At 27.0% G+C, this 144,179-nt stretch overlaps 16 protein-coding genes across 17 annotated transcripts in view; 8 read left to right on the plus strand and 8 right to left on the minus strand.

Moving 5' to 3' along the window:
* Positions 1-11,271: 11,271 nt before the first annotated feature.
* On the plus strand, positions 11,272-12,813 carry LOC128957434 (cytochrome P450 3A8-like). Its single transcript, XM_054303192.1, has 3 exons — positions 11,272-11,959; positions 12,077-12,409; positions 12,464-12,813. The coding sequence occupies exons 1-3, from the start codon at positions 11,272-11,274 to the stop codon at positions 12,811-12,813; spliced, it is 1,371 nt and encodes a 456-aa protein (XP_054159167.1).
* A 1,733-nt stretch (positions 12,814-14,546) lies between these two features.
* LOC128957437 (uncharacterized) lies at positions 14,547-15,418 on the plus strand. The gene is made up of 2 exons (XM_054303197.1): positions 14,547-15,076; positions 15,168-15,418. The coding sequence occupies exons 1-2, from the start codon at positions 14,590-14,592 to the stop codon at positions 15,416-15,418; spliced, it is 738 nt and encodes a 245-aa protein (XP_054159172.1). The 5' UTR covers positions 14,547-14,589.
* Positions 15,419-20,008: 4,590 nt separating this feature from the next.
* LOC128957439 (zinc finger protein Xfin-like) lies at positions 20,009-21,892 on the minus strand. Its single transcript, XM_054303200.1, has one exon. The coding sequence runs from the start codon at positions 21,890-21,892 to the stop codon at positions 20,009-20,011; it is 1,884 nt and encodes a 627-aa protein (XP_054159175.1).
* Positions 21,893-22,169: 277 nt separating this feature from the next.
* Positions 22,170-22,826, minus strand: LOC128957440 (deoxynucleoside kinase-like). The gene has a single exon (XM_054303201.1). The coding sequence runs from the start codon at positions 22,824-22,826 to the stop codon at positions 22,170-22,172; it is 657 nt and encodes a 218-aa protein (XP_054159176.1).
* Positions 22,827-53,910: 31,084 nt separating this feature from the next.
* LOC128957443 (uncharacterized) lies at positions 53,911-54,999 on the minus strand. The gene is made up of 3 exons (XM_054303203.1): positions 54,863-54,999; positions 54,255-54,793; positions 53,911-54,164 (listed from the first exon to the last, which is right to left on the minus strand). Exons 1-3 carry the CDS (start codon positions 54,955-54,957, stop codon positions 53,911-53,913), a joined length of 888 nt encoding a protein of 295 aa, XP_054159178.1. The 5' UTR covers positions 54,958-54,999.
* Positions 55,000-58,771: 3,772 nt separating this feature from the next.
* On the plus strand, positions 58,772-61,375 carry LOC128958000 (cytochrome P450 9b2-like). Its single transcript, XM_054303815.1, has 5 exons — positions 58,772-58,807; positions 59,020-59,169; positions 59,351-60,078; positions 60,587-60,922; positions 60,992-61,375. Exons 3-5 carry the CDS (start codon positions 59,376-59,378, stop codon positions 61,339-61,341), a joined length of 1,389 nt encoding a protein of 462 aa, XP_054159790.1. The 5' UTR covers positions 58,772-58,807; positions 59,020-59,169; positions 59,351-59,375; the 3' UTR covers positions 61,342-61,375.
* A 5,694-nt stretch (positions 61,376-67,069) lies between these two features.
* LOC128957992 (hemicentin-2-like) lies at positions 67,070-78,363 on the minus strand. The gene is made up of 6 exons (XM_054303805.1): positions 77,987-78,363; positions 70,798-71,145; positions 70,358-70,657; positions 67,936-70,176; positions 67,495-67,860; positions 67,070-67,419 (listed from the first exon to the last, which is right to left on the minus strand). The coding sequence occupies exons 1-6, from the start codon at positions 78,087-78,089 to the stop codon at positions 67,136-67,138; spliced, it is 3,642 nt and encodes a 1,213-aa protein (XP_054159780.1). The 5' UTR covers positions 78,090-78,363; the 3' UTR covers positions 67,070-67,135.
* Positions 78,364-88,091: 9,728 nt separating this feature from the next.
* On the plus strand, positions 88,092-90,045 carry LOC128958001 (uncharacterized). The gene is made up of 2 exons (XM_054303816.1): positions 88,092-88,234; positions 88,435-90,045. The coding sequence occupies exon 2, from the start codon at positions 88,698-88,700 to the stop codon at positions 89,838-89,840; it is 1,143 nt and encodes a 380-aa protein (XP_054159791.1). The 5' UTR covers positions 88,092-88,234; positions 88,435-88,697; the 3' UTR covers positions 89,841-90,045.
* A 72-nt stretch (positions 90,046-90,117) lies between these two features.
* Positions 90,118-91,930, minus strand: LOC128958006 (myeloid leukemia factor 2-like). Its single transcript, XM_054303820.1, has 2 exons — positions 91,608-91,930; positions 90,118-91,396 (listed from the first exon to the last, which is right to left on the minus strand). Exons 1-2 carry the CDS (start codon positions 91,646-91,648, stop codon positions 90,478-90,480), a joined length of 960 nt encoding a protein of 319 aa, XP_054159795.1. The 5' UTR covers positions 91,649-91,930; the 3' UTR covers positions 90,118-90,477.
* A 4,293-nt stretch (positions 91,931-96,223) lies between these two features.
* Positions 96,224-101,305, plus strand: LOC128957990 (rho guanine nucleotide exchange factor 10-like protein). The gene is made up of 2 exons (XM_054303803.1): positions 96,224-98,979; positions 99,080-101,305. The coding sequence occupies exons 1-2, from the start codon at positions 96,495-96,497 to the stop codon at positions 101,272-101,274; spliced, it is 4,680 nt and encodes a 1,559-aa protein (XP_054159778.1). The 5' UTR covers positions 96,224-96,494; the 3' UTR covers positions 101,275-101,305.
* Positions 101,306-102,292: 987 nt separating this feature from the next.
* On the minus strand, positions 102,293-102,889 carry LOC128958019 (MICOS complex subunit Mic10-like). Its single transcript, XM_054303834.1, has 2 exons — positions 102,657-102,889; positions 102,293-102,544 (listed from the first exon to the last, which is right to left on the minus strand). The coding sequence occupies exons 1-2, from the start codon at positions 102,751-102,753 to the stop codon at positions 102,402-102,404; spliced, it is 240 nt and encodes a 79-aa protein (XP_054159809.1). The 5' UTR covers positions 102,754-102,889; the 3' UTR covers positions 102,293-102,401.
* Positions 102,890-103,135: 246 nt separating this feature from the next.
* Positions 103,136-106,388, plus strand: LOC128957997 (phenylalanine--tRNA ligase beta subunit-like). 2 transcript variants are annotated; one of them, XM_054303810.1, is made up of 14 exons: positions 103,136-103,382; positions 103,492-103,547; positions 103,649-103,746; positions 103,853-103,909; positions 103,983-104,055; positions 104,156-104,271; positions 104,331-104,481; positions 104,578-104,686; positions 104,789-104,921; positions 105,018-105,131; positions 105,218-105,503; positions 105,586-105,796; positions 105,899-106,060; positions 106,145-106,388. In XM_054303810.1, the coding sequence occupies exons 1-14, from the start codon at positions 103,325-103,327 to the stop codon at positions 106,306-106,308; spliced, it is 1,788 nt and encodes a 595-aa protein (XP_054159785.1). In that variant the 5' UTR covers positions 103,136-103,324; the 3' UTR covers positions 106,309-106,388. The 2 variants fall into 2 exon arrangements, with proteins under 2 accessions (XP_054159785.1, XP_054159787.1); XM_054303812.1 differs by having other exon boundaries at positions 104,165-104,271.
* Positions 106,389-108,617: 2,229 nt separating this feature from the next.
* LOC128958020 (kinesin-like protein unc-104) lies at positions 108,618-117,135 on the plus strand. The gene is made up of 11 exons (XM_054303836.1): positions 108,618-108,717; positions 108,836-109,328; positions 109,458-109,600; positions 109,698-109,748; positions 109,940-110,001; positions 110,332-110,410; positions 110,616-112,152; positions 112,917-113,045; positions 113,225-114,130; positions 114,633-115,182; positions 115,793-117,135. The coding sequence occupies exons 1-11, from the start codon at positions 108,618-108,620 to the stop codon at positions 117,122-117,124; spliced, it is 5,382 nt and encodes a 1,793-aa protein (XP_054159811.1). The 3' UTR covers positions 117,125-117,135.
* A 16,438-nt stretch (positions 117,136-133,573) lies between these two features.
* Positions 133,574-135,013, minus strand: LOC128957733 (uncharacterized). The gene is made up of 2 exons (XM_054303546.1): positions 134,915-135,013; positions 133,574-134,854 (listed from the first exon to the last, which is right to left on the minus strand). Exon 2 carries the CDS (start codon positions 134,834-134,836, stop codon positions 133,574-133,576), a length of 1,263 nt encoding a protein of 420 aa, XP_054159521.1. The 5' UTR covers positions 134,837-134,854; positions 134,915-135,013.
* Positions 135,014-137,816: 2,803 nt separating this feature from the next.
* LOC128957734 (uncharacterized) lies at positions 137,817-139,350 on the minus strand. The gene is made up of 2 exons (XM_054303547.1): positions 139,291-139,350; positions 137,817-139,232 (listed from the first exon to the last, which is right to left on the minus strand). The coding sequence occupies exon 2, from the start codon at positions 139,221-139,223 to the stop codon at positions 137,817-137,819; it is 1,407 nt and encodes a 468-aa protein (XP_054159522.1). The 5' UTR covers positions 139,224-139,232; positions 139,291-139,350.
* A 1,289-nt stretch (positions 139,351-140,639) lies between these two features.
* The window catches only part of LOC128957735 (sodium-coupled monocarboxylate transporter 1-like), a 10,065-nt gene continuing 6,525 nt past the window's right edge, over positions 140,640-144,179 (plus strand). The window contains exons 1-12 of the mRNA XM_054303548.1: positions 140,640-141,002; positions 141,062-141,130; positions 141,354-141,405; positions 141,530-141,597; positions 141,759-141,839; positions 141,926-141,999; positions 142,165-142,305; positions 142,388-142,606; positions 142,693-142,805; positions 142,900-143,054; positions 143,199-143,407; positions 143,504-143,601. Coding sequence (XP_054159523.1) covers positions 140,661-141,002; positions 141,062-141,130; positions 141,354-141,405; positions 141,530-141,597; positions 141,759-141,839; positions 141,926-141,999; positions 142,165-142,305; positions 142,388-142,606; positions 142,693-142,805; positions 142,900-143,054; positions 143,199-143,407; positions 143,504-143,601 — 1,621 coding nt within the window. The 5' untranslated portion in view covers positions 140,640-140,660. The remainder of the gene's footprint in view (positions 141,003-141,061; positions 141,131-141,353; positions 141,406-141,529; positions 141,598-141,758; positions 141,840-141,925; positions 142,000-142,164; positions 142,306-142,387; positions 142,607-142,692; positions 142,806-142,899; positions 143,055-143,198; positions 143,408-143,503; positions 143,602-144,179) is intronic.

A 144,179-nucleotide genomic window follows, 5' to 3' on the forward strand; every position in this document is an offset into this window, starting at 1 on the left:
CTGTAGCCTGTAGAACCGTTGGGCCTGTAGTGAACCCATATGTGATCCATAATGTCATCCGCGACGTAATCCATGGTTTATTTCCATGACTCAATCCATAATTTTATCCATGATGTAATCGTGGTCAGCTTCCATCAGTATAACATCTATAATGTAATTCATGATGCAATCCAAGTCCACCAGCCGCGACGAGTAAGTAATAGACACAAAGTAATATGCAAATACTTTATTTCTTCTTAGAGTCAGTTATACACTGTAGCACTCCAAGAGAACTCTCGGGAGAGAACTCTCGAAAGAGATCTCCAAAGAGAACTCCGAAGAGAACTGATTTTGATGTCTGAGAGACACCACTATTTATACTAAAGTGTACGTGAGAAATAATTAGGTCGTATTGAGTCAGCTTTAATCCCTAGGCGTAAACTATTCACTTTTCTGTATAACATTTTAATACATTATTTTAACTGTGAAATATAGAGTAAAAATAAAATAAAACTTTGCTAAAATGTAGGAGTATACTATTCACTGTTTTGTATAACATTTCAAATCATTATTTTAATAGAGAAATACTAAGTAAAAATAAAATAAAACTTTACTTAAAAGTAGGTGTTTACTATTCACTTCTCTGTGTAACATTTCAATGCATTTTTAAAAGTGAATTCTAGAATTTAGTATTAAGCAAATATAATTATTTAAATAAAAATAAAACAGCGTTGTGTTAAATTCACTTTAGTAAATTTAAACACAAACAAAAATCACTTTTGTATTGAAATAATTATAGCATTAAAACACCAATCAGTATAGCATTGAAATGGCAGTGACTACCTATAACACCATGAAACTTCAGCAGCAGACAAAGTGAAAAATAATGTTGGTAACCCAAGTTGTCTTATCATTGCTATAGATTCGTCTCTCTTTTGTTCCCAATAAGAAGGACTTGTTCTTAATTTTACTAAACTTTTAAAAGCTTTATCAGACGCAATGGCTTGATTGAGTTTTTCGTTATCTAAAGCATCTTTTACAGTCCAATTTTTGTCTCCTACTCCTTTAACTTTTCTTTTATAAATATTAACAGCGCTGTTTGCTTCATGACATTGTTTAATTTTAAAGGTAAAAAAAAGATATGGTATGCATTCAGCACATCTTCTATCATATCTTCTTAGTTCTGATTTTGCTAAATCAGTCACACTAAGTTTCTGTTTTAATGCTTTTAGTTTACGTTCTTGACCGGCAAATAATTTCGGATATGCTAAAGCTGCTGCATTAATATCCATTAATATGTTTAAAGGTCTCTTACCTTCACCAGGAGCATATGCCACAGCTGCTTGTGGATCCTCGTAATCAAGTAGTGTATCTAAACACCCGACAATTTCTTCTTCTGGTTCTTCATTAATATTTTGAGAATTTTCTTCTGCAGACTGTGTGTCGCTCATTTGAGAGAAATCGCTTGGAAATCGTTCATACCATTCATCTCGTAATTTTACTCCGGCATTTATATAAGCGTTTTGTTTAATTAAATAACTGAGTGCTTTTCGAATAAATTCCGGTCTTACTGATTTAAAATTTCGATTTTCTTTTTTTCGTCTATCCGGATCTGTTATTCTTCTTTTTAGTTCTACACGAATAATGTGTAGTTCATTTTCCATACGAGGAAGTAAAGGTAATGTAACATTTGGGTCGACTGGAACGTTTACAACATTTCCTTTCATTTGATACTGTCCTCCTTTAGGTAATGATAATATTGTCTCAAATATTATTCTTGCAGATACCATACGCTCTTCGAGATCGTTTAAACTTTGAAGTGATTCTGGTATTTCTGGGAAATGCAAACCATTTGAAAGAGCAAGACGTGGTGTTTTTGCATTAATTATGTCCATATGACAAGTGTTACAGAACTGATTATTATTATTATCAATATTTACTACATTTTTCACAAATATTTCATAAGCAGATTTCGATGTATTTTTAAACTTATCTTTTAGATGTAGTTGTTCCATATTTATTCTTTTTATTTGCATTTTAAACCAAAGACATCCACAACATGAACATATTTCTGTGGGACCACACAACTTCGAAATATTAAATTTTTCTATATTTACATTTAGTAATTTTTTGTTTTTTTCTCGAATAGTAGCTTTTCTTATTTTATCAGCTTCTTTTTCACGATCACGTATTTCTTCGTTTAGTCGTTTATCTGCTTTTCGTTCCTTATCAGTTTCTCTTTCACGATCACGTATTTCTTCATATTGGCGTTTAGCTGCTCGGCGTTCCTTATCAGCTTTTCTTTCACGATCACGGAATTGAAAATTTTTGCGTTGATTTGCTTTTCGAATACGATTTTTTTCTTTTACACTTTGTGGATCTCCATCTGATTCCATTATTATCACTTAAATTACTTTTTATAAAATTAAACTTTTAATTATTAAAACTTATTATTTTATAATTATTAATACTGTACTTATATTTGCATATCACATAGTACTTAATATTTATTTTTAATGTTTTCTTGTTGAGAGCAGAAAACAAACTGAAAATCTTTAGAAAATGCAAGCCCTTTTATATACAGCTAAGACTAATATAAAACTTATAGGTGAAGTTAAATTTTAGCTTAGGTTTATGAACAATTTGCAATATGATTAAGTTTTTCTAAAATTTTCAACTTTATTTAATAATTACTAAACATATTTAATTAACATAGTCATATTCCATATAACTCATTTACTATAATTTGGAAAATGATTTGTTTAGTAATTATTAAATTAAGTTCAAAATTTTAGAAAAATTTAATCAGATTGCAAATTATTCATAAACCTTAGCTAAAATTTAACTTCACCTATAAATAATATATTAGTCTTAGCTGTATATAAAAAGGCTTGCATTTTCTAAAGATTTTCAGTTTGTTTTCTGCTCTCAACAAGAAAACATTAAAAATAAATATTAAGTATTATGTAATATGCAAATATAAGTTAAGTGTTAATAAATATAAGATTTGTATTATTTTTGTGTTATTATTTTATAAAATTAAATTTGTTATAATAAAAACATTTTTATACATTTTTATTATGGAATCAACTAATATAAAAGTAAATAAAAATGTTAAAAATGAAGATGACAACTCTCAAGAAATTAATTCAAGTTCTGATGAAGTCATTGAAAACGCCTTAGAATCTTCAGAATATCAGATATTTGACGAGTTGAATTCAAATGTACAAGATTTCAACTTTGATTATTATGGAAATATCACAACAGAAGTCACTACATCAGTATCTCAGAATTTGGTAAATCAAGACGTTGAAGTAGATGACAACTCTCAAGAAATTGATGAAAGTTTTGATGTAATGATAGAAAACGCATTAGAAACTTCCGAATATCAAATATTTGACAATTTGAATGAAAATGTAGAAGATTTACAATTTGATATTCATGGAAATATCACAACAGAAGTCACTACATCAGTATCTCAGAATTTGGTAAATCAAGACGTTGAAGTAGATGACAACTCTCAAGAAATTGATGAAAGTTTTGATGTAGTGATAGAAAACGCATTAGAAACTTCAGAATATCAAATATTTGACAATTTGAATGAAAATGTAGAAGATTTACAGTTTGATATTCATGGAAATATCACAACAGAAGTCACTACATCAGTATCTCAGAATTTGGTAAATCAAGACGTTGAAGTAGATGACAACTCTCAAGAAATTGATGAAAGTTTTGATGTAGTGATAGAAAACGCATTAGAAACTTCAGAATATCAAATATTTGACAATTTGAATGAAAATATACAAGATTTCAATTTTGATATTCATGGAAATATCACTTCACAAATAAATCCTAATAATTTGTTAAATATAAATCAAGATGAAGTGTTAGAATTAAGCATCGACGAAATGGTAAATCTTATTAATGATGAAGAAAATTAAACTTTCTAATAACTGATATTTATATTAAATTATAAAAATAACTTACTTTATATAGATGTATTCATTTATTAATTATATTACTTGCGATGTAAAATAAATATCAGTTAAAATTAATTATTAAAAAAATATATTTATAAATTAATTTATTTGTAATAAAAATTGAATATATTAATTAATAAAAAATGAATAAAATTGAAAATTTTTAAAACAATTACTTTATTAATCTTTTTATATAAAATTTATTAAAAAATAATTACTAACAATTACAGTAATTTACTACAGCATTTTAACTTTTAGTAAATTTTTGTAAGTGTCAATAAATAATTTTATTAAATTTTATATAAAAAAGATTAATAAAGTAATTGTTTTAAAAATTTTCAATTTTATTCATTTTTAATTTATTAATATATTCAATTTTTTATTACAAATAAATTAATATATAATATATGTTTTTTAATCTAAATTAATGATTTCATAATCAGTGTCATCAATTGTTATGACTTCAATGTTGTCATCAATGGTTACCACCAGGATGTCGTTAACCCATGCGAAGTTAATGTCGTCTTCAAATAGGAATGGATTGTTTTGAAGAGGAATATTGTTTACCTCTTCGATGACATTTTCTTGACCGTCGACTCTGATGTTATCGTCATTTGGTGCAAAAAGAGGGTCGTCGTCGTTTTCTGCAACCATTGGCTCTTCATGTTCAGAACCATAAGTTGGAGACGGATAGTACGGGTTGTGGTCAATTGGCGCGTAGGGATTGATCCAGTCGTTGTTAATGACGTATTGTTGGTGGACTGGATTTTCGTCGTCCAATACCTCTTGCTGTGGTGGCTCTTCATTGTTGTTGTCAAAGATGGCGTCCAATGTTACCAACTCCACCCAAAGATTCCTACAGTATGGACACGTATAAGGGAGTCCGTTTTGATGCGCCGTCCTGAGGCATTGGATGAAGCATCTGTGGCACAGGTGATGATCACATGGTTGACACAAAGGTTCGAACTCCACCAGCTCCGCTACGTCATAACATACCAAACATTCGCCAATCAAAGCCATCTGTTGAGAAATTAAAATATTAATAAATAATTTATAAATTTTTCATAACAACTTACTCTTACTGTTGTAGAGGATGCTTAGCCAACCAAGCTATGAATGTTGAATGATGGTCACTGCAGAAATAGCAGTCTTTATATACTCATTTGGAAGCTACTGAGCAGTCGCACAACACGTCAAACAAAACTACATGTAAAGTTCGACACATTATGCATCTGAGGTCAAACAAAATTACAAGTAATGTTCGAAACGTATTATGCATCATCAGAGGTCAAACAAAACTACAAGTAATGTTCGAAACGTATTATGCATCTGAGGTCAAACCAAATTACAAGTAAAGTTCGACACATTCTGCGTCTGAGGTCAAACAAAACTACAAGTAAAGTTCGACACATATTATGCATCTGAGGTCAAACAAAATTACAAGTAAAGTTCGACACATATTATGCATCAAAGTTCATGGAAAACTACAAAAAATGTATGACACTTACTGTGAATTCAGAGTTCATGGAAAAATACAAGAAAATTACGACAATTACTATGACATCAAAGTTCATGGAAAATTACTATAAACGTACTACATTTACTATTACGTCAGAGTTTATGGAAAAGTACGATCAAATTATTTTTTTTTGTCTATAATTATATTTTTTTATTATTAATTTTTTGAAACTATTAAATTTGTAAAATTAAGTGAATTTTAAAGTTTTTAAAAAAAAATTTTTTTTTATAATTGAATGTCAGGACTTAGCAGTTTAAAAAAAAATGGGACAAAATGGTCCCGACTTAAAAAATTTAATTAACCATTTTTGAGGTCAAGGAATCCGATAAGCATAAAATAAATTGGTTTAGACAAAAAAAGAATACCGTAAAATTTTATTTTTTTATATTTGTTATATATAAGTTAAACACAATATTTAAATGACAAAAATAAAAAAATAATTATAAATAAGTCATTTAATTTGAAGTAATGACATCATTTTCAGCGCCATCAATAGTTATGACTTCATTGTTGTCTTCAATGGTTACAACCAAGATATCGTTAACCCATGCGAAGTCAATATCTTCTTCAAATAGAAATGAATTTTTTGAAGAAGAACATTGTTCACCTAGGTCGATGACAATCTCTTGATCTTCGACATTGGTGTCATCATCAACTGGTGTAAACAGAGTGTCATCGTCGTTTTTTGCATATATTAGCTCTTCATATTCAGAACAATATGTAGGATGCGGATAGTACATGTTATAATCAATTGGAGTCGTATGGATTCACCCAGTCGTTCTCAAAGACGTATTATAGATGAACTGTATTTGCGTCGTCCGAAACGTCTTGCTGTTATTGCTCTTCATTGGTGTCAAAGATGACGTCCAATATTTCTAGTTCCACCCAAAATTTACACAATACGAACAAGTTTAATGAAGCCTTTATGACGCTCCGTTTTTAAACATTGTACAAACATCTCAGTCAAATGTGATACTCACATTTTTCACAAACAAGTTCGGACGTCAGCAGCTCCGCTACGTCATAGCACAGCAAACATTCGCCAATCAAAGCCATCTGTTGAGAAATTAAAATATTAATAAATAATTTATAAATTTTTCATAACAACTTACTCTTACTGTTGTAGAGGATGCTTAGCCAACCAAGCTATGAATGTTGAATGATGGTCACTGCAGAAATAGCAGTCTTTATATACTAATTTGGAAGTCTACTGAGCAGTCGCACAACACGACAAACCAAACTACAAGTAAAGTTCGACACTTATTATGCATCAGAGGTCAAACCAAATTACAAGTAATGTTCGAAACGTATTATGCATCATCAGAGGTCAAACCAAACTACAAGTAATGTTCGAAACGTATTATGCATCTGAGGTCAAACCAAATTACAAGTAAAGTTCGACACGTATTTTGCATCAGAGGTCAAACCAAACTACAAGTAAAGTTCGACACATATTATGCATCAGAGGTCAAACCAAACTACAAGTAAAGTTCGACACATATTATGCATCAAAGTTCATGGAAAACTACAAAAAATGTATGACACTTACTGTGAATTCAGAGTTCATGGAAAAATACAAGAAAATTACGACAATTACTATGACATCAAAGTTCATGGAAAATTACTATAAACGTACTACATTTACTATTACGTCAGAGTTTATGGAAAAGTACTAGCAAGATATTTTTTTATTACTCAATTTTTAATTTTTCACATAATTCTATACTAATTAATTTAATAAAATTGTTCATTTTAAACAAGTACTTTTTTAATTTATTTAACATTATTATTTAAAATAAACATTTAAAATATATAAAATTTACTTACTTTTTTTAATTTTAATTAGTAATTTACACAAATCTAAGCTTACAAATTTTGACACAATTTTCTCAATGTTCTTGATAAAATAAACTTTAAAAAAAAACAAAAATTTTTTTTTATTAATTATTGGACACCATTTTGTTTTTTTTGCTTAAAAATAAACTTAAAAAATAAAAAAAAAATAAAAAAAAAAATCTAAAACAAATCTAAACTTAAAAATTAAAATTAAAAAAAAAATTAAAAAATAAATTAAAAAAAATATTTTTTAAAAAAATTTTGACATTATTTTCTTTATATTCCTGATAAAATAAACTTTACAAAAAATTTAAAAAAAACAAAAAAAAAAAAAAAAAATTTTTTAATTTTTAGACGCCATTTTCTCTATGTTCCTGATGAAATATCAAAATTTCAATACTTATCCCATAGCTCATTTTTTATGCTTTATAAAAAAATAAAATCAAAAAAAAATCAAAAAAAATTTTGTAGCGGAGCCTGGATTCGAACCTATGTCCTCGTGGGACAGACAGACGGACAGACTTTTAGAATTCATATACGTATTCCTTTCAGGAATTCGTGATAAAATAGTATTTTTTAATACATAATATATATATATATATATATTATATTTTATATTTTAAAGTAAAAACTAAGTATTATAAATTAAAGCATAATATTAGCATCAATTAAAATATAACTGTTTGCTAAAAATATATATTTTTTTAAAAATTGAAATCAAGTATTTGGAGGTTTTTTTTATAATTATAAAATTATTGATTTTTTAAGTTAATAATTTTTACATTAGTATTTTTATATTAATAATATTGATAAGACAAAAAAAGTAAATATGTAATAAAAAAAACTTTTATTATATTTAAAATATTTTATTAACAATTTAGTGACGTTTTCTTAAGTAGTTATTATAATTTTTTGTTGTTGAAGTGAATCATCAAATATTTATTAGTGTTTAATAAAACATACCGTTTATTTTTTTTTTTAAATATATATTATCGTATCAATTAATTATTATTATATATATTATTATTATTATTATTATTATTAATTTAATCAACTATTTAAGTAAACATCATTAAATTGTTAATATATTTTATTTAAAAAATATATATATATTATTTAATGTATATTGTTTTTAGTTATCAAATATTATTATTATGATAAGAATACTAATTAAAAAAAATTGCTAACTTTAAAATAAAATCAATAGTTTTATTTTTTTTAAAAAAACATATTTGATATCAATTTTTTTTTAAATTATTAACAAATTTATATTTTAATTGATGCTAACATTAATACCGGCCTATGATTTAGTTATTTAATAATAGTATTTTATATTAAATTGCATTTACTTTAAAAAATATATATATACAGTATATAGCAATAGATAAATATGTATATAAATATATTATTTATTTTATTTTATTTAATTTAAATAATCAAAAAACAAAATATTAATTAATTTTATCAACAACAAGAAAATCATTTTCTAATATTTTTTATTATGACTTTGTAGATTTGAAAAAAAAAAATTAATTTATATATTAAATATAATTTATATCTTAAATCAAATCAAAATAATAATAATAATAAATTTTTACATATTTTATTACATTGTTTTAACACGAGGCCGGAAAAATTCAGTTAGCTAAATCATCTAGCTACGTATATATATATATTAATTGTTTTTCATAATATATATATATATATCAGGGTTAAGTAAAGGGGGGTAGGGGGGTAAGGCCAAAATACCCCCCCCTAAGATCGAAATTTTGGGATTTTACCCCCCCCCCGCCGAAATTTTTTTTGAAGTTTAAAAAATTTTTAATTTTAGTTGATGCTATTTTAGTAAGTGTTTTATGTTTTTAATATTTATAATAATCTAATTATTGATTAAAAATAGTTAAACTAACGTTAAAACTCATCAAAAAATAACATTATTTTAATTAAAATAAACTAAAAAATTAAAAATTACCTATTTGTATAAAAGAGTAATCATATTATAATTTAAATATAAGATTAGGATAGTTTAAGAAGTTAAAAAAACAATAAATACTTATATTATATTAGTTTTTAAAAAATTTTAAATTTATACTATTAATACTAGTATGTGTTTTTATGTTTTTAAAATTTATATGAATCTAATTATTGATTAAAAAATAAGTAAAAAAGTTAAATAAACATTAAAACTCATCTAAAAATAACATAATTTTAATTAAAATATTAAACTAAAAAATTAAAAATTACTTATTTGTTTTAAAGAGTGATCATATTACAATTTAAATATAAGTTTAAGATAGTTTAAGAAGTTAATAAAACAATAAATACTTAAATTTCAAAGTTTTTATTAAAAAATTTTTAAATTTTAACTAAAAAATTAAAAATATTTTCAATTTTATAATTAGTATTCAGTCAGTATTTATATAAAAATAACAATAAAAATATAAATATAAATATAAAATTTAAACATTAATTATTATTTAAAAAATTAATTATTTTAAAAGTTAAAAATTACTAAAATAATAAAAAAACTCATAATGTATCATTAATGCTTTTATCAACTATTTTTAAGTATTAAATACATTATTATTTAATTTTTTGTTAAAATTTGTTTATTAATTTTTAAATTTTTTTTAAAATATTTATTTTTTGTTAAAATTTAAGTTTTTGTTAATTTTTAAGTTTTTTTGTATTTTTGGAAATTTATACGGGAACTTATGGGAACTTTATCTAATTTACATGGGAATATTCGGGAATTTAAGGGAACATTAGGGAATTTTCTCTTGACCCCCCCCCTTGATTTTGGATTTTTGAAAAAATTGCCGTTTAAAAATGCAATAAAAATCTTACCCCACCCAATACCCCCCAAGATTTTTCGAGAATTTTGTAAATTTTACCCCGTTCTACCCCCCCCCCCCTAAAATCCAAAACCTTGCTTAACCCTGATATATATATTATTAAAAAACAATTAATTATCAAAATTACAACAACAAAAAAGTTTTGCTGAAATTTTTTTGATTTATCATTACTTAACATCAGAGTTGGGATTGGATGGAGAAGAGGGGGGAAGGGGGAGGGGTTAGACAGGCTATACTATGTAATGTATTTGTTACTACTATTAATGTACTATTTTTTTTGGATGCAAGAAAACATGAATGTCATTCAATATCCCCCCCAGCACTCAGATTTTTTTAGATTTTTGTTAATTAATCCCCTCCCCTCAAGTACACTCCCCCCTTAGATTAAAATATTTGCGCTGACCCTGCTTAAGATATTAATATTACATTTAAATATGATATAAAATCAATAGTTTTGTTTGGAAAACAAAATAGAAAACACTATATGTTTGATATTAAATATTATTATTATTATTTATTTATAAAATTAATATATTTATATTTTTTAAACAATGTTAATAATAATTTTATTAATATTTATTAGTACACTATTATTGATTTACCGGTAAGATAAAAATTTTTAATGATAATTTTTAAGATATTTATTATTTTTCTCATTTTTTTCTATATTTTTTTTTTAAAAATGTGATTAAAATAGATCAAACATTTTGGTGTTAAATTTAATAATTAAATACATATAAAAATAATAATATTTAAAGTTATTATTTATTTATTTTTTAGTTATTTAAGACAAAATTTTAGCTATTGGTCGGACAGAGGCCTAAGCGGACCGAAACCTTGGATATGGTTTGGAAATACATTTGAAGAACTGTTTCGTCCGATTTCGGTCATCGATAGAGAAAGGCGTCAAAAATATGGACCGACCTATGGGTGAGAAGTCTATTGAAATATCTATTTGATTAACCGAAAAATATATAAATAAATAATTTTAGTTTTAATTGAGATATTATTTTCTCTAATATATTTTATTTTTAAAAAAAATTAAAAACTCCAAAATTATTGTATTTTGTATGAAAGTGTTTATGAAAACAATTTGCCAATTATGGTAACATCGGATCCGCAGCTAATAAAAAATATTTATATCAAACACTACAACAAGTTTTCGGATCCGAAATCAATTTTGTTGAGACCAGACAATCATGTAATCTATAAGCATCTGATTCACAACAGTCGGGGCGAGACCTGGAGGCGTCAATCGGCGGTTATTAGATCGTTGTTTGCCGACAGTCGACTGAAATTGTTTGCCAAAAAAATTACAGAAAATTTAATCAATTTAACTGATAGTTTGGACAAAATGCTAGATAATAATAATAATAAGGCAATAGATATTAGCCAGGTGTTTATCAATTATAGTATAGATCTGATGGGTAATTGTATGTTTTCATTGAAGCAAAATACAATTAATAGTGTAGACAATAAATTTAGCCAGATCATTAAGCAAGCAACTGTACCATCTAAATGGCGTATATTAGCCAGATTAGTTTTACCAAAATTTATACTCAATGCAATGGATATGAGTACAATTATATCTATTAAAAACCTGGATCAGTTTGTTGGACTAATAGTACAGGAGTTAGGTAAACGCAAATGTTTTCCAACCGATACATACGCCGATGATTTGTGCCAATTGCTTATCAATCGGTGCCCGGATTTTATTACCAGTAAAACATTGGCTAATAATAATAATAATAATAAAATATCAGAATCTCATCAAACATCTAATAAATTAGGTAATAGTTATATAACACAAAACAAACAAAAAATGTGTAATTTTTTTACAAAATAAATAAATTATTCAAAAATTAAAAAATAATTAAATTATATATATATGTATATACTTTATATAGATTTGTCGCAAACATTAACCAATGATGAAGTTATAGCCAATTTATATTCAATGTTCAATTCTGCTTATAGTATCGATTATATACTTATAATACTAATTATCTACGAGTTAGCCATAAATACGGAGTGTCAGCAAAAATGTTACGACGAAATCATTGCTAACTGTTTTCCAGATAACAAACCAATGACCACACAAAACAACATAAAGTTTGACTATAAAACAGTGGACAAACTGGACTATTTGGACGCCTGTATATCGGAAATAATGAGATTATACGCACAGGTATATAGAGAGGGACGGATAGCCACACACGACTATACGGATGAAACAACTGGTATATACATAAAACATGTGTTCAATCAATATATGCTTAATATTATTGGATTAGGTGTGACCATCAAGAAAGGACAGGTAGTACTGTTTGCACGGTCAGCGTTGCACCGGAGCGCCGATTACTATCCAATGCCCGACCAGTTCCTACCGGAAAGGTTTGTCGGCAAACAAAACAAACACCAATTGTCTGATTCAGCCGTTTATCTGCCATTTGGTTTGGGCCGTCGTATGTGTCCCGGCTATAAGTTTGCCCTGATGACCATCAAATTGACCATGGCACAATTGTTGGTTAACTATAGATTTTTGCCAATACCAGGACTAACTAAACTTAGATCATCCGATCCTATTGTTGAACACTATAGCTATTATCCGGGACAGTTGTATTTGAAAATTGAAAAACGTTAACTAAAAATCAATAACAAAAAAAATATAAACTTAATATAAAATTTTTTTAAAATTAGAATAATTGATATGAGTTTTCAGAAAAAATAAATTTTAAGACATCAATCAATAAATAAATAAACTTTATAAATATGTTAATTAATATGTTTTTTTTAAATACAGTACTTATTAATAATATTATAGATATGTTATTTTTTAAAATAATTAAATAGTAGCAAGATAAACTAAGTATCAAAGTAAAATAAAATTTTTAATTAATTTGAATATTAAAATTGTTTTTTTCTGTAATAATATTTTGTTTATTTTTTTAAGTATACTAAAATTATTTTATTCAAAATAAATCAAAAAATAAAAATATTTATTATATCTAACGGGTTTATATGGTTAATTTTTTTGTGTTTTTTATAAATTAATAAAAAACATTATATTAATTGAATTTTTTTTTAGTAAATTTATATTTTTAATATTTAACTTTTCAATAATAAATGTTATGTTTGATGTAATAAAAATATATTTTTTTAATTTATTCTTAATAATTATAACATAGTTTATAATTTTTTTTAATTAAGTATTAATATTTTTTATTGCATTTTTTTTAAAAAACGACAATTATTTAAAAATTTAAAATTCATATAAAATATCTTATATTTAAAAAAAATTTAGTCACGTTTAGCTAAATAGTTAAATTTATGTTTATCATATTTTTTTTAGTAAAATCATTAAATATTTTAGATATTTTAATAAACTTAATGATTTTTAAAATTTTGTCAATTATTTTTTTTATAATTTAGCTGTATATATATATTGCTAATGGAATTTTTCGTTTTTGTGTTAAAATAAATTATAAAATATATTTTTTTTAAAATTATTAGTTTGATTTAGGATATAAATTATATTTACAATAATTTTTTTCAAATCTATAAAGTTATAAAAAATAGTATTGTTCTTTATTATCCTAATCCTTAAATTAAGTAAATATATAAATATAAAAATAAATAATATATTTATTAACATATTTATCTGTATACATATTCATTTATATATTTTTTTAGTAAAAACAATTTAATATAAAATATTATTAAATAGTTAAATCATAGTCCGGTATTAACATTAGTACTATTAAAAAATATTTTAGATTTTTTTAAAAAATTTTAAAAAATTGATATCATATATACGGTTTAAAAAAAATAAAACTATAGATTTTATTTGATTTTAAAGTTAATAATTTTTATTAATATTCTTATCTTAATAATTTTATTTAAGTAAAAAAATAAGCATTAAAAAATATTTAAATATTATACAATTTAATGATTTTTACTTAAATAGTTAAATTCATGTTTTATTATTGATTTTTTTTATTAAAATCATTAAATATTTCAAATGTTTTTTGAAAAAAATATAATGATATTTGTTATTTTGGCAATTTATTATTTTTTTAAATAATTTAACTGTATAATTAGCTAGATGATTTTGAAACGGAATGTATAAAAGTTAAATGTTAATAGAATATTTTTTTAATTAAAAATATTTTTTAAGTGATTTTTATTATAGAAATTTTTTTTAATGTATAATTTATTTTATAAATTATTTAATTGAAAAAGTTTAAATAAAATTTTATTCTAAAAAAGTTTTAATCTATTTATTTTGTATTAAAACTTTTAGTATTTTTTTAAAAAATGTGAAAGAAAGAGAGATAAAATAAAAAATAATAATTTATTTTATATTAGTTCATACAATCTGATTGTTGACCTGGGCTTCGGTGACGGCAGAGTTACCCGAATGCTGTCCAAACACGTACAGCACAAACAAGTGGTGGCCATCGATGTCGTACCGGAAATGTTAACACACGCTATGGCTAACAATGCAGACGACACTACCATTGAGTATGCATTGCAAGACATGACTGTTTCGTGGCTTGAGTTGAGTCCACGGATCAGACAATTGGAGTCCAAAGTGGATCTACTGTTCACTAGTTTTATGTTACACTTTATACCCGATAAGTGTCAGGTAATGGATATATTGTCAAAGTTGTTGACCAGCGGTGGACTGTTTTATGCAAATATTGTTATTACAGCTGATTTGAACAGAAAACTTGTCGATAATAACAATAGTAGAGTTGATAAACAACTACAACAACAACTGTGGTATCCATCGATTGACAAACAGATGAATAATTGGAAACAGAGTTTAATAGTTAACGGATTTGTTATAAAACAATTCAATTTATTTGCTAAAAATTATTTAATGACTCGCAAACAGATTATCGGTTAGTTTCTAGTGTTTGTTATAATAATAATAACATAAATTTTAATTAAAATTATTATTTATATTATTTTTTTTTATATAAATTATCATAGATTTTATGCCAGTAATTGTTGGAGATTTTTCAATCAATTTCAAGGATCGAAAACAGTTTGATGAAGAAAAGGCCGAACATTTGTGGGACACTGTATTTGACGCCCACTTTAGCCCTCCGTCTGACAGTACGGGGACGGCATCGGTGGCCAACCCTAACGCGTGGAAAAAATTTTTGGCCGACAATACTATTACTGAATTGCGTTACTATTATCACACTTTACGAGTAATAGCTTATAATAATAAGCATTAACTAAACTAAACTATAAATAAATAATAATTAATATTTACAGTATTTATATATAAATTATAAAGAATATTTATTTTTTTATTAAAATAGTAAATTAGTTTAGATTAGATAATTTCAATAATCAATTATATGATACTATTATTTACTGTAAATTAATTGAAAATAAATATAATAAAACTTTTTTCTTTTTTTATAATAGTTATAATATAATAATGTTTATAATAATTTTGTTTTTTGTTTTGTTTTTAAATTAATAGATTATTAAAAAAAATATACAGTATATAATTATATTACTTTATAAATGAATAAAACTTTAATATTTTTTTTTATTATAATTATTATAAATTTTTTTTTATATTTTATATATTTTATATTATAAAACCAGTTAAGAATGCTAGAAAGCATTTTTAGAAAACACTGAAACCATTAGTTTGTATAATTATAGCGGCTATATAGTAACAAAAGCTGGTCAAATATACATAATTTAAATATTGTTTAATAGTGTATCAAATGACTCGGTAAGACAAAATAAACTCAACTTTAGTCATGTATGGTATCAAATGATTTACTATAACAAAATAAACAACTATAATCATTTTTTTGCCGCCAATTTTTGAAAAAATAAAATTATAATTTTGATCTATTATATATTATTTTTTATGCTCTATACAATTCTAAACGTTAAAAATTTTTACCTAATTTTTTTTACTTTCGCCGCCATTTTCTCTATGTTCCCGAAGAGATATTAAAATTTTAATAAATATTTTTTATGCCTGTTTTTGATGCTTTATTCAAATCTATACTTTAAAAATTCTTCTTAGATCTGCCATTATGTTTTCAAAGTTTTGAAACATATCCATGATAAGCAATGATAGTTGTTGCAGTGCGTTTAATTTTAAAATTTTAAACATGTTTGTGTGAGTGAGTAAAGCTAATAAATATTGCTGTTCATTAAGCAAATCAATCTCTCTTTCAACAAAGTCGGAGAGAGCTCTTAGTTGATTCTCCGTAGTAGTCTTCAAACTTTCTAACTTCTGATTTAGAAGTCTATTACTTTCGTCCAACACATTATTTATCCCTTTTAGTTTATCCCTCAAAATTTCGATATTATTCTTGTTTAGATCAAGTTGCCCTTTGAGTTTTCTAAAATCATTCTCCAATTCCCTGATATCGGAATCCTGGTTCACATTCCAACCGGCTAAGAATGCTATTCCGGAAGCTATCGCGACCCCAGCACCCACAACCGCCATCGTTATTGGTTCGAATCGCTGCACCCTTATTAATTGTCTTTCTTTAAATTGTGTATGAGCTGACTTTAATGTCAATATTGTCGTTTCCATTATGCTTTTAACCTCATTTTCAAGTTGGTTACAACTTTCATTTAGCTGCTTATACAGATCTTTCGAATTTTCGTCAAATATCTTTTTTGTAATGTTGTCATTAAGTAATGCAAGAAAATCTAAACAATCAGTTGGCATAACTGTGTTAATAAGTTGAGGTCTGAAAGTCGGTAGCTCGACACGTATAAAGTGATCCCAAACTGAGTCAAAGACGTATCCGACTCCATTGCGTATAAATTGTACTCCAAATATTCCTGCTTTGGTAACATAGTCTTCACTTAGAAAGGACGGGTTATAAGTGAGTAGTTCATCCTTTGTTGTTATTATTGTTGATTCGTTATTGAATTGTTCGGGAATAAATGATTGGTTTAAGTGTTTAGTTAAAAGTTTTCGTGAAGTTTTTCTTTGTCTTATACTTTCGATAAATCGTTGTTTATGTATCTCGTCGTACACGCCTACGTTAGGGAATCGAGCAAAATCGTAGGTACCGAATGGTAAATCATCCATTGCTACGTGATAATCATCATCAGTGTGTGCATATGAAAAAGTGCTTTGAAGTCTTTGTAAGTTTTTGGTTTTATCGAATCTATTAGGGTCATCTTCTAACAAGTATATGGCTTCAGGTTCGGGACCAAATTCGGTTTTGGAGATGGTTAATATAGCTGCATTTTTATACAGAGCTGGATCTGTACTTATAGTTGTACCCAATAAATTATAAACTCGTAAATCCTTGCCTGTTATTTGAGCGTCTTTGAGAAACAACATTCGCCAAGCCTTAAAAAATATAATCAATTCAAGACCATCCATACATTTCCTGCAGTGTGTTTTGTATACGGATTCATCACAGCCTACAGGGGTGGGTGGACAACTCCATATGTCGAGATCAGCCCCAGTTACGTTTAAAAAATACGTATCAAAAGGGTCTCGTATAAAATGCCTTGTCTCGTTATAACACCATGTATGCATAGATAAGATATTGTCTTTGTAATCTTCCGCTGTCATATAGCTATCCAGGTTTATAGTCTTATCTTCCGAGCCAAATGTTCTACGCGACCACGATTTTGGTAGGGACGGAGGTCCTCGCGACAAGACATTGGATAAGATGAAGCAAAGCAGTAAAAGTATAATCGTCGAAGACATTGACTGTAAAGTATAAAGTAGCGTAAAGTTAATCTAACAATCGGGTTCATAATCAGGTTCAAAGTTGTCGTAAAATCTTATTAAAGGAGAGTCAGGGCATCTAATTGTAATCCCCAAAGTTTGTCGAGTCGGGTCGACCCAGTGATCACTCGGGATTAATTTATAGAGTTGGAGGGTAACGCATGCATCAGTTACAGGACTGTGAGATTTAATTGCTTTGTTGTTTTGAATGTCTGTATCCAATATGTACTTGGCTAGCCGTTCCAATTTTACTGATTGTATTCCGGCGTCCATTGGTCGACGATAGTAGTCTTGTATGTCCCTGTAGTTAACTTCAGATTGTTTTATTTCCAAAGCTTTAAGGTCGCTTTCATGATTACAGGTGACTAAAATTTTGTTTTGAATTATTTTAAGAAAGTTAGACCTAGCCACTGATCTCACCATCATCTGATCTGAATGTTCCTTTAAGTCTCTTAAGTTATAACCAGTTATTGGTTTCCAACAGTTGATGCGACCGGTCGTCGGGGGTGACCAGAATGAATGATATATCAGTTTGTAGTCGGGAACGTGTGATCGCCCCTTCAAATGCTTTCTATCTCTTTTTGGCACTTCACCCATTAATGCTACGCGTATTGCGATTGGTTTTCCCTTTTTTGCGTTATTGGGTATAAGATCGGCTGACTCGACATCTACGGCAACAGCAGACATGTTGGGCAACATCGAAAGTGTCTCTTCGTCTATGACTTCCGGCCTACTTATAGTATCTTCTGGTCTAATGTGAGTTCGACAAACAAATATCGATTTTCTACATTCACTACAATTTGTTTTATCAGGTATACTAAAATGATTATCATATTCACTGATTATTGACTCTAAATTGATTTCATGATAATCGGCTATTCTTGATAGTTCATGTTTATAGAATTCTAATTTTAATCGACAATCGTTATATCTTTCCATAGCTTGTATATGATAATTAGTTAGTGTTGTTAACCAATATTCAGAAAATCTGAATTGAATAGGTTTAGGAAACACAATTACAGGAAACTGAGGTTTGACAGCTACATTAAATGTTGGTTTCCCCTTCTTAACCTTTTCAACCTGTCGGTATAGCTCTTTCCTAATGTAAGTAATTTTCTCTCTTTCTTTAGTGACTTCTCTCTTAATCTGACGGTAGTCGGGAAAATTCTTTTCGATTTCGTTGATAATTTGTTTTGTTTGGTTTGACATCTAATGTAAATGTAAGATCAATGCGGGCCTTGATTATCAAAGTCTACATTAACTATTAACCTACTAATTTAAAATTAACTCAAAACAAACTTGTCAACAACTGATTTTATATATTTGGTAGAACCTCCCCTCTTTGTATTAACATTAATCTAATAACCTTTCATACCCGAGTCCATACATTCATACAACAAACACAATTCATTAATTTGCATAAAACATTTATTTTAAATAGATCAACAAACAAAATACATTAGTTATAATTATAAGACATTTTTATTGTTATTCTAACAGCATTTTTTGAAACAAATAAAACATTTATTATTTTGGAGTATTGCGGCATGATCGGGTTTAAGAGGGCATATTAATCGGAGTCCTGGTTCCATTTCAATCAGGTTCATGACTTGTAGCCTTCTCAGGTTCCTGTATTTTTCATAATGTTTCCAGGTTTCGGGCCGTTCTTCTCGTCTGCTACGTTGATGCCTCTCGATGTTATCCGAACTTTCGGCCACTGTACGTAAGTGTAGTCGTAATTGCACTCTCAGTTCTCCAATCCTCCTTGTTTGTTCTAAGTTGGTCGGATTCGGGTTTTCGGCGATGTATGCCTCTATGGCTTCTACTCTTGCCTTAACACGTCTGTAAAGTTTGTTGATATTTCTTCGTATCTTGCGTAAAGTATGTTGTGTCGGAAAAATCGACTCGTTTGGATCGAATGGCCCGTCGCTGTCACTGCCCGCAACATCCATTTCCTGACTTTGGGTATTCGACATCTATTAGTAGGGTAGGTAGGTGTAAACAAAGAAAAGCATTAATTCAGGCACAAACATTTAATATTCAGTATTACATCTGGGTTTAATGTCGATAAGCAAGTAAAAAGGTAAATATTTTAGTCAGTTGAGTTAAATGGCAACTGAATAGGCGACAACTTATGAGTGTTAAAATGTTCCACCATTTTACTTATTGATGAAAACATCAATGGACAACCGGATTGATCGCATTTAATGGTACTCGTATTAACACTTGATTGTGTCCGAACTTGGTTAACTCGAAATCTTGTAATTAAAGGTGGTGATGGTGTCGGGACATAGGGTGTCATTGACGAGTTACTTATATCATCAAGACTTATTGTGTCGGGATCTCTAGTTGGTTTACATAAGTTATGGTGTTTTTCCCATTCGGTTAATGAGCCAAAAGATTGTATACAAAACAAACAATCAAAGTTAGTCTTTCCGTGTTGACGTCTTTCGTGTTCGTTTAAAGTAATGATAGAATCGAATTTTGCAAAACAATTCAAACAAGGATATCGGGGTTGATGACGAAGATAAACGTGAATGCTCAAGTCTTCTTCAGTTAAAAATTGTTCGTCGCAACCTTCCTTTTGACAACTTATTAATTGTAAATCCATCGGTGAGTATTCTGGAGATCGATGACCGTTATTCATTGTAAGAGATAAGGTTTCACGCGATGTGTCACTATCTTCCAGTGTTATTGTCTCGGGGTTTATCCGAACTGATCTACAAATTATGTTATGTGAATCCAAATCTTTCTTTGTACTGAATTTTTCATTACAATAGATGCAATCAAACAAATTCAACCCATGATGAGTTTCCTTGTGGTCGCGCAAGGTTTTGGGTGATCTGAAGTCTTTGTTGCAATCACAACACCTATATGAGGTTGGAAATTTTCGAAATTTAATTTTATGATTAAGTTGACGATGTAGAACAAGATCTCCCTTCTCAATGAAAAATTCGGGGCATAGGTCACACTTCCTTGCCGACTTGAGTTTTCGGTTGTGCATAGCTTTCTTGTGATTGTATAAATCGTAGCCACTTGAGAATTTCCTTTCACATAATAAACAATAAAATGTTTTTGCTTGTTTGTCAAGTTTGGGTGTTTTCATTATATTTTCTGTCAAACGTTTAGTCCGTTCAACTAAAAGATCAGATGGTAATTTGGGCCTGCCGTTGTTGAGCTGACGAATACAGTCAGCCGAGTAAGTGTCGAGATGTCTAAACGATGCGTTTTGCCAGCAAAATCTTTGATCACATGAGCCTGTAATGCAATGATACTTAGGATCTCTGTTGTGTTTATAAACTAAATGGTGATCGAGTTTCTCTTGATTTATAAATGTCTCATCACATTTATGACACGTGCCATGTTCTAGTTTTCCGTGTTGATTTAGTTCTTTTATAGTATGAAATATTTTGCTGCAGTTTTCATCATTGCACGCAAAAGAAGTTTGTATTAATTTTGGCCAATTATTGTCGCCACTATACTTAGTAGTCGTAAATGTTTGAAGCAAAGTGTTACCGTGAGTATTATTAGACTGGTGACAAACAATTGGGACTTTGTTTTTATAGAATGGACTATTTATTCTCTTCTTGTCCGGTAACTTCATAACATTTAGCTCATCATTGCAGTGCCTACTTTCAACTTGATGATTATGTAGTTTTGTGTAATCATAGAATTCTTCGCTGCAGTTGTTACAAATTATTGGTGGTTCAAACCCGTGATGTAGCATTTCTCCTATGAATTTGTGTGCTTGGAAAGCGCTAAAATCGTGTTTGTAGACCAAATGTTTGTAATATAAACCCGGTTCAATAAATTTCCCTCTACATCTCACGCATTCGATGGCTTCTAGACAACGTCGGTCATTAGGCGTAAATATATAGGTTATCACGTTTGTCTTTTCTGATTTGTCACGTATTAGTTCTTCAACTCTAGACAATGAATCCCTACTGTAGCTACTATCGTCATATAGGCCCGACATTGTATACTGTTGAATATTAAAATCATGTTAGTTGCTGTATATGTAAATGTTAATATATAAAATAAGTAAAGCATAAAATGTTAGGTATAACATCGGGTGACCGGCCTTGTTTTCACCGAAAACACCTAAGTATACCTTAGTGTTAAGCATATTACAGATACTACATACACACACAATAGAATACACAATACTACACACAAATTGCATCTGACATTTATAAGCTGTGAAGCGGACGCCCAGCAGTGCCGTCGCACGGGTCGCCTACTCACAACATTTTTTAAATGTCAAGTGCTTTAACAATGGACTCGGCGTATGTAGGAGTCATGAACTCTAATTGTTTTCTGGTTGAATTATTCATAACCTTAATAACCGGTATGTTTTCTGGTAGATTTTCTAACCATTGATTATAATAATGATTAAGCTCAAGGAGGTAAGGGACACGGATGTAGCCACTTTCCTCGGCCCGCGCTCGACAATATATATTGCTAGTGAGTTTATCTATAGGTGTCTCAACATAAACTACTAGATCGTATTTCAAGGCGTCCGCATATTGAGATAACTGTTCATTAACTATAGCATCAAACACCTCGCTCTCATAATTAGACATGAGATGTTGATCAACAAGTGTGGGTTTAAAGACGCGAATCGCGGAGAAATACGATCTTTCCATAACCTTAATGTCACTACCATCACGTGGCAACGCTCGGTGATGGTCAATCATTGTAAGTGCAACATAACTTTCAAATAAAAAGGCTCTCTTTTCAGGTTTCCTATAGTAGGCTTTTAATAAGTTAAGGCCGTTTAGGTCTCTCCACTTATCTATAGGTTCATTATGTATAGAAAGTCTGTTTGCTATTTGAGATTGACTTAAATAATGACTAAAGGTTGTCTTTCCTGACCCTATATTCCCTTCCAATAATATAGTTTTATACATTATGATACTTATAAAATTATAGCCCAATATCAACGACGGTATACCACTAGGCCTTATTAATTACTAAAATTAGAATAATAAAATAATTGAAGTGAACCGGTTAGATAATTAATTGATAAGATAATAAAATTAAATCGTGGAATGGTTTGTTTCGATTGAGCAACTATACTCAAGTGTTTTTAGCTTAATGTTTAACAAGTAAATCAAAAGTGAACTACTACGGCCGATTGTAATTCACAATTACATATACTTATTTATAAATTATTAAATTAAATCGTTATATAAATTTAAAGAAAATAAAAACATAAAATAAAAGGATAGGTTTTTTGTTTCGGATACACCTCGACTGCCAGGGCTACTCACCCGGCCCAGGGCACAACTGCCCGGGTTAGTCAAGGGAAGCAAATAATAAAACATAAAAGCAAAATACATTTAAGTCAAATAAATAATAATAAGTTTCAAATTATAAATTAATTAAAACCAATAATTAAAATGTGGGGCTTTTGGGAATTTATCATCCCCTACTTCTGAAAATAAGTCTCATGTAACGGTCTAATGGGACTTCTTGGCTACTATGAGTACTGTTAGTATACTACTACCCCATTATCTACTACGTATGTATTTAAGATAAAGTACAGACTTACATCTGATTCGGTAGTGGTGGGGAATTGTTCTTCTGTTACTGTTCCGTCGGCAACGACTCCGTATATTATTGTTCTTCTGTTACTGTTCCGTCGGCAACGACTCCGTATATTATTGTTCTTCTGTTACTGTTCCGTCGGCAACGACTCCGTATATTATTGTTCTTCTGATACTGTTCCGTCAGCAACGACTCCGTATAGTGTGGTTCTTCTGTTACTGTTCCGTCGGCAACGACTCCGTATATTATTGTTCTGCTGTTACTGTTCCGTCGGCAACGACTCCGTATATTATTGTTCTTCTGATACTGTTCCGTCAGCAACGACTCCGTATAGTGTGGTTCTTCTGTTACTGTTCCGTCGGCAACGACTCCGTATAGTGTTGTTCTGCTGTTACTGTTCCGTCGGCAACGACTCCGTATAGTGTTGTTCTGCTGTTAGTGTTCCGTCGGCAACGACTCCGTATATTATTGTTCTTCTGTTACTGTTCCGTCGGCAACGACTCCGTATATTATTGTTCTTCTGTTACTGTTCCGTCGGCAACGACTCCGTATATTATTGTTCTTCTGTTATTTTTCCGTCAGCAACGACTCCGTATATTATTGTTCTTCTGTTACTGTTCCGTCAGCAACGACTCCGTATATTATTGTTCTTCTGTTATTTTTCCGTCAGCAACGACTCCGTATATTATTGTTCTTCTGTTACTGTTCCGTCAGCAACGACTCCGTATATTATTGTTCTTCTGTTATTTTTCCGTCAGCAACGACTCCGTATATTATTGTTCTTCTGTTACTGTTCCGTCAGCAACGACTCCGTATATTATTGTTCTTCTGTTATTTTTCCGTCAGCAACGACTCCGTATATTATTGTTCTTCTGTTACTGTTCCGTCGGCAACGACTCCGTATATTATTGTTCTTCTGTTACTGTTCCGTCGGCAACGACTCCGTATATTATTGTTCTTCTGTCACTGTTCCGTCGGCAACGACTCCGTATATTATTGTTCTTCTGTTACTGTTCCGTCGGCAACGACTCCGTATAGTGTTGTTCTGCTGTTACTGTTCCGTCGGCAACGACTGTATATTATTGTTCTTCTGTTATTGTTCCGTCAGCAACGACTCCGTATAGTGTGGTTCTTCTGTTACTGTTCCGTCGGCAACGACTCCGTATATTATTGTTCTTCTGTTACTGTTCCGTCGGCAACGACTCCGTATATTATTGTTCTTCTGTTATTTTTCCGTCAGCAACGACTCCGTATATTGTGGTTCTTCTGTTATTGTTCCGTCGGCAACGACTCCGTATATTATTGTTCTTCTGTTACTGTTCCGTCGGCAACGACTCCGTATATTATTGTTCTTCTGTTATTGTTCCGTCAGCAACGACTCCGTATATTATTGTTCTTCTGTTAGTGTTCCGTCGGCAACGACTCCGTATATTATTGTTCTTCTGTTACTGTTCCGTCGGCAACGACTCCGTATATTATTGTTCTTCTGTTACTGTTCCGTCAGCAACGACTCCGTATATTATTGTTCTTCTGTTACTGTTCCGTCAGCAACGACTCCGTATATTATTGTTCTTCTGTTATTTTTCCGTCAGCAACGACTCCGTATATTATTGTTCTTCTGTTACTGTTCCGTCAGCAACGACTCCGTATATTATTGTTCTTCTGTTATTTTTCCGTCAGCAACGACTCCGTATATTATTGTTCTTCTGTTACTGTTCCGTCGGCAACGACTCCGTATATTATTGTTCTTCTGTTACTGTTCCGTCGGCAACGACTCCGTATATTATTGTTCTTCTGTCACTGTTCCGTCGGCAACGACTCCGTATATTATTGTTCTTCTGTTACTGTTCCGTCGGCAACGACTCCGTATAGTGTTGTTCTGCTGTTACTGTTCCGTCGGCAACGACTCCGTATATTATTGTTCTTCTGTTATTGTTCCGTCAGCAACGACTCCGTATAGTGTGGTTCTTCTGTTACTGTTCCGTCGGCAACGACTCCGTATATTATTGTTCTTCTGTTACTGTTCCGTCGGCAACGACTCCGTATATTATTGTTCTTCTGTTATTTTTCCGTCAGCAACGACTCCGTATAGTGTGGTTCTTCTGTTACTGTTCCGTCGGCAACGACTCCGTATAGTGTTGTTCTGCTGTTACTGTTCCGTCGGCAACGACTCCGTCGGCCACTGGTCGGTCGGTGACAGATATTGTGTCTTCACTTGTTATCTCCTTTTGTGGGATCACTTCCTCAGTCTCAATGAATTTTCATACAACGTTAAATAAAACTAATAATAATAACACATATTTTGTTTTTAAAACATTTATTCTGATGGAAACAATTTATCTGATCTTTACTGATACACTGTTAGTACTCGACTCGCTCCGGGACCTCACAACACAACAGTTTTGTTGGTCAGTACGTTTGGGCGGGGTTTTGACTACTAGAACACATACCGATACCATTTTAGGAATGGTATGTTATGTTTTAGTCAGTGCTGTGTGCATAACAACTCTGCTAAAATTATAATCTTAAAATAGTTTGTTTATTTTAAAATAAACTGCTGTTTTATCATTAAATACAAAAGATTTTTCAACTCTTCTGAAACGTAAACTTTGTCGCGGTTGAAATTCTGATATTCGATTCCATTCAAATATTACTTGATTGTTATTAGGTAAACCATCACCTCTTTGATTAATATTTTCTTCCTCACTAACAATAGATAGTATATTATTTAAAACAGATCTAACATTAGATCTTAGTATTATATCTTGTCGCCAACTTTGATTATTCATAATTTATTTTAATTAGCTAGAATAATGTTTAATTACTTAAATAATTAAACTAATTAATTATGATTAATTTAAAAAATAATATAAATATTAAAAACAATATATAAAAATTTATAATTACCATTAATCATAAGTTTGTGTTGAAAAATTGTTGAAAAATTGTTGTAGTTTCACTGTTGAATTTATAAATATTTTTCAATAAATAACGTTGAAATAGTGATGAAATGACTTTGGCCGGTAGCAGACTCACTACCTAAACAGCTTCTTAACGCTAACCTTAGTGATGTGTACTCTCCACTTGCTGAAAGTCGAATGAAAATAAATTAGAAGTGTGGCCTTTATATACAGAAAAATTTTGTTAAACAAGTAAATATAAACAATTATTTATTACATAGAAAGCTACTAATTAAAAGTATATAGTATGTATTCAATAGCCGACATTCCAGTGAACTATAAAATTTAACTGTATACTGAATGCTAACAGTTTTAGGAAACAGTAAATAACAGATTTTATTGTATTGTTAAATTATATGTTAAAAGCTTAAATTCTTTTAATGTATATAAAGTAAAATTTATGTTAATAGCCGCCAATCAAGTAAAATATAAAATTTAAACTCATTCTAATGGCTAACAGTTTTAGGAAACAGTAAATAACAGATGTTTTATTGTATTGTTAAATTATATGTTAAAAGCTTAAATTCTTTAATGTATATAAAGTAAAATTTATGTTAATAGACGACAATTTTAAGATACCATAAATTAAAGTGCTTTTTGTTTAACAGTAAATGATTTAGACTGATACTATTTAAAAATAATAAATAACAGACGTTTTATTGTATTGTTAAATTATATGTTAATAGCTTAAATTCTTTAATGTATATAAAGTAAAATTAATGTTAACAGCCGACAATTTTAAGATACCATAAAGTGCTTTTGTTTAACAGTAAATGCTTTACTGATACTAATAAGAAATAAGAAATAACATGTTTTGTTGAATTGTTAAAATATATTCTAATAGCTAAAATTCTTTTAATGTATATAAAGTAAAATTATATGCAAATAGCCGACAATTTTAGGATACTATAAATTAAAGTGTTTTATGTTTAACAGTAAATGTTAATGACTGATACTATTAAGAAATACTAAATAAAATGTTTTGTTGAATTGTTAAAATATATGTTAATAGCTTAAATTCTTTTAGGATATATAAAGATTAACAAATAATTTTTATAGTTAAACGTTTGCTTATGCGCAAAAAATTTTTACTATAAAAGCCAACTACTTTAAAGTAAATTTATCATTTCTCTTTAGCTTTCACTGAGGTTGTTTTAAGAGTTTGTTACAATTTTTTGTATAAAGTTAAGATATATAACAACAAAAAGTTTCAAAATATGTTTAAAATAGTGAAAAATGATAATAAACTTACTTTAAGTAATGTGTTGATTTAATTAAATTGAAGACATCGATTATCGTAATCCAAAATATCCAATAGTGAGTCGATTTATATGTTTATATATTAATTAATAAATTATAGCTTAATAATTAAGAACTTTATAATTAATAACTTTATAATTAATAGATTTATAATTAATAACTAATAACTAATAATTAATAACTTGAATATTAATAACTCTATAATTAATAACTTTATAATAAATAACTTTATAATAAATAACTATAATTATTAACTTGATAATTAATAACTAATATTAATAACTTTATAATTAATAACTAATAATTAATAGCTTTATAATAAATAACTAATAATTAATTACTGTATAATTAATAACTGGATAATTAATAACTGTATAATTAATAACTGTATAATTAATAACTGGATAATTAATAACTAGATAATTAATAACTGGATAATTAATAACTTTATAATTAATAACTAATAATTAATTACTGTATAATTAATAACTGTATAATTAATAACTGGATAATTAATAACTTGATAATTAATAACTGTATAATTAATAACTTTATAATTAATAACTATATTAAATAACTTTATATTAATAACTAATAATTAATAACTGGATAATTAATAACTAATAATTAATAACTAATATTAATAACTGGAGAATTAATAACTAGATAATTAATAACTGTATAATTAATAACTGGATAATTAATAACTTTATAATTAATAACTATATTAAATAACTATATTAATAACTAATAATTAATAACTGGATAATTAATAACTAATAATTAATAACTAATATTAATAACTGGATAATTAATAACTGGATAATTAATAACTGTATAATTAATAACTGTATAATTAATAACTGGATAATTAATAACTTGATAATTAATAACTGGATAATTAATAACTTTATAATTAATAACTATATTAAATAACTTTATATTAATAACTAATAATTAATAACTGGATAATTAATAACTATATAATTAATAACTTGATAATTAATAACTAATAATTAATAACTTTATAAATAATAACTATAATTAATAACTTTATATATAATATTTACTAATAACTAACTATATAATAAGTATATAATGATTGAAGGACTTAAGCCGGTAGCAGACTCACTACCTAAATAGCTTCTTAACGCTAGCTTTAGTCCTGAAATCAGAATGAAATTAAAATAAAATGAGCAAGCCTTTATATAGCAAATTTTTGTCTAATAAATTTTTCCACTTAGCGAAATACCGCTTTTATCTATTATAATAAAAATCATTTACTTTCTTAAAATTCTTAGAATGCAATAAAATTGAAATAAAAACATGTTTTTAAGGAATATATTTATTGAAAACAATAAAGTGAAAAAGTTTTAAAAGCTATAAAAGGTTTTTACATTGAGAGCAATAAAAATAAATTTATTTTTGCAAATAGTTTTTGTGAGCAATAAAACCCAGATGTTTATAACACCTGCATTTTATTACCCTGTACATCTGTATTTTATTGTTTTTAACATCTGCATTTTATTGCCTTTTACTAAAAGTGCAGATGTTTTTAAGCAATAAAATACAATATAATACTTTATTTAATTGTTTCAAAATTTTTTAATGTACGCCAGAAAAAGCATAAACTAATTACAGCGAAGTATACTTAGCCATATGTTGTTAACTATATGAAAACATAAACAATTACTATGACTACGTATACTTCGCTGTGATTGGTCTAAGCTTTTTCTGGCGTGTAACTACTAATATGATATATGATTTAAATAATTTTTTAATGATGAGCTTTATACTCAAATCAAATTTAATTTTTTGAGAAACTATTTAATGTCATATTTTTAAATTGTAATTATAATGAAAATAATACAATGATAATTTCTATATAAAAAAAGTAATACAATAATATCAATAAAAATTGATAAAATAATTGTTATAAAAACATTTATAAGATTCATATAACAATGAAAAAAATTTAATTGATGCATTAAAGATACTTTTAGCTTTAATTCTAGAGGTTTTTTTATTAAATCGTCAACATTTATTTATGCAGTGACACAATTCATGTATAATTTTCGTTATAAAAAATTATTAGAATTTTAAAAAATGTTTTCAGATATGATATTAGTATTAAAAAATACATTTAAATCGTATATTCATAAATTAAATAATTTCAACTTTAAAATCGAATATCTATAATACTAAATGACCTATTGATATTTTGTTTTCAGGTATATTATTATTATTAAAAAATACATTGAAATCATGTATCATATGCATATATAACGTCAATTAAAAAATTTCGACTTTCGACTTTAAAGTCGAATATCTCGAATTGCGGAGATCAGAGAGGTATATGAGTGGTATGGGGGGACTCAGGGAGGTCTGGGCTATCATCACTATTCGGGATTTGTCTTACCGGATTGGTTATCACAAACTTTAATTATTTTTTTTATAATAATCTAAATAATTGTAATTATTTTTAATCATTTATTACTAGTCGTTTAATTAATCATATATTTGTTTTTATAACTAATTTTTAATTTTAATATTTGATAAAATTATAATAAAAAATTGATTTTTATTTTATTATATAATAGTCTGTATAGCCATATATGCGATACGTTTTTTATGCATATATTTTGTATTATTATTGTGTGATAACGTCACACATAGGCTTAACAGTGCTTTACTATTACAAAATATTTATTACAAAATATATATTTCTATGTTCAGTAAACAAAACTTTTCAAGTTTTTTTTTATAAACACTAATAACAACCAGTGGTATACAAAATAAATATATATATATATAATAATTTTTCATAACTGTCCGGTTTGTCTTACAGCTCAATTGGTTATCCAAAATGGAGGAACCGATATATATATATTATACTATTTTATAAGTCCTTTCAAATGGCAAAAGTTTTTGTTATTTATTAATATAATTATTTGACAAACTGGTCATAAATTTCATCAATTGTTTATACTCCGGGTAATTGTCCCGTAATTCCGGAAAAAAACCGTTTCCGGCTAATGCGTCCTTACGTATGGCTAGTAGTGGCAGACATAGGGTAAACCCGCGGGTCCAGCGATTCATTGTTTCAAAATCGGACATATTTAATGGTGACCAGTGTTTTGCCACCTATTGTATTGATTGAATAGCAGATATATAGGAGTGGTATGTGATTAGTGAGTTCCGCAGATAATAAACAACTATAAACTTCATACCATCATAAAAGACAGCCAAACCCAACCACATACCCCAAACAATAGACCCCCTAAATTACATAGAAACGACCAATTTTTTGTTGGGGGGTATCATTTGTGGGCTGTGTTCGACCAATTGGTCCAAATGAGCCCCGAATGACCAAATATTAGTGGTCTATAGCCAGTGGTTAAGACAAACCGTTTGAGACAACTGTTTGATCAGTACAACAAACCAATACAACAACTGTTGGTATATAAAAAAACATATTTTTATATAATCTGTATATAACTACTGCTGTTTGGTGTGACTGTCTGTTTGGACAGTCGTTTGAATACATTTTTCACTTTAATTTAAAAAAAACTTATCAATCGGTTGTTTGTTGTTTTTGTTGAACACTTTTCTGTCAGATATTTATTTTTTTTAAGCAACAAATATTAAATACTTATTATATTAATTTATTGTATATTATTATATACAATGTATGTTACAATATTACAGTACTTAACTTATTATATAATTTTATATATATTTATTTATTAAATTTATATATATATTATTAATATTTAAATTTAAACATTTAATTACTTTTTTAAAAAATAATATATTTTGTATGAATAAACAATAATTTGCAATAAAAATATTCAATACATATTATTAGACTTATTATTTCAATTAAATGAATAATACATTACTATATATATAACTTTTGGTTAACTAATACAACATTATATTTGTAATACTGTTTATTGTATAAATATACTTTTTTTTAATGTATACACAACATGTTTGTTATCATTGATCAATAAAATTACTTTTCAAAAAAAACTTGAAAAGTTTTGTTTTCTGAAATCTATACGAGCCTTTTTAGTGTGTGTGTGTGTAGCATTTCTTTTTGCGAATTTTGAAATTCTGACTTCAGATTCGGTTAGAGGACTACTAATAATGTATTGAAAAGTTTAATTAAAATTTTGATATCTCTTCGGGAACATAGACAAAATGGCGGCCAAAGTAAAAAAAGTTTATGAAAAATTTTTTAAGTATAGATTTGAATAAAGCATCAAAAACAAGAATAAAAAATATTCATTAAAATTTTGATATCTCTTCGGGAACATAAAGAAAATGGCGGCCAAAGTAAAAAAATTAGGTAAAAATTTTAACGTTTATCATTGTAAAGAGTATCAAAAATATGATATAATAAATCAGTATAAATTTTTTTAAATGGCGGCAAAAGTATAAAAAAAAATTTAAGAAATTTTTTTAAGGTCTAGATTTGAATAAACCATCAAAAACAAGGATAAAAAATATGCATTAAATTTTTGATATTTACGGGAACAAAAAGAATAAGTATAAGCGGAAAAAGTATAATTATAGTTGATTATTTTATCAAACATTTGATACCCCACATGACTATAGTTGTTTATTTTGTCATACTGAATCATTTGATACCATACATGACAATATTTATGTTATGTATATTTGACCAGTTTTTAAATTTTTATATGTTATTATATAGCCGCTATAATTATACAAACTAATAGTTTTCAATGTTATTCAAGTTTTTTTTCTGAAAATGCTTTCTAGCATACTTAACTGGTTTTAATCCTATAATTTATTTTATTATTTCTATGTTTGCTATTAATATTATAGTATATGACATTGAATTTTTTTATTAATATAAAACTGCTTTAACTGCCAACAAAAAAATAGTGTATTGTTTGATGATTGAAATATATTTATTTTTTGTACAATTGGTGACAGTAGTACTGCTGTTAGCTCAGGGATGCACGATATCTATATAAAAAATTAACTATAGATTATATTTGTAGCCAAAATAAAAAACAATTAATTAAAACTGTTATCTATAAGCTGGTTATATACTGTATTGTATTTTATTTTATTTTATTTTATTTTATTAAATAATATAATACTATTTCAATTATACTATTAGTTTTTTCCTGTTATAACAATAAACTAACGTTTTTTTATATTCAATAATTTTTTTAGCAAATAATATACATAAAAATTTTATAATACCATTCAAACATTTATTTTTTTCTTGAAAATAATTATATTGTCAATGAATGTTGAAGTTTTCGGGCTTTATATAACTATTTATTGGTAAAAATTTATTTATAGCATAATTACATTGAATATATAATATAAAGGTTTAGTTTTCTGTATTATACAATGTTGTGTTGTCTGAAACCCCAGTGATTTAAATTTTATTTTATTTTGTCGATAATCGTCGCTAAGTTTTGTCTAATCCGAGAAAATGTCTAACATTTTTTTTCAAAAAAAATTGTTTGTTTAAAAAAACTGTTAAACATTTTGTCAGATTAGGCAAATTAATAATAATTTAGTGGAAAAAATAATATATAGCATTTTTGGTCACTACCGGTGTTCACTGTAATCATAAATATTATATATTCAGTACAATTGGTGTCCCATTTAGGCGGCAATCGTTTGGTATTATTTTTTATTGTCAAATATCCGATACGGATAGTAATTATTCGTATATATATATAATGCAAAAACCAATAATAATGGATAATAACCATACGATTTGTAAACAATACGATTGGCTGTAAATCCATTGATTGGCGTTGTATTTGTATTGTTATATGTGATAATCGTTGCATATATATATATTGACCATCAAAACACTGATATATATATATCTTATATCAAATGCAGGAACCGATATATAATATTACTATCGTATATGTCTTTCAATGGCAAAAAAGTTTGTTATTAATGTTATAATATTTGACAAATTGGTCATAAAATTTTCACTAATCTTTTAGATTTGGTGTTTCATAATCACTATCAGTGACATTGTCTATCAATTGTCTATCAATTCCGTATAATTGTCCAGTAATTCCGGGAAAACCGTTTCCGGCTAACGCGTCCATACGTAAAGCGTATGGAAAGCATAGGATAAAAACCCGGGCAGCGATTCATTATACAATCGGACATATAGTTTATAGTTACCATAGTTTTGCCGCTATTATACTGTTGTTTGAATAGCATATATAGGAGTGGTATGTGATCAGTGATCCGCAGATAACATTGTTGGGTGTCATTTGTGGACTGTGCTCTACTAACTGATCCAAATGAGTCCCGAATGACCAGATATTAGCGGTGTATAGCCATAGTGTGGTTAAGACCAGCCGTTTGAGACAACTGTTTGATCAGTACAACAAACCAATACAACAACTGTTTGGTGTGACTGTCTGTTTGGACAGTCGTTTGCATCCATTTTCCACATTTTTTTTTTGTTGAAAAAAACTTATCAATCGGTTATTGTTTTTGTTGAATACTTTTGTCTTAAGCAACAAAAATGAAATATTTATTGTAATTTAAATTTATATTATTATTATATTATATACAATATATGTTACAATACTACTTAAATTATATATATATATATTAAATTAAATTAATATACTAAATTAAATTAATATATAAAATTAAATTAATATATTATTAAATTTAAATTTATATATTTGTATGAATAAACAATAATTTGCAATAAAAATCAGTTTATATTCAATACATAGTATTAGAGTTATTATTTCAATTAAATGTAAAATACATTACTTTATATATATATATATATATATATAAAACTTGTATTTAACTAATACAACCATATATATTAGTAATACTGTTTATTGAATAAATATACTTTTTTAATGGATACACAAAATGTTTGTTATTATTGATCAATAAAATTACTTTTTATTAATCAAATAATTTATTTTATTATTTCTATGTTTGCTATTAATATTATAGTATATGACATTGAATTTTTTTATTAATATAAAACAGTTTTAAGTGCCAACTAAAAAAATAGTGTATTGTTTGATGATTGAAATATATTTTTTTTTTGTACAATTGGTGACAATAGTACTGATGTTAGCTCAGGGATGCACGATATCTATATAAAAAATTAACTATAGATTATATTAGTAGCCTAGTATAAAAAAATACAATCAATAAAAACTGGCATCTATAAGCTGGTTATATACTGTATTGTATTTTTTTAAATATATTATAATACTATTTTAATTATACTATTAGTTTTTTTCTGTTATAACAATTAAATATTTTTTATATTCTATAATTTTTTTATCAAATAATATATATATAAATTTTATAATACCATTCAAACATTAATTTTTTTCTTGAAAATAATTATATTGTCAATGAATGTTGAAGTTTTTAGGTTTAGCTTTATATTACTATATTTATTGGTAAAAATTATTGATAGCTCATTAATATATAAAATTTATATTAATATGTTTTATTTATAACTAAATAATTTAATCTGAAATGTAATAGTATTTATAGGTTAAAAATTATTTGTATATACAGTACAGTCTATATAAATATTGAATATAAATATTAAATATATAATATAAAAGTTTAGTTAATATAAATGTTAGTACATTGTTGTGTGTCTGAAACCCCAGTGATTTCAGTTTGATTTCAATTTTATTTATTTTTATTGTCGATAATCGCCGCTAAGTTTTGTCTAATCCGAGAAAATGTTTTACATTTTTAAAAAAAAATTTGTTTGTTTAAAAAAATTGTCAAACATTTTGTCAGATTAGGCAAATTAATAATAATTTAGTGACAAAATAAAATTGTTATGACTATTAAATCACTGATTTGTTGTTAATTCATTATCATTATATATAGTATATAACTTATATATGTGTCGGTTATAATCGGCAATCGGTTGGTAAGTATATAATAGACCATCAAATTGGATACACCACTCCGTCTATACCTAAATATATAGATAAAGAAAAATATTATATGTTTGTTAATCATACGGTTAAACATAACATAAAATAAAAGTTTTGATTCATAATTTATAAATAAATCAGTGTATAATGTAATTGTTACTTATACTTAACTAATTAGTTTATATTAAAATATCTGATAAACCATACATTTAAAATTTTATTTATAAAAATAAAATGACCAAGGGCATAATTATAAATAATATTATAAATCAACATTATAGTATTGTAATTGATCAGTTTTATTTTATTATAATTATAAAATATTAATATAGCATTGACATAGAATAGTTGTGCTAGTTAAACTATTACTAGTATCTAGTTAATTATACAATTATTTTTTTTAAATTATTAATTAAAATAAACTTGAGTTTAATATCATCTATAATTATGGCCATGGTCATTTTATTAAAAATAAAATTTGAATGTATGGTTTATCAGATATTTTAATATAAACTAATTAGTCGAGTATGCTTCGGTCTAACCTGAATACTATCCACACACACACACACACACACACACACACACACACACACACACACACACACACACACACACACACACACACACACACACACACACACACACACACACACACACACATGACAACCCTACTCTATCTATTACATTATACACTGTCAAAAAATATACATAATACTGTATACATCAGGGTTGCGAAAGGGGTGGGGTAGGGTGTAAGGCCATTTTACCCCCCTAAGCTCGAGATTTTTAGGTTTTACCCCCCCCCCGACATATATATATATATTATTGTATATTATTGTATATATATATTAATACTAAAACTATTAATATATCAATAGAAATATGTTCACCAAATAGTGTAGATTAGATTAGATTGTCATCCCATGACATACAGCGACTGCAGTTAAAAATAAAAGTCCGGTTAATGTCAATAAACCATTGATTTTTGAAAGCATCGATAGCGGCACTGAAAAAATCGTGTCCGCGCCGGTATTTTTTTTTTTGATCACAACCGGTGTTCACTGTAATCATAAATATTATATTCTTTGCAATTAGTGTCCCATTTTGGCGGCAATCGTATGGGTTTTGATCGTTGAATATCCAATACGATAGTAATTATTCGGTATATGTAATGAAAAAATATTTTCCGCTAATTAAATCATGGGGTGTATTATTCCCACGAATTCATTGGTTTGGGACCAACCGTTTTAGACAACTGTTTGAACAGTACAACAACCAAACACTGTAGGTACAGTATATACCCAACAACAAAAAATATTTATATAATCTGTATATAACTACTGCTGTTTGGTGTGACTGTCTGTTTGGACAGTCGTTTGCATCCATTTTCCACATTTTGTTGGAAAAAACTTATCAATCGGTTGTTGTTTTTGTTGAACACTTTTCCGTCAGATATTTATTTTTGTTTTAAAGCAACAAAAATGAAAGTTATTGTAATTTACTTTATATTATTATACAATATACGTTACAATACTACTTAAATTATATCAATATATATTTATTTATTAAATTAATATATTATTAATATTTAAATTATACATTTAATTAATTTATTTAAATAATATATTTTGTATGAATAAACATTAATTTGCAATAAAAATCAGTTTATATTCAATACATATTTTAGATTTATTATTTGAATTAAATTTAAAATACTTTACTGTATTGATATAATAAATATATATAAAACTTGTGGTTAACTAATACAACATTATATTTGTAATACTGTTTATTGAATAAATATACTTTTTTTTAATGTATACATAAAATGTTTGTTATCATTGATCAATAAAATTATTTTTTTTAATCAAATAATTTATTTTATTATTTCTATGTTTGTTATTAATATGACATTGAATTTTTTTATTAATATAAAACAGTTTTAAGTGCCAACTAAAAAAATAGTGTATTGTTTAATGATTGAAATATATTTTTCTTTTGTACAATTGGTGACAATAGTACTGATGTTAGCTCAGGGATGCACGATATCTATATATAAAATTAACTATAGATTATGTTATTAGCCAAAAAAAACAATCAATAAAAACTGTTATCTATAAGATGGTTATATACTGTATTATATTTTATTTTTATTAAATAATATAATACTATTTCAATTATACTATTATTTTTTATGTTATAACAATAAACTAGTTGTTTTTTATATTCAATAATTTTTTTAACAGATAATATTAAAATGTTTTATTTGTTAAAAATAATTATATTGTCAATGAATGTTAAAGTTTTAGGGCTTTATATTACTATTTATTGGTAAAAATTTATTGATAGCTCATTAATATATCTATAAATATTAATATCTTTTTAATGAGATAATATAAAATTTTTATAATACTATTCAAACATTTTTGTTGTTGAAAATAATTATATTGTCAATGAATGTTGAAGTTTTCGGGTTTATATTACTACAGTATTTATTGGTAAAAATTTATTGATAGCTCATTAATATATATATATTAAGATCTTTTTAATGATATCTAAATAATTTAATCTGAATTTTAATAGTATTTATAGGTTAAAAATTATTTGTATATACAGTATATATATATATAATATATATTGAATATATAATATAAAGGTTTAGATTTCACTGTTGTGTGTCTGAAACCCCAGTGATTTCAGTTTGATTTCAATTTTATTTTTGTGTCGATAATCGCCGCAAAGTTTTGTCTAATCCGAGAAAATGTTTAACTTTTTTTCAAAAAAATAATAAATTGTTTGTTTAAAAAAAACTGTCAAACATTTTGTCAGAGTAGGCAAATTAATAATAATTTAGTGACAAAATAAAATTGTTATGACTATTAAATTACTGATTTGTTGTTAATTTATTATCATTATATATAATACATATATAGTATATAACATATATATGTGTCGGTTATAATCGGCAATCGGTTGGTAAGTATATAATAGACATCAAATTGGTTACACCACTCAGTCTATACTATACTATACTATACTATATACCGGTGTTCACTGTAATCATAAATATGATATAATCGGTACAATTGGTGTCCCACTTGTTTAAGCGGCAATCGTATGGTTTTTATTGTTAAATATCCGATACGAATCCGTTTCATAATCAATCAGTCAGTGATATTGTCTATCAATTCCGTATAATTGTCCCGTAATTCCTGGGGGAACCGTTTCCGGCTAACGCGTCCATACGTATGGCTAGTAGTGGCAGACATACCCGGGTAAACCCCCGGGTCTAGCGATTCGGTTGTTTCAATCGGACATATAGTTTATACTGACCAATGTTTTTCCGCTATTGTATTGTTTGAATAGCAGATATGAGTGGAGATACTTCATAGCAACTCACAGCCAACCCTAACCACATCCCCAACAATAGACCGCCTAAATTGCATAGAAAACGAGTTAGAAATATAAGTCCGGTTATTGTCAATACCAGTAAAACATTGAGATTTTTGAAAGCATCGATAGCTACACTGAAAAAATCTCCGGTATGTTGGCGCCGGTATTTATTTATTTTTTTTGTTGATCACTACCGGTGTTCACTGTAATCATAAATATTATATAATCGGTACAATTTGTGTCCCACTTAGGCGGCAATCGTATGGTTTTTTTATTGTTGAATAACCGATACGATAATAATTATTCATATGTAATGAAAAAATATTTTCGGGAATTATAAGTCGTGGGATGTATTATACCGAGTTTGAGACAACTGTTTGATCAGTACAACAAACCAAATACAACAACTGTAGGTACAGTATATATATATTTATATAATCTGTATATAACTACTGCTGTTTGGTGTGACTGTCTGTTTGGACACTCGTTTGCATCCATTTTCCACATTTTTTTTGAAAAAAACTTATGAATCGGTTGTTGTTTTTGTTGAATACTTTTGTCTTAAGCAACAAAAATGAAATACTTGTTGTAATTTAAATTTATATTATTATTATATTATATACAATATATGTTACAATACTACTTAAATTATATATATTAAATTAATATATTATTAATATTTAAATTATACATTTAATTATTTTTAAAAAAATAATATATTTTTTATGAATAAATAATAATTTGCAATAAAATCAGTTTATATTCAATACATATTTAGATTTATTATTTCAACAAAATTTAAAATACATTACTTTATATACAGTATATAAAACTTGTGGTTAACTAATATTATACAACATTATATTTGTAATACTGTTTATTGAATAAATATACTTTTTTAATGTATACACAAAATGTGTTTGTTATCATTGATCAATAAAATTACTTTTTTTAATCAAATAATTTATTTTATTATTTCTATGTTTGCTATTAATATTATTCTGTAGTATATGACATTGAATTTTTGAATTTTATTAATATAAAACATTTTTAAGTGCCAACTAAAAAAATAGTGAATTGTTTGATGATTGAAATATATTTATTTATTTTTTTGTACAATTGGTGACAATAGTACAGATGTTAGCTCAGGGATGCACGATATCTATATAAAAAAACTAAATTATATTAGTAGCCAAAAAAAACAATCAATAAAAACTGATATCTATAAGCTGGTTATATACTGTATTATATTTTATTTTTATTAAATAATATAATACTATTTCAATTATACTATTATTTTTTTCCAGTTTTAACAATAAACTAGTTTTTTATATTCAATAATTTTTTAACAGATAATATTTTTTTTAAAATTTGTAAAAATAATTATATTGTAAATGAATGTTGAAGTTCTCGGGCTTTATATTAGTATATTTATTGATACCTCATTAATATATAAAATTTATATTAATATCTTTTAGTGATAACTAAATAATTTAATCTGAAATGTAATAGTATTTTAGGTTAAAAATTATTTGTATATACAGTACAGTATATATAATATATATAAAAATATATATATATATTGAATATATAATATAAAGGTTTAGTTAACATAAAAGTTAGTACACTGTTGTGTGTCTGAAACCCCAGTGATTTCAGTTTGATTTCAATTTTATTTTTTTGTCGATAATCGCCGCTAAGCTTTGTCCAATCCGAGAAAATGTTTTACATTTTTTTCAAAAATTTTTTTTTGTTTGTTTAAAAAAATTGTCAAACATTTTGTCAGATTAGGCAAATTAATAATTTAGTGACAAAATAAAATTGTTATAACTATTAAATCACTGATTTGTTGTTTATATTATCATTATATATATATATATATATATATAGTATATAACTTATATATGTGTCGGTTACAATCGGCAATCGGTTGGTAAGTATATAATAGACATCAAATTGGTTACACCACTCAGTCTATACTATATATATTATATATACCGGTGTTCACTGTAATCATAAATATTATATAATCGGACAATTGGTGTCCCATTTAGGCGGCAATCGTATGGTTTTGATTGTTGAATATCCGATACGGATAGTAATTATTCGGTATATGTATTGCAATATATATTTTCGGTAATTAAGTCATGGGGTGTGTGTTATTCGCCAATGGATTGTCATCGTATAGTGTAGTCGTTGGAAACCAGTATTTGTTTATCAATTGTTTATATATACCGTGTAATTGTCCCGTAACTCTGGAAATCGTTCGGCTAACGTATCCATACGTATGGCTAGTAGTGGCAGACATAGGGTAAACCCGCGGGTCCAGCGATTCATTGTTTCAATCGGACATATTTAATGCTGACCAATGTTTTACCGCTATTGTATTGTTTGAATAGCAGATATAGGAGTGGTATGTGAGTAGTGTTCCGCAGATGACATTGTTGGGTGTCATTTGTGGTCTGTATTCAACTGACTGATCTAAATGAGCCCCGAATGACCAGATATTAGCTGTCTATAGCCATAGGTATGGTTAAGACAAACCATTTTTGAGACAACTGTTTGATCAGTACAACAACCGAATACAACTGTAGGTACAGTATATATAAAAATATATATAATCTGTATATAACTACTGCTGTTTGGTGTGACTGTCTGTTTGGACAATAGTTTGCATCCATTTTCCACATTTTTTTTTGAAAAAAACTTATCAATCGGTTGTTGTTTTTGTTGAATACTTTTGTCTTAAGCAACAAAAATGAAATACTTATTGTAATTTAAATTTATATTATTATACAATATATGTTACAATACTACTTAAATTATATATATATATTTATTTATTAAATTAATATATTATTAATATTTAAATTATACATTTAATTATTTAATTTAAATAATATATTTTTTATGAATAAACAATAATTTGCAATAAAATCAGTTTATATTCAATACATATTTAGATTTATTATTTCAACAAAATTTAAAATACATTACTTTATATATATATATTATATATATATATAACTTGTGGTTAACTATTACAACATTATATTTGTAATACTGTTTATTGAATAAATATACTTTTTTAATGTATACACAAAATGTGTTTGTTATCATTGATCAATAAAATTACTTTTTTTAATCAAATAATCAAATTTTATTATTACTATGTTTGCTATTAATATTATACTGTAGTATATGACATTGAATTTGCCACTATTGAGTGCCAACCTAAAAAATAGTGTATTGTTTGATGATTGAAATATATTTATTTTATTTTTTTGTACAATTGGTGACAATAGTACTGATGTTAGCTCAGGGATGCACGATATCTATATAAAAAATTATGTATAGAAATATTAGTAGCCAAAAAATACAATCAATAAAAACTGGTATCTATAAGCTGATTATATACTGTATTATATTTTATTTTTATTAAATATGTAATTGTAATATAATACTATTTCAATTATACTATTATTTTTTCCTGTTATAACAATAAACTAACGTTTTTTATATTCAATAATTTTTTTAGCAAATAGTATACATAAAAATTTTATAATATTATACCATTCAAACATTAATTTTTTATTTCTTGAAAATAATTATTTTGTCAATGAATGTTGAAGTTTTCCGGCTTTATGTTACTATATTTATTGGCAAAAATTTATTGATAGCTCATTAATATATATATATTAATATTTTTTTTAATCATATCTAAATAATTTAATCTTAATTGTAATAGTATTTTTTGGTTAAAAATTATTTTTATATACAGTATATTATACAATATATTGAATATATAATATAAAGGTTTAGTTTTCTGTATTATACACTTTTGTGTGTCTGAAACCCCAGTAATTTCAGTTTGATTTCAACTTTATTTCATTTTTGTCGATAATCGCCGCTAAGCTTTGTCTAATCCGAGAAAATGTTTTACATTTTTTTTAAAATTTATTTGTTTAAAAAAATTGTCAAACATTTTGTCAGATTAGGCAAATTAATAATAATATAAAATAAAATTGTTATGACTATTATTATCACTGATTTGTTGTTAATTCATTATCATTATATATATATATAACTTATATATGTGTCGGTTACAATCGGCAATCGGTTGGTAAGTATATAATAGACATCAAATTGGTTACACCACTCAGTCTATACTAATATATATATATACCGGTGTTCATTGTAATCATAAATATTATATAATCGGTACAATTGGTGTCCCATTTAGGCGGCAATCGTATGGTTTTGATGGTTGAATATCCGATACGGATAGTAATTATTCTGTATATGTAATGCAATATATATTTTCGGTAATTAAGTCGTCGGGTGTGTGTTATCCCGTCCAATGGATTATAATGAAGTCAATGGATTGTCATCGTATAGTGTAGTCGTTGGGAACCAGTATTTGTCTATTAATTGTTTATATATTCCGTGTAATTGTCCCCTAACTCTGGAAATCGTTCGGCTAATGTATCCATACGTATGGCTAGTAGTGGCAGACATAGGGTAAACCCGCGGGTCCAGCGATTCATTGTTTCAATCGGACATATAGTTTATACTAACCAATGTTTTTCCGCTATTGTATTGTTTGAATAGCAGATATATATGAGTGGTATATGAGTAGTGTTAATGCATATAACAAACAATTATAAACTTCATACCATCATATGTTCCTGCCTTCAAAAAAAACACAGCCAACCCTAACCACATCCCCAAACAATAGACCGCCTAAATTGCATAGAAACGACCCATTTTTTTTGTTGGGGGTATCATTTGTGGGCTGTGTTCGACCAATTGGTCCAAATGAGCCCCGAATGACCAGATATTAGTGATGTTGGCCATAGTTTGGTTAAGACCATACCGTTTGAGACAACTGTTTGATCAGTACAACAAACCGAAGACAACAACTGTAGGTACAGTATATATAAAAATATATATAATCTGTATATAAATACTGCTGTTTGGTGTGACTGTCTGTTTGGACAGTCGTTTGCATCCATTTTCCACATTTTTTTTTTGAAAAAAACATCAATCGGTTGTTGTTTTTGTTGAACACTTTTCTGTCAGATATTTATTTTTGTTTTTTTAATCAACAAAAATAAAATACTTATTATATTAATTTATTGTATATTATTATTATACAATGTATGTTACAATATTATTTAACTTATTTTTATATTATTTTTATTTAAATTATACATTTAATTACATAAAATTAATATATTTTGTATGAATAAACAATAATTTAAAATAAAGGCAGTTTATTTTCAATACATATTATTAGACTTATTATTTCAATTAAATGTAAAATATATTACTAGATATATATATATATAAAACTTGTGGTTAATTAATACAACCATATATTTGTAATACTGTTTATTGAATAAACATACTTTTTTTGTATACGTAAATTTTTGTTATCATTGATCAATAAAATTTATTTTTTTTAATCAAATTTATTATTTCTATGTTTGCTATTAATATTATAGTATATGACATTGAATTTTTTATTAATATAAAACAGTTTTAAATGCCAACTAAAAAAATAGTGTATTGTTTGATGATTGAAATATATTTATTTATTTTTTTGTACAATTGGTGACAATAGTACTGATGTTAGCTCAGGGATGCACGATATCTATATAAAAAAATTAACTATAGATTATATTAGTAGCCAAAAAATACAATCATTAAAAACTGGTATCTATAAGCTGGTTATATACTGTATTGTATTTTATTTTTATTAAATAATATAATACTATTTCAATTATACTATTAGTTTTTTCCTGTTATAACAATAAACTAGTTATTTTTTATATTCAATAATTTTTTTAACAGATAATATTAAAATGTTTTATTTGTTAAAAATAATTATATTGTCAATGAATGTTAAAGTTTTAGGGCTTTATATTACTATTTATTGGTAAAAATTTATTGATAGCTCATTAATATATCTATAAATATTAATATCTTTTTAATGATATCTAAATAATTAAATCTGAATTTTAATAGTATTTATAGGTTAAAAATTATTTGTATATACAGTACAGTACAGTATATATATATATATATAGATATATATTGAATATATAATATAAAGGTTTAGTTTTTTACTGTTGTTTACACTGTTGTGTGTCTGAAACCCCAGTGATTTCAGTTTGATTTCAATTTTATTTTTTTTGTCGATAATCGCCGCTAAGTTTTGTCTAATCCGAGAAAATGTTTAACTTTTTTTCAATAAAAAATAAATTGTTTAAAAAAAACTGTTAAACATTTTGTCAGATTAGGCAAATTAAGTAATAATTTAGTGACAAAATATGGTTTTTAATTGTTGAATATCCGATACGGATAGTAATTATTCGTATATATATGTAATGAAAAACCAATATTTTCGGGTAATTAAATCCTTAGGGGTGTGTTATCCCGTTGAATGCATTATAACGGAGTCAATAGATAGTGTGATCGTTGGGAACCATTATTTTTGTATTGACGATAAACGTGGGTTAAGTTGATTAACAAAAATGATAAATATTTTTAATTTATTTTTTTTTAAATAATAACCAAACTTTGTAAACGATACGATTGGATTTGTATTGTTAGGTGTCGTTATATGGAGATAATCGTTGCATATATATATATATTGACCATCAAAACACTTATATATAGTATATCTTATATCAAAATGGAGGAACCGATATATATTACACTATCGTATATGTCTTTCAATGGCAAAAAAAAAGTTTGTTATTAATATAATATTTGACAAATTGGTCATAAAATTTCCACTTAATCTTTTAGATTTGGTGTTTCATAATCACTATCAGTGACATTGTCTATCAATTGTCCTATCAATTCCGTATAATTGTCCAGTAATTCCGGGAATCGTTTTACGGCTAACGCGTCCATACGTTAAAGCGTATGGAAAGCATAGGGTAAAACCCGGGCAGCGATTCATTGTTTAGTCGGACATATTTAATGCTGACCAATGTTTTTCCGCTATTGTATTGTTTGAATAGCAGATATAGGAGTGGTATGTGCGTAATGTTCCGCATATGACATTGTTGGGTGTCATTTGTGGCCTGTATTCAACTAACTTATCTAAATGTGCTGAAATGACCAGATATTAGTGGTCTATAGCCATAGGTATGGTTAAGACCAACCGTTTGTGACAACTGTTTGATCAGTACAACAAACCAATACAACAACTGTAGGTATAGTATATACATTTAAAAAAAAATATTTATATAATCTGTATATAACTACTGCTGTTTGGTGTGACTGTCTGTTTGGACACTCGTTTGCATCCATTTTCCACATTTTGTTGGAAAAAACTTATCAATCGGTTGTTGTTTTTGTTGAACACTTTTCCGTCAGATATTTATTTTTGTTTTAAAGCAACAAAAATGAAAGTTATTGTAATTTACTTTATATTGTTATACAATATATGTTACAATACTACTTAATTAATATATTATTAATATTTAAATTATACGTTTAATTATTTTTTTAAAAATAATATATTTTGTATGAATAAACAATAATTTAAAATAAAACAGTTTAAATTCAATACATATTTTAGATTTATTATTTCAATTAAATTTGAAATACATTACTATACCGGTATATATATAAAACTTTTGGTTACCGGTAATTAATACAACATTATATTTGTAATACTGTTTATTGAATAAATATATTAATACTTTTTTAATGTATACACAAAATGTTTGTTATCATTAATCAATAAAATTACTTTTTTTATCAAATAATTTATTTTATTATTTCTATGTTTGTTATTAATATGACATTGAATTTTTTTTATTAATATAAAACAGTTTTAAGTGCCAACAACAACAAAAATAGTGTATTGTTTGATGATTGAAATATATTTATTTATTTTTTACAATTGGTGACAATAGTACTGCTGTTAGCTCAGGGATGCACGATATCTATATAAAAAATTAACTATAGAGAATATTAGTAGACAAAAAAAAACAATGTGTATGTATGTATAATTGAATAAACATAATTTTTAAACTAGAAATTTATTATTATTATTATTATTACTGTAATATCATTTATGAACATAATTATCTATTTTTTAAATGTTTAAATAAATGTTTAATTTTATTTTTTATTAATTTATTTTTGTCTGTTATTAATATTTTTTTTATTAATTTAAAACAGTTTTAAGAGCCAACAAAAAAAAAGTGTATTAGTTGATGACTGAAATATCATATATTTTTATTTATTTTGTACAATTGATGACAATAGTATGTTAGCTCATGGATGCAGGATATCTATAAAAAAAATAATATTATTATATTACTATTTCATTAATATTAGTAGCCAAAAAAAAACAATCAATAAAAACTGGTATCAATAAGCTGGTTATATACTGTATTGTATTTTTTTTAAAATATTTTAATACTATTTCAATTATACTATTATTTTTTCCTATTTTAATACTAAACTAGTTGTTTTTTTATATTCAATAATTTTTTTTAACAGATAATATAAAAATTTTTATAATACTATTCAAACATTTTTTGTTGTTGAAAATTATTATATTGTCAATGAATGTTAAAAATGTTTTAGGTTTTATATTACTATTTATTGGTAAAAAATTTATTGATAGCTCATTAATATATAAAATTTATATAAATATCTTTTTAATGATATCTAAATAATGTAATCTGAATTGTTATAGCTTTTTAGGTTAAAAATTATTTGTATATAGAGTACAGTATATACTTATATATATATATATATATATATATTGAATATATAATATAATGGTTTAGTTAATATAAAAGTTAATACACTGTTGTGTTGTCTGAAACCCCAGTGATTTCAGTTTGATTTCAATTTTATTTTTTTTGTCGATAATCGCCGCTAAGTTTTGTCTAATCCGAGAAAATGTTTTACATATTTTTTAAATAAAATTGTTTGTTTTAAAAAAATGTCAAACATTTTGTCAGATTAGGCAAATTAATAGTAATTTAATGACAAAATAAAATTGTTATGACTATTGTTATCACTGATTGGTTGTTAATTATTATAATTATTATATTATATATATATCGGTTATAATAAGTATTTAATAGACACAACAAATTGTTTACACTCAGTCTATATACCAGTATATAAGGAAAAACATTATATGTGTGTTAATCATACGTTTAACATAACATATATAAAAGTAAACGCTTTGATTCAATACATATATTGGATATATCACTAAAATACTTAATATTTAATATATATTTCATATAAATACTTAATGAAAGTGTGAAAAACACTGTTTAACTGATAATGCATTCGGCAAACAATAGATATAATGTTATTCAATCCATGTTTGCCAAATGTATTATCAATTTTTTAAACAGTTTATATAATATCATATATATATATATGATTCAAATAAGTATATATATATAATATATAATTTTGACAATTGCCTCAATTTGGTATATACTGTATATATATATAATGGTGTGATCAATATGTTTTTGCCGCTATTGTACTGATCAAACAGTTGGTATTTACAAATGGTGTGTACAGTATAGCAATAATGGTGTAACCATTACACTAGACTATTACACTCTAAACAACTGTTTAAACAGTACAACCAGCGGTAAAATATATCAGTGGGGTGGACTGGGGAGGAATATAATTGTCCCGTAACTTCACGATCGGCTCCAATGGTGTCCATACGTCCAAAAACATATAGCAACAACTGGTTTTTTGTTGTTGTATTACTAAAACTGGTCTTTCAATGTTTTTGATTAATAATATAATCGCTATCATATTGTCGAGAGAGTGTCCATCAGTTTCTTATATTGTGCTGTAATTCACGGCCAATGCGTCCATACGTAAGGCATGTATGGAAAACATAGGGTAAACCTCTTTGGAAGTGATTCATTGAATCAATCAACTTAATGGTTTGGATCAAATGTTTATATTTTGCCGCTATTATACTGTTTGAAGAGTTGGGTAGGAATGGCATAGTAGTGGTGAACCGCTGGATAACAAACAGTATATAATTTTCATTTATTTAACTGTTCGCCGCTTTTCTTTCACATCCATTGGATATATCAATAAAATACTTAATACTTTTATATAAAAATACTTAATAAAAGTGTGAAAAATTACTGTTTAACTGATAATACATTCGTCAAACAATAGATATAATGATTATTCAATCCATGTTTGACAAATGTATTATCAATTTTTTTAAACAGTTTATATAATATATTTATATATATGATTCAAATAAGTATATATATATATAATATATAATTTTGACAATTGCCTCAAATTGGTATATACTGTATATATATATAATGGTGTGATCAATATGTTTTTGCCGCTATTGTACTGATCAAACAGTTGGTATTTGCAAATGGTGTGTACAGTATAGCAATAATGGTGTAACCATTACACCAGACTAGACTACTACTACACTACTAACAACTGTTTGAACAGTACAACCAGCGGTAAAATATATATCCGTGGGGCTGGCGGGGGTTGGGGTATAATTGTCCCGTAACTCCCCTGACAATCGATCGGTTCCAATGGTGTCTCCATACGTCTACAAACATATAGCAACTGGTTTTTCATAACTAAAACTAAAAATTCAATATTTTTGATTAATTATATAATCGCTATCATATTGTCGATAGTGTCCATCAGTTTTTTATATCGGGTTTATAATTCCCGGCCCAAACTATCGACCAATGCGTCCATACGTAAGGCATGTATTGAAAACATACATTCCTTTTCGCATCCATACATACGGCATAAGGCATGTATGGAAAGCATACGGTAAACCCCATTGGAAGCGATTCATTGACTCAATCGGTGGTATACTTAATGGCAAATGTTTTTCCACTATTGTTGAAATAGTTGATAGGTTTGGTATACCATTAGTATATATATATAATATAATAGAATATATATAATAATAATAATAATAATAATAATAATAATAATAATAATAATAATAATAATAATAATAATAATAATAATAATAATAATAATAATAATAATAATAATAATAATAATAATAATAATTTTCATAACTGTCCGGTTTGTCTCTGTTTGGACACTCATTTGTATCCATTTTCCACTTTAATAAAAAAAATTTATCAATCGGTAGTGTTTTTGTTGAAACACTTTTCTGTCAGATATTTATTTTTGTTTTAAAGCAACAAAAATGAAAGTTATTGTAATTTACTTTATATTGTTATACAATATATGTTAGAATAATAGTTAAATTATATATATATATATTTATTAAATTTATATAAAGTATTATTATGTGTTATACAACAAAAACCAATGAAATACTATTTTTTAGTAATTTATATATTGCTATACAATGTATGTTACAAATTGTATACTTATATTATACTGTATTTATATGTTATTTTTCATTTAAATTTTGCAATAATTTTACACAAAAAAAATTATATATTCTGTATGAATAAACAATAATTATTTATTAATAATAGTAATAATAGGATATATTTATTCAGTTTAATAAAAAAATTAAATAAAAATTGTTATTCTATTCATACATTTAGACTTTTATTATTTTTCAAATTAAATGTATTAAAAAATACATTATAATATTATATATAAAACTTGTTAGTTAATATAATATAATTATTATTATTATAGTATAATTATAATTATAATTATAATTATAATTATTATAATATATATTATACAATATATTTGTATATTGTTTATTGAATAAACATAATTTTTAAACTAGAAATTTATTATTATTATTATTATCATTGATGAATAAAAATTGCCTATTTTTTCAAAAAAGTTTTATTTTAGTTTTTATTAATTTATTTTTGTCTGTTATTAATATTTTAATTGTAATTGACATTGAATTTTTTTAATTATTAATTTAGACCAGTTTTAAGTGCCAACCAAAAAAATAGTGTATTGTTTGATGATTGAAATACATTTATTTTATTTTTTTCTACAATTGGTGACAATAGTACTGTTAGCTCAGGGATGCACGATATCTATATAAAAAAATATATTATATTAGTAGCCAAAATAAAAAAAAAATCAATAAAAACTTGTATCTATAAGCTGGTTATATATACTGTATTGTATTTTATTTTATTAAATAATATAATACTATTTCAATTATACTATTAGTTTTTTCCTGTTATAACAATAAACTAGTTATTTTTTATATTCAATAATTTTGTTAACAGATAATATAAAATTTTTATAATACTATTCAAACATTTTTGTTGTTGAAAATAATTATATTGTCAATGAATGTTGAAGTTTTTGGGCTTTATATTACTATTCATTGGCAAAAATTTATTGATAGCTCATTAATATATATATATATATCTTTTTAATGATATTTAAATAATTTAATCTGAATTGTAATAGTATTTTTAGGTTAAAAATTATTTGTATATACAGTACATATATATAATTATAACTTATATATATAATATATTGAATATATAATATAAAGGTTTAGATTTATGTATTATACACTGTTGTGTTGTCTGAAAGTCCAGTGATTTCAGTTTGATTTCAATTTTATTTTTTTTTGTCGATAATCGCCGCTAAGTTTTGTCTAATCCAAATAAATGTTTTACTTTTTTAAAAAAAAAATTTGTTTGTTTTAAAAAAATGTTAAACATTTAGTCAGATTAGGCAAATTAATAGTAATTTAATGACAAAATAAAATTGTTATGGCTATTGTTATCACTGATTTGTTGTTAATTATTATTATATATCGGTTATAATAAGTATTTAATAGACACAACAAATTGTTTACACTCAGTCTATATACCAGTATATAAGGAAAAACATTATATGTGTGTTAATCATACGTTAAACATAACATATATAAAAGTAAACGCTTTGATTCAATACATATATTGGATATATCACTAAAATACTTAATATTTAATATATATTTCATATAAATACTTAATGAAAGTGTGAAAAAACACTGTTTAACTGATAATGCATTCGGCAAACAATAGATATAATTATTATTCAATCCATGTTTGCCAAATGTATTATCAATTTTTTAAACAGTTTATATAATATCATATTTATATATATGATTCAAATAAGTATATATATATAATATATAATTTTGACAATTGCCTCAAATTGGTATATACTGTATATATGCATGTATATATATATAATGGTGTGATCAATATGTTTTTTGCCGCTATTGTACTGATCAAACAGTTGGTATTTGCAAATGGTGTGTACAGTATAGCAATAATGGTATAACCATTACACTAGAGACTAGACTACTACACTAACAACTGTTTGAACAGTACAACCAGCGGTAAAATATATCGTGTGGCTGGCGGGGGTGGGGTTGGGGTATAATTGTCCCGTAACTCCCCTGACAATCGATCGGCTCCAATGGTGTGTCCATACGCCGTTCTCAAACATATCGCACAACTGGTCTTTCAATGTTTTTGATTAATTATATAATCGCTATCATATTGTCGACAGTTTGCCATCAGTTTCTTATATCGGGCTTATAGTAATTCCCGGCGCAACCTATCGGCCAATGCGTCCATACGTAAAGCATGTATTGAAAACATACGGTAAACCTCTGGGAAGCGATTCATTGATTCAATCGGGTGGTTATACTTAATGGTTTGGATCAAATGTTTTTATTTTTTGCCGCTATTGTACTGTTAAAATAGTAGGTATGATTGGTATGAATGATATGCCAGTAGTAATCATTGACAACTGTTTGATCAGTACAACAACAACAACAACCAGAGGTATACCAATAATATATATAATAATAAGAATAATAATAATAATTTTCATAACTGTCCGGTTTGTCTCTGTTTGGACACCCATTTGTATGTATTTTCCACTTATCATAACTTATCAATCGGTAGTAGTTTTTTTTATTGTTGAAACACTTTTATCAGACATTATTGTTAAGCAATAAAAAATAAATGAAATACTTTTTTTTGTAGTAATTTATATATTGCTATACAATGTATATAGTATTACAAATTGTATACTTATATTATACTGTATTTATATGTTATTTTTCATTTAAATTTTGCAATAATTTTATAACAAAAAAATAGATATTCTGTATGAATAAACAATAATTATTTTATTAATAATAGTAATAATAGGATATATTTATTCAGTTTAATAAAAAAAATAAAAATAAAATTGTTATTCAATTTATACATTTAGACTTTTATTATTTTTTATCCCAATTAAATGTATTAAAAAATACATTATAATATTATATATAAAACTTGTTAGTTAATAGAATATATTTATATATTGTTTATTGAATAAACATAATTTTTAAATTAGAAATTTATTTATTATTATCATTGATGAACAAAATTACCTATTAATCTATAATATTCTATTAATTTTTAATATTTAAATTCAATTTACAAAAAACATTTTAATATTCTGTATGAATAAAAAAATAATTATTTTAATATAATACACTTTATTTAATAAACATTTGAATAGATGACAGTTGTCTCTAATAGTGGACAACATTTCATATAAATAAATATATTTTTATGGAAAAGTTTTTTAAGTAAAAATATATAACTATTTTTTTTTATTTAGATTTCCACATGTCTTACAAATATTAATTTAAAACCAAAGAGAAAAAAAAGTTAATTATATTTATTTTCAATTAATTAAACTAAATAATAGTATAATTTAATATTGAAAGTATTTAATCTAAACTAATTTACTATATAATAATAAAAAATTTTGTTTATAATTTATATAATATACAGTAAATATTATTTATTTATAGTATAGTTTAGTTATTGCTTACTATTATAAGCTATTACTCGTAAAGTGTGATAATAGTAACGCAATTCAGTAATAGTATTGTCGGCCAAAAATTGTTTCCACGCGTTAGGGTTGGCCACCGATGCCGTCCCCTCCATAGCGTCCGACGGAGGGCTAAAGTGGGCGTCAAATACAGTGTCCCACAAATGTTCGGCCTTTTCTTCATTAAACTGTTTTCGATCCTTGAAATTGATTGAAAAATCTCCAACAATTACTGGCATAAAATCTATGATAATTTTTTATAATAATTATAATTAAAACAAAAATCAATTTTTGTTATAATGTATTATAATTATAACAAACACTAGAAACTAACCGATAATCTGTTTGCGAGTCATTAAATAATTTTTAGCAAATAAATTGAATTGTTTTATAACAAATCCGTTAACTATTAAACTCTGTTTCCAATTATTCATCTGTTTGTCAATCGATGGATACCACAGTTGTTGTTGAAGTTGTTTATCAACTCTACTATTGTTATTATCGACAAGTTTTCTGTTCAAATCAGCTGTAATAACAATATTTGCATAAAACAGTCCACCGCTGGTCAACAACTTTGACAATATATCCATTACCTGACACTTATCGGGTATAAAGTGTAACATAAAACTAGAGAACAGTAGATCCACTTTGGACTCCAATTGTCTGATCCGTGGACTCAACTCAAGCCACGAAACAGTCATGTCTTGCAATACATACTCAATGGTAGTGTCGTCTGCATTGTTAGCCTTAGCGTGTGTTAACATTTCTGGTACGACATCGATGGCCACCACTTGTTTGTGTTGTACGTGTTTGGACAGCATTCGGGTAACTCTGCCGTCACCGAAGCCCAGGTCAACAATCAGATTGTATGAACTAATATAAAATAAATTATTATTTTTTATTTTCTCTCTCTCTCTTTATATTTAAAAACAAATTTAATACTTATTTTCATTATTAATCAATTCAAACGCCTCTAATAGATAATCATCCACTTTATAGGTCAATGTAACGTAATCTTCGGGTTTTATTTGATTCATTGTTTTTTCGTTGTTGTTGTTGTTGTAAAATCTAAATATTTAAGAATAAAATTAAAATTTCAAATTTATAATGAAAAATAATTTATAATAAAAATCACTTTAAATAATTTTAATAAAAAGAAAATTTTTTATTATAGATGAAGCTTTTATACATTTCATAATTTTTTTAATTAGTAATAAAAATATTTAATTATTATACAGTTTTCATATTTCGAAATTGATTTAATTAGTAACTAAACTATTAATTCATATAATGTGCATGTTCATATTTATTATTTATTATTAACTAATAAATATTTTAAAAAAAACTTGTCATGGTTGTCTATTAGAGGAGAGGCATTTGATTGAATAACTAATGAAAATAAGTATTAAAATATTAATATTTTTTAAATATAATGATAAAGAGAGAGAGAGAGAGAGAGAGAGAGAGAGAGAGTGAGAGAGAGAGACGTAATTTTACTTAGCTTTTGAAAACAACAATTAGCTAAATCATTTAATGTTATTATTTTTCTAAATAATTTATATTAAAAACAATATTAATGATATTACAGTATATTTTTGTTTGTAAAATCATTATTAACAGTTAAGCATAATTATAAGCTTTGAAGTGTGTTTAAGTAAAGCAACAATAAAAAAATAGTTAATTAATTTTTTTAAAACTTGACAAAATTTGTAAATTATTTAAAATATTAATTTGAATTATATCATAATCTAGATACTATATATATATATATATATATATATTTCGGTATCAATTTATATACATTTATTATTTCGGAATTAATTTAATTAATAATTAAACTATTAATTCATATAATGTGCATGTTCATATTTTTATTTATTAATAACTAATAAATATAAAAAAAAACTTATAATAGCTATTAAAGGAGAGGCATGTGATTGAATAACTAATGAAAATAAGTATTAAAATATTTATTTTTTAAAATATAATAAATTATTAAAGATAAATAGAGATATATATATATATATATATATATACATATATACATAAATATATAGATATGTATATACGTACTTAGTTCTTGGAAACAACAAATAGCTAAATCATTAATTATTTCTAAATAATATTACATTAAAAATAATATTAATGAGATTTTTTTTTGTTGTAAAATCATTATTAACAGTTAAGCATAATTATAAGTCTCAAAAAAAGTATTTAAGGAAAAAACAACAACAACAAAATAAAATAGTTAATTAATTTTTTTTAAAACTAGACAAAATTTGTGAGTTATTTAAAAAAAAATTAATTTGAATTATATCATAATCTTGATATTTTTTATATATATATATATATACTGTATATATACAGATAATGCCAATTAAAAGTTAAAGTTTTAGTAATATCGTGTAATGTTAATTTTAAGATAAGTAAGGTAACTTATAATACAGTATTATTTTTTTTAATATTATATAAGTTGCTGGAACATTACAAAATATTATTAAAATTTAAACTTTTAACTAGCATTAACTTTATATATATATATATGCAGAGTAATTATTAATAAGTTTTAATCATATTTATTTTTTAAAAACAGGTAATTAACTAATTTTAACCTAAAATAATAAATAAACCATGAATATAATCGAGCCTGAAAGTTATTTAACAATTTCTTATACATGGGATGCTATTAATATTGAAACATTAAAATCGATTAGTAATGAAAAAAGGTATTTATATTTATTTATATAGATATATAGATATACAGTATATAAATTATATATATATACATGTGTGTGTGTGTGTGTGTTGGGCATGTGTGATAAATGGGTGGGTAAGTGAGTGAGTTAGTGGGTGAGATAAAGTAAACATATATATATATATATATATATATACAAATTAATTTTAAACATTTTCAAAACAGTTCATACGATCTGATTGTTGACCTGGGCTTCGGTGACGGCAGAGTTACCCGATTGTTGTCCAAACAAGTTCAACACAAACAACTGGTGGCCATCGATGTCGCACCGAAAATGCTGACACACGCTGTGGCCAACAGTAGAGAATCCCACTATTGTGTATGTCTTACAAGATATGAATGCTTCGTGGCTTGAGTTGAGTCCACAGATCAGACAATTGGAGACGAAAGTGGATCTACTGTTCAGTAATTTTATGCTACAGTATATAAAAGATAAGAAACAACTGATGGCTATAATTGGACGGTTGTTGACCAGCGGTGGACTATTTTTTGCTAATATTGTTATTCATGAAGATATTAGTAAAACCCTAATCAATAATAATAGTGGGGATAAAATACAATGGTATCCATCGTTTGATAAACAATTAGATGAATGGAAACAAGTTTTAGTTGGAAATGGATTTCAAATCAAAGATTTCAAACTAACGGCCGAAAATATTTTAATTAATCGCAAACAGGTTATCGGTTAGTATTTTTAAATAAAATAAATATTATTATTAACTTATTATATATTTAAATTATATATTAAAAAATAAACTTTCTAAATTAATTTTAATTAATTAATTAATAATAACAAATATTTTATATATATTTATATATACATATATATTGTTTTTTATTTTAAAAAATAAATCCAAAAATGTCTCAGAATTTATGCCCGAATTGGTTAACAGTTTTCGTCCGTATTATACGGATCCGAACCAGTCGTTTGACGTCCACTACAATAGCGACCAGTTCTGGGATTTAGTGTTCGACACGTGCTTTAGTCTACCGGACGCGCTGTCGGCGTCGGCGACGGCGGCGCCCGACAAACACCAACCGAACTCCGACGGGTCGTGGAAACAGTTTTTAGCCGACAATACTATCAGTGAATTGCGTTACTATTTCCATAATTTACGTATTAAAGCATATAATAAATAAATATAATCTGATAATAACTAATAGTAAATATTGTTGTATTAGTTATTTGATTGTATTAGCAAAAGTCTATATATTTATATTGCATTTATTTTATTTTTGTTTATGAAAAAAATATAATTTAGTCACATTTATAACTAATAATACTGTATTAACAATAATTTACGATTAATAATAAATATATATTATTTTTTAAGTTAATTAAAGTTAAATAAATGCATTGATAACAAATTTATATCTAAATGATTCATTAGGATAAAATAAACTCAAAATTCAGCCATGTAGGGTATCAAAATAATTTAGTATGTTAAAATAAACTCAAAATTCAGCCATGTAGGGTATCAAAATAATTTAGTATGATAAAATAAACTCAAAATTAGACATATAAAGTATCAAATGATTTACATAAAATGTTTATCATTTATCAATAAAATTATATATTTATTTCAAATAATTTATTTTATTTTATTTTCTGTATTTATTATTAATATTATAGTATATGACATTGAATATTGAATATAAAACAGTTTTAAAAGCTAACAACAAAAAAGTTTGACTCATGCAATAAAATATTATTATTTTTTTACTTATCATTAATTTACGTAAATATTAATAATAATTGTTAACTTGAAAATCAAATAAAAATCTATAGTTTTATATAAATAATAAAAAAAAGATTTTTATTCAATTTGATATCATTTTTTTTAATAATAAGTGATAAATTATTTTTTTTGCTTAGTTTGACTCATGCAATAAAATATCATATAATATACATATTTTTTTGCTTATCATTAATTTACGTAAATATTAATAATAATTGTTAACTTGAAAATCAAATAAAAATCAATAGTTTTATATAAATATAAAGAAAATACTTATTCAATTTGATATCAATTTTTTTTTAAATTATTTATTTTAAAAATAATATTTTAAATAATGTTAATATTGATTTTATTGATATTTTTTAGTATACCTATTATATCTTTGATTTACCGGTAAGATAATAATAATTATTATTATTTAAAAATTTATTATTTTTCTCATCTATTTTTAAAGAAATCTCTATTTAATAAATAGATTCTATAAATAAATAAATATTTTGTTGTTTAACTGAAAAAAATAAAAATATCTTATTTTTTTGAAAAAGTTAAATACATATATAAAAAAAATAATAAAATACTTATTTATTTTATTGCTTTTATTTAAGTTATTTAAGACAACATTTTAGCTATTGGTCGGACAGAGGCCTAAGCGGACCGAAACCCTGGATATGGTTTGGAAATACATTTGAAGAACTGTTTCGTCCGATTTCGGTCATCGATAGAGAAAGGCGTCAAAAATATGGACCGACCTATGGGTGAGAAGTCTATTGAAATAATTCACAAATATCTGTTCAACCGATTAAATGATTAAATAAATAACAGAATTTATATTCTATAGTATTTATATTTTTAACAAATTATTATTTTTTTTGTTATTTTCAATTAAAAACTTCAACAACAAAAAAATAAACAAATAAATACTTTATACGTTAAAAGTATTTACGAAAACAATAAGCCAGTTATGATGACATCGGATCCGAAACTAATCAAAAATATTTATATCAAACACTATAAGAATTTTTCGGATCCGAAATCAATTTTGATGACACCAGACAATCATGTAATCTATAGGCATATCATCAACAATAGTCGGGGCGAGACCTGGAGGCGTCAATCGGCGGTTATTAGATCGTTGTTTGCCGACAGTCGGCTGAAATTGTTTGCTAAAAAAATTACTGAGAATTTAATCAATTTGACTGATAGTTTGGATAAAATGATAGATAATAATAATAATGATAAGGCAATAGATATTAGTCAAGTGTTTATCAATCATAGTATAGATCTGATGGCTAATTGTATGTTTTCATTGAAACAAAATACAATTAATAGTGTAGACAATAAATTTAGCCAGATCATTAAGCAATCAACTATGCCATCTAAATGGCGTATATTAGCCAGTTTAGTTTTACCAAAATTTTTAGTCAACGTACTCGATATGAGTACAATTATATCTAGAAAATACCTGGACCAGTTTGTTAGACTAACAGTACAGGAGTTAAGTAAACGTATTAGTTTGCCTATAAATACTGGTAATGATGACGATAACGACTTTTGTCAATTGCTTATGAATCGGTGCCCGGATTTTATTAGCAATAAAACATTGGATAATAATACTAATAATAATAATAATAATAATAATAAAACATCAGAATCTCAAATATCAGGTAATAAATCAGGTAATCAGTAATAACCAGGATTTTAAAAGTTGCAGGCATAAAAAATAGATGCCAAAAATTGCCAAATGCCTGCCCTGCCTCTGCCATGCCCTGGGCATCTATTTTCAGGTGGTGACACCTATTACTATGATTTTATATTATTTATTTATTTATAAAACATTGTTTTATCTATATATAACCTTTAATTAAAAGGTAATATCATTGGAAATAAGTATATTAATTGTAAATTTAATTAACACGCTAAAAAATGTAAATTACATTATTTTTATGAATTGCTTTTTAGCAATTTAATGTGACAGGCAAATAAAATAGATGCCCAAAATGACAGACATTTATGGCATCTATTTGGGCATTGCCAGGGCAGGCATTTATTTACTTAAAACCCTGATAATAACACGAAACAAATATGATTTTATTTATTTTTAAAAAATCATTTTATATGTTTAAAAATATTTATTATTTTATTTTTTTAAAATTTATATATATATATATTTAGATTTGTCGCAAACATTAACCAATGATGAATTAATAGCCAATATATACACACTTTTCGATTCTGCTTATGGTATCGATTATATACTTAAGATACTAATTATCTACGAGTTGGCCATAAATACGGAGTGTCAGCAAAAATGTTACGACGAAATCATTGCTAACTGTTTTCCGGATAACAACAAACCAATGACCGGACAAAACAACATAAAGTTTGACTATAAAACAGTGGACAAACTGAACTATTTGGATGCCTGTATATCGGAAATAATGAGATTATACGCACAGATATATAGAGAGGGACGGATAGCCAGACACGACTATACGGATGAAACAACTGGTATATATATAGTGTATAAATAAACATGTGTTAAGTATATGTTTATTATTATTATTATTGTTGGATTAGGTGTGACAATCAAGAAAGGACAGGTAATACAGTTTTCACGGTCAGCAGTGCATAGAAATTCCGATTACTATCCAATGCCCGACCAGTTCCGGCCCGAGAGGTTTGTTGGCAAACAAAACAAACACCAATTGATCGAATCAGCCGTTTATCTGCCATTTGGTTTGGGCCGTCGTATGTGTCCCGGCTATAAGTTTACCCTGATGACCATCAAATTGACCATGGCACAATTGTTGGTTAACTATAGATTTTTGCCAATACCAGGTCTAACTAAACTTAGATCAGCCGATCCTATTGTTGAACACTATAGCTATTATCCGGGACAGTTGTATTTGAAAATTGAAAAACGTTAAAAATCAATACTAGATAAATTAAATTAATATTATATATATATGGTGTTATTTATAAACAAATTTAATTTTAATAGATTGGAACAAGATAAACTTAGAATTAAAATATGAAATTTATAAAAATATATATTTAATTATAGTATTACTTTATAAACGGTATTATTAACAATAGAAAACAAATAATTACAATGTATTTCAATAATTACTGAATCTATTTTTAGTTTGAGATGTAATTTAATTTACATACAATTAAGTAAATATTTAGAGAAAAACAAATAATTTTTCAATTAATTAATTACTATTGTTTTAAATGCATTATTAAAAATATAATTATTGTATATATTCAATAATATATAGTTAATTATAATTTAAATATGAATTTACTTATTTAAATCATTTTACTGTACAAATTATTTTATAATATATATTGTATATGAATTTATGCACCAAATATAATATTGATAATAATAATAATAATATAATAATCAAGCATAACATTAATAATAATTTATGAGAAATGTTAATAATAAAAATTTTTTTAGTCATATATATATATACACACAGAAGATAATACTAATTTTTTTATTAATAATTTATATTTTAGAAAATAATTTATACATTAAAATTTATTACCAAATTAAAGTATTTCTGAATATATAGGTCTATAACTTAATTTAGTAGTAGTAATTTACTTAATGTATCAAATAGTTTATAAATTATTATATAAATAGTAAACAACTACTGTATTTATATATATACAGTATATAAGTAATTATAATTATACCCATAGTCTTGTAAATTAACATTTTTTATGTTTTTGAAAATTTTATATAAATTAAAATTAACTTATTATTTATTTATTTATTTTAACTAATGTATTTTATAACTAAATAATTAATAATATATTCTCAATAAATAAATAGTAAACATTTATTCTGACAATTAAATATTTTTTTTATATAAACAATAATATCAATTTTAATTTAATTTTAATATAAAGTTTATCATAATTACATAATACGAACTAATGTTAAAAATATCAAATACTAGTATATTATAAAACATGTAAACAGATATATTAATATTATTGTAATAATATATATATTGATAAAAATGTAATTTAATTGCAATCAATATTTTAGGATATTTTATGAATATATTTGTTTGTATTAATTTTTATTAATTTATATTAAAAGTATTATACTGTAAATTATTTATCTGAATTTATATTCACATTTTTCATTAATAATTGCTAGTTTTCTAATACTGTAATATTACTGTAATATATATATATATATATATATATCATAATTATACAGTATGTTATTTATTGTGTAATATTTTTGGTTGAATTTGCTTTAATAAATTTCGTCTATAATTACTATTACAGGTATACTATTATTTTCACGAACTGCTGAAAGGAGTACGTATCTGAATTCTGTATGTCTGTCGGTCTGTTTGTAGCAAAATATAACTTTCGCATTTTGCAATTTTAATTTCAGATTTTGATAAATTAGCATCAAAAATTAGCTATAGAAATCGGTATTGCAATTTTGATATTTTTTTTTGGGAACATAGAGAAAATTGTGGCCAAAAAAAAAGTTTAGATGAAAATTTTTGAGTATAGGTTTGAATAAAGCATCAAAAAACAGGCATAAGAATCAGCATTAAAAATTTTAATAATATAGAAAAAATGGCGGCCAAAGTAAATTGGTAAAAATTTCAATTTTTAGAATAGTATAGAGCATCAACAAAAAAAAAGAAAATGGCGGAAATTTTTTGATTATAGTTGTTTATTTTGTGTATACTGAATCATTTGATACCTCACATAAATATACAGTTGAGTTTATTTTGTTATGAATCATAAAATTCGAATTTAATTTTTAATTCGTATTAGGATTTCGTATGGAAATGCTTTCTAGCATTCTCAACTGGTTATTTAATTTATACAATAATAAACTTATTTGTTTAATAGATTTATTGAAAATATCTTATATTATGCATAAAAATTATTAATAATATTGATTATATAATTAACTATATTTTTATATGTATTATTTATAAATATTGTTTTTTTCAATTGCAGAAAAATATTGCAAAACAAAAATTATACACAAATCAAAACTAATTACTATATTAGTTAGTTTTATTTGTGAATACACTTATTAATTAATAATTATTAGATATTGATTATATAATTAACTATTTTTATATGTATTATAAGTATCTTTTTTTTACTTATGAAAATAAATTATTGTTAAAACAAAAATAATAATTAATAGAAAAATTTTACTTACATTTAAAAATAATAATTACAAAATCAAATTATTTTTATTCTATAAATATATTATTTTGTTTATATTATTATAAATCAATCAATTATATGTTAATATATAATATATATTATTGTTAATTATTAAACTATAATTTATTATTCATAGTTAAACAAAATTATATTATTTATATTTGAGTTTTATTATTGAAATTTATAGTTGAGTATTAAATATAATTATTATATTTTTTAAAAATTAATATTAACAATATTAATAATAATCCTAATAATTATATAATATGGATAAAATTGTTAATAAAATTGAAGATAATTTAGTTAAATACTATATATTAATATATAGTTTTGATTATACTCTCAATAATATTATTAATAATAATACTATACCTAAGCGTCACTTATTAGGTATAATTTGTGTCGATTTAATATTATCTGTATTTTGTTTGCGATTTCTAGTGTCGGGTTTGTTAGACAAACAATGGATACGTGAACTGGTATGCGATCCGTTAAACATACTGTTCAAAAATACACGTTTGGCATCGTTTATGATAACAGACTTTTCATTTTTTTTACCACAATTTTAATACTATTAATACAAATCCTAACTTTTCATAGAAAACAATTGATACCAATTTACAAACTAATAGTTGGCTTATTAACAGGTCGATTATCATATGGACTAATATTGGTTATACATATATGATCTATTTATCCTATATTGATAAACTATATGATAGTACTAATAATAGATTAGTAATAATTCAAACAATAATTATAGTAGCAATTGGTTTATTATCAACTATAATATATACCCAGTTATCCTATACGCTATTGTTTTCATCAGTTGGTTGCGGTTTACTAATCAATAATTATATTAAATATGTATTCAATGAAATCAATCGTTTGCTAACTATTGGCGTCTATTTTTGATTACTATCCAGATATTCATAAACAATTGATCAAACATTCTATGCTAACACAAGTGATTAAAAATGTTAACAAATTTTACAAATATATAATGTTTGCCATCTATTATGTATCGATAGTCGGTTTTGAACTAATGTTGTTTCTAATCAACGATCGACAAACAAAATTGTTTGGTTCAATAATATTAATATTTATTTTGTTGTTTTCATTGTTTTAATTAACTAATCTTTTGTGCGCACGTATTACACGTTTAGCACATCGACCCCGACGTCTACTCCAGTCCTATATATATGTCGTTCCCATCGACTATCGTATCGCCAGAAATGGAAAATCCAGTCAACGATTGAACGTTTGAATGGATCGGTCATTGGTTTCTATTGTTTGGATTTATTTCCAATGAATAACTGGGAGTTTGCTATAATGTGCGTAAATTTTAGTGCAAATCATTTATTATTATTAAATTATTTTCAAAAATAATCAATTGATTTATAGTATTCATATGTTATTTAAAAAAACAATTTAAAATTTAATAATAATATTTTATATATATATACTCATCATTTCATATTGTGAAAATTATTTTTTTTAATTTCATTAAAACTATTTATTAATAGCAAAAATATTTTATTTAATATAATTATTAAATCTGAAAAATAAAAGTTGTAAATAAAATTTAAAAAAAAAAAATTAAGTTCAACAGAATCCGATTAATTAATTAATTTTTTTAGTTATCTGGCAATTAATACATAATAATAATTAACAGTATTATTATTATTATTATTACATAATTAATAAACTATTATTGTTTAAATAAACATTATGTAAATATTAATGTTATTATTGTAATTGAAATATTTTGTTTACATGTTATAAGTTTTTCATATAAAATTAATTTTGTTTTATCTATTTGTATTTATATACACATAAATAATAACAAAAAATAAATATTTATTATGAAAAATTTAAATTACTTGAAATATCTACAATATTATTATATCATTAATTAAATTAATATTAATAATTATTTTTAAAAAAAGAAAAAACTATAATTTCAATGAATATTTTATTTAATTTTATTTTTAACATTATTATACAAAAATAGAAGTTTATTCATTTAAATTATTATATAAAAATACACCGAAAAAAATATATAACACATTTGATTGTATAGTATATTATTATTTTTTGTATAAAAAAATATTTTTTTTAAATTGTTATATAAATAATATTTTCAAATAGTTTTTTATTAAATTAAAGGCACATTAATTGCAATTAAGTATTTTTTTTTGTTTTTTAAGTCACAATTGAGATCGAAATATAGTATATATATCAACAGATAAAAATAATATATATATATATATATACTATATATATATGTTTATAAAAAATATAGTTTTTTATTAAATTAAATAATAATAACAATTAGTTTCTAAAGATTTATATAAAAAAAATAATGTATATGTAATTCAATGAACACTTGAATGCTCTTAAAAATTGAAATTTTATGAGATTTTTAAGTAAAGTTTTATTTTTAGTTTTGTTTTTTTTAAGTATAACAAACTTAAAATTTGTCATTTAATGAGCAAATAATGCCTATAATCTATGTCTATATTTATTTATTTATATATTTTATATATATATGTAAATTTATGGTATATTATTAAAAATTAGATGTTTATTATTATATAAATAAATCTAAAAAAAATCTGTATTTCACTTATTAAATATTATTAATATTATTATTATTATTAATAGTTGTTTTTAATAATTTGTGTTAAACAAATTATTAAAAACAATTAAATATATATATATTTATATCAATCAAATATGAAAATATGCGGATGAATGTGATATAATGATATACATGTAATAATTATGATAACAATCAATGGAAAATCAATCAATTAATTAATTAATTAATATATAAATATTTACAACAAATAATATAAATGATTGAATGAATGGATGAATTAATTAATGAATTAATGTATGTATGAATTGGAGGAATGGATTCATGGAATGAATGGATGGATGGATGAGATAATTATTATTATTATTTTTTATAGAAAAAAAGACATCCAATTGATTCAGTCATTATAAATTCATGTCTAAATTAAAGTCTAAATTTAAACAAACAAATAAAAAGTTTGTTATTTTCAACTAAAAAAAATAGTTTTCTAGTTTTGTTTGATGTCTAATCAATTATATATATATATATATAATAGTATTAATAGAAAATAATTAATAATAATAATAATAATAATAATGACTGGAGTTTGGCCTAAAATTTGTTGATTTTTTATATATATATAAAAATATTCAATCTCTATGTATGTCTCTCTCTCTCTCTCTCTCTCTCTCTCTCTCTCTCTCTCTCTCTTTCTATCTATTTATGAATGCTTTGGCATTTTGAGCAATAATTATAATAATTATAATAATAAATGTAATAATTAATTAATTAATTAAAATAATAATAATAATAATTTACACACACACACACATACATATACAATTAAAAAATAATAATAATAATTATAATAATAAAAAACTAATCAAATCAACAATTAATTAATTTTTTTTCTAAACAATTATCTCTCTAATGACTCGTCCGTTTCGATTTGTTTGGTACTCCATGTCCTCGACATCGTAGGACATGTGCTGTTGTTGTTGTTGTTGTTGTAGTTGTTGTGTCATATTTGGCGGCATTGGATCTATGGGTGGCATCATTTGATTGGGATCGCCGTTCATCATCTGATGGTTGTTCACTACTGACATCATGGCATCGTTGGCCGACATCATATCCATACCCATATGAGCTGCCGTACCGTACGGATTGGCACCCATTTCCTCATAGTATGCCATTTCTGAAGATGGAGATCAAGAAGATGTCAGCGTTTGTGTCGACAAAAAAAACAAAAGCAAACAAACAAAAGACTTACGCATATTATTCTTGCGATTCATTTCGTCGTTCAGCTGCTGATAGCCTTCGTGCGGATAATAGCCATAACCGCCGATATAGCCATTGGGATCCATTTGCATGTGCGGTGGCGGCGCTCCGTATGTCTGATGATAGGGCATACCGTTTATCGGATCAATTGGACCGCCATTGGGACTGTCGTTCATCATATCGTCTTTGATCATATTCCACAGTTCTATCTGACCGGTTCCAGTGCTGGCACCGGGACTCGGATCGTTGCTTTCGCCGGTCAGGTAGTAGTTTTGCGGTATATGGCCGCCCATCGAGTCGACAGTTGGCGAATACATTGGCGGCGACAACTTGTTTGTGTCTACGTCCGACATAAGACCTGATAACAACAACATCAACAAAAAAGTCACATTAGATCCCAATCTATTAGATTTCCCGACAATAATAATAATACCTTTGTTATCGTGTGTGGCGTAAAACGGTTGGCTAATAGTGGTCACCTTTGGACGACCAGATGTCGAATCGGATTCGTAGTCTTTTTTATCAGATTTGTCACTGCGTCGCCAACAACAGCACAATATGATGGCCACAACGGCCAGTGCGCTAACACTGGCAACTACTATGACGGTCATCAAGTAGTCGGCAGTAATGCTTTTGGCCTCACGGGCATAGATGCTGTCCATTTTGACCAGATGTTCGTAACCACACCACGAATCGTTACTCTGAAGACAAAGTATTACACGAATATCGCTAATCTCTTCGGACGTTGCCTTCAAGTAAACAGTTTCTTGACTGGAAATTATGGGAACAGTTGTCAATTGTTTCCATTCGCCGTTATTTTCGCTACGAATTTCGATTTTGGCCACCAGTTTAAGGGCAACATCCGGTGCCTCGACATTGAATACCAGTGTATTCTTCTCGCGATCGTAAAGTGAATCGAAAGCATTGGGCATATCTTTTAGATTGACTTTAGTGGTCACTCGGATCTCCTCCGAATAGGGACTATAGCCGCGCGGATTGACGGCCAACACACGAAACTGGTACTCGTGTCGCGACTCTAGTCCAGTAATTTTGCACGGATTTAGACTACGGCACGACTCGTTACGCCAACGATCGCCATCATTATAGGTGACCACATATTCTGTATTACCGAAGCCACCATTGAAACCTTCAGCCCATCTCAGGATCACCGAATCGGACAACACTTCGACCATTTCCAATTGCATTGGCATTTCGGGTGCCGATTTTTTGGCCAATTTGATAATAGTTTTTTCATCATCGTCGGCCACCGAATTGAACGCCCGACACGTATAGTCGCCGTAATCCGATTCCCGGGTGCTGCGTATGGACAGTGTACCCACATGAATGTCGTCGCCCAGTTCGGTAACATTGGTCTGATAGCGGTCACTAAAGCTGTCCAATGTTTTGCCTTTGAAATACCATTCAAATTTCGGTGCCGGATAGGCCGACATTTTGCACTGGAGTACAGCTGTTTCGCCGAAATCAAAGGCCACCCGATTGTACGAATGGCGTACGACTGGCGAATGTTCAATACGCAGGACAGTAGTCGATTTGGCCGACTGGCCAATACCGTTGTCAAACAAACAGGTATAGCGGCCTCTGTCGTTGGCCGTCAGCGAATTGGTTCCCTTGCGGGCCATCGACTCGAAGTACAGAGTTGTCTGTATGTTATAGACTTCGGCCGCTTCCAAGTTTTCCTTCTTCTCGATCCGGAACTGCATGTTATCGGCCGTAATTTCGGCATCGTTTTGCAACCAGACAACATTGGCCTTCGGTTTCGATCGGGAAATACAGGTTAGCTTAAAGTTTCGGTCGCCCTCTTTGCCGATAAACTGGGGTTTCATCGGAATGGTCACGTGTGGCGCCTCGTTTACGGTCAAATAGACCGAACCCTGTTGACCTTTGCCCAGCGAATTGGACGGTTCGCAAAAATAGCGACCTTCGTGACTGACGTGGACAGCGATGAACGTATAGTTTACTCGTCGACCCAATTCCTGTTGTTCCTGACCTTCGCGCCACCAGCGATACTCGGGTTCGGGAAAACCGGGTGGCTTCGAGTTACAGGTCAAGGTAAACGGTTTGCCGGCAATGGCTACCGGATTCGCGGGTAGTATTTCCGTTTCGCCCGGTCTATGTTTCACACGTATTCTAACGGTAGCGTTATGTGTCCGTTCGATACCCTCCGAGGCACCCGACGGTTTCAGATTGGCACTGGCCACACATACATAGTTGCCGGTATCGTCGGCTTTAATCCGATTCAAGGCCAACACTGTACCGGTCTGTTTGAATGACGGATCGTTTTCCTTAAGCCAGACAACGGTATGTGGTTTAGGATTTGAGGCTATATTGCACTTAACATTCAGTGTTTCGTCGTTGACAGCCTCGCGTTCGGGTACGACATTCACTTTCGGACCGTAAAGTACGGCCAACTCTAGCGACTCTTTAGCCGGTTGGCCGCCGACACCGTTGTCGGCCACGCACTCGTATTTTCCGGAGTCGTCAGGTTTGACACGAATAATAGTATGATTGTTAGTATTGGTTAAGATCTGTCCGTTTTTCATCCACTTGACGCTACGCACCGGTGGATTGGATTCAACAGTGCAGCTCATCTCAGCGTTTCCGTCTACAGACACCTTCAGTGGGTTATAGGGGCCGACAGTCAGACGTGGCTTATCTAATGAGCGCACAAACAAAGTCATTATTTATAGATTGATAGACTCTCTTGAGAGACACAACAATAGGTGACAGTTAGATATACTACTGTCTATAACTACTGTATAAGTATTACTGTACTTATGATATATTGTATTATTACAAGTAATCATTATTACATATCATTAAGTATTAATACATACAGTGAACAGTTAGCGGAACGTAAGCCTCCATTTTCTTGTCCTCTCTGATAGCCCGGTTCCAGACTGTGCACCTATAGATGGCCCGATCGAGTTCAAGTTGCGGATCAATAGTCAGCTTATTGACAGTAGGCTTGTCTTTGGTTAGGCCACGAGTCACCTGTCCGTCAAGGGGTTGATTGTCGCGAAACCATTGGACACTCGGGTCGGGACTGCCGCCCTGACTGGAACAGCTCAGCTCAAACAGTTCACCTTCGCGTGCCACTGGATTCAAGGGTGTGATCACTGGTGGTCCGGGCGGGACTGGTAGCATCAAAAAAAATTAAGGCACAGTAGCAAACAAAAAAAAACGATTTAATATGCATATTATTATTAATAATGATAGGAACAGGTCATATATTATTATAATTTTTAATGTTTTTTTTAATGGACAATCCCCTTACTTAATATAGTCACAGCATAGGACTGGCTCTTAATTTCGGCACCATTGCCGGCCTCCTTGATCTTGCACTCGAACTGGCCATTGTCTCTGTCGTACTGAGCCTTTTTGATAACCAAATCGTATTTGCCTTCATTGACACTATGTTCAACTGTATAGTCCGATTCCAACGGGTTTTCATTGATGGCTACCGGATCCGTACGGGCATTGTTTGTCCGGTGCCAATAGTAGATCAATTTATTGGCATTTGGTCCCAACAATTGGGGATTGAAACGACAATCCAATCTAATGGTCTCGCCTTCAATGGCATCCCTATTGCCCGTCGGCTCTATTTGTTGCGATCGGACGCCTCCTTTAAATAATATTAATTTTTTTTTATTATTATATAATCATTTCAAATGAAACACTTAAATGTTTAAAAAAAAGTTGGAAATAGTTTCGCATAGTTTTATTTTATAGTAGTATTAGTAATCGTATTATTAATATTATATAAATCAAAATTATGGTTAGTTTTCTCTCTCTCTCTCTCTCTCTCTCTCTCTTAAAATTCAAGTGCAATTTTCAATGTATGACTGCTTGCCTATTATTACAGGTGCCTCTCCCTTAAAGTTTTTAGACATATATATATATATAATTTATATACAATATATATATATATATATTAAATAAATAGTCGACTCAATGATGCGATCATTTTTTGATTTATATTATATCAAATACTGTGTATATATTTGTAGATTTTATATATATATATATATACTGTATATATATTGACAATACACACATACATACAAACATAACCGGCCTCTCAATCAAACTTATCACATAACATACTAGCATATAGGGGTTTGTTGTATAAAAATCACAACAACAACTACTACTACTACTACTACTACTAAAACTCAAAATCAAATCAAATAATCAAACTGTTGGGTTTGAATCAAATTGAAAACTTTTTTTTAAAAAAATTTTTATTTGATTTAAAACAAACATTTTTTTCTGACTTTATATATATATATTTGATTATACACTTAGTTTTATGTGTGTCTGTCCTATCTATCATATATATTGTATGATAAAAATCAAACGTTTAAACATTTTATTTGAATTGTATATACAGTATATAAAATACTATTGAATTTTATTTTTTAGATGCTATTGAATGATAATAATAATAATGATAAAATTGGATAACGAAATAAAATAATGATAAACTAATGATAAAATTATTATTTATTTAATGAGCAACGGATATCGTAAATTAATTTCCAAAAAAGTTTAACTAAATATTATTATTATTATTATTATATAAAACTAAATAAATTATAATCAATAACTTTATATACAGTATATATATATATACTGTATATACTCTTAACTCTTAATCGATATTTTATGCAAAAATTTCTCGTTTGATTATAAATATAATAAAAAATAATAAAATACTAGTTATATATATTTTAAAAAAAGTTGCTAAACATTTGAGGAAAAAATTATTAAAGAGGAGAGAGAGAGAAAAAAAATCTAGTATTCAATGTATTACATATTAAAACATTTTTTTATATTTATAGTATATTTATTTATTATATATATATATATATATATATATATATATATATTTGAAGACTAGTTTTCCAAACCCCTCTCCCAATACATACACAAAAATAAAACTTGAAAAAAACTAGTGTTGACTAATAAAAACTGCTTAAATATATATATATATAAAGTATATAAAGTTTATGTATACTTATATATATATATATAGTTTTTTCTGATCTGACAATCAAAATGAGCACTTTTAGCAAAATCTAACGATCCCAGAGGTCAGACTTCCTTGAGATTGGGGGCAAACAAGACATTGATTGCGATCCCATTTTTATTCATAGCCAATAACAACATATATATACTGTATTTATACAGTATATATATATAGTATTACCTGACTTATAGAGTGATAGGTATACAAGTATGAGATATTTTTGAACCAGATTTAACTTATATGTCATTTGACTTATTATTTGACTTTTCAAAATAAAATACATGAAAATCATTTTTTATTTAACATTTTATATACCGTATATACTGTATACACTGTATATTTCAGTTTTTTCTAAAAAATAATCATTTTTTATATATAAATATTTCTAGATTTTCTTGTTATGATGTGTTACTACTACTGTAGTTAACTAACAACACATTCAAAAAAAAACTAAATAATAATAATAATAATAATTTTTTATATAGATTTTTACAGTCAATTGTCTGACAACTCGTTAGACATTTAACCGAAATAATAACAATAGTATAACAATAGACAACTACAACAACAAAATAAATAAATAAAATAAATACAACAATTTGTTACTACTATTCAATGGATAGATAGATATATAGATACAGTAGATATCATATACAGGTATATACAGTATATACCTGTATTGTACGATACGGTACTTTATATCTTTGTATAATAGTATCGCTTTTCATATAAATTACAAGTTTTTCAAAAAAAATATATTAATAATACTTTTTTTCTATTCAATTGTTTTGTGTATTAATTGTTTCTCTCTTTCTCTCTCTCTTTCTCTCTCTCTCTCTCTCTTTAAAACATATGATTAAAACTCCTTATAGATTAAAATTAAATATGTTTTTTTAATATCACGAATCGGTAGCCGACAACAACAAAAAAAATCTTAATCTAGATTTCGATATCATATTATATATATTTACTGTGTATTTGTATTATATATTAAACAAAATAATTTTCAAAAAAAAGTATTATATTTCAACATTATCTCAAAAGTCAATTCAATTGAATTTAATGATCGTTTTTATGGTTCAGTCATTTTTTAAATAGATTTTTAAAAAGAGTAGTATAGCTTAGGATAATAACTTTGGATTTATTTTTTTGTTTAATATATATATATATATATATTTAAAAAAAACTAAAATAAATAAAAAATACATTAAAATCTTCACTTATATATATATATATCATATATGAATATATATTTAAATTGTCTTACAATTGTCTACTATTATGTTATTTCTCTCTCTCTCTCTCTCTCTCTCTCTCTCTGAATCATCATTTGATAATAAAAAGTAAGACATTTAAAGAAAATATAATCAAATAATAATAATAATAATCATAAAGAAGACGACGATGAAGAAGAATAAGAATAAGAGAAAAATAATAATAATATCTTTTAAATATATATATAATAATAATAAAAAAGGTTTAGATTTTAAGATTAAAAAAATATTTTGTATAAAAGCAATGAATTGAATGAATTGAGAGCTAACTCTTCAAGATTTTCTCTTTTAAAATATAATTTTTATATTATATTTCAAATGAAAATCTCATTTTTATGGACTTGTCTTTTGTTAAGTAAACACAACCATCTCATGCATAACGATAGTAACGATAATAATAATAATAACCCAACGATTGCGAGGGCTGTCATGGCCTCTCTCTCTCTCTCTCTCTCTCTCTCTCTCTCTCTCTTTCTCAGGATAGCTCTCCCCCTCTTATAGTAGTAGTAGTAGTAGTAATAGTGTAGTGGAGGGACAGACACGAGAGAAAAAGTGAACGCATTGTTATTTCCTTTCGACTCACACACACACACACACACACACTTGAGAGTGAGTGAGTGAGAGAGAGAGAGAGAGAGAGAGAGATGGGAACAAAGGAAATGGTTTTTCATTTGTGTGCTGTTGTTGTGGAGAGTCGAGAGTCCAGGTCTAAGAGGTAAGGGCTGAACGATTGGCGCAAATTACTGGAGAAAGAGAAAACAGGTCTCTCTCTCTCTCTCTCTCTCTTTATTTTTCGTATTATTATATTATATATCTCTCTTTCTTTCTCTCTCTCTCTCTCTAACTATCTTAGTGTCTAATTTTGGTGGTGAATAAATCGTAAGGAGTGGGGAGAGATTTGAGAGATTTTTTTTTCTTTCTCTCTCTCTCTCTCTCTCTATCTTTTTGTTGGTGTGAGTGAGTAGTCCGGAGAGTAAATGACATGATATTCGCATAAATTTTGACATTAGTTTATAAATTACAGTGTTTTTAAAAGCCCTGTCCTTGAGTTCTCTCTCTCTCTCTCTCTTTTCTGGTGTATTTGCTTGAGGCCATCAACTTCTCTCTCTCTCTCTCTCTCTCTCTAACTCTAAGCTTATTACTGGACGCCATATTCCCTTCAATTCCTTTACTTAATACACACACACACACACCTGGTGGTGGTTGGATTGGCATGGGATGGCTGTGCTCAGGCTTAGGGATGGCATGGCTGGTTTATGTGTGTGTGTGTATGTACAGTATGTATGTATATTAAGTTTGTCGATGGTGTAATGACCAAAGCCGTATTATAACATTTTCTAGTTAGTTATATATATATATATACATATATATGTATGTATATACCTGTTCCCCAACACACACACACACACCAAAAAAGGCCTCTGGCACTGGTATATAACTATATGTTTTAATATATATATATATATAACTGACTCTATCTTTGCATCTATTCGTCAAAAAGATTAGTTTTTTACTTTAGGGAGATTTTGCTTTGGTTTTTAGTTTTAAGCATTTTTATTTTATTTTTTTTTAGGTAACACACCCTTAAAAAAGTGCTTTAATAATAATACTAATACTAATAAATTCAGTATTAGACTGTTTGAGACACACACACACACACACACACACCAGGCTATGACTGTATGAAAACACCCAAAAATAAAACATTTTTTCGTTATATATATATTTACTATTATATATTTTAGCATAACTTTTTTTTGCTGCTGCTTATAATGAATTTAATGTTCATCAGTATATACTGTACTGTATATATATAATAGCCGCACAACATATATATGTATATATAATATATAAAACATCCAAAATATAGCAAAAAGAAAAAAAATTAGAAACGAGTTTAAAAGCATATATTATATTATATATATATAGTATATATTAATGTTCTCCAATCCAGGAAAGTTATATATAAATATAATAATGTATTGTATACAGCATACAAAAAATTAACCATACAAAATAGTTTTTACTTTTCATAATTTTCATCATTTACTCAGATTGTTTATCAATCTGAATATGAATTGTTTCAAGTATTTGTTGGATTATTGGAAGTTTAAATTATTAAAATTTAAAAATTGTTTATAATTTAGTTAATATTTTTAATTAATTTACAATAATTATTATTTCATAGCCAAATCACTTAGTTTTTATCAATTTTTTAACTTGATTTTTATTAATTATTTTTTTTAACTATTTTTATATAAATATTTAGTAATACTAATAACAATAATATATAATAATTAGCATTAATTCTATTTACTTAATTATTATTATTCTAAATATGTATATATATATAAATTTAATAATTAAAAAATATATCTTTTATAACTTTTATTAATTTTAGTTAGTTATATAATAATCAAATTTTAAAAGTTAAGTTTAATTATATTTTTTGTTTTGTCAATTTTTTAGCTTTTTAATTATTAAAATAAAAAAGTACTTTATCAAAAATAATATTAATATAATAGATATATAATAAGTTCAATAAATAAATATATATAAATTTTTGATAAACAATCTGAGTTAATGTTGAAAATTATGAAAAGTAAAAACTATTTTGTATGGTTAATTTTTTGTATGCTGTATATAATACATTATTATATTTATATATAACTTTCCTGGATTGGAGAACATTGGTATATATATATATATATATATATTGGATGAGTTGAGAGTACGGGATAAGCAACAACACAACAACAACAAAAACACCAAATTTGGGAGCACCCGACTTAATTGCTTATACATACTGATTGAGATTGAAGTGAGTGAGTGAGTATGTATTAGAGAGAGAGAGAGAGAGAGAGAGAGAGAGAGAGAGAGATAAGGTATTAAGATTTTTGCCATTACGGGTGAGGCCGGTGTGTGTGTGAGTGTGTGTATGTCAGCATATGGTAAGTATTGAATACTACTTATAATAATATAATAATATATTGAAATATATTGGGAAAATCTTAGGGAACAAAAAGCTTAGGGAATATAAATAGTTAGCGAGAATAGAGAGAGAGAGAGAGAGAGAGAGAGTTAGAGGGAGAGAAAAATAGCCATCACTTCTGAAGAAAGAGCGCCAGACTCTCTCTCTCTCTCTCTCACAGGTATTGTTGTATTTTTGTATATACCGTATGGTGTGAGTCATTCACGAGAGTTACGGTTGAATAGAGAAAGAGAGAGAGAGAGGGCACACGCGAATGGCCGGTCAAACCGACTCGTGAGACATATATTGGGAAACGAGAGAAAGATATTTGAGACACAATAAAGTGACTGCCATTGAGTTTATTAGAGACACACATACATATATACATACACACATACATACATACATACATACACATACATACATACATACATACACACACACACACATACATACATACATACACACTGGTATATACGGTATATAATATAAAATTTAATATATTCCCAACATTTTTAAAGTGTAATATACCTGTATATACCTGTAATAGATATATACAGTATAAATATATATATATATATATGTTGTTGTGTTTTTCAAGAGATCATGACTAATATAACGACACATAATATTATTATTATTACTATTAAAAATGTCTTTTTTCCTTAAGTGTGAGATAAAGATATTGTATTCAAAAAAATTACTGTTTAATGTTAAATGAAAATGTAATTTTTAATGGACATAACTATTTTGTTTTGTTTGTTTATATAAAATTTATAACAACTAATTTCATAATTGTGTATTAATTGTATTCAAATGATTCAAAATTTTGATTACATGATAAAAAAAGGGGCAACAAAATTTCAATTTAATATATGATATAATTGATTATCAGTTTTGATTATAATATAAATATAATATAAGTATATATATAAAAATATTATTGTATATAAATTTATATACATGCACATACATACTGTACATACACATACATACTGTACATACACATACATACTGTACATACACACACAAAATATTAATATACAATATGTATAATAAATAATAATAAAGATTTTTTTATAAAAGCTTAATCCTATATCAATGTTTTACTACTAAAAAAAATATTGATATATAATATTTTTTAGGATATATATATCTATATATGCTATATATATGATATGTGACTTACCATTGATTGTCACCAACACAAGTACCACCAATGAGTGCACCACAGATGATAATCTTAATGATGATGGTGTGGTTGCGGTGATAGTAGTAGTAGTGGTGGCCATTGTTTTGTATTTGAATAATCAAATCACACGGACGGGTATTATCACACAAATCAAATCACATACACATATAATAATAGGTAATAATCAAATCCAAGTGCTGATAATGTGTGTATATATATGTATATATATATATTTCCCGGGTATGTATGTATCACTTATGGGTCTACAGTGACCTAACTGATGATAGCCATGTATATAAAAAATAACATAATAATAATTATATCAAATATACTGTATAGTTATGTGTGTTGTTGTCTCGACCACTGACTGCCACTAAACTAACTTAACTGCCAGACCAGTACCCCTAACAATTCAATGCACTAGCATTGCCAAATGGTGGTAGTGGTGGTGCCAACAGGTAATACAGGTACTACGCAAAAGCACTGGGGGTTTACACACACACACACACACACACAACAGTGCAAACTTTACAGGTAAAACCTATATACATGCTGGTTTACACTGTATTAAAAACTATATACAAAATAATTTTCTATACAAACGCCATCTACTTGTATATGTATGTGTGTGTGTGTGTGTGTGTGTGTGTGTGTGTGTGTGTGTGTGTGTGTGTGTGTGTGTGTGTGTGTGTGAGAGAGAGAGAGAGAGAGAGAGAGAGAGAGAGAGAGAGAGGACAGGGATGTCATCAATTCCCGCAAACCCCAATATTTTTAAGTGTTGCTTATGTATGTGAATTTTTGGCTGTATGTATAAAAATTTGTGCACATGTATGTGTGTGTGCACATATGTGCTCAGCTCGGGGACGGCTACCACTGGGTTTCCCTCTACAGTATACATATACACACAGTATATATATAATACCAGCAGTGACTTGACTGGGCTTTAACTGTGCCAAAGGGCATAAAAGCACACACACTTCACCAAAAAAATACAGTCAGTCCTAACAGTAGATCTGGTACTCAACAAAAAAAATACATATAATATAAGGCATTAAATAGGAGAGAAAAAATTCAAAAAGTCATTCATCTAAAGATAATCTATATTTAAGAAATATATTAAATACTGAAAAAATAAAATATATAATAATATTCAATGCTTTCAGGTATGCCATACCAGTGTAGTAGTACATACCAGGTATAGTGAATATATAAATACGATAAATACATACATAAGCGCCTGTATTAGGTTTGACACATCCCTGTTTTTTTTATATAATGCTAAGCAATCACTTTTTTTAAATACAACCAAAAAACATATAATACATTAGATTACAATTTTTATGTCTATAATCTAGTCATTTATGATAGAGAATAATAATAATAATAATAATAATAATAAAAAGAAAATAAAAAGTTTTTTAAATAAAAAGTTTTTTTTTCTTTTAATTTTCACTTAAAGAATATTATATATATATATACTGTATATATAATAGATAAAAGAAAAAGTCATTTAATATGATATTTATATTTTGCTTATTTTTAATAAACAAAAAAATAATAGTCAAATGATGAGAGAAAAAGAGAGATCTAATAATAAACAACACAAAAAATTTTGCTCTTTTTTTAGATGTTATTAATATTACTTATTATTATTAATAATAATATAATTTCAAAAAAAATTTCATTGCATTATAAGTTAGGATTTTGTGTGCAATTAGTTTTTAACGACCGATTTGTGCGAACACAAAGAGTTTATTATTTTTAAATATACAAAAAAAAAACTTTTTATTTACTTATTTTGATGAAAAAATAAGTATTATTTTTATAACTTTTTTTTCTTTTAATTTTATTATTATTATTATTTATTAAGTAAATGCGCTAAAAGTGATAATTCACGACCCGATGCTGTTTTTTTAGTGATGTTGGTGTTGGTGGTGCTGGCAGTGGTAATGATGGTGCTGTCAGTGGCCATACATTTGCGAGCGACGCCTAAATTTTTTTTTTATATTTTTTGGTTAGTTGTTATTATCATCATCAGTATTATTATTATTATTATGGTTGCCATCAATTGACACTTAATGATAACTATTTTTTGTGTTGTTGTTATTTGGCAGTTTGAGAGTTGGTTTTTTTGTGTGGTTTTTTTTGTGTAGTATTATTATTATGTATATTACTCTCTCTCTCTCTCTCTCTCTCTCTCTCTCTCTCTCTCTCTCACTCACTCACTCACTCACTCACTCACTCAGAGAGAGAGAGAGAGAGAGAGAGAGAGAGAGAGAGAGAGAGATGCGAAATCCGACAAATATGTTATTTATTTTTGTGTTCAACAAAAAAAACTGAATTTTTAATAGTGATTTGTGAGCTCTCTCTCTCTCTCTCAATCACTCTGGGACCCTCGGGAGGGGGTCATACAGGTGCCCGCATATGTATATATTTATATATATACGGTATATATATATAGTGGACAATACCAATTTTTTATGACTATTGTATTTATTTTTTGGTACTATAACTATACTACATGGGTTAGAGAGCGAAACAATTTTTATGAGTGTGCATACAGTATGCATAATAATAATAATAATAATAATAATAATAATAATAATAACAATTTGTTGTCACTGAGACTCTAATGTATTGGATTTTTTTGGTGTTATCTTATAATAAAAAACAGATGCATTTTATTTTTATTTTTTTGTTAACCAACACAACAACTACTTGAAAGTATAATTTAAAAATATATCATAAATAAAAAAATTAGTACAATATATATATACAGTATATAAAGTACAGATTGCAAAGCTATTGACTTTTTTTTCATAAAAAAATATAAAACATTTTTTGGTTGTATTTAATGGAAAAATAGCAAGAATTTCATTAACCTTATTATATATAACTTACAGTACACTAAACACACGTGCAGTTTAACAGTGCATTTATCAATATATTTATTTATATATAACATAAATACATTGTATTACATAACACATGCATAAAAATAAATATATATAATTGTGACTCAATTGATGCCTAGAAAAAACTATCAAAATATTTATTTTTTATAATTTTTTTATTATATATATATTTCAAGTAAACTCTTTACACAATAACAAAAATAATAGTTTATATTATTTATATTATAATATATAAATTTATATATATATATATATATATATATATATTGGGTTCAAAATTCAATAGAGCGCATAATTGTTGTACATTTTTGTTGTTGTTGTTGTTGGAAAGTCATATACAGTACAAGTATTTATATAATACTAATAAATTGTATTCAATTGGGCGCCCATTATATTGTCATGTATTATATACTATAGACTATAATATTATTATTATTATATAAATTTATTATTATTATTATTAATACCAGGGCTATTGTATTGGGCTCTCTCTCTCTCTCTCTCTCTCTCTCTCTCTCTCATTATTATCTCATTGTCATTATTAAAATGATGTGAATATTATTTTTATTTTATTTTTTGTTATCTAAAAGAAACATTATATAACTTTTATACAGTATATACAGGTATTAACAAAATAATGTTTTTTGTTAATTCAATATGTATTCATACTGTAGACATTCAATCAGTAGATGTTAGCCATAGATAGCATTAGCATAACTTTAACAAATTATTTTTTTTTATTTATTTGTTTAGACTAATAAAAGCGCTATTTGATTAAATTAAATGCTAAGTACATTATATAATAATTTATATATAAATTTTTATTTTTATTATTATTATTATTATTACAATTATTGTTGTCGTTGTATGTTTTATTTTGTATGTCTAATAGTTATTGTAATATTATTCAACTCAATCAATGCATTTATCTATCTATCTCTCTATCTCTCTCTCTCTCTCTCTCTCTCTCTCTCTCTCTCTCTCTCTCTCTCTCTCTCTCTCTCTCTCTGGCGTCTCATTCATTGGCAATATTTGTATGTCAAAGACATGTGAATTATATATATATATATATGATATAAAAATCAGGTCCAACTAGTTTTCAAATAAAGTTGTTTAATAAGTTTTCTTAACTTTTTTTGATAGCATTTAAAGTTTAACATTTAATAAACAGTATATACAGGTATATATATATAACTACAAATGTTTTTATATTTTATAGTATATATATTTAATGCACTCAATTTTTTTGAATAAAATTTTTTTTATAAATATTATTTATTTATTATAATTATTATTTTATTTACATATTATTGTTTGTGTGTCCATGATCCTTTTATACCTATTATTCAACCCTACAATATAAACTACAAATAAAATATTAAAATAATATAAAAGAAAATCATAGGAGCATTGATCTTACGATTTTTTATTTAAGTAATTTATCTTTAAATAAATATATATAAAAAAATTTATATATAGTATTACATGAATTATTTTGTACAAAAAAATATATTGTATTTATTTTGTATTATATACGGTATATATATAAACACGAATAACAAATAGTGTGCATTAAATACAAGTATATAAATATATATATATATATAAAATTACACTCATTTGCTGAATATATAATCATTTAATGCGAAATTCATAATAATAAAAAAATATTTATATATATATATATATTGTAGTACTATATATATATACTATATTTTTTTGTGTACAATACAGTACTGTACAATATTTTACTACTATTATAGTGAATAAATTGTTTTTAATGTGTGTGTGTGTGTAAAACAAAAGCGTTTTTTTAGCTATAATTTAGTTTAAGTTTTGTTTTTTTGTTGTCAATAAATTACAAAATTGCTGTGCAATGCATGCTTTTTTAATATAAGTGTTGTTATTATTATTATTAAGTGATAGCGTTATCACTAAAAAAATAAAAGTATATTTTGAATGAATCACATAAGCATACTATGCTATTATATACAGTATATATATATATAGTATATACTGTATATATACGGTATATAATAGCGTAAAAAATTATAAAATACACAAACAAATCACGTGTTGAATGCGAAAGGATCGTGATTTTAGTAAAAAGTAAACATTAAACTATATTAGTATATATATATACACACAGTATATATACCTGTATATTGTATCATTAATATATATACCTGTATAATATATATATATATATATATATATATATATATATACAGTACTATGAAATTCATAGAAATTTATAGTATGAATCATAGACTGTATAATAGAAACTTACAGTATTTAGTATATGTGCATAAAATATATACAATTTATAGCATAGGTATAGTTTAGTTCAATGTTATATATTATATATATAAAGTGGATGAGAGAGAGAGAGAGAGAGAGAGAGAGAGAGAGAGAGAGAGAGAGAGAGAGAGAGAGAGACAACAAAGAGTAGATACTATAGCGATAATACTGTATATATATAATATACCTGTGCTCTCATACAAAATGTAGACTACATAAGTCATGAAAAAAAGTTTACACACACACACACACACACATACACACACACACACACACATACACACACACACACACAGCAAACACACCATCAAAATGATGGGTTAGTTTTATATATATACTGTATATATATATTTTGTGTCCGTTCAACCACTAGTTAAACCAGATTTTTCAATCTTTTTTTCAATGAAACGACTCACTTGTACTGAGAAATCAAAAAAAAAATTATTTAAAAAAAATTATATATAAATTTATATGTATATAAAAATATAATAACCCATCAAAAAAATGAATTTCAATATACACTATAATTTTTTTCCTCTCTCTCTCTCTCTCTCTCTCTCTCTCTCTCTCTCTCTCTCTCTCTCTCTCTTAAAGTTTCAAACCAACAATTTCTGTTATTTATCATAAAAAAAATTATTGTTGACTAAAAAAACATAATTTATATAACTTTATACACAGTTTATACTGTATATATATACTTGTATTTTATTTACGTTTTTATTTACTAATAATAATATTATTATTTTTTTCTAATATTATGTTATTTTGAAATAAAAACCAGAAATATGTTTCCATGAAAATTGTTTCTTAAATAATAATAATAATAATTTATTTTTAAAAAGCTTTGAAAAATTGATAATTAGATAATACAATAGATTACAGTGTAAAACGAAATGAATTATTAAATAATAATAATATTATGATAATAAAATACATTTAACTATTTTAAAACAATATATTTATTTAATATGTATTATTATTATTATTATTATTATTTTATGTTTACTAAGTTATATATATATAATATCCTTATATTTATACATATATATATATAAATAAATAAAATAATAATTTCTATGTATGTAATTACAGTTTAATTTACATTTAACGTCCATTTAGTTATATATATATATATATCTGTATATACTGTATATAAAATCAATTGCATTTAATTAAAAGGCTTGTTATGATAATTATTTCAAACAAATAATAATAATATAAAAAAAACTTTTTCTAAGAGTGCTTTTGTAATAATAATTCATATGAAAAAAAATATTATATTATTATTAAAAAAAAACTTTATTTTTTTGTTGTACATTACATTACATTATATTATTTGTAAAAATATATTGACCCAAAATCACACAATTCAGACCTCAATTTTTATGATTAAGTAATTGAAAATATGATTTATTGCTAATATTTATATATATATATATAAAGAGTGAAAAAAAACTTAAAACATAAATCAAAGACAAACAATACTTGAAAATTATTGAGAGAAAGAAAAAAAATTATTATTTAAATATTTAACTTTTAAAAAGTATTTTTATTTTAGTTTATTTTATTTTTACAATTACTGTATATATTTTAGATAAGAAAAGTGGTAACCAATTGATTGCGTAAAAAATATATATACCATTAATAATATATCAATTGTTTTTTATTTTATTTTATATTTTTTTAAAATAAAAGATTAACATTTAGTGTTCATGTGATTGAAAAATATCAATCGTACGAATCATAATAATAATAATAATAATAATATATTTATATTAATAGTGTTATTTAAATTGAGGACAAATGAGTTATTTTAGTTTTTTAATATACAGTGATATTTTTGAAATATATATATATATTTTTGTTTTTTTTATCTTAATAGGAGTTTATAGTATTATTTATAGTGAAATATTTAACTGATATTTTTTCTATTTATTAATATATGATATTATATATATATATATATATATTTATTTAATTTTTATTTATTTATTTTGAGAGATAAAGTTGTAATTGCTTTCAAATATGATATCATCCGTACTTGAGATGCATTTCTCTCTCTCTCTCTCTCTCTCTCTCTCTCTCTCTCGATGTGTCAATCATTTGTATCTAACATTTTTTCAACAACTAAAACATAATAATAAAAAATAAATAAATAAAATAGTTTGTTTTTTTAAACACAAAAAAAATTTCAATATATTTACATAAAATCATATGATATTTTTTAATGAAATTTTTAGTTTTATATTTAAAAAAAAAAATAAATAAATAAATTTTAAATAACATAAATATATAATCACTATTTTCAGGGATAATGTTTATTACAACTACTACTACTACTACTACTATATTATTACAACAACTACTACTACTATTAACTAAATTATAACTACATAAATATAATATAACATAATATTATATATGATGATGATGATTTTATATATTGTAAATACCTTACTAATGCTTAGTGACATGTAATACAATCATTATAAAAACATATTTATTTTTATTATTATATTATTTTTTTTAGATTTTTTTAGATTTACAAAAAAAATAAAACTATTTAATTTCAAACGTTGAGTGAGTGAACAAAAATCTTTTTATTTTTTTTATTTTTACAAATCAGTTATAGTTATTTGCTAAACAAAATTATATTACATTAATATACAGTATATATATATATAATATGATAATTTTATTTTTATTTTATTATTAACTATCATATTATATTTATTTGATAAAATAGCAAAAACAACTATATAACTATATGTTATATTATATTATATTCAATTCAATTTATAGTATATTAAGCATCAAACTCATCAATAAATATTATAATATAATACATATATAGTATGTATATATTATATACATACACAGGTATGTAAGCAATAATAAAAACAAAATTTACGAAAAATAAAAAATTATAATGAAATCAGAGTTGCCATTATACAATATATTGTATATTTTACATATATGTGATGAAAAATATATATCAAATTTACTGCAATGTAATAACATATTCATTTAAATAGCTTGAATACAGTATATATATACAGTATATATATATATTATATATATATATATTTTTTTGATACATAATCAACATATTTGCATCAAACAAAACGCGATTTGAGTATGTGATTAGAAAAATGTCTATTTTTTTGCTGTATGTATGTGCTAATGATTGCCATGTAATATGTATTTGCCTCAAGCATAGTTATGCTATTTTATCATATAACAGGTATCCAATATAAAGTATATATTATATATATATATATATATACAGTATATATATAATACTTATGTATAAATATATACAGTATTAGGTAAGCACTGAATTCCTGACATTTAATGTAATACAGAAGAGATCTATATTTATATTTATAATTATAATTATTTTTTGTGTGTTTTCATTACAATATTATATACTCATACTATACATGTATATATAAATTTTGTATATGATATCAAATTATTAGAGGTATTAGTTATTATAGTTATTATTATAGCAAAAAAAATTGTTTTTGATTTAATGAACCATTTGTTTTTTTCTATATAGAGTTTTAATTATCCAATAATTATTGTATATTATAATAAAAGTAAATGAATTTCACTTGAATTTGAATTTCTCTCTTGAAATTATGTGTGATAATGTCTAATACATGTAGATATCATATTGAAATATGTATTTTATTTTTTTTATTTTATTTTTTGATGATAATTGCAATAAAATAAAATCAAAAAATTAAGTGTACTTTGAAATCAGTTTTGAGAGTAAAAATAGATTCAATTGTTGGCAAAAATTACAGACAAAATTATTGTGCATTTTATGCTATTATTATTATATAAATTTAATATCACTCTCAGCACTTATATATATACTATATATAAATTATATACCGGTATATATAAATAAAGTATCATATGATAAGGTTAATGAAAAGTCATTGACAATGTTTAGTAGTAGATGTGGTTAGGGTTGTGTGTGGGGGTTAGTAATACTAACTTATTTTATATAAAAAGGGATGACTATGTTTAAGGGATGTCTTACATATACATTAAATAAAGATAATAATAATATCATAATATGATCGTATGATACAGTATATCAGTTAATTAATTGCACAACAAAAGTAACATAAAGTTCAAGCATAGCATATGATAACAACAACAAAATTTCATTATAAAAAAAATTATTTAATATATATTATATAAAAACTAAGCAATTGTTTGACTAATACTGTATAATCTAATGCATCCCAACTGTTATCTTCAATTAAATGCTCGGGTAGTCAGTCAGTCATTAAAAAAAAAATAATTAAAGGGCTTATGCTTTATGTAAAACTAAGTGCCAATGATTTTGATTGTTGGCTTCTCTCTCTCTCTCTCTCTCTCTCTCTCTCTCTCTCTCTCTCTCTCTCTCTCTCTCTCTCTCTTAATTAAAATTGATTATTATTTATTTATTTATTTTTGTAAAACTTAACTTTTTTTTTAAAAGTATAGATAAGTTAACTACCAGTACACAGTGTACAGTACATACAATACTGTATTTTAATACACTCTCATGTGATACTACATGTATCTACTTATAAACTGCCTGTGTATGTCACCATGGGATCAATTGGCAAAACTGTTTGTTGTTGGGTATTGGCTGTACGTGTATATACGTGTATGACAAGCCCATCTAATCCGGTAATGAGTGAGTGATAGAGAGAGAGAGAGAGAGAGAGAGAGAGAGAGAGAGAGAGAGAGAGAGAGAAGATAGACAGAAAAAGATAGACAGATATATACCACTGCAAAGAGTTACAGCTAAACAGTGCAAACTCCAAACAGTGGAGTCGTCGCAGATGAAAATGAAAAAAACATATTTAAAGACTAGTTGTCGCTGTGATAGTCATATAGTATACGCAATAAAAAATATTGTTGGTTTTAATTGATATCCATTTAATCAATTTAACCAATCATTTAATAATATATATTCATCGACTACTGTGATTGACTTAAAACAACTGGTCTGATAGGATGGGTATGTAAACACTACTATATGATTGTTGAAAAACATTTTGACTACTATTTGCTAAACTATATAAAAATATTTATTTTTATTTGTTTTTTTCCAATCACTGGAATATTCTTGACTTACTCGACATACAACTCCCTTACCACCCCCGCCCCTACACTAACCACCGCCCACTTAACAAATCCATACCCTAACCAATCAAACAGATACCCAAACGGAAGACGAAAACTTCGAAGCGTTGCGTCTGTTGATGAGGCCGTCGATGACGGAAACTGAGGACAATAATCCGTTGAATATTATTGGCAAATACGCCTCCGAATGGCCTAGTTGACTTAATGTAGTAACCAATGACTACGGTGATGATGGTGGTGAAGGAGGAGGCGTAGTAGGAGGTATCGATGTCTGCGGCGGCGGCGGCGGCGGCGGTGATAGCGGAGGACAGCAGCAGACAATCGATGCCCTACTGTTGATGGCCAACGACGAGTTGACTGTCGAACAGGTACTTGACGTACCCGTCTGGTCCAATGAGCTCAAAGAGGCCCGTTTCGCGACACTGGAACAGTTCGAAGAGTTTATGATCGATTGCGAAAGTCTTCTTCAGCAACAGCTGGTTACCTACGATTACAATACATTCAATTCGTTTCTCCAGTTTTACAATAACTATCGTAAAGAGAATAACAAGAAGAAGCAGAAGAAGAACACTAACAACAACAACAACAATAATAATCGTCCAGCGATTCCGTTGATAAACTTTGTGTCCAACTATAAGAGTCGTATAGCTAAGGATAGCTTGTCGTGTGTCGGCCTATCGATTCAGTTGATCCGTAAGTTGCGTCAAACGAATCAACGATTTAGTCGATCGATTGGTTTGGTGTCCTGCGAGGAAGCGGTCAAAGATACCGGAGCCTATACTATACAATCGCCAAACAATGTCAAAGAACATTGTATGGTCTGTATTAAGGTCAACATTGGTGGCCGCCGATCGGGCTACGCCCTACTGGATCCTGGCTATCATATTGCCCGACCGATTATCGTAATGGAGGACAACTGTTATCCGCATACGTCGTGGTTCACTTTTTCGGCCAATCCGAAAGTAACCAAAGAGTACTGCTATTTCCTGATTGACCATCAGTTTATTGGCTGGAAGGTACGGGAAACCCGTAACGGTATACTCGATGAATGGGAAAACTTGATTTACGTGAACAGACAGTTCGCTAAATGTCTAACCATTACGGAGAAGCGATCGTTAATCTATTCGATGAAGTCGCTGGTGGTTCGCAATCGTAAGGGACCGGTGGCTGGTATTTATTCGTGGATCGAATCCAATAGTGTGACACTATTTTACGAGGACAATGGCCGACGGGTACAGAAAAAGTTGGACATCAATCAGATTGGCTCGGATTGGAATGTCATCGATGAATGGCTGGAAAAGATTGCCTCCTTTATGAACGACGGCAGCGGTGGCATCGGTGGTGGCATCGGTGGCCATGGCATCGATGAACGGGTCAAACAGTTACGCCATATGTTGTTGGCGTTCAAAGAGGCCCTGAATGACGAAGAATTTTTGCCACAGTTGACCGAAATCGATAAATGGATCGAAACCGATGAGTAGATCCCCACCGAAAAACCTGGCGTTTGATGAGACAGACAGACATTAAAAATATAAATTTGTTTTTTTTGTTTCTTAAATATCCCGAACTTTTACATTTAATGGACATTTATTTTTTAATAATAATAATTAATTGATTTAATTGCTATCTAATTATTGATAAACTGTTTTTTTTAAATACACTTATTGTTTTTTTATGTTGCAATAGATAGATCCCTCAAAATTTTTTAAAGTTTTTTTTTTGTTTAAATTAAATATATAATAATAATAAATTCAAAAATTATATGATGATAATAATTATTTCGATTATAATTTACACACTGATAATAATAATAATAATAATAATAATAGATTATACACTGTTTTCTTCAACAAATAAACAAAAATTGTTTTTTTTCTTCCAATAATACACTTATTATTATTATATTTTGAAATAAAATGTCTGTTTTTTGTCTCACAAAAAAAATTTGTTTTTTTTAATTTAATAGTAATAATAATAATAAACTTATTATTTAAACATTTTTTTTTGTTTGTTTTGTTATTTTTTATGGAAATTCTTCGTTCATTTGCTTTTCTTATTATAATTGTTTTTGTCGTTTAATTTAATCCTTTTTTTGTTTGTTTGTTGTTTTTCTTTGATTTAATTGTTTGGAGACTTTTTGTACGGCTTTTTCGTCTTGTTTTTGTCCGAATGTTTCTTCTTGTGAAACATTTTGTTGGCTCGACTACCGCTAGTCTGGCCTTTGTTGCTGTTGTTGTTGCGGTTGTGATGGTTGTTGTTGTTGTGGTGGCCATTGTCTGGTCGCTGATGATGATGTTTAGCAGCATCAGGCGATTCGCGAGACAACGGTTGTGCCGACGATGATGATGGTTGCGGCGCCGGCGGCGGCGGTGCCGTCAGTGCCAACATATCTGATCTACCGTGCGGTCTGTGCGCAGATGACGACGATCCTGATGTCAAATAGCGACCGCCACCCGAGTGGTGATGTCCGCCATGTCCTCCGCTGCCGTAGACATTCATACGCTGTCGAAACTCGCTGTTAAATTCGTCGGCTTCTTCCTCTTCGATGTTAATATACTCGTTGTTGTCCTCTTGTTCGCCGGTATAGTGATTGCGCGATCTTTCCATTACGTGTCCTCTGTCGGCAATATGATGACCAATAGACATCTTCTGGAGGCCAGATCGCGAATCGCGAACCGTACTGCGAGTCTCCCGTAGACCGCCGGGACCCGAATGACTCGAATGGGTCGACTCGTAGACCTGTGGCCGACCAGTAAAATCGGTGCTCATCGATACCATCGATGATGAATAGGAGTAAGAGTTTTCTGGTGTCATATGATGACTGATGGACATCGACGACGATGGAAATAGGCTGGCGCTACGAGACATCAGCTGCGACATCGGATCGACCATCGGTCCGACCATTGGCAGCGCCGGCGGCGTACCGAACGCAGGCATTAGCATATTGAACGGCGACGGACCGCCGAAAGCGTCTCTCGGCGACGGCATCATTGTGTTCATGTTGTTCATCATCGATGCCATCATTCGGTCCATTCGGCTGTCATTTTTGATGGATGGATGGCCAGAGAAATAATAAAAAACAGGGAAACTCCCGATTAGTCTCAATCATTAAACAAACAAACAAACAAAAAAATGGACACATATTTTGACGGACAACAGCCATACGCTTAGACAGACATCCAGACCGACGACAGTTGGTTTGGATGTCCACTACCGCTGACGAGTGTGTCCTCACAAACATCACTTACCCGAACATATCGTCCATATCGTTGAACGCTAGGAAAGCCATTGATTTTAATATAATATCGATATAACCTATCAATCGATCGGTGCTCTCAACTGACTTGACTGTCGTTGAAATTGATGGCCAAAACTCGGGCGATAAGTGATTGATTGACCGACAACTCAACCCGTAAACTAAACTCAAGTGGTCACCAAAAAAAAAATCGCAAATAAAACGGCAATCAATTCAAACACACAATAATAATAGTAATAATAATAATAATAATAACAACAAAACAGTGAAATTTCCAGATATTTCGCGATTATTATTATTACTATTACTGTATTATGTGTTATATGAGCTACGGGTCACTCAAATATAACGTACAATATATATATATATATATACTGTATGTGTGTAACAAATATAATATACAGTGTGTTTAGTCGAGTGTGACGTTTATACTTGTACTGTATGTATAGAGTGTACAAATCAATATAGAGTAATACTGTAATTATTATTAATTAATATTATTATTAATAATAATAATGTTACTAATTTATTAATTATATTAATTATTATTATTACTATTAATGTTACTAATTTATAAATTATTTTAATTATTATTATTATTAATGTTTACTAATTTATTAATTATTTTAATTATTATTAATGTTACTAATTTATAAATTATATTAATTATTATTATTACTATTAATGTTACTAATTTATAAATTATATTAATTATTATTATTACTATTAATGTTACTAATTTATAAATTATTTTAATTATTATTATTAATGTTACTAATTTATAAATTATTTTAATTATTATTATTAATGTTACTAATTTATTAATTATATTAATTATTATTATTACTATTAATGTTACTAATTTATTAATTATATTAATTATTATTATTATTATTAATTTTACTAATTTATAAATTATTTTAATTATTATTATTATTTTAATTTATTAATGAAATATACAACTTATCTAGTATATAATTTATTATTGTTGTCCTTTAAAAAATACATTTCATCCAATTAACCATGTACAATTCCTAAATTGGTAAGTATAGTTTTTTATATATATATATTACACTTAGTAAATATTTTTTTTGTTGGTTGTGTATTTATAGTTTTATAATTTAAGTTGAATTTTTTTTAATTATAAATCATGTACCATATTCTAGTATTGACTTTAAATTAGTCAACAATAAAAATAAATTTTTAATTAATAGTTTACTTTTTAACTTTCTAAATATTATTATATTAATATATACTAGTTTGTCCCGCGCAACATGTTTAGCTGTGCAATCCTTTTACTAATTTTAAAATATACATTATTAGTGATTTGAATGGCTGCTTAATTTCTTTTATACATTAAAATACTTAACCTAATGTAACAAAAATACTGAAAATTGAAAATTTAATCTTTTTTGCGAAAAATTTTACAAAAAGTTAGCACAGGTAGCTAACCTCCCGGTGCACTGTGAGCCATAAAATATAGCAAAATGTAGTTAGACAACACCTAACTACCTGTCCTTAAAACCTCCATGAGCTCAATAAACATTTAAAATTCCCCATAGAAATAACATTGCTTTGAATAAAAATTGAAAATATAACAATACATTTTTAGATTTGAATTAAAATATGGTTGTTGAGGAAAGGTGCCATACATAAATACAAAAATACAGAACTATTATATTAAAGTTTTATCTTGATATATATATTATAAAAATCCACTTTAAACCTGACAAATTGATAACCATACTTAATATCTATACACTGTTAACAACACACATAAACTATAACAACAATAACAACAACAAATAAATGCCCCCATAAATATTTTTGGTGTCCCCACCCCCCCTCTCCCCTTGTTAAAATTTATTTTTTTTAATTTATAGACAATAATTATTACAAAACAAATTTTTAGTTTTAGTTGAGTGACCCCATTGACACCCTAAATGTATTTAATATATATATATAATAATTAAGTAATTATTATATTATTATAAATTGTGGTTAATATGACACACACACACACACACACACACACACACACACACACACACACACACACACACACACACACACACACACACACACACACACACACACAGTATTATTATTGAATTAAAAAAAATTTTTATTGTAAATTTTATTTGTATAACTAAATAATATATATATATATATATATATAGTATATATATATATATAGTATATATATATATTTTATATATATTTGCATATGTAGTACCTTTAATATAAAATATTTTTTTTTTAAAATAAATTGCAACAAAAAATTAGGTTAAAACTTATTTGACATCTACTGTATTAATGTGTTTGATATAGGGTTGCTAATCAAGCTTTATTATTATTATTATTATTATTAAATTTAATGTATGTATCAAATTGTTTGATCTAAATATATATATAAAATAATTAAAAAATTGTTTGTCAATGAAATTTAAATTATTTAGTTTTTTTTAAATTGTTTATTTAATGATTTAATTTTTTTTAAATATTTTTTGTTGTTGTAATTTTGTTATTGACTCTAATTTAAATAACATGAATAAATAATTATTAAATTTATTTATTTATATTTATTGTATGATGATACAATTAAGTAGTACAATAAATAATATTAATAATAATAATATAACTTAATTTAATAAACAAATTGATTTTAAAAGATAAGAAAAAAAAAGATTTTATATTTAGATTTTTTTTACTATTAATAACTTTATTTTGCATTTAAATATTTGTTTGTTTATTAAATCAATTTTTATTTTATTTTTAAAACAAATTTATATTGAATTAAATTATAATTTAATGTAAATTTGTTTTTATCATTTAACATCATTATTATTATAATAACTATGACCTAACAATTTTTCTAAGTAAATAATTATTGTGTAAATATATATATAATTAATTTTCAAAATTATTTATTTATTTTGTAGTATTTATTTTTGTTTTTAAAATTATATAAATACCAAAAAAAATAACTAAAATAAATATTTTATTAGTGATTCATCACTATATTTTTTTTAGTCAAATAAAGTCATTAAGTAATAATATAATAATAAAATAAACATTATTAATATTATATATATATATATATATATACTGTATATAATAATGCTAAATATTTAAATAGGTAAATTAAGTTTACTATATATAGAGAGAAAAAAAATAATCTAGTTAATTTATTATTGCTTATAGGATCGGGGGGTCAATATCATCATAGATAGTGGGGGTCAATATCATCATAGTTAGTGGGGGGTCAATATCATTAACAGTATTATGTGGTGGTGGGGGACAGGGCAACAAAAACAGGGGGACAAAAAATACATGCAATAATACTAATGTAATAATAATACTGTAATACTAATACTATAGTATATTAGTATATACATGTATATAGCAAATATAAAAACAGGCAATTGATTTGATTTAATAAATAAATAGATAAATTGGATAAATAAAAGTTTTTCTACATTTACAGTACTAATAATACTATTAATATAAAGTACTAATAAATTATTGGTACTATAATATACTGTTAGATGATATTATTATTATTATTATATTAAATAAATGGGATCTTCAATGAAGAAAAAATATAAATTATTATTACATGTAATAATAATAACCATCGCTTAGTATATTATATATCCTTATATATACAATATATATATATACATCTAATATATCTATATATTATTATATAAAACTCCTACAAAAAGGAAGTGATGATCAAAATCTGCCCAAAAAAAAAATTATTACAAACTTGTGGTTCAATATACTTGACTTAACTTAAACACTACACTGTATTTTATAGGCTAAACAATACAATACAACCTAAACAACTAATACAGTGGTGTACAGTGTAGTGTATATAAGTGTCCGAAAATATATATACTGTACTGTATTTGAATCAATATTATAGCTTTAAGTCTATACTAAACACTCAGTAACTCAGAGACTCATTCATAGACTACAGTATATAGACTTATACTTAACTTTATAATATACAGTGTCTCTAATATATAAGTTCACTCCTTTTTCTTAAAAAAAAAATAAATAAAATATATTCCCCTTAACCACACACACAAAATAAACCTAGGACACATTTTATTTTATTAAAAATAAAAATTTAAATTTTAAACAAGCAAGCTAAAATTTTTATTTTTGTAAGCAAGGAAATTTTCTTTATTGGAGTAAACAATTTGATTATGTTGGGGGAAATTTCCTGCTATTACCACACATTAGCTCCCATAGGGAATATTCCCCCCACCATTCCCCTAGCACTCCCTCATGTAATTTCCACCAAATAATTATTATGATGTTTATTACCGATAGAGCGAGCAAGCATTGAGCGTATACTGTATGTAATAATAATAATAATAATAATAATAATAATACTGTAGTGTATTATATAGCGAGCGATACTATCGAATACTACAAATGTTTTAAATACAGTATATTCCAGATATATATATATATATTTATAATGTACTGTATTTTTAATGTGTGATTTCCAATACATTTATTATTATTATTATTATTACTACTATTACTGTATTATTAAATACTTTATATTATATTATAGTATTTGTTGTGTAAAAAAAAAATATTAAAAAACTGTTTGACATTTCACTCATTGATCACATCATATGAAAGACACAACAAAACAAACAAATACTAATCACCGCAACTGATCCGTCAAATACTGTGCTGAAGTATAGCATTAAAATCCAATCGTATTGTTGTTGGACATCATCATCATCTGTGTGAAGGACATCATCATCAGTGTATCGACTCATATGACTGTGCCGTCAAAGACATGTAATGCGTGGTAACTGTTGTCGTCCACGGATTGGTCGTCAATATTTGGATGATGTCCTCATCGGGTGGCGGCGGTGGTGCCAATAGTAAGGCTCCCTATTATTATGGAGAACTGGTCAAGAAGGATAGTACAACGGGAGCGACAACTATTGTGGCCGCTGGTAGTGGTGGCCAACAGAGTGTGGTGATTGGCGGCGGCAGCAGCAACAGCAGCGTCGGTACCAACAGTGCCATCATAGCCAATGCCATCAACAATAATAGCAACAACAACAACAACAATATCATTACATCAGCAAACAATGTCAATCATAACATCAACTTAAACAACAACAACAACAATCAGTTAAGCCATTCGTCGACAATCGCAGACTCGCTGACAATGACCGCCAATCATCAGACATCAATTATTTCGGCCTCCGATGACTACGGCTACAGTCTTGGTGGTGGCCGTTCAGCGTCACGATGTTCACAATCATTGTCCAGACCGTCCAGCAGTAGCGCCAACATATCATCGCACAGTCTACTCATGAGTGGCTCTCAATCGCACTACGGTATTGCCAATCTGTTGGCTGCCAATAATAATAGCAACGGTTCAACTAATAACAGCTACAACAACAACAACAACATGTTGTCGGCATCGCAACAGATAACATCGTTTGCCAATCCATTGTTGGGCATAGAGGCCGATACCAGACACGGCGGTTCAGAGAGTTTACCCAGAAATTTGCAGCCAATTTCAAGCAAAAAGCCGAATCTATTTCAGAAACAAAGTCACCAAAAACAAGGCATTTATCAACGATCGCTATCGCTGTTCGCCAATGGTGTCAGTCCGTTGCTGAGGAAGAAAAAATCTAAAGCAAACAATAACTCAAACAATGCCAACAACAACAACAACAGTAACAACTGTACGTCAGCAACAACGACGACAACAGGAGGAATGATGGCTACTATGGCCGGTATGAATAGCGCCAACATTACCGACAATGAACTGTTGAATGTTGTGACCGGTACGGCCAGTTTGGCCAGACGTCGCCGAAAATCTGAACCGATTATGTTTAGCTACGATTCGATTACTAATGAAATCAGTCGACTTCAGCAACGACAGGAACAAATACTCGAGAATCTCAATCTAGATTTTGAGACAATGCTCATGAATGACGCCAACGCTGGTCTATCGTTATCGGCCAACAATAGCAATCACGGCGGCTCGTCGTCGCTTAATAATATATCCCCGAACTCTAACGGCAATAACAACAACAATGGTGTCGGCGGCGGTGATTATGGCCGAACCATACAGTCGTCGGCGGGGACGACGACCTACAAAGAACCGTTTTATATGCTATACGAAGAATCGCATCGAAACAATCGGGCCGAAGATAACATCTACGAAGAGATTGATTTTTTGACCTTATCGTCACTGCGGGCCCAATACGCCGACACATTGAGTTTGCAGAGCTACAAGAAAAAAGGTGGCGCCAAACGATCGATGGGTTCATCCAGTTTTACCCGATGGTTCTCAACCAGGAAGAAGTCGTCGCCGACATCGATGAACAGTGAAGACGAAAATCCTTATATTGATATTAAGATATCGAAGAAACAAAGGCCACCGATTTGTTTGCCAGAAATTCCGCCACAGGGTCTGACTCAGGAGCAGCTAAAACGAAGATATATAATCGGTTCGATTGTCGATTCGGAAAATTCGTACATCAATTCATTGCAACGTATTATTGCCGAATACAAGAAACCGTTGGAGGAATCAAATCCAACCATTCTTAGCCAAAACAAGATTAATACGATTTTCCATCGATTGGAACAAATACTACAATGCCATACGATATTCGGTATTGCGTTGAGTCAATGTGTCCGCGAATGGGACGACAAAGAACGTATCGGCGATGTCTTCATTGCATCGTTTTCGAAATCAATGGTTTTGGACATCTATTCGGATTTTATTAACAATTTTACTAATGCTATGGAAACGGCACGCAAAGCATCGAAGTCTAAGTCTTCGTTTGCCCAGTTTTTGCGCGACAAATCGCTCTCTAGTCCCGATCGGCTGTCGTTTTTCGGTCTAATGGTAAAACCAGTGCAACGATTTCCCCAATTCATACTATTGTTGAGCGATCTGTTGAAACATACACCCGGAGAACATCCCGATCGGATGTCGTTGCAGTTGGCACTGACACAACTGGAATCGCTGGCCGATCGCTTGAATGAACGCAAACGAGATGCCGAACGACATTTTGCTGTCAAACAACTACTTAAAGACTATTTAAGTAATTCGACCACCAATTCGTCGCATCGGTTCCTACTGCGTCAGGACGATGTCTATCAATTGGATTTGGACGCCAGTACTGGTCTGGTTATGAAAACCAAATGCCGAAAACTATACTTATTGAACGATATGTTGGTCTGCGTATCGGTTCCGGCCAATCGACTCAAGTTTGCCGTCTCTTTACAAGACGTCGATGTTATCGATGACGTAACTCCAGCAACCAATAACCTCATCGCCAACTCATTGCTGAGAACGAAAGGTTTGTTTAGTTTTGTTTTTTGCATTTTTTTAATATTCAAAGACAGTTCTGTGGATCAGTTTTTTAATGACACCACTTGTTTCCCTATCAATCAAAACAGATGCTTCTGCCGCTTCATCACCAAAGCATTGTTCTGTCGAAAGAATGTATTGTGATTTAAATAATTTGATCCACGATCTGGAACTGATGAGCCGTATAACAAATTTGGTATCGACTTTGCGCTACCAATACAATGGGCTGTCTATCGAACTAACCGAACAGATTAGTACAGAAATTCGGGAAGAAATTCGCCGAAAAGATGCACAAATAACACTTATTGATAAAAGTTGTCTACAATTGAGAATCAGATCGAAGAACTACAAAGATATTATCTGTATACAGATGTCGGATCCAGAAGTCAAACGCGATTGGCTTATTGATGTACGACTGGCCAAACTGGCCTTAGATAGGGCTAACAATCCGGCCTGGGATGTGGTTACCGAAAGTATATCTTCATCGACAAACAATATCAATGCAATAGTTCCGCATCGCGTACCACTGTTTGTCAAATCATTGCCAATATTTGCTACCAGTGACGGCTCGCAACTGATCTGTGCTCTTCATTACAAACATTTCCGTGGCGGAGGCGGCGTCGGAGGTGTCGGTGCCGACGGTCTAGCACTCGACATGGATACCGGTGTTCTCTGGATCTGCAACGTCAACGAAAGCGGCTCCCAATTGGGCGCCCTGTCCACCAACGGTGCCGATATCAGTCTTATCCATTCCTATGAATTATGTGATTCGCACGTAACCTGTATCGAATCGGTCGGTTCCTATTCGGTATGGATCGGCCTACGCCAGGGCCGTATCATTGTCATCGATGCCAACTCGCCGGCCGAATGGCAACAGTTTGCCGCTTTGGACGTGGCCTGCGAGGTGACCTGTATCAAACATTATGGCCAGTATGTTTATGTCGGTCTGATCAACGGTTTGGTGGCACTGTTCAATGCTACACACTATGAGGAACCGATTATATTGACGTTAACCCAGTGTCCGGTTACCTGTTTGTTGCCGATCAACGACGATGTGTTTGCCTGTTCGGGCGACAAGATCTGGATCATCAGCGGCGTAGAAGTTACCCGAAGCTATTCGCTACAAATTGCCGACGACGACGATGAAGATGTTTGTCTGAGTATTGACGATCAGATGCGACCTAATCTGTTAGCCCATTGCGGTATTGGTCTGTGGGTCAGTCTGGTTGATTCATCCATCATCAAGTTGTTCCATACGGAAACGTTTAAACATTTACAAGATCTGAATGTTGCCTCAAATGTCAAACGAATATTGAACGAAGGATCCGATGTTATTATTACCGTAACGGCAATGTTGGCCACTCGTGGCCTACTATGGGTGGGAACCAATGTCGGCGTGATAGTGACCTTGACTCTGCCCCGTTTGCAAGGAGTACCGCTTGTATCCGGCTGTCTGAATGTTGCCCTACATCGACATATCGGTCCGGTAACCATATTGTTGAGTCTGAGTACGGGAGCCGAGTGTCCAAATTCGCCCCAATCGGCCAGCAATCAGTCGAATAAGTCAAACAGGGATACAGTGGATACGAAAAATGAAGATGTCGAATCCATTTATGGCCTGTACTCGGATCTGCTCAATGTTGGCGACTATGTCGGTATGCGTCGGCCGTCGCACAACATAACCACTACGAAAATGGCGTGGGATTTGTCTAATATGAACATATCGGATGATTCGACATCCGAGAGTGCATCGAGCGGTGCCATCTATCACGACGGTAGCCAACAACAGCGGCCGCTGTCTGGCCATCAGCCGAACAGCCATAATGCCAATAATCTGGTGTCGCTGACACCCGACGAGGCCGGCGGCGGCGGCAATGTTAACAATAATAAACGCAATCACATATACGAAACCGGCAGCGGCGGCGGCGGTGGATCCAATCTGAGCTCTAGGACAGCATCGACGGCCCGGCTCACCAGCAATATATACGACTGCGCCAAATCGCCCGTACCGTGCGGTTCGGGTGGTGTTGGTGGTGGTCATCCGCAACTACAGCAGCAGCAGCTGCTGCCGCCGAGGTCGGCACGGGACCAAATGATGCCAATCTATGATACGACGCCTCCGAACATGGTCAGCGGCGTCGGAACCGTCACGGGCGGCGGCGCCGGCAATAGCAAAACGGCACTACTGTTGACGGGAGGAAACGGCTACAAAAGGGGAACACTAAGCGATACCCCTTATTCATCACTACACGCCCATTGTATTGTATGGGAGTATAAATTATAATTAAAAATTTATATATATAAAAAAACTTAATTAATACCGTAATTATATATTGAAAACAAAATAATTAATTTAAAAAATATTAATTAATTAATTAGCCGATAAACATGCAGTAAAAACCATTTACAAAGTGTTTTTCTCACAGACAGACAATATATATATATACAGTATATTAAAAAAAATAATAGCATTTTTTTAAAACAACAATCATTTCATTTGACACATACATACATACAAAAAAATCATTGTCTTATTTTCATTAATATATAATTATACAAAATATATATATACATATATTTTTTTTTAATTTTCATTAATTAATTAATTTTAGTTTTTACACACATATCACACAAACAAATATGATATATATATACACAAACATATACACACAAAAAACCTATGCATTTAATTGCATTTTATTTGATTAATTGATTGATTTTCTTAATATTTTAATTTTTTTATAATTTTATTTTTGTTTGTTTGTTTGTTAGTTTTTTTTTTTTGATAAAAACTCTGTAATTATTATTATTATTAGCTGTAATTGTGATCCAAACCTTAATATATAATATATATTTTTTTGGAGACCTATACCCCCCCCCAACTTGCGAATAATGTTTTAAAATTATTATTATTATTATTATTAGTAATATTTTGAAAGATTTTATATCGGATTTTTTTTGCATATATATATTTATAACAAGTTTTTTAAACTTTACAATTTTTTGAATTATTATTAGTATTATATAATTATTATAATTTAAAAATTACAAACAAAAAACACAAAAAAAACAAATTGCTAAGCAATAGATGATTAATATTATTATTATTATTGTATATAACGGATAGCTTTAATTTAAATTTTAATAATAATAATAACTATTATTACTTAAAATGATATAATTATTTAATTAATTAAATATACAGTATATATATAAATATAATTCTAATAATAATAATAATGTCATAACTTTTTCTATAAAAATTAATTAATTAATTTCGAAATAAAAATCAAATTTCACACCAAAAAAATAATAAATTATTATTATTAATAATAATTAAACAATTGATTGATTACTACTACTACTACTACTACTTATATATGATATTACTATTTAAAAAAAAATAAAACATTATTTGTTTGACCATTGATTCAAATCCGTTTGCAATTGATTGACGGCAAACCCGAAACCGGTACCCAAACCGAAAACCATTGGCCAAACGCGTCGCCTAAATATTAGCACCGAAAATACAGTGCCGACCGCCAGACCAGTGCCTATATATCATATATGATAATCGGTTAGAAATATGGACATTGAAATTGGTGTGTAATTTTTCGCGCAGGTCCCGAAACACAGTAGGTACGGGTAATATCATACTGTACTAACCCATTTTGAGGGCCGAATTGGCCGCAAATTTATCCCAACACCGGCCCAACTGGTCCTCGGACTTGATTACCGCCGCTGTAGTTGTGTGGACACTCATGACTTGCCGATATCCCGTGTGTGTGGACAAACAAATTTCGGGAATTATTAAAAAAAACTATAGTTCAAAATCACTGGACAATTCAATTACCCGATTGTTGTTAAAAATTATTATTATTATTATTATTATTGCATTGAAATTACAGTACAATTAATAATAATAATAATAATAATATTGAAATAGCAAACAAAATTTTTTTCTTTATTCACAAATAACAGTACAGTTATATATATATAAAAAAATTTTAATAACTATCATTATATTTATATTTAATATATAGTAAAAACACTGTAAAACAAAAAAAAGTATTACAACCCCAACACATATAATAAGTGTAACGTTATTTGTGTACCAAATATATCGTTATGTTATTATTAATACAGTATTAAAGTATGTGTTGTATTGACGACACGTTTTGTATTTTATTATTTTGAATTCATATTCACTATTGATTTCAATGGTAAATGTGATGCAATCGATCAGTTAGTTTACCACAAGATTTTTGTTGTTATATCAGTGGATCAGCTATAAAGTGATAGTCTTAAGATAAATATCTAATCATTGAAATACAATGCCCACAATCAACATCAATAGGGATCTATTGTTTCAACGATTGGGACAAGTCTTCAGTAAGTTGTTGTTGTCGTCGTCGCTGTCTTTTGTCTTAAGTTTTTTTCATTTTAATCATTCATTTTATGACATCTGTTGTCCTATTTTTTCCTTAATTTTAATTCACAGCTGAAGATGAGTTCAATGATCTTTGTTTTGATTTTGGCATCGAATTGGATGAAGTGGTAAGTCATTAGAAGTGGATGAAGTGGTTGTTGTGTTTGTTGTTATCAAATTATAATTGATTTTATTTTTTATTTTTTGATGGTTATTATGATTTATGAAGACATCGGAGAAGCAAATCAAAGCCAAAGAACAGGGAACCGATCGGGCAAAAGGCGCCTCAGAGGATGTCATCTACAGGATTGAGATACCGGCCAATCGGTTAGTTAGTTATCATATAAAAGACATTACCTTTTTTTTAACCGTTGAAGAAATTTTTTGATACTAAATATTTTGACATATTTTTGTCTTCACGCCACCCGATTAGGTATGACCTGCTCTGTGTCGAAGGTCTTACCCGAGCGCTTCTCATATTTCTGGGAAAGTGAGTGAATCCAATTCAATCAATCAATTGATTCAATTCAATATACAATATATCTTTGATTTGAAAAAAACAGATCTGAAATACCAGAGTATCGATCGGTTAGGCCATCGAAAGGAGAGTTACAACAGTTGATTGTATTGCCAAACGTATGACACATATCTCTTAAATATTTGTGATGCCAAACCACTTTCTCACTGATGATGACTAATGACTTTTTGATTGATTGATTTGTTGTCATTGATTCAGACAATGCAGGTGAGACCCTTTGCTGTGGCAGCTATTCTTCGAGGAGTAAAATTCAATCAACAAATTTATGATAGTTTTATTGATTTACAAGAAAAACTTCATCAAAACCTTTGCAGGTATTTTGTTTTTTTGCTCAATTGAATACACCGATGATTATCATAATTATCATTACCAGAAAACGAACTCTGGTAGCTATCGGTGCCCATGATTTGGACAAATTGAAGGGTCCCTTCTATTATGACGCCCGAGTGCCCAATGATATCAAATTCAAACCGTTAAAACAGACCAAAGAGTATACGGCCACACAACTGATGGACTTATATCAGGTATTTTGTTTGTTGAGGAATAGGATGGAAGTTGTCTTTGAAATTATCAGTAATTTATTTATTTAATTATTTTTGTTGTTGTTGTTGTTGTATTAGACGGACGACCATTTGCGACCATTTCTGCATATTATTAGAGATAGTCCCGTATATCCAGTAATTTACGACCAAAACAATGTCATACTATCGATGCCTCCCATTATCAATGGTTTGTTTGATAGATGAAATTTTTTTTTTAGTTTTTTTATCTTAATTTTTATAATTTATCGGTAATTATTTTTTACGGTATATACTGTATATATATAATTAGGTGATTATAGTAAAATAACATTGAATACGGAAAACATATTCATTGAGATGACAGCAACTGATCTAAATAAAGCTAAACTATGTTTGGATACATTTGTTTCAATGTTTAGTGAATATTGTGAACCAAAGTTTACGTAAGTTTTTTTTTAATTAAAACAATAATTATTATTCAAAATTTAATACAATTTTTTTTTTAAAAAAACATTAATTTGTTGTCAACAAAAAACTAGTGTGGAAAGTGTTGAAGTAACCCATTCCGATACATCCCGTACCGTATATCCCGTTTTGAACTATCGTGAGGAGACTATTACTGTTGATTATGTCAATAGCCATTTGGGCATAAAGTATATTATTATTATTTTTATTTAATGATAATTTATATTTTATTAGTAATATCGGTAACTAATTTTTTTGTTTTGTTTTTTTAAAGACAAACTCGGGAACAGATTGCCGTTTTACTCAACCGTATGAGTTTGGGCGCCGAACTGCTTGATGACCAGCGATTGAAAGTACGAATACCGCCCATACGTCAGGACATACTCCATGCGTGCGATATTCTCGAAGATGCGGGCATTGCCTACGGTTACAATAACATTGAGTTTACAATACCGAAAGCCCAGACCATCGGCCACCAGTACTTTCCCAATAAGGTGTCCGATCAGCTCCGGAATGAGATCGCCCGATGCGGTTATACCGAAGTTCTTACCTTTTCGCTGGTATGTCTGTGTGAATACACCTAATTTTTTGGTAATATATATATATATATAACTGATTATAATTTTTTTAATATTGTTTTAGTGTTCTCGCGATGACATTGCCGACAAAATGCGACGAAAGGATGCTCTCGCAAAGGCCGTCCACATAGCCAACCCAAAGACACTGGACTTTCAAGTGGCCCGAACCTCCCTATTGCCCGGACTGCTCAAAACGTTATACTCTAACAAAAAAGTAGCCTTACCTTTGAAAATATTCGAAGTTTCCGATATAGTACTCAAAGATAATAACCAAGGTATGAATTTTTAATGGGCGTGGGGTAGGGGGGGGGAGTGTCGGATAGTTATATGATTAAAAATTTATTAATATTTATCTTTACGGTATTTTTTTGTTTCAGAGGTCGGCGCCCGAAATGAACGCTATTTGGCTGCCGTTTACTATAACAAAACGCCCGGTTTTGAGGTAATTCACGGACTAATGGACCGAATACTACACGTACTGGAGATTCGTTTTAATCCACTGAAGACAGGCGACGGATATTTTATCCGTTCGGCTAATGGTTTGTAATTTATTTTGTATTTGAAATTTTTTACGGAAATAATTATCGGTTATATTATTGTTTATCCCGAAAATTGATAAATAGATTCCCGTTTTCTATCCGGCCGTTGTGCCGAAGTGGTGGTCAACAATAAGGTGGTCGGAATAATGGGTGTTTTGCATCCGGAAGTGATTACTAACTTTGATTTAGTACAGCCGTGCTCTGCATTGGAGCTATCATTGGAAAGTCTAATTAAAATGGATTATTAATTTATAAGAAGTTTTTTTTATTAAAAAAAATTATATAACTATTAATTTTTTAAAAATAATTATTGACCAATAAATTTAATTATTATTATTTATACTGTATTATTGAAAATAGATTTCTAAATTAATAATTACAACAACAACAAAAAACATACTATTATTAATTGATTATTATTTTAAAACTATATTTAGTATATAATTTTTTGCTGTTGTTTTTTTTGTGTGGCTATAAGTTATGAATTTTGGTATTGATTTTATACAAATTTTTTTTTTAGTATGATTTAGTTTTATTTCATAAATTTATATAATATTTATTTATAGATATCTTTACCGTATGTGTATAAGTATAAGTACTGGTAAGTTATAAACTCATTGTATATTAAATATTTAAATATTCACCAAAAAAAAAGTTTTATCTATTTTATGAATAATAAATTTTTTTAAAATTTTTTATTATACATATCATAATCCTTTAGTATTAAAAAAATATTTTTTTTATACTTATAGTATTGATATATACTGTATTTAAACAATTTATAAAAATAATATAATAGCTAAACTATAGTATACTCTATTAGATATCTGGTTTATTTAAGCTAATAATAATTTAATTATTTTTTCTGTAAGTTATTATAAGTTAATTGAATAGATATGTAATATTCCTATACTAAAGTACTGTAGTAGTAGTAGTAATAGCACCGATATTGTAATTTACACCATAGTAGTGATGCCGGCTTTTTTGTTGTTGTTGTTGTATTTTAGTTAATACTGTACCCATAATGTGCAACAATTTTTATTATTATCTTATTAGTTGTTTGTTTGTTTTCTTGTTATTATTGATCGCAATGTTTCAGATCATAGACGTCATCAGAGAACTGGTAGACACTGTTTTATGTTAGGTGTTGTTGGTGTTGTTGGTGTTGATGGTGTTGATGGTGTTCCCATATATACAGTATATACTGTACTCTAATACTTAATATATGGTAATAAACATATAGTATATTGTCTGCGAAGTCTTATATATTGCTATATACTGTATGTGAATGCTATCTAACACTCTCTACTCTCTCTCTCTCTCTCTCTCTCTCTCTCTCTCTCTCTCTCTCTCTCTCTCTCTCTCTCTCTCTCTCTTTGCTATCGATTTTTATTATTTCAATGGTGTGTATTGTATTGTTTTTCTCTCATTGGCCGACAAACTATATATACGCTATCAAACCAAATAAGAGTGTAACATATTTTGTAACCAAAAAATACATTAAAAATCATTTATTATTGTTTTTAATTGTTTTTCTCCCTATTATTATTAATATTCATAATTATTCATTCATGTGATAACTGTTGTTATAATTTAGCTAATTATCAAAGCAAACCATTTGTTGTTTTTTAAATAAATATATATATATTCATCATTTTTTTTGATTATAATCATTAGTTTCTCTCATTTTTGTGAAGCCATTTATATTTGTATATATATATACTGTATGTATTGATATATATAAAAATATTTTAGTCATAATGTGAGTATAAAAAAACATTTTTCTTTGTTTTTGTTTTGTTATATTTATTTTAATGCCTATTCCTCTCTATCTTTCACTCTCTATTGACTATTAGTATTATTATGTTTTATTTGAACAATCATTAATTGTTATTTTATTATATATATTTTGTTATATGTATATATGTTTTTTATTATTGCTTTATTTTTATTATTACTATCCATTTAATCCATACATTCACACAAAATTGTTAACCATTTAGTAGTTAGTAGAGTACAGTTAGCATACAATACAATACAATATGTTATGCTATTTATGTCTATCCTCTAAATATGGAGTCTTGCAGTGAAAACATTTTGCCGTTATTTTTCAATTTATAAAATAAAAACTAAAAATAATAACTTATTTTTCATTAGATATAATTAAAATTTATGTTTAAAATTCACTGACATTTAAAAATATATCATTTACTTAGTCTACATATATAGATAGTCACACTCTCTATCTCTATTTGCTATCAAATATATATATATTTGACTATATATATTAATTATATATTAATTTATATATATATATAAAACTAATTGTATTAATAATTTCTAATGTTTTTTTTTGTTTGTTTCTTATTTCTATTTAATTTTACAGAAATTTTTGAAAAAAATCATATAAGATATAAGTGATATATACCATAGGATATTAGCAATTTCTACAAAATAATAAAAATATTAGTAAATTATTAAAATTATTATTGGATTCAATAAGCAATTATTTAACTTCTGAAATATATATATATAAATACATAATATAACACCGAGGATGTCGTCGGTAAAAGTGGCAGTCCGTGTCCGGCCATTCAATAACCGGGAATACAGTTATAATTGTAAAAACATTATCTCGATGTCCGGTCAGACAACAAGTATGTTAATTAAAAATATTGTTTGTTTTTTAATAAATATATTTATTATTATTATATATATTGATATATTGCTAATTATAATTTAATTTATAATTTATTAATCAATCAAAACAAATAGCGATATCCAATCCAAAGATTGCCGACTCGTACAAGACGTTTACCTTCGACTATTCTTACTGGTCGTGCGACCCGTCGGATCCCAATTTTGCCGACCAGACCACTGTCTACAGGGATATCGGCGAAGAGATGTTGGCCCATGCCTTCGAAGGCTATAATGTCTGTATCTTTGCCTACGGTCAGACCGGTGCCGGTAAAAGCTATACAATGATGGGCAAACAAGATGGCGACGAAGGTATTATACCGCATATATGCAAAGATCTGTTCAATCGGATCCAGTGCGACGACAACGACCAAGTGATGTATTCGGTTGAGGTGTCGTATATGGAAATCTATTGCGAACGGGTCAGGGATTTGTTGAATCCGAAGAATAAGGGTGCGCTACGGGTCAGAGAGCATCCGGTACTCGGACCCTATGTCGAGGATTTGTCAAAGTTGGCGGTCACTGCTTACGAAGATATCCGTGATATTATGGACGAAGGAAACAAAGCCAGGTATGAGATGAGATGAGAGGACATATGAATTGGATTCAATTGATCCAAAATTTGATGATAATATATATATATATTGTTTTGTCGGTAATCTCTTAACTCTTTCCTAATTTTTTTTTGTCTTTCTAAAAGGACTGTCGCCTCGACTAACATGAATGAGACCAGTAGTCGATCGCACGCCGTCTTTACCATAATATTTACTCAGCTAAGGGAAGACCAGATGACTGGGTTGACCAGCGAGAAGGTCAGCAAAATATCGTTGGTTGACTTGGCTGGTATGTGGGAGGGGGTGGGATAATGAGATGGGCTAATCAATTGCTATTTTGATATATATAGTCTAATGATTATTATTTTTGTTTATTATTATTAAAGGCTCAGAACGAGCTGATGCTACGGGTGCTCAGGGAACGAGGCTTAAGGAAGGTTAGACTAATTATATACAGTATAATGATTTTTATTTATTTATTTATTATTATTGTTGTTGTTTTTATGTTATATTAAACTTTTATACTGTATATATATTGTTTAATTTTATTGCCATAATATTTATTTAATACTATATATATCTGATATATAATATGTTTTTTTGTTTGACTTTTTTTTGCTAAAAAAAGGAGCAAATATTAACAAATCGTTGACAACATTGGGAAAAGTGATATCAGCTTTGGCTGAAATAGTAAAGTTTTTTTTTGAATTATTTATTATTATTTTGGCGATAACTTATTGAATATACAGTATATTATGTTTATATTAATATACAGTATATAAAATTTATTCAATAAGTTATCGCCAAAATAATAATATATTAATGTATATATAAATATTATATAAATATTTGTTTTTCTTTGTTATTATGCATTACATTATATATATAATACGTTTTGTGATTATCAGTCGGTAAGTAAATCATTTAATATATAAATTTGAAGAAAACATATATAAATTATATATTTATTTTGATATCGATTTAATTTTAAATTTTTTTTTTGGTTGTTTGTTATTGAAGGCAATGAAAAAGCGAAAGAAAGCCGATTTTATACCCTATCGTGACTCAGCCCTAACTTGGCTTTTACGGGAAAATTTAGGTTTTTAACTAATTTTTGTTTTAAAAAAAATATAATACACTATAAAAAAATAAAACAATCAATTTTATTAATCATTCAAAATTTGCTTAACAAAAACTCCTCCTCCCCCCGCAATACCCACCCACCCCACCCCCCGAAACCATACTTATCTACCGATACTTATCTACCGATACTTATCTACCGATACTTTACATTATATTATTAGGCGGAAACTCTAAGACAGCAATGATTGCGGCACTGAGTCCGGCGGACATTAATTTTGAAGAAACACTGAGTACTCTCCGATACGCTGACAGAGCCAAACAAATTGTCTGCAAAGCCATCATCAACGAAGACGCCAACGCAAAGATCATACGCGAACTTAAGGATGAAATTTCAAGACTCCGATCGCTGTTGCGTAGCGAAGGTATAGATCTGGAGGAAAATGGTTCGTCGATTTCGGTTCAGACGGCAGCCGATGTCAAGCGGCGAAGCGGTTCCGTATCCATTGTCAGCGAGAATGCCATCGAACAGCTACAGGAAAGCGAGAAACTGATGCTCGAGTTGAACGAAACGTGGGAACAAAAACTAAAGAAAACGGAAGTCATACGCATTCAACGGGAGGCAGCACTGGCCGAGATGGGAGTGGCCACCCGTGAGGATGGCGACGCTGTCGGTGTTTTCTCGCCCCGCGAAACACCACATTTGGTCAACTTGAACGAAGATCCGCTGATGTCCGAGTGTCTCATCTATTACATCAAAGATGGATTCACTCGAGTTGGCCAATCAAATGCCGACATTCCTCAGGATATCAAACTGAACGGAACGTTCGTAATGGACGAACACTGTATCTTCGAGAACCGGAACAGTCGGATAACATTGATTCCGTGCAAACAGTCCCTGTGCTTTGTTAATGGCAAACAAGTTGATCGGCCCATCGAAATCAGAACCGGTTCCCGAGTAATACTTGGCAAATATCATGTGTTCCGTTTCCAGCATCCGACTCAGGCCCGCGAAAATCGTGACCGTAGCCGATCTCCCTGTACGGAACAACCGCCACCCGGACCCTTGCAAGCAGTCGACTGGACCTATGCTCAGATGGAACTGTTGGAAAAACAGGGAATCGATCTGAAACAAGAAATGGAACAAAAACTGATAGTAATGGAGGAACAGTATCGCAAAGAGAAGGAAGAAGCGGATCAGCTGTTCGAAGAACAACGAAAAACTTACGAACAAACCATTGAACGTTTGCAAAAACAAGTTAACGAACAGTCGATGACAATGTCGTCGATGTACGCGTCGACAGTGTCGTCGATGACCACAAACAATGACAAACTGCTGGCCGATGACGATGTCTTTGGTGTCGACGATGACGGCGGCGGTGTTGGTGGCGGTGACGACTATGTCTGGACGGATCGGGACATTGAAATTGCTCGAAGAGCGGCCAAAAAGTGGAAATACCATCAGTTTACTAGTCTTCGCGATGACCTATGGGGTAACGCCATCTTTCTCAAGGAAGCCAACGCCATATCGGTTGAACTGAAAAAGAGAGTACAGTTTCAGTTTGTTTTGCTAACGGATACCATGTATTCGCCGCTACCGCCGGAAATGGTCAACAATTTCCAAGAGGTTCACTTGAGCGTAGTCGACGTCGACGACCAACTGCCAGCCGACGAACGGCCATTTCCGCGGACAGTGGTTGCCGTCGAGGTTACCGACTTGAAGAACGGCGCCACACATTACTGGTCGCTCAACAAACTGAGGTCAGTGTGTGTCCACTAATTTTCGGCATTTTTTATTGTTGTTTTTTTTGTTGTTTGAACTGTATATTAGTTTGCATTTTATTTTTAATATTAATTTTATTTTATTAATTTTTTTTGTTATTATTATTTTAACGATTTAGTAAATTGTAGACAAAGAAGATTTTTTTTGTTGATATTTATTTTTACTAGAATTATATTATTAGAAAAAAATTATTATTTATTTAATTATTTAAAATTTTTTTTTGCTCCTCTAAAAGCTACTTAAGACTTATATTACTTGTAAATTATATATATAAATAATAAGTACAGTATTAAGTTATGTGTAATCCCTGTGCTCACAGTGTGTACCGGTATGTGTGTGTATTTAATACAGGCATAAGCTCCAGAAGCCTATCCAGAAGCTAATCTTATTTAATATTATATATAATCTGCTTATTTAAGTGATAAACAATGACAAAAAAACAATGAAAAATCTTTGAGTTATAAATTACAATGTATTTAATACATCCAACAGTTGGCAAAAATCATTTTGAATTTAATGAATTGCTTATTAATTCAAAAGATTATTCCGTTTTTTTAAAGAATATTCTTTGTCTGCAATTATTATTTAATATTATTATTATTATTTCGTTTTGCTTTTTGTCTTGTAATTATAAAATTACTATTGATTTTTTAATGGACACACAAACAAACACCACCACAAAAAAAACTGTGTAAATGTCTTATCCATTCCCTCTCTCCCCTCTTCTCTACCATCTCGACAGACACCGTCTGGAGCTTATGCGACAAATTTATTACAACTATTCTGTTGAGCCGACAAATAGCGACTATTTGCTAAATTGTCTGACAATTGCGGCCGAAAAACTCAGAAGTCCTGTGTTTAGTGAAGACAGGTCTCTAAAAAAATAAATATTTATTAGGATTTTTATAAAAATAAGATAATTAAGATAAATATCACCATTAATTTGATCCATTGTTTTTTAAAAATAATGATTTCTAACATTCAAAGTGATAATTAGTTTTCCTGTATATTAAACAACAATTTTTTTTTGTATTTATTTATTTTTTTTAGGCAACGCTTGGAAGCGATGCGCGAAATGTATAGAAACGATGAGACAAACATTTCGCCGCAATCGCCGACCGAATGCTCGCTTATGGAGTCCACTTCAGGCGGTGACCCGTTTTACGACCGGTTTCCATGGTTTCGTTTGATTGGCCGAACCTATGTTTATCTATCCAATCTATTATATCCGATCGGTGTCATCCAAAAGGTTCCCATTGTCAACGAAAAAGGTGATATCAAAGGCTACCTCCGAGTGGCCATCCAGTCGGTAACGGCCGATGAAGAAGAACAAGTGATGATGAGCGGCGGCGGCGGCGGCGGTGAAAATTCTTGTGCAATAAGACAATCGGCGCGAATCAACTTCGACGACACGGATGAAGCCCTGATAAAGATTGACAGAAAATACAGATTACAAGAAGCAGCCAATTCGTTGTTTACATCCTCGTCGTCGTCGACATCGATGGCAGCCAACCAGATAACCGATGGACTGACCACCGATGACCAACAGAACAACAACTATGAACTTAATGTCGAATACGATTCAAATCAGCAACTGATTGGCCAACACTTGTTGCCGATCGTTGGTGGCGGCGGTGGTGGTAAAGAGTTTACATTTCGGGTAACAATACTACAGATATCGGACATCAGTAAAGATTACGGGGATATCTTTTGTCAGTTTAATTTTCTTCATCGACACGACGAAGCATTTAGCACTGAACCCATCAAAAATACGGGTAAAGGTCCGGCACCCGGTTTCTATAGGGTCCAGAATATTACCGTCGCGGTTACCCAATCGTTTGTCAACTATTTGCGTACACACCCACTGGTCTTCGAGCTGTTTGGTCACTATCAACAACATCCGCTGCACAAGGAGGCCAAAGATGATCGCGATCTGATTGTTGTCCAACAAAATATGTAAGTATTTTGTTGTTGTTGTTGGGCTGGGAGGGTAAGGGGTAGGGAACCTCCTCTCACATAAAATATTATTATAACTGTTAGTCTAGTACTGTAATTATGCAATTGTTTGAAATGGGAAATATTTTTGTCCTCCCATATTAGCAACTATAACATATAAACTTTAACTTAAACTTTAACTATAATATAGTTAGTATATTACAGTATATTAATAAATAAGATAAAGTTACTAAAAAACTATTAAAAAATAATCTATAAATTATTTATAATAGTGAAATTAATTAACATATTTTTATTGTTAAACTCATGTATAACTTACAAAAAAAATATTATTAATTACCGATAGATTAGTTTAGTAACAAAAAAAATTAATAAATCATGAATACATTCAAAGTAACTATACTTTTAGTCAAAATATATAAACTATATATAATTACACAGAATATAAAATATATGTATAATTAATAATTAACATAATATTTATCATCCGATCCGATAATAGAGTATCGCGTCCACCGCCGCGCCATATGTTTCCCCAATCGGTTCCCATATCGTTGCCAATCAGATCCCAAAAGTTTTCCTGTCTGTCACCGTCGCCCAGTACTGCACTGGTCTACTCCAAGTACGACCTACTCATTTGGATGGAAATCTGTGAACTCGGTTCCTCTGGTGACTACATCCCCGTAGTGGTCGACCATCACGACGACACCCCATGCAGGGGAACCTTTCTGCTGCATCAGGGTATCCAACGTCGACTTCGGGTAACCATTGTCTACGAACCCGACCAGGAAGTCGGTTTCAAAGACATACGCGAAGTGGTTATCGGCCGAATTCGTACGCAACCCGATTGTCCCGATAATACCGATGACGACGACGACCCGTCCATCATATCGTTGGGTTTGTTTGGCGGCGAATATCTGGAAAAATTGAACAATCGATGTGTCTATCGGTTTGAGGCCGCATGGGATACATCATTACATAATTCATTGCTATTGAATAGGGTTACCCCGTATGGGGAACGCATATATCTAACTGTTTCATCATATCTAGAGGTAAATCCTATTTTTATTTATATATAATTTTACATATACTGTACTATATTGTATATACCTATATATAAATATATATATATATATATAATTATTGTCTCATTAATTTAAATAAATAAATAAAAAATTCTAGATAATTAAATTAAATTAATGTTAATTAAAAATGACCCAGTTTAATATTAATTATTATATATATTTGAATCGTATACAGTATATACTGTGTTAGTACTAGGAATACAGGTATAAATTAATTAGAATTTTAATTAATTAATAAAAAAATAGTTGCATACTTTAGATATAATATAAATTTGTAATTTAGTTAAATTATAAAAATTAATTTTAGATTAGATCAGTTATAAAAAATACATTAAAATTGTAACACTTAATTAAATACAGTATTATGTTTAAATTTATTATTTATTAAACAACAAAAAAATCATTTAAAAAATTAACTAGCTTATCTACCCTAATAATAATAATGATTTTAACACTAAAAAAACTTAATTAAAATACAAAAAAATAATTAAAAAACAACATTATAATTACCGCAACATTTTATTAATAATTTATTTAATTTTGTATTTTTTGTTGCCTTTATTATCCAAATTGAAAGCTTGAAAACTGTACGCAACCGGCAATCATAACCAAAGACTTTTGTCTGATACTGTTTGGCCGCGACTCGCGAACCATACCGAGGCTGACGCCCAATACAAAAGTCCTGAAGAATATATTGAGCGGCGCCTACAGAGACGCCAACTCCAATCACATTAGTACCGTCTATGAGCTGATCTTCAAGCGAGCGGTCGATTCGGGCAGTCCGGGTGTTCAGCGACGGCAGCGGCGAGTATTGGACACTTCGGGTGCCTATGTCAGGGGCGAAGAAAATCTGAAAGGTTGGCAACCGAGAGGCGATTCCCTAATCTTTGACCATCAATGGGAACTGGAAAAAATGAAACGTATTGAAGAAGTGGAAAAAGTCAGACACAAACTGCTGGTCAAAGATTGCCTGAAGAATAAGGACAGCGGCAGCTATGAGGACATACAGTTTACGTCGGCAATGAAGACAAGCAGTTCGCGTCTGAGTTTAATACTGGCCTCACCCACCAATCCGACGGCCGCCAGTCAGTTTGGTGCSGCCGGCGATAGCAGTGTCTACGATCCATGGGATATGACCGACAGGGAACGGGAACTGTGCGCCAAATGTGTTCAACTCATCCAAACGCATATACCAATGAAACCGGCGCCACAGCTGACCGCCATCAAGAAGAATTCGTTGCCAACGCCGACCACCGATGATGTATCGCTGGCCTCGTCGCTAAGTCCCGATGTACTGTCACCCGATAAGTCCATCAATGCTGCCAATTGGCTGAAAAAGTCGGCTATCGATCACCAAACAGCAAACCAGTTGCCACCGCAACAACAACAGCAGCCAAACAGTAGTAGTAGTAGTAGTGACCAAATGCTGGGAACCGATATCAAGCCGTCGTTTGTGGCAGAAATCGAAGAAATCCGTGTGAGTCCTATCATCTCGAAGAAAGGTTATCTGAATTGTCTGGAAGATCGGACGGGTTGTTGGATAAAAAAATGGGTATCAGTTAAGCGGCCCTATCTGTTCATCTATGATCACGAAAGAGATCCCATTGAACGATGTGTTATCAATCTGTCGGCCGCACTGATCGAGTGCTCCGACGATCAAAAACAGATGCTAAAAGTGGCCAATGTTTTCTCCATTGTTACCAAATATAGCGGTTTTCTGATGCAAACCTCGACGGACAAAGAAGTACACGAATGGCTCTACGCTATCAATCCATTACTCGCCGGTCAGATCAAGTCGAAGACTTCGCGGACCAATCGCGGCGATGTTGTTGTGACCAATAATTGTTGTGATGATAGTCATCAGGGATTAGTTATCGGAGATAATGATACCAATCAGTGCTCCATTTGATCTCTTATGGGATGTCTCTGTCTAATCAATGAAATAAAAAAATAATATATTAAATGATATATTAAATGACAATAAATTTTTTAAAATAAATTTTCAATAATTAACAAACAAATAATAAATATGAGATTAAATTATTTTTATTGATTGATTGATAACAACAATAACATAAAAAATGAAAATACATTTTAATTGCTATATAAATATACATTATATATATTTTTTATCATTAAATATCATATTTATAACAATTAATAATTTTAATTCTGTTGCTAATAATCAGTGCTAAATAACTATCAAAAAACAAACAAAATTGAAAATCTCTATTATATTAATATATGATTATTAACTTATTATAATTATATTAATTTAAATAAATAAATAAAATAAATACGTTAATTGTCTAAACACAGTGTTTTAATTTTATTATTTATTGATTTAATTTAGCGATTTATTAATAGACATTTTTTTAAAATTAATAAAATATTGAAATATTATTTCAATTTTATTGAAAATCTCTATTATAATGGATTAAATTATTATTAGATTAATTCAAATAAAGATATATTAGTAGATATAAAGTTTTTTTTAGTTTTATTATTACTTTTAAATATTCAAATTTTATTCAAACAAACAAAAAATCAAATTTCCACTAAAAAAATAAAAAAAAATTACCGGTAATTATGAGTCAAAAAAAACAAATAGTAATATAAAATTAATTAATTATTATTATTAATAGTAATTTTATTGATTTTACGAAACTTTTGATAAATAGCATCCAAATCGATGTCAAAACTTGGGTCGACATTGTTTAAGTCAATTGTCCGTAAATGTGGTAATCGTTGCAATGATTTCAATGCCTGTAAATCAATACGATAACCGGTGTATTGCAGATATTGAAGTCGCGGACAGTTAGCGACAATATCATCGATAAAGTGATCGGTTGTCGACATAGGCTTCGATAGGATTGACAAATGTGTTAACTGTTTGAAACCATTCATCATCTGATGATTGTCTGATCCAATCAAATCAATAACATCCAAATTAAGTCGATTTAATTGTTTAAAATTATGGCAAATTGCGTTCAATAAATTACCACAATTTTCGTCATCAGTTTCATCGATTTCTAGAGAAATTTTCAAACTCTTCAATCGATGACATCGATGAGCAATTGATGGCAACAATTGGGCCAATTGTTGCCGATAAGCGTCCACTTGTTTGTTGTACATTTCGATTGTCAAATCCGACAATTTTGTCATTAGTGACAAACCGGCGATAATTGTCGACATAAAGTCGGCATCAATTACCGTACAATCGATTTCCACAAACAATGATATCAATTGTCTACGATATAGTCGGACAATATCGTTGAAAATGTCGACCATTTTCTTGTCGAAGACATTGATCTCAAGTTTTTCAAGTCTCTTGAATAGCGGTTCATAAGTTAACTGTCGATAGATTTTAGGTACAGTTTTTCGGCCGACATTAGTATCTGTTCGGCAATTAAACGCCAAAAGGTTTGTACACTTCTGGAGATGTCTGATGACAGCATTGTCTATACGTCGGAAGTGATGAAACCCGACTTTGATTGTCTGCAATTGTTTGGCATAAACAGTGATAAGGCCGCCGACCAGTGACACCAATTTATAGTCACCAAAACATATGTTAAGATAAATGTCACGCAATTGATGACAGTATCGGATAACAAACGACAAGATAGGGAAGTAGTCTTCAGTGAAAGCGATAAACTTTAGTTCAATTCGTCTAATGTTTGGACACTTCGACAACAGTTTGGCCAACGAATCGTCGGTTATTTGACAGAATTTTATGGTAAATAAAATCTCATCGACAGTCAGTGGTATCAATCGTTGCCATTGTTTGCAAACACATTCAAGTGTTATCTTATCATCAAATCTAAGATAAGACAACAATAGTTGTGACAAATCATCGCCAAAACGATCAAACGATTGTCTTCTCTGGGAATTACTTCTTAAACACATTTTCTTTGCCATCGATGGCCAACTGATTGTCGCCATTGATGTCATTATATCAGAGAAAATAATATTTATTTATTTTTTTTAAATGAAATCAATTCAATCAATGTATTTAAATAAATGATTTGTTTGTAACAAATTGATGACACAATTAGTGATTTAATAATAATATTATTATTATTTAGTAATGAATTGTAAATCAAAAAACAAATAATAAATATTTTGTTTGTTTTGTGTTTTTGTTGTGAAAACTAATGAAAACATTAATCAATTGATTGATTGATATACAAGTGATTCATTCAATACATTGATTGCATTTTCTAGTGTTTAACACAAATAACTATTTTATTTATATATCTATTCAAAAATTATATTATAATTTATATAATTTATACATTAAAGATATTTATTTTTAAAAAAAATTATTTCATAATATAATATTAATTTCAATTATATATATATACAATATATTCAATTATTTATTACATATTATACTAATGTTGTGTAAATCTTCATCAACAACAACAACAAACTTCATATATAAAGTATATTTAGTTTGTATTTATTGTGAAATTATTGAACAAAAATAATTTAATTACACGTTTTAATTAATTTTTAAGTGATTTAATCACTAACTTGTAATAACTAGCGATATATTGCGGTTAACTAAGTTTGGCCAACAATTAAGTGATTAAATCACATAAAAAATTTTTTTTTTTAAATGAGTGCCAACAACACAAAACTTTAGTTAAATTTAATTACATGTATTTTTTTCTGCTTAAAAAAAATACTAATAACTATATAACTTAAAAATTTCAAATTATTATTATAATAAACTTAATTTTATATATTAATTGAATTATTTTTTTTTAAAAAAATAAATCTTAGATAATATTATACCCTTTATCCAAAATCGACTTAATATTATATTTAAGTTTAAATGTCGAATTGAAAACATGATTATTATTAATAGAAATTTTACATATTTTTCGCAACTTTTCAATCGCATCCAAATCAATGTGTTTGTCGTCGTCGACATTGTTTAAGTCAATTGTACGCAAATGTGGTAATCGTTGCAATGATTTCAATGCCTGTGAATCAATACGATAACCCATGTATTGTAAGTATTGAAGTCGCGGACAGTTAGCAACAATATTATCGATTAAGTGATCGGTTGTCGACATTGGCTTCGATATGATTGACAAATATGTTAACTGTTTGAAACCATTCATGTGGTAATTGTCTGATCATATCAAATCAATGTAATGACCAGTTGTTTGATTCAAATGTAATATTTTTAATTGTTTAAAATTATTGCCAATAATATCTAATAAATCTGTATCAACATTGCCATCATAGTTGTCATAATAAATTGATAATCTCTTCAATTGGTGGCAATAGTTGAACAAATTGTGTCAAATAAGTGCATTCGTTATCGTATAATATGATCGTTAAGTCCAACAATTGTGTCATTTGTGTTAATTCTGTCATAACTTTTACGAAATTGCCATTAATTTCAAGAAAAACAATATCAACAGTCAATTTAAGCAACTGTTTGCCATATTGTCGGACAATATCCTTAAAAATCTTAATCATTTCCTCATTGAAGACATGGATCCCTAGTTTTTCCAATGACTTAAAATGTTGTCCAGTAGTCAACTGTCGATATACTTGAGGAACAGATTGTTGGCCAAAATCAATACTTGTTTGACAATTAAATGACTTTAAATTTGTACACTTTTTAAGATTTTTGATTAAAGCATTGTCTAGTTGTGAGTATTCATGATATCCCACTTTAATTCATTGCAATTGTTTGCCATAAACAATATATAGACTACCAATTAATGTAACCAATTGATTGTCACCAACTTTTTCAATGTCCAAATAAATGTCACGCAACTGATGACAGTATCGTATAATGAATGATAAGATAGAGGAATAGTCGAAGTAGTCTTCGGTTAGATCCGTGATTTGAATGTGTGTAATGTTTGGCCACTTAGACAACAGTTTGGCCAACGATTGGTCGCTTATTTGCTGTAAATTTTCGTCAAATAAAATCCTTGTAACAGTCTGTGGTATCAATCGTTGCCATTGTTTGGACACCGATTCAAGTATTATCTTATCATCAAATGTCAGATAACATAACAACAGTTGTGATAAATCATCGCCGAAACGATCAAACGATTGTCGACTAGTTTCTGATGAATCACTTCTTAAACACAGTTTATTTGCCATCGATGGCCAACTCATTGCTTCATTTGATGCCATGATATCTGAAAGAAATTATATTATTATTATATGTAAAAATCAATTCAAACAATATATTTATAAGTCTTACAATTTGATGACAATTTTTTTTGTTGATAATATTATTAATAAGCAATTTGTAAGCAATAAAATAAATATTTTTTTAAAAAAAACTTATTTTTGTTATGAAAACTCTAAAACACTAATCAATTGAATACAGCATTCATTCACTCATTGATTGATTGAATTATATATTCTAATGTTTAATACAAAGTTTTTTTTACAAATATATTGTTATTTATTTTTTTGATTAAAAAAATAATTTAAATGCTTTTATTATTAGTAATAATTTATTACACATTCATTACTAAAATATATTATACTGTGTGTTGCTATAACATAAAAATTGATTTTAATATCTAATTTATAAACACAACAATAACAACAATAACAAAAAAAATGTGATGACTAAACAATGAAAAAAATATATTTAATTAAATAAATAAATTTTAATTAAATAAAATACATATTTAAAATAGATTAATATATATATAAATATTTAATTAAATATTTTAACATTTTATCTAAATACTATGCAATAATTTCTAAAAATCAATATAAACAAAATATTTATTATATTTTGTTATTGTTATATTGTATTTTTAGTATTTTTATCAAACAATAAAAATAATTTAATATTTAAAAATATGTTATTGCAAAAAAAAAAAATAATATATATATATATATAAATCAATTCAATAGTTATATTTCAAAATTATTTAAGCCGATGAATATTTTGTTAAATATTTTGAACAATGATTTAGTAAAAATTATTTTTAGATAATAAATAACTTATTTTTTTATAATATTACCAAGATAATGTATTGTAACTTTAAATGCTATGCAAAATAAACTGTAAATTGATAAGATTTTAAAGATTTCCACAAAAAAATTAACGTTTTTTGAAGTTATAAATGAATATTTAAATAATGCTTATTTTAGTAAATATTTTATTGAAATTTTTTTTATTTCAATTTATAAATACCTGTAATTTATTAGTATAATATAACAGTACATAAATTTGTTATTTCATAAAATAATATATTGAGTTATAATATTTGTTGTTAATTATTTAAAAATATGTATAATTACATGCAATTAGTGTATAAAATTTTTGTGTTTAAAAATATACTGTATATAAAACTATAAAAATAAAATGAAAATTTCAATTAAATTATTATAAAACAAATAAATAAAAAATAAATAATTTATAAGTCACAACTACATACAAAATATATTGTATAAAAAAAATTAAAAAATATTTTTTAATTTATTATTATTAATAGTAATTTTGCGTATTTTTCGCAACTTTTTAATCGCAACCAAATCAATGTTATTGTAGTCGACATTGTTTAAGATAATTGTATGCAAATGTGTTAATCGTTGCAATGATCTCAATGTCTGTGAATCGATGCGATAACCGATATATTTCAAGTATTGAAGTCGCGGACAGTTAGCGACTATATTACCGATAAACCGATCGGTTGTCGGCATAGGCTTTGATATGATTGACAAATGTGTTAATTGTTTGAATACATTGAACTGATAATTAACTGATCCAATCAAATCAATGTCTTTATAAATACTTTCTAAATACAATCTTTTCAATTGTTTAAAATTATTGCTAATAATATCCAATAAATTGCTAGCATTTTCATCATCACAGTAGTCGTACTCAATTGACAATCTTTTCAATCGGTAACAATTGTAACCAATTGGCGGCAATAGTTGAACCAATTGTGTCCAATAAATGGTACGGATATTGTACACTGAGATTGTTAAGTCCAACAATTGTGTCATTTGTGACAAACCGGACATAACTGTACCAAAGTTGACATTAATTTCCAGACAATTAATATTAACAGTCAATGATAACAATTGTCTGCCATATAGTCGGACAATATCATTGAAAATGTCAATCATTTCCGGATTAAACATAAGGATCTCAAGTTTTTTCAGTCTCTTGAATAGCGGTTCAATAGTCAACTGTTGATAAATTTTATGTAAAGATTTTAGACAATAAACAGAAATCGTTTTACAATTAAATGACTTAAGATTTGTACACTTTTTGAGATTTCTAATCAAAACCACATCCAGTTGTGGATATTCTTGATATTCCATTTCAATTGTCGACAATTGATTGCCATAAACAGTATAGACCTGATTATATTGTGTCACCAATTGATTGTCGCCTAAGACTAGCTTAAGAAAACTATGGTACAAGTGATGAACGTATCGGATAATGACTGCTAAGATAGAGTAGGAGTAGTTGAAGTCGGCGTCTGTAAAATTATAAATATAAATACATGTAATGTTTGGACACTTAGACAACAATCTGGTCCAAGAGTCGGCAGTTATTCGTTCAAACTTATTGTCTAATATAATGTCTGTTACTGTCAGAGGTATCAATCGTTGCCATTGTTTCGAAACCGATTCAAGTCTTAGTTTGTCTTTGGATGTCATATATGACAACAATAGTTGACACAAATCATCGCCAAAACGATCAAATGATTGTCTTCTAATGCACTGAATTGTTATATGTTGTCTTCGCAATCGGCTCTTCATTGTTGTTACCATTGATGAACAATCCATCACTTTATTTGATGCCATAACTGTTGGTGTCTTAAGACTTAGAAAAATAAATATTTTTTTGTTTGCGTTTATCTGTTGTATAAAAACTCTATAAAAACTAAACTGAATACAGAATTTTTGAATCAATTTTTGATTRCATTCAATGTCTAATTAAAAWAACAAATACTTTACTACTATTGGATGAAAACTTATTTATATCTATTTATTATTTATTTATACACTTATTTAAATAAAATAAAAAAATAAATATTTATTTTAGTTATAATCTACTGCACACTGTATATGTGATACAGTATAATAAACTGTTATATTTAATAAGTTAGTACATAAAAAAAAATAAAACATCAATTTATATAACAAGTATACTGACATCAGTAGCATTAAAATAATTAATATTTTTATTGATTAGTAAAATAAAATATACATTAATAGTTATATAACTACTAAAATATATTGTTTTTATTATATTAGTATTTTAAATGTTATGTTGTTGTTGTTGTTGCTAATAATAAGTGGTAATAATTATCAAAAATTAGTTAAATTTTTATACATATATATAACTATACTAATTATTATTATATTAATTGATTAAAAAAGTTAATTATCTAAACACTGTGTTATTATAATTTGTTATTATTTTTTTTTTGATTGATACTTGGGTACATTAAAAAAATTAAGTAAAATAATTTACTTAATTTAATTTAATTAATTAATTTAACCAAACCTAACCATAAACTACTATATTTACTGAAAATTTGTTATTTCATAAAAATAGTATTATTTTTTATATCATATAAAAAAATTATTATTACATATTATATTAATGTTTTTAAAAAATAATTCATATACAATAACAAATATATTGAGCTGTATTTATTGTTTAATTATTTATAAAATATATATATATATATAAAGATTTATATACAATATGTGTTATAAATTATAAAATTTTAGTGTTTTTTTAAAAGTGCTATTAAAAACTTATTATATTAATTGAATAAAAAAAATTTAATAATAAATCCAATTTTTATCTTCAAAAAAAAACTTTTATCAATTATATATAAATTAGTCAAATATTTTATGATTTACGTTATTTGAAAAAAAATTTAATAAATTATGATTTAATAAAACAAAAAATAATTATAGTGTATTAAAAAAACAAATATAAGACACTATTTATACTAAATTATTATTAATAATAATTTTGCGTATTTTTCGTAACTTTTTAATTGCATCCAAATCTAGATGTTTGTTGTCGTTAACATTGTTTAAGTCAATTGTATGCAAATGTGATAATTGTTGCAATGATTTCAATGAATTTGCGTCAATACGATAACCCCTGTATTGCAAGTATTGAAGTCGCGGACAGTTATCAGCGACAATATCATCGATAAAGTGATCGGTTGTCGACATTGGCTTCGATAGGATTGATAAATGTGTTAAATGTTTGAATAGACACTGAATCTGATGACTATCTGATTCAATCAAATCTATAATATTAAGCAATTCTAGTCTCAAATACAATCTATTTAATTGTTTAAAATTATTGCTAATAGTATCCAATAAATTGCTAGCATTTTCATCATCGCCAGAGTTGTCGTAATAAATTGATAATCTCTTCAATCGGTAACATTTGTGGCCAATTGGTGGCATCAGTTGAACAAATTGTGTATAATAAGTGTTACGGATATCGTAGACTCTGATTGTTATGTCTAACAATTGTGTCATTTGTGACAAACCGGACATAACTGTACCAAAGTTGACATTAATTGCCAGACAATTAATATCGACAGTCAATGATAACAATTGTTTGCCATATAGTCGGACAATATCTTTGAAAATGTCAATCATTTCCGTATTAATTATGAAGATTTCAAGTTTTTTCAGTTTTTTGAATAGCGGTTCAATAGTCAACTGTCGATAAATTTTAAGCAATGATTTTTGACTATAAAAATCAATTGTTTTACAATTAAATGACTTAAGATTTGAACAATTTTTGATATTTCTAATCAAAACACTATCCAATTGTGGATATTCTTTGAATACAATTTCAATTGTTTGCAATTGTTTGCTAAACACCGAATAGATCCGATCATAGAGTGCTAGCAATCTATTGTCACTGAAGATAAATCTAAGACAAATCTGATGCAAATGATGAATGTATCGGATAATGAAGGCCAAGACAGACGACGAGCTGTTGAAGTAGGCCTCAGATATATCATAAATATAAACATATGTAATGTTTGGACACTTTGACAACAATCTGGTCCAAGAGTTGTCAGTTATTCGTTCAAACATATTGTCTAATATAATATCACTCACAGTCTGTAGTATCAATCGTTGCCATTGTTTGGAAACACATTCAAAGATTATCTTATCGTCAATCGTTAGATAAGACAGCAATAGCTGACACAAATCATCACCGAAACGATCAAATGATTGTCTTCTAATGCACTGAATTGTTATATGTCTTCGCAATCGTTGGCTCTTCATTGTTGTTGCCATTGATGAACAATCCATCACTTTATTTGATGCCATAACTGTTGGTGTCTTAAGAATTAGAAAAATAAATATTTATTTTTCTGTTTTTTATTTGTTGTTATAAAAACTCTAATCAATTGAATACAGTATTCATTCATTCATTCATTCATTCATTCATTCATTCATTCATTCATTCATTCATTCATTTATTGATTGAATTCAATGTTTAACGCAAAACATATTCTTTACACTACTATTAGCTGAAAAAAATATCTCAGTTTTAATATCTATTAATATAATAATATTTATATATATATTTTTACTGTATTTATATAATTATTTATTTAAATCATTAATATTTATTTATACAATAATTGTTTTTGTTTTGTTTTTTTTTATAATAGTTGTCATAAATATAACTGTTTACTGCTATAAACTGTCATAAATTTATATTTATTTCATTTACAATATACATGTATAATACTGTATAAACTGTTGTATTTATTAATAAAAAAAACTATTTTAGTATATAATGTTTTCAACAATAACAAAAATATATCATTAAATTAATTGATATTTTTATTGATTGATAAAATAAAATATATTTTAATAGTTAGATAAATATGTTTAAAAATATACCGTACAGTGTGTTGCATAGAAACACCTACAAAAAAAAGTCAATTGACTTTTTATATAATTATCTAAAACATTTTAATTTATTTTTTCAATTGTATTTGAAGTTATTTAATAAAAAAATATTTAAATCTTTAATTAAAATATTTTTTTGATTAAAATTTTAATTATTATAAACATTTTTTTGTCATTTTAAATGAGAATTGATTGTATTTACTATATTTGTAAATATTGTATTTGTTTTCTTTAATTTAATAAATATATTTGTAATAAAATTTAATTATTTAAAACATTTTAGTTATAGTTAATWAAATAATATTATTTTCAATTATATATTATATTAAATTATTACATATTATACTAATGTTTAAAAATTAATTCATTAACAATAATACATTGTATATTGAATTGTATTTATTGTCAATTATTTAATATCTATTTATATAACTTTATATTTATTTTATAATTACATGCAATACGTTTTAAAAAATTATGATTAAAATTTTAATTATTTAAAAATTTTAATTGTCCATTTTAAATTATTATTGTATTTAAATTAGTTTTAAATATTATCTTAAATTTCTTTAATTTGTAATAATTTTGTATTTGATTAAAACTTTTAATTATTTAAATCATTTTAATTGTCATTGTTTAAATCAATTGTATGTATTTGAAGTAGTTTGTAAATATTGATTTCAATTCTTTAATTTGATCGATACATTTTGTATTTGATTAAAATTTTAATTATTTAAAACATTTTAATTGTCATTTTAAATCAATAATTGTATTTAATAGTTTGTAAATGTGTTAACTGTTTGAATATATTCATCTGATGACTGTGTGATCCAATCAAATCCATACCATTTAACGATTTTAATTGTCATTTTAAATCAATCTCTTGTATTTGAAGTATTTTTGTAAATATTGCAAAAAATTCTTTAATTTGTCTACATTTTGTATTTGATTAAAATTTTAATTATTCAAAACATTTTAATTGTCAATTTTAAACAAATTCTTGTATTTAAGTAGTTTGTAAATATTGACTTTGATTCTTTAATTTGTCTACATTTTGTATTTGATTAAAATTTTAATTATTTAAAACATTTTAATTGTCAATTTAAATCAAATAAATGTATATCAAGTAGTTTGTAAATATTGCTTTAATATCTTTAATTTGTCACATTTTGTATTTGATTAAAATTTTAATTATTTAAAACATTTTAATTTCATTTAAATAAATTCTTGTCAAAGTCAGTTTGTAAATATTGCTTTAATTCTTTAATTTGTTATACATTTTGTATTTGATTAAATTTTAAAATTTTAATTATTTAAAACATTTTAATTGTCTATTTAAATCAATTCTTGTATTTGAAGTAGTTTGTAAATATTGCTTTAATTCTTTAATTTGTCTACATTTTGTATTTGATTAAAATTTTAATTATTTAAAACATTTTAATTGTCATTTTAAATCAATTCTTGTATTTGAAGTAGTTTGTAAATATTGCTTTAATTCTTTAATTTGTCTACATTTTGTATTTGATTAAAATTTTAATTATTTAAAACATTTTAATTGTCATTTTAAATAAATTATTGTATTTAAAGTAGTTTGTAAATATTGCTTTAATTCTTTAATTTGTCTACATTTTGTATTTGATTAAAATTTTAATTATTTAAAACATTTTAATTGTCTATTTAAATCAATTCTTGTATTTGAAGTAGTTTGTAAATATTGCTTTAATTCTTTAATTTGTCTACATTTTGTATTTGATTAAAATTTTAATTATTTAAAACATTTTAATTGTCTATTTAAATCAATTCTTGTATTTGAAGTAGTTTGTAAATATTGCTTTAATTCTTTAATTTGTCTACATTTTGTATTTGATTAAAATTTTAATTATTTAAAACATTTTAATTGTCATTTTAAATCAATTCTTGTATTTGAAGTAGTTTGTAAATATTGCTTTAATTCTTTAATTTGTCTACATTTTGTATTTGATTAAAATTTTAATTATTTAAAACATTTTAATTGTCTATTTAAATCAATTCTTGTATTTGAAGTAGTTTGTAAATATTGCTTTATTTCTTTAATTTGTATACATTTTGTATTTGATTAAAATTTTAATTATTTAAACATTTTAATTGTCATTTTAAATCAATTCTTGTATTTGAAGTAGTTTGTAAATATTGCTTTAATTCTTTAATTTGTCTACATTTTGTATTTGATTAAAATTTTAATTATTTAAAACATTTTAATTGGCTATTTAAATCAATTCTTGTATTTGAAGTAGTTTGTAAATATTGCTTTAATTCTTTAATTTGTCTACATTTTGATTTGATTAAAATTTTAATTATTTAAAACATTTTAATTGTCATTTTAAATAAATTATTGTATTTAAAGTAGTTTGTAAATATTGCTTTATTTCTTTAATTTGTATACATTTTGTATTTGATTAAAATTTTAATTATTTAAAACATTTTAATTGTCATTTTAAATCAATTCTTGTATTTGAAGTAGTTTGTAAATATTGCTTTAATTCTTTAATTTGTCTACATTTTGTATTTGATTAAAATTTTAATTATTTAAAACATTTTAATTGTCTATTTAAATCAATTCTTGTATTTGAAGTAGTTTGTAAATATTGCTTTAATTCTTTAATTTGTCTACATTTTGTATTTGATTAAAATTTTAATTATTTAAAACATTTTAATTGTCTATTTAAATCAATTCTTGTATTTGAAGTAGTTTGTAAATATTGATTTAATTCTTTAATTTGTCTACATTTTGATTTGATTAAAATTTTAATTATTTAAAACCATTCATTGTATTTTATTTGGATCCAATCTTGTATTTGAAGTAGTTTGTAAATATTGCTTTAATTCTTTAATTTGTCTACATTTTGTATTTGATTAAAATTTTAATTATTTAAAACATTTTAATTAAAATTTTAAATCAATTTTGTATTAAAAATAGTTTGTAAATATTGCTTTAATTCTTTAATTTGTCTACATTTTGTATTTGATTAAAATTTTAATTATTTAAAACATTTTAATTGTCATTTTAAATCAATTCTTGTATTTGAAGTAGTTTGTAAATATTGCTTTAATTCTTTAATTTGTCTACATTTTGTATTTGATTAAAATTTTAATTATTTAAAACATTTTAATTGTCATTTGAAATCAATTGATTGTATTTGAAGTAGTTTGTAAATATTGCTTTAATTCTTTAATTTGTCTACATTTTGTATTTGATTAAAATTTTAATTATTTAAAACAACAATTGTCATTTTTCAGTCACAGCCAAGTAAAGACATTGATAGTTTGTAAAATTCTTTAATTTGTCTACATTTTGTATTTGATTAAAATTTTAATTATTTAAAACATTTTAATTGTCATTTTAAATCAAAATTGTATTTGAAGTAGTTTGTAAATATTGCTTTAATTCTTTAATTTGTCTACATTTTGTATTTGATTAAAATTTTAATTATTTAAAACATTTTAATTGTCATTTTAAATCAATCTTGTATTTGAAGTAGTTTGTAAATATTGCTTTAATTCTTTAATTTGTCTACATTTTGTATTTGATTAAAATTTTAATTATTTAAAACATTTTAATTGTCATTTTAAATCAATTCTTGTATTTGAAGTAGTTTGTAAATATTGCTTTAATTCTTTAATTTGTCTACATTTTGTATTTGATTAAAATTTTAATTATTTAAAACATTTTAATTGTCATTTTAAATCAATTCTTGTATTTCAATCGTTTGTAAATATTGACTTTAATTCAAATCTTATCTTACATTTTGTATTTGATTAAAATTTTAATTATTTAAAACATTTTAATTGTCATTTTAAATCAATACTTGTATTTGAAGTAGTTTGTAAATATTGATTTATTTTTTTAATTTGTCTACATTTTGTATTTGATTAAAATTTTAATTATTTAAAACATTTTAATTGTCTATTTAAATCAATTCTTGTATTTGAAGTAGTTTGTAAATATTGCTTTATTTCTTTAATTTAATACATTTTGTATTTGATTAAAATTTTAATTATTTAAAACATTTTAATTGTCATTTTAAATCAAATCTTGTATTTGAAGTAGTTTGTAAATATTGCTTTAATTCTTTAATTTGTCTACATTTTGTATTTGATTAAAATTTTAATTATTTAAAACATTTTAATTAATATTTTAAATCAATTCTTGTATTTGAAGTAGTTTGTAAATATTGCTTTAATTCTTTAATTTGTCTACATTTTGTATTTGATTAAAATTTTAATTATTTAAAACATTTTAATTGTCATTTTAAAAATTCAATTGATTGTAAAATATTGCTATATTTATAATATAATTCTTTAATTTGTTACATTTTGTATTTGATTAAAATTTTAATTATTTAAAACATTTTAATTGTCATTTAAATAAAATATTTGTATTTAAAGTAGTTTGTAAATATTGCTTTATTTCTTTAATTTGTATACATTTTGTATTTGATTAAAATTTTAATTATTTAAAACATTTTAATTGTCTATTTAAATTAATTCTTGTATTTGAAGTAGTTTGTAAATATTGCTTTAATTCTTTAATTTGTCTACATTTTGTATTTGATTAAAATTTTAATTATTTAAAACATTTAAAATTGTCTTTTAAATCAATTCTTGTATTTGAAGTAGTTTGTAAATATTGCTTTAATTCTTTAATTTGTCTACATTTTGTATTTGATTAAAATTTTAATTATCTAAAACATTTTAATTGGCTATTTAAATCAATTCTTGTATTTGAAGTAGTTTGTAAATATTGCTTTAATTCTTTAATTTGTCTACATTTTGATTTGATTAAAATTTTAATTATTTAAAACATTTTAATTGTCATTTTAAATAAATCTTGTATTTGAAGTAGTTTGTAAATATTGCTTTAACTTCTTTAATTTGTCTACATTTTATTTGATTAAAATTTTAATTATTTAAAACATTTTAATTGTCAATTTAAATCAATTCTTGTATTTGAAAGTAGTTTGTAAATATTGCTTTATTTCTTTAATTTGTATACATTTTGTATTTGATTAAAATTTTAATTATTTAAAACATTTTAATTAATGGTTTAAATCAATTCTTGTATTTGAAGTAGTTTGTAAATATTGCTTTAATTCTTTAATTTGTCTACATTTTGTATTTGATTAAAATTTTAATTATTTAAAACATTTTAATTGTCTAATTTAAATCAATTGATTGTATTTAAGTAGTTTGTAAATATTCTTTAATTATTTAACTACATTTTGTATTTGATTAAAATTTTAATTATTAAATAATTTTAATTTCATTTTGTTTGTTATTTACAACAATTGCATTGTATTTGAAGTAGTTTGTAAATATTGCTTTAATTCTTTAATTTGTCTACATTTTGTATTTGATTAAAATTTTAATTATTTAAACATTTTAATTGTCATTTTAAATCAAATTGTATTTGAAGTTTTTGTAAATATTGCTTTAATTCTTTAATTTGTCTACATTTTGTATTTGATTAAAATTTTAATTATTTAAAACATTTTTATTGTCATTTTAAATCAATTCTTGTATTTGAAATAGTTTGTAAATATTGCTTTATTCTTTAATTTGTCTACATTTTGTATTTGATTAAAATTTTAATTATTTAAAACATTTTAATTGTCTAATTTAAATCGTGTTCTTGTATTTGAAGTAGTTTGTAAATATTGCTTTAATTCTTTAATTTGTCTACATTTTGTATTTGATTAAAATTTTAATTATTTAAAACATTTTAATTGTCATTTTAAATCAAGCGTCTGTCACAGTCTTTAATTTGTAATATCAATCGTTTGTAAATATTGTTTGGAACAAATTTAATTTGTCTTATCATTTTGTCATTTGATTAAAATTTTAATTATTTAAAACATTTTAATTGTCGATTAAACGATTCTTGTATTTGAAGTATTTTTTGTAAATATTGCTTTAATTCTTTAATTTGTCTACATTTTGTATTTAATTAAAATTTTAATTATTTAAAACATTTTAATTGTCTTTAAATCAATCTTGTATTTGAAGTATTTTGTAAATATTGCTTTAATTCTTTAATTTGTCTACATTTTGTATTTGATTAAAATTTTAATTATTTAAAACATATATATTGTATTTTAAATCAACATTGTATTTGAAGTAGTTTGTAAATATTGCTTTAATTCTTTAATTTGTCTACATTTTGTATTTGATTAAAATTTTAATTATTTAAAACATTTTAATTGAACTTTAAATCAATTTTTGTATTTGAAATATTTGTAAATATTGCTTTAATTATTTATATTTGTAAAATTTTGTATTATTAAAATTTTAATTATTTAAAACATTTTAATTGTCATTTTAAATCAATTCTTGTATTTGAAGTAGTTTGTAAATATTGCTTTAATTCTTTAATTTGTCTACATTTTGTATTTGATTAAAATTTTAATGGACAGTTAGCGAYAATATCATCGATAAACTGATCGGTTGTCRACAACCGGTTTGATTTAATTGACAAATGTGTTAAYTGTTTGAAACAATTCATTGTATTATTAAATCCAATCAAATCAATGCCATCATAATAATTATCATAACTATCTATGATATGCAATCGCTTTAATTGTTTAAAATTATCGCAAATACTTTTCAATAAATCGCTACAATTTTCATCCCTTTGAATACGAAAATCAATTGTCAATCTTTTCAATCGGCGACAGTTGCGACCAATTGGTGGCAACAGTTGCGGMAATTGTTTCCAATAGGTTTCGAAGATATCATTCACATTAATGGTTAGGTCCAACAATTGTGTCAATTGAGACAAACWMGACATAATTGTCTTTATATCGTTATAACTCATATTGTTATAGGTATCTTCAAAAATATCCAGTTCATAGAGATATACACTAATTGATATCAATTGATTGCCATATAATCGGACAATATCTTCAAATATGTTAACCATTTGACTGTATGTAAAAYAGATACAAAGTTTGCTTAATCTATTGAATAGCGGCTCCAAAGTCAACAATTGAAATATTTCAATTACAGCCAAGTTTTGATACACTTCATAGCAATCACTGTACGAGTTTGGATTGTAATCAAATGACGACAAGTTTATACATTTTCGGAGATTTCGACGCAAAATTGTATCAATTTTTTGACACCAATCGAGTCTTATGTAAATTGTCTGCAATTGTTTGCCAAATACGTCGAAAAAATCATCAACGATTGGCACAGAAATGTTATGGCTATTAAATGTGTTGAAATAAGGAGATAAGGCGTCGTCATCGAAGTCGTGGCAGATATAGATGTGTCGGACGTGAGGACAATATTGGCAAATGGTTGGCAATAGTTGTGTTTTAAGCCAATAACAGTCCCTAATTTCAATCCGTGTAATGTTTGGACACTTGGATACTGTGGTAATCAATGCGTTCATTCGGTCAGTCGGACACAAGTCAGTCGGTCTGTACTTTTTTGGATCAAACATATCGTCAAATATAGCGTCTGTCACAGTATGTAATATCAATCGTTGCCATTGTTTGGATACAAATTCAAGTCTTATCTTATCATCAAATGTCAGATAAGATAATATCAATTGACATAAATAATCGCCAAAACGATCAAACGATTGTCGTTTTAAGTATTTTATTGTTCTTCGCAATCGGCTCTTCATTGTCAGCACTGGTAAATAATCCCTCATTTTCTATGATATCATATTCTGAAAAATAAATCATTTCTTTATTGCCATCGATGACTGAATCATTGTCTAAATTAATACCATTTATGTTATGAGACAATGGTTTACAATTTAATATCAAATCAATTAATAGTCAAATATATATTATATTTTGCGCACACATTGACTAACACTTAATACTGTATTAATAAATGACTTAAAAATTTATTAGTATTTTCATTGCTTTAAAAATAAATAAAAAAAACTACTGAACTTTAAATTTTAGAATATTATAATTATATTAATTATTAATTATTAATATCTAGTAACATAACATATATATTAATATAACATACATAGTATATGATTTGATTATTAGTGTTATAACAAACTAAATAACTCAAGTGTTTTTTAATTTTAATTTATAAATAATATAATGATATTAATTAAAAAACTAATTCCTGGTAATTATAAATTATTTCTAAATATATTAACACAAACAATGCTTTTATATTGCAACAATATATATTATAGTATTATATATTAATAGTATTAAACTAATGTTTAAAAAATCACTTTTCATAAATATAAATACTAATTATATTTATTTTGATTTATTTTAGTTATATGATTGAATTCGATACAATATAAAGTATTTAATAATAAAATAAGCATCAAAACATTAAATAAATTTAATATTTTTTTATATTAATAAAAATTTACTATTTTATTAAATATAAATAATAGTTGTATTCACCCAATAGATTGGTTAAAAAATCTATATTAATTTTAATCAAATATTGATTACCAGTAATAATCAAAATTTATTTTTCGTGATTYAAAATTATCTTYTATMKCWTTTATATCATCGAAGTTGAMATTGTTTAAGTAAATTGTCCGCAAATGTGGTAATCGTAACAATGATTKCAATGCATTTGAATCAATGTAATTACCGCTGTATTKCAAGTATTGAAGTCGCGGACAGTTAGCGACAATATYATCGATAAACTGATCGGTTGTCGAAATCTCATTTGATTTTATTGACAAATGTGTTAACTGTTTAAAACCACTCATTGTATTATTAGATCCAATCCAATCAATCTCATCATAATTACGATAACTATCTGTGATATGCAATCGCTTTAATTGTTTAAAATTATCGCAAATATTTTTAAATAAATCGCTACAATTTTCATCCCTTTCAATATGAAAATTAATTGTCAATCTTTTCAATCGTTGACAATTGCGACCAATTGGTGACAACAGTTGCGGAAATTGTTTCCAATAGGTTGCGTCGTTATCATATACATGAATGGTTAGGTCCAACAATTGTGTCAATTGTGACAAACACGACATAATTGTCTTTATATCGTTATAAGTCATATTCGTATAGTTATGTCCATAAATATCCAATTCATAGAGATATACACTAATTGATGTCAATTGATTGCCATATAATCGGACAATATCTTCAAATATGTTAACCATTCGACTGTCTGTAAAACGGATACAAAGTTTGCTTAATCTGTTGAATAACGGATCCAAAGACAACAATTGCATTATTTCAGTCACAGTCAAGTTTTTATACAATTCATAGTAATCACTATCAATGTATGGATTGTAATCAAATGACAACAAGTTTATACATTTACGKAGATTTCGACGCAAAATTGTATCAATTTTTTGACACCAATCGAGTCTTATATAAATTGTCTGCAATTGTTTGCCAAATACGTGGAAAAATTCGTCAACAATGGGCACAGATATGTTGTCGCTGTTAAATGTGTTGTTAAACATTGATATGGAGTCGTAGTCGCAGTCGTGGCAGATATAGATGTGTCGGACGTGAGGACAATATCGGCAAATGGTTGGCAACAGTTGTGTTTTAAGCCAATAACAGTCCCTAATTTCAATCCGTGTAATGTTTGGACACTTCGATAGTGTGGTAATCAATGARTTCATTCGGTCAGTCGGACACAAGTCAGTCGGTCTGAACTGTTTTGGRTCAAACATATCGTCAAATATAGCGTCTGTCACAGTCTCTAATATCAATCGTTGCCATTGTTTGGACRCAAATTCAAGTCTTATCTTATCATCAAATGTCAGATAAGATAATATCAATTGACATAAATCATCGCCAAAACGATCAAACGATTGTCGTCTTAAGTATTTTCTTTTTAAATATCTTCGCAATCGTCTCTTCATTGTCAGCACTGGTTAATAATCCATCATTTCTTTTGATACCATATCTGATGAAAATTCTGAAAAATAAATTATCTCTTTATTGTCATCGATGACTAAATCATTGTCTCAATTAATACCATATCTGTTATGAGACAATGGTTTACGATTTAATATCAAATCAATTAATAGTCAAATATATCATATATTTTGCGCATACATTGACTAACACTTAATACTGTATTAATAAATGACTCAAAAAAAATGTATTAGTATTTTCATTGCTTTATTAATAAATAAAAAAACTACTGAACTTTAAATTTTTGAATATTATAATTATATTAATTAGTAATTATTAATATTTAGTAAAATTTAGTATTAGTAATACTCACTGTAGTATATGATTTAATTATTAGTATTGTAACTAAACTAAATAGCTAAAATTTTTAAAAAAATAATATTTAAATAATATAATGATATCATTAAAAAATCAATTACCGGTAATATTTAATAGCAAAAAATATCTTTAAATGACTAATACAAACATTGCTTTAATATTACTGTATTAATAATACTTAAAATTTAAGTTTTAATAAGTTTTTTTTAATATATAAATATCATTATAAAATTACTGTTAAAGTAATTATTAAAAATATTGGTAATATAATGTTTTTAATTAAATAAAATATATCATATAATTAGATCAAAAATACATAGAATTAATTAAATATAAAAAATATATATATATATATTTATTATAATCAAATAAACAAATAAAATAATAAAATAAAAACTAAATTACAAAAATAGTTTTACATACATTTCACAGCAATTTATTATTTTCACCGGAAATGAAAACTTTGCAAATTTTTCTACAATTTTGAATAGCATTCAAATCGGCGTTACAGACATTGTTTAAGATAATTGTCCGCAAATGTGGTAATTGTGACAACGATTGCAATCCATTTGAATCAATGCAATAACCCGTGTATTCAAGATATTGAAGTCGAGGACAGTTAGCGACAATATTACTGATAAAGTGATGATCGGTTGTCGACATCTTCTTTGATATGATCGACAAATGTGTTAACTGTTTGAATCCATTCATCATCTGATGATTGTCATCTGATCCAATCAAATCAATACCATTACGAGATTTTTCAATCAAAAACAATCGCTTTAATTGTTTAAAATTATCGAAAATACTTTTCAATAAATTGCTGCCAATTTCGTCATCGATTTCATTAGTTTCTAAACAAATTGTCAATCTCTTCAATCGGTAACAATTGTGACCAATTGGTGGCAACAGTTGCGACAATTGTGTCCAATCAGTATTGTCGATATCATTAAGTTTAATATTTAAGTCAAACAATTGTGACATTTGTGACAAACCGGTCATTATTGTCTTAAAGTGGTCACTAATTTCATCCAAAATGATTTCCACATACAATACAGTCAATTGTTTGCCATATAGTCGGACAATATCTTGAAAAATGTTAACCATTTTCTTATTTAAGACATTGATCTCAAGTTTCTTCAGTCTCTTGAATAGCGGTTCAATAGTCAACTGTCTATAAATTTCAGGCACAGAGTCGCTAAATGTCGATAGATTTGTACACTTCTTGAGATGTTTGATGAGAACTTTGTTCAGTAGTTTAAAGACTTGATCTTTCACTTGAATTGTCTGCAATTGTTCGGCAAAGACAGTGAATAGTCTATCATATTCTGGAATCAATTGATTGAGTCTATGAAAGAGTGGAACCAATTCATCGATTATATCGTAGAGTGACACCAAATTGTTTGTACCAACGTTTCTGTCTATATAGATGTGTCGCAACTGTGGACAGTATCGGATAATTAATGACAATATAGATAAGTATCGGTTAATTGATGAAAAACTATAGGTATAATCTTTAGTAAAATCCAAAAGACTAATATCAATGCTTGTAATGTTTGGACACTTCGACAACAGTGCGGTCAACGAGTTGTCGGTTATTTGCAGGAACTTCTCATCAAATCTAATGTCTGTCACAGTCTGTGGTATCAATTGATGCCATTGTTTGGACACCGATTCATGTCTTAGTTTGTCCTCAAATGTCAGATAAGATAACATGAGTTCTGACAAATCATCGCCGAAACGATCAAACGATTGTCGACTCGAAGAATCGTTAGTTAAACCCATTTTCTTTGCCACCAATGGCTGACTAATCGCTTGTTTTGTTGATGTCATACCTGAAGACTAATAACTATCAATGAAAGACAATATATACAGTATTAAGAAAACTAAATAATCTTACAATTTGATGAAACAATTTAATGATAATATATATTTTTAATGAATTGAAATCAATTGAAACAAATTTTTTAAAACACTTGAATCAATTGAAATTAATAAAACTATTTTATATTTAAAATCCCAATAAAATTATTTGAATACAGATTGCGAGACATTTGATTACAACAATAGGTTTATAGACATTTAGGTATATATAATAGTACTTAAACGTAAAGGTTTTTTAATTATTGTTAAAATTATTTAAATACTAATAATAAATTAGTAAAACAAATACAATATATACTGTATATATAATAATTTATTAATAGGCATAAAAATTTTATTTAAAAAATAAAATAAATATTTAAAAAAACACATTTTTTGTATATTTGAATTAAATATAATTGTCGGCAAATGTGTGGTCAATACGATGACCACTGTATACAACAAGATATTGAAGTCGCGGACAGTTTGGCGACAATATATTACCGATAAACTGATCGGTTGTCGACATAGGCTTTCATAGGATTGTCAATTTTATTAACTGTTTGATATCATTCATCGTATTATTAATATTAGATAAAATTGTTTAAAATTTTCAATAAATAGTTTAAATAATTAATTAAATTAATCTACTTTACAAATTAAATCAATTTTAATAATATATTAGTTCCAATATAGTAGTATTTATTTTTATTATTACAATCAATTATAATGTATTATAAATTATAAATTTTATGATAAAAATTTTTTCTATTATAATTCTAATTAATTAAATAATTTAACTTGTTTAATTTAATTTATGTTTACAATCACTGTAAATGTCATAATATTTACTAAACAAATATCATAAATAAAATAAGATATTTTTGTATCATTGTTTAAAAAAACTCTATTTATTTATTTTAGAAATTATTTTTTTAATCTACACTTTATTTAGGCAACAATTTTCAATGACATCCTAATTGATTTTGAATATCATTTTGATTTATCTATTATTTACTTAATATGTATAAATAAAGTTTAATATATATTTTTTATTCAATTAAATAATATTACTAACAATTATAATATACAGTACTAATAAAATTATATTTTGTCAAACATTTTTTTATATATACAGTATATATAAACATTCAATTAAATAGTAATTATTAATGATTACAACAGTGATAATATATTTTTATATATTTATATTTATAAAGTAATCAACAACAAAAAAACATTTATTTACTAAACAGTGTATAAAAATATATATATTGAGTTTAAAGTATTTTATTATTTGAAATAAAAAAAGTTAATGAGTTATAATATACCATATAGTTATTAAAAGTTATATTTGTTTAAGTGTTAAGTAAAGTGACCAACAATTTTAGGTTTAGTCCCAACACAATGGCTATTAGTGCCGAGTTTTCAATTGTCGACTATCTTGTATTCGGTCTATTGTTGGCCATTTCGTCGGCAATTGGTATCTACTTTTGGTTCAGTGCCCGCAAACGGGTATCCAGTGACGAATTTTTGACCGGCAATCGCCAGTTGGGTGTATTCCCGGTCACACTGTCACTGGTGGCCACTTTTATGTCGACCAATACATTGCTTGGTTTGCCGGCCGAAGTCTATCAGGTGGGCACACAGTTCTCGATGAATATCATATCGTTTTTTGTGGCCATTGTGTTGGCCGCACACGTATTTATGCCAATCTATTACCGGTTGGGCCTATTGAGTGTCAATGAGGTGGGTGTTTAAGAGTGTGGGCTATATTTTATATTAATGTTTCAATTTTTATGTCCCAGTATTTGGCCAAAAGATTTAACTCCGGGTACATACGTCTGGCCGGAACTTTCGGTTTTATTTTAGCGACTGTATGTAAAAAATAAATTATTAATTATTATATATTGTATATACAAGTAAACTAGATTTTAATGGTTAGACCATTATTTAGCCTATTAATAATTAATAAAATAGTCTATTAAATCAATATTAATTATTTTTGATCAAAAATTATATAATTTTTATAGTTATTTAAAAAGCATTTATTGATTATAAAAAATTATTATCAATAAAAATATTTTTTGTTGTTTACAGACTACACATATGGCAACTGTTTTATATGGTCCGGCATTAGCATTAAGCTCCGGTAGTTTAGTTTATTTAGTTTAAATTATAAAATATTATTATTATTATTAGAAAGAAATTAATTTTTATTAAACTAAATTAATTATTATTAATAATTTTAATGTTTTTTTCTATCATATTATTAGTTACTCCTCTATCGATCACAACATCTATACTAGTGGTTGGAGTTATCTGTACTTTCTATACAACAATTGTTAGTTAGTTTAATAATAATTATTTTTGTTTGTTTGTTTGAAAAAAAGTAACTTAGATTTTAAAATCTAATCTAATTAAATATATAATTAAAATATTACAAATTATTAGAAAAAATTAATTAATATTTATTTTTTTGTGTAATTAAACCAAATAAAAAAGGGTGGCATTAAAGCTGTTATATGGACTGATGTTATACAATGTATACTAATGTTTTTGGGTGTCCTAATGGTTATCATACAAGTTTGTGGGCAAAAAAAGCATTTTTTATATAATATTATTATTTTTTTTAATAATTTATATATTTTTTTATGTCAAATAATTTAAAGGGTATTTCAGAAGTCGGCGGTATAGCCAAAGTGTGGGATATCAATGAAAAGGGCGGTCGACTCAAGTTTTTCAAGTAATCAAAAATATTTGTATAATAAAAAAACTATATATTTGTTATATTATGTTATTATATATTATATGTACTGTAATTTATAGCTAAAGTTATTAATTTAAAAAATTATAATATAATACAATTAAAATGATTAATTGATTTTTATTTTATTATTGTTATAATTAGTATGCAATTTGATGTCTACAATCACGACAACTTCTGGAATGTCGTAATCGGTACAACCATTTCATGGACAGCTGTCTATTGTGTCAAACAGGCACAGGTTCAGCGATACATTAGTATGGAATCGGCGGCTAAAGCCAAACGGTATTTTAGTATTTAAAAAAATGTATATAATTTATGTACTATACTGGTCATTGACATTTTGACATTTTAAAAAAAATTAAAGTACCCTCTACTGGAACCTACCCGGCCTAATACTATTGTGCGTGTTGGCCATAATGTGCGGTATGGTTATATACGCCAAATATCATGATTGCGATCCAATCACTTTGGGACTAATCAGCCGACACGACCAACTGATGCCCTACTTTGTGATGGACACACTGGCAAAATATCCGGGACTACCCGGCCTATTTGTAGCATGTATATTTAGCGGATCGCTTAGGTAGCTAAACAAAAATTTTGTTTTTAATTACTATTTTTTGTGTGTTTGTAAATAATATACCACTTATAATATTTGATACAAAATAGTTCATTATCATCTGGTTTCAATGCATTGGCTACCATGACATGGATAGATATAGTCAAACCATGTTTGAAAATAACCGATGAAAAACAGACTCTAAACATAACTAAACTAATTGGTAGGTTAGGGTATGATAACAGTATTGATTGACTAATAATTGATTGATTTTAAATTTATAAATTAAACTGTTTGTCAATCCTATCAATTAAAAGCCATGTGCTATGGATTGTTGGCAATAGCCATGTCCTTTGGTGTTGGAAATGCTGGTACTGTAATGCAAGTATCGTTAGCATTGACGGGATCAACATCGGGACCAATGTTTTCACTGTTTATTGTCGGCATATTCTATCCCTATGCAACATCATTGGTATGTACCGTATGTATTGTTGATTAATAATACAAACAAACAAGTAAACAAAATTAGCATGATAATTTTTGTTTACTAATATTTTTTTTAAAAAATTATAAATAACTATTTACGTTACTGTATATACACGACAACACAATTTAGGCGACACTAATTGGTTTTATAAGCGGTATATCCGTTAGTTATATGCTATCAATTGGTGCAATGATTATCCCGCGACCCAAAGTCTCATTGCCGACAACTATCGACTCGTGTGCGGCTCATCTGATCCAAGACTATCTACTGATGATGGGATCAAATAACAAAACATCATTAGTTAGGCCAGTGTTTATCGCACACTACGATAATCCCGAGTATTTTGATTTTAATTTGTTATTTATATCTTTAAAAATAATTTAACTAATGTAACAATTATTGTACAATTTTTAAAAAAAATTTAATTTGTTTAGTGGTTTTGGTAAAGTGTTTCATATATCATATCTATTGATGTCAACCATTGGTTTGATTATCTCATTGTTTTTTACCATAATTTTAAGTCTATGTATAGGTTTGTTAATTAACAGTATATTTAATTTTTTTTATAACATACCTATAAAAATAAATTAATATTTTTAAATTTATTATTTTTTTATTTAAAATAAAGGCAAACGCAATGATAATATAGATCCGAGTCTATTGTCACCGATTGTTAAATACATATATCCATTGAATAGCAAACGGCAAACATATTATAAAACATCAGTTAAAAAGGTTTTTTTTCACAAAAAATATATTGTAATATATAAATGTTTTTAAATTTAATATTTATTTATTTTTTATAATTAAGGATTCATTGAATAAAGACACTTCTATATGAATTATATATATAATTATAGTATTGAATAGATTATTAAAAAATATATAATAATATATCCATCAAAAGTTATCTATTAGTTATCAAAACAAAAATAAATTGAAATTTTGTTTTTTTTTTGTATTTTTGTCTGCAAATATATTATTCATTTATAATTTAACAAAATTAATAGATTATTTATGAAAAATTTTTATAATATAACCAAATGGTAACTAAATTACCGTTAAATAAGTTTTTTTAATGTTATAATTATTGGAAAAAAAGGTTATATA

Source organism: Oppia nitens, unplaced genomic scaffold, assembly GCF_028296485.1.
Source record: "Oppia nitens isolate AA-2021 unplaced genomic scaffold, nextdenovo-longstitch-racon4-pilon3 scaffold3_pilon_pilon_pilon, whole genome shotgun sequence".
Taxonomy (NCBI): Eukaryota; Metazoa; Arthropoda; class Arachnida; order Sarcoptiformes; family Oppiidae; genus Oppia; species Oppia nitens.

Excerpts from the sequence above, each read along its gene's own strand:
- LOC128957434 (XM_054303192.1), top strand. The coding sequence starts at position 11,272 with ATGGTAACATCGGATCCGCAGCTAATAAAAAATATTTATATCAAACAC. Across the intron at positions 11,960-12,076 it reads TCAAACATCTAATAAATTAG|ATTTGTCGCAAACATTAACC; the intron begins GTAATAGTTATA and ends TACTTTATATAG. Across the intron at positions 12,410-12,463 it reads CTATACGGATGAAACAACTG|GTGTGACCATCAAGAAAGGA; the intron begins GTATATACATAA and ends TTATTGGATTAG.
- LOC128957437 (XM_054303197.1), top strand. The coding sequence starts at position 14,590 with ATGCTGTCCAAACACGTACAGCACAAACAAGTGGTGGCCATCGATGTC. Across the intron at positions 15,077-15,167 it reads GACTCGCAAACAGATTATCG|ATTTTATGCCAGTAATTGTT; the intron begins GTTAGTTTCTAG and ends AAATTATCATAG.
- LOC128957439 (XM_054303200.1), bottom strand. The coding sequence starts at position 21,892 with ATGTCGGGCCTATATGACGATAGTAGCTACAGTAGGGATTCATTGTCT.
- LOC128957440 (XM_054303201.1), bottom strand. The coding sequence starts at position 22,826 with ATGTATAAAACTATATTATTGGAAGGGAATATAGGGTCAGGAAAGACA.
- LOC128957443 (XM_054303203.1), bottom strand. The coding sequence starts at position 54,957 with ATGAATCAAATAAAACCCGAAGATTACGTTACATTGACCTATAAAGTG. Across the intron at positions 54,794-54,862 it reads TTGATTAATAATGAAAATAA|TTCATACAATCTGATTGTTG; the intron begins GTATTAAATTTG and ends ATTTTATATTAG. Across the intron at positions 54,165-54,254 it reads GACTCGCAAACAGATTATCG|ATTTTATGCCAGTAATTGTT; the intron begins GTTAGTTTCTAG and ends AAATTATCATAG.
- LOC128958000 (XM_054303815.1), top strand. The coding sequence starts at position 59,376 with ATGATGACATCGGATCCGAAACTAATCAAAAATATTTATATCAAACAC. Across the intron at positions 60,079-60,586 it reads ATCAGAATCTCAAATATCAG|ATTTGTCGCAAACATTAACC; the intron begins GTAATAAATCAG and ends ATATATATTTAG. Across the intron at positions 60,923-60,991 it reads CTATACGGATGAAACAACTG|GTGTGACAATCAAGAAAGGA; the intron begins GTATATATATAG and ends TTGTTGGATTAG.
- LOC128957992 (XM_054303805.1), bottom strand. The coding sequence starts at position 78,089 with ATGGCCACCACTACTACTACTATCACCGCAACCACACCATCATCATTA. Across the intron at positions 70,658-70,797 it reads CTATGCTGTGACTATATTAA|TCCCGCCCGGACCACCAGTG; the intron begins GTAAGGGGATTG and ends TGATGCTACCAG. Across the intron at positions 67,861-67,935 it reads CGCCACACACGATAACAAAG|GTCTTATGTCGGACGTAGAC; the intron begins GTATTATTATTA and ends TGTTGTTATCAG.
- LOC128958001 (XM_054303816.1), top strand. The coding sequence starts at position 88,698 with ATGGCCAACGACGAGTTGACTGTCGAACAGGTACTTGACGTACCCGTC.
- LOC128958006 (XM_054303820.1), bottom strand. The coding sequence starts at position 91,648 with ATGGCTTTCCTAGCGTTCAACGATATGGACGATATGTTCGG. Across the intron at positions 91,397-91,607 it reads GATATGGACGATATGTTCGG|CCGAATGGACCGAATGATGG; the intron begins GTAAGTGATGTT and ends CAAAAATGACAG.
- LOC128957990 (XM_054303803.1), top strand. The coding sequence starts at position 96,495 with ATGATGTCCTCATCGGGTGGCGGCGGTGGTGCCAATAGTAAGGCTCCC. Across the intron at positions 98,980-99,079 it reads CTCATTGCTGAGAACGAAAG|ATGCTTCTGCCGCTTCATCA; the intron begins GTTTGTTTAGTT and ends CAATCAAAACAG.
- LOC128958019 (XM_054303834.1), bottom strand. The coding sequence starts at position 102,753 with ATGAGTGTCCACACAACTACAGCGGCGGTAATCAAGTCCGAGGACCAG. Across the intron at positions 102,545-102,656 it reads CAATTCGGCCCTCAAAATGG|GCACTGGTCTGGCGGTCGGC; the intron begins GTTAGTACAGTA and ends TATGATATATAG.
- LOC128957997 (XM_054303810.1), top strand. The coding sequence starts at position 103,325 with ATGCCCACAATCAACATCAATAGGGATCTATTGTTTCAACGATTGGGA. Across the intron at positions 103,383-103,491 it reads ACGATTGGGACAAGTCTTCA|CTGAAGATGAGTTCAATGAT; the intron begins GTAAGTTGTTGT and ends TTTAATTCACAG. Across the intron at positions 104,056-104,155 it reads AGTTGATTGTATTGCCAAAC|ACAATGCAGGTGAGACCCTT; the intron begins GTATGACACATA and ends TCATTGATTCAG.
- LOC128957734 (XM_054303547.1), bottom strand. The coding sequence starts at position 139,223 with ATGACATCAACAAAACAAGCGATTAGTCAGCCATTGGTGGCAAAGAAA.